Genomic DNA, 123068 nt, shown 5'->3' on the forward strand with positions numbered 1-123068 from the left:
AACTTGTTTGGACTCCAAATTTGATTAAATTTGTAAAGTGTCTCACTGAAATGGAATCATAGAAAATAGATGCAGGAGGAGGCCATTCGGCCCTTCGAGCCAGCTCCGCCATTCATTGTGATCATGGCTGATCATCCAAATGTTGGTAGTTTATCTCATAGATGCTTCCTGTCCAGCTGTATATTTTGAAAAATGAAAAATATTTCCCGAAGGTCCCTCTAAAATCTCTCCCCTCTTTCCTTAATTCTATATCACCAGTGATAGAAGCAGAATTAAGCCATTCGGCCCATCAAGTCTACCCCGCCATTCAATCACGGCTGATCTATCTCTCCCTCCTAACCCCATTCTCCTGCCTTCTCCCCATAACCACTAAATCTCTAAACCTCTAAATCCTCTGTTTTACAATCTGCCCAACCTGGGAAAAGGATTTGATTTATGAACAAGTCAAATCCTACTATTTCAGCTGAGAAATGTTAAATTTAAGTATCTGAATTTGTAATATTTTCAATGGGTTGTGAACGTTTGGATAACTTGGGCTACTGGAGGTTGGAAATTCCTTTGCGAAGAAAGGACAATGATTCCTATTAATGTAGTTTAATTGTTTTGACAAATGGCAAAGTAGTGTTGGAGGTTGGGTGGGAAGGGGTTGGTTTGTACCTTGGTCATGCCACTGCAGTGCCATCCCAAGGCCTAGACTAAGATTGGAGAGCTGTACAACATGGAAAGACCCACTTTGTCCCATCTTGTCCATGATCAAGGGATTTTGGGGGAAACAAGGTACTGATTGGCACGGTAGCACAGCGGTAGAGTTGCTGCTTTACAGCGAATGCAGCGCCGGAGACTCAGGTTCGATCCTGACTACGGGTGCTGCACTGTAAGGAGTTTGTACGTTCTCCCCGTGACCTGCGTGGGTTTTCTCCAAGATCTTCGGTTTCCTCCCACACTCCAAAGACGTACAGGTATGTAGGTTAATTGGCTGGGTAAATGTAAAAAAAATTGTCCCTAGTGGGTGTAGGATAGTGTTAATGTGCGGGGATCGCTGGGCGGCACGGACTTGGTGGGCCGAAAGGGCCTGTTTCCGGCTGTATATATATGATATGATATGATATGATTGTGGATGATCAGCCATGATCATGATGTATGGCAGTGCTGGCACGAAGGGCCGAATGGCCTACTCCTGCACCTATTTTCTATGTTTGTATGATGACCAAGTTGGCCCATTTGGCCCAAATTCGTCTAAACGTTTCCTATCCATATCTGCCCAAATGTCTTGAGTTGTAATTGTATTCACTTCTGCAAGTTCTTCTGGCAGTTCATTCCAGATTCGGATAACACAATGAAAAACATTTCCCCAAAGTCCCTCTAAAATCTCTCTCCTCTTGCCTTAATTATATCATCAGTGATAGGAGCAGAATTAGGCCATTCAGCCCATCAAGTCTTCTCCGCCATTCAATCACTGCTGATCTATCTCTCCCTCCAAACCCCATTCTCCTGCCTTCTTCCCATAACCTCTGATACCCTCCAATAACCTCAAAATCTCTAAACCTCTAAATCCTCCGTTTTAGAATCTGCCCAACCTGGGAAAAGGATTTGATTTATGAAGAGATCAAATCCCACGATGTCAGCTGAGAAATGTTAAATTTACTTATCTGAATTTGTAATAAAGATTCAGTGTTGCTAATAGGACAACAAAGCCTCGACTGATTTGTTGCCCTACTTGAAGGTATCTGACCCTGTTTGGTTCATCTTTAGTTTAGTGATACAGCACGGAAACAGGCCCTTTGGCCCACCGGGTCCGCGCCGACCAGCGATCCCCGCACATTAACACTATCCTCCACCCACTAGGGACAATTTTTACGTTTACCAAGCCAATTAACCTACAAACCTGTACGTCTTTGGAGTGTGGGTGGAAACCGAAGATCTCGGAGAAAACCCACGCAGGTCACGGGGAGAACGTACAAACTCCGTACAGGCAGCACCCGCAGTCGGGATCGAACCCACAGCAACTCTACCGCTGCGCCACCGTGACCGCCCGTCTTGTGTGATGGTTGCAGAGAAGTGGGTGACACATGGTCATTCCTTGATCAGCACGGGTGTCGGGGGTTGTGAGGAGAATGGGGGTTGAGGAGGAAAGATAGATCAATCATGATTAAAATGGCGGAGTAGAGTTGATGGGCCGAATGGCCTAATTCTGTTTCGTGAACTTGTGAACTTGCGAAGCGTGGCTTTGCTTCCAAAGCTGCTGGATGAATTGTTGGTCGACACAGAAAGGCCGGAGTAACTCAGCGGGTCAGGCAGCATCTGGGGAGAGAAGGAATGGGTGACGTTTCGGGTCGAGACCCTTCTTCAGACCCGAAACGGTGAATTGCTGGGTTGACACACGAGGTCGCGCCGTCTTCCCCCGCGGCATCTACGTCTCGAGCGCCGTGCAGGAAACCTGCAGGGGTCCCTATTACCTGCAGGGGTCGGTCTCCTCCAGAGAGATGAAGCCAAAGGATGCGTACATTAGAACCAGCTGCTCCAGACTCGAGGCCAGCTGCTGGGAGAACTGCAAAAGCTGGGAGAACACAGTAAGTAGACAATAGACAATAGGTGCAGGAGGAGGCCATTCGGCCCTTCGGCCCTTCGAGCCAGCACCGCCATTCAATGTGTTCATGGCTGATTATTCTCAATCAGTACCCCGTCCCTGCCTTCTCCCCATACCTCCTGACACCGCTATCCTTAAGAGCTCTATCTAGCTCTCTCTTGAATGCATTCAGAGAATTGGCCTCCACTGCTTTCTGAGGCAGAGAATTCCACAGATTCACAACTCTCTGACTGAAAAAGTTTTTCCTCATCTCAGTTCTAAATGGCCTACCCCTTATTCTTAAACTGTGGCCCCTGGTTCTGGACTCCCCCAACATTGGGAACATGTTTCCCGCCTCTAACGTGTCCAACCCCTTAATAATCTTATACGTTTCGATAAGATCCCCTCTCATCCTTTTAAATTCCAGTGTATACAAGCCTAGTCGCTCCAGTCTGTCAACATAAGACAGTCCCGTCATTCCAGGAATTGACCTAGTAAACCTACGCTGCACGCCCTCAATAGCAAGAATATCCTTCCTCAAATTTGGAGACCAAAACTGCACACAGTACTCCAGGTGCAGTCTCACTAGGGCCCTGTACAACTGCAGAAGGACCTCTTTGCTCCTATACTCAACTCCTCTTGTTATGAAGGCCAACATTCCATTGGCTTTCTTCACTGCCTGCTGTACCTAACAGGCGGACACTGCAAACGGGCAGCGTGGACCACATGGGGCCAAGGCTCAACACTAGTTTGGTTTAGTTTTAGAGATTCAGTGCGGAAATGGGCCCCAAGTCCAACCGAGTCCACAGCGTTCCCCACACATTAACACTATCCCGCACACTCTAGGGGACAATTTTACATTTACACCAAGCCATTATACCGGGCGGCTTGGTGGCTTAGAGTTTCTGCCTTGCAGCGCCGGAGGCCCGGTTCCATCCCAACTGCGGGTGCTGTCTGTCCGGAGTTTGGTCGTTCTCCCCATGACCCGCACTCTTGCGGTTGCAGCTCCTAGACTGTGGAACAGCATCCCTCTCCCCATCAGAACTGCCCCCTCCATCGACTCCTTTAATTCCAGGCTTAAAACCTATTTCTACTCCCTAGCGTTTGAGGCCCTCTGAGGGGGGGGCTGTGAACTGTTTATGTATGTGCTGTTATGTTTGTGTGCCATTGTATGTTCGTTTCTTAGTACCTGAACTGATGTTTAGATTTTAGATTTAGATTTAGAGATACAGCGCGGAAACAGGCCCTTCGGCCCACCGGGTCCGCGCCGCCCAGCGATCCCTGCACATTAACACTATCCTACACACACTAGGGACAATTTTTTTTAAACATTTGCCCAGCCAATTAACCTACATACCTGTACGTCTTTGGAGTGTGGGAGGAAACCGATGATCTCGGAGAAAACCCACGCAGGTCACGGGGAGAACGTACAAACTCCGTACAGACGGCGCCCGTAGTCAGGATCGAACCTGAGTCTCCGGCGCTGCATTCGCTGTAAGGCAGCAACTCTACCGCTGCGCCACCGTGCCGCTAAAGTACAGCACTTTGGTCAACGTGGGTTGTTTTTAAATGTGCTATACAAATAAAAATTGACTTGGCTTGACATGTCAGTCGGGGTGAGCAGAACAAACTCTGGAACCTATCGTTCGCGCACATTGCCACCTCACACCTAAAGCATTACCCGCTTCTGGATGTACTCGGGAAGAGGCTTCCTGTCGGAATGGAGGCTCCTCGCTGTGGACTCCAGGTAGGCAAAGTACGGCTGGCAGGTTTTCACAAAGATCGGCACAGCCCGAGCAAACTCTTCATTGTGGATCCTGTCTCTGCTGTAGGGATGGAAGCACAAAAACACGACAATGCAGACAACGACATGATCATAGAAACAGGCCCTTCGGCCCAACTTGCCCATGTTGACCAACACGACCCATCTACACTATAGACAATAGACAATAGGTGCAGGAGGAGGCCATTCAGCCCTTCGAGCCAGCACCGCCATTCAATGTGATCATGGCTGATCATTCTCAATCAGTACCCCGTTCCTGCCTTCTCCCCATACCCCCTGACTCCGCTATCCTTAAGAGCTCTATCCAGCTCTCTCTTGAATGTATTCAGAGAATTGGCCTCCACTGCCTTCTGAGGCAGAGAATTCCACAGATTCACAACTCTCTGACTGAAAAAGTGTTTCCTCATCTCCGTTCTAAATGGCCTACCCCTTATTCTTAAACTGTGGCCCCTTGTTCTGGACTCCCCCAACATTGGGAACATGTTTCCTGCCTCTAACGTGTCCAACCCCTTAATAATCTTATACGTTTCGATAAGATCTCCTCTCATCCTTCTAAATTCCAGTGTATACAAGCCTAGTCGTTCCAGTCTTTCAACATATGATAGTCCCGCCATTCCGGGAATTAACCTAGTAAACCTACGCTGCACGCCCTCAATAGCAAGAATATCCTTCCTCAAATTTGGAGACCAAAACTGCACACAGTACTCCAGGTGCGGTCTCACTAGGGTCCTGTACAACTGCAGAAGGACCTCTTTGCTCCTATACTCAACTCCTCTTGTTATGAAGGCCAACATTCCATTGGCTTTATTCACTGCCTGCTGTACCTGCATGCTTCCTTTCAGTGACTGATGCACTAGGACACCCAAATCTCGTTGTACGTCCCCTGTTCCTAACTTGACACCATTCAGATAATACTCTGCCTTCCTATTCTTGCCACCAAAGTGGATAACCTCACACTTATCCACATTAAACTGCATCTGCCATGCATCCGCCCACTCACACAACCTGTCCAAGTCACCCTGCAACCTCATAGCATCTTCCTCACAGTTCACACTACCACTCAGCTTTGTATCATCTGCAAATTTGCTAATGGTACTTTTAATCCCTTCATCCAAGTCATTAATGTATATTGTAAATAGCTGCGGTCCCAGCACCGAGCCTTGCGGTACCCCACTAGTCACTGCAAGTTGTTGTTTAAGCAACAAGACAGCAACACCTTACATGTGGACTGGAGGATAATTGTTTCATCACTTATGTTGTTCATCACTTTGTTTCATCACTTGCGGTACCCCACTGGTCACTGCCTGCCATTCTGAAAGGGACCCATTTATCCCCACTCTTTGCTTTCTGTCTGTCAACCAATTTTCTATCCATGTCAGTACCCTACCTCCAATACCATGTGCTCTAATTTTGCCCACTAACCCCCAATGTGGAACCTTGTCAAAGGCTTTCTGAAAATCAAGGTACACCACTAGTCCCACCTGCCTGCCTTTGGCCCTCTAACCCCATCATGATGATGATTCATGATTCATGATATCTTTATTTGTCATCCAAAAAACAAGTCTTTTGGACGAGATTTCGTCACCCACACACAGTCCAACAATAAGAGCAATAAAATAAGCAAATTACACAACCCCAACCAATACAAAACACAAAAAAAAAGAAACATCCATCACAGTGAGTCTCCTCCAGTCCCCTCCTCACTGTGATGGAAGGCCACAATGTCTTTTCTCTTCCCCTGCCGTCTTCTCCCGTGGTCAGGCTGTTGTAGTTGCCACGTTCCAGGCCGCGCCGGACGGTGAAAGGTCCACAGCGGGCCGACCCCATCCCCAGCCTATCCATGTACCTGTCTAAATGTTTTTAAAATTAATATCTGCCTCAATTACCTCGGGCAGCTCATTCCATACACCCACCACCCTTTGTGTGGAAAAGGTTACCCCTCGGGTTCCTATTAAATCTTTCCACCCGAGGGGTAACCTTAAACCCATGTCTTCTGGTCTCTTCTACATCCCGCAGCTCCGCTCTTGCTCCCCCTCCCCCCACTTGCAACAAGGACAGAATCCCCCTCGTTCTCACCTTCCACCCCACCAGCCAGCGGATCCAACGAATCATCCACCAACATTTCCGTCACCTACAACGGGACCCCACCACTGGCCACATCTTCCCATCCCCTCCCCTCTCTGCGTTCCGCAGAGACCGTTCCCTCCGTAACTCCCTGGTCCTCTCGTCCCTTCCTACCCAAACCACCCTAACCCCGGGCACTTTCCCCTGCAACCGCACGAGATGCAACACCTGTCCCTTTACCTCCCCCCTTAACTCCATCTAAGGACCCAAACAGTCTTTCCAGGTGAGACAAAGGTTCACCTGCACCTCCTCCAACCTCATCTATTGCATCCGCTGCTCTAGATGTCAACTTATTTACATTGGCGAAACCAAGCGCAGGCTCGGCGATCGTTTCGCTGAACACCTGCGCTCGGTCCGCATTGACCAAACTGATCTCCCGGTGGCCGAGCACTTCAACTCCCCCTCCCATTCCCAGTCTGACCTTTCTGTCATGGGCCTCCTCCAGTGCCATAGTGAGGCCCACCGGAAATTGGAGGAACAGCACCTCATATTTCGCCTGGGCAGTTTGCAGCCCAGTGGTATGAACATCGACTTCTCCAACTTTAGATAGTTCCTCTGTCCCTCCCGTCCCCTCCTCCTTCCCAGATCTCCCTCCATCTTCCTGTCTCCACCTATATCCTTCCTTTGTCCTGCCCCCGACATCAGTCTGAAGAAGGGTCTCGACCCGAAACGTCACCCATTCCTTCTCTCCCGAGATGCTGCCTGACCTGCTGAATTACTCCAGCATTTTGTGAATAAAAACCTTCGATTTGTACCAGCATCTGCAGTTATCTTCTTATACTTCTGGTTCTTGATTCCCCTACTTTGGGTAAAAGACTCTGCATTTACTTGATCTTTTCCCCCCATGATTTTGTCCACCTCTGTAAGATCACCCCTCATCCTCCTGCACTCCAAGGAATAGAGTCCCAGCCTGCTCAACCTCCCTGTAGCTCAGGCCCTCGAGTCCTGGCAACATCCTTGTAAGGTGGTGAGACCTTGCTCAATGGGGCTTCCACTTTAATGTGGGTTAACATGCAGCAATTAGCTAGAAAGGCAAATATTACGGTGTTTTTTAATGGGGTGTACTTGAACAAATCTTGGTCAAACTGCAGGACTTTACTGCATCAGCACAGGTGCAAATTTGCCAGCTTTAGGAATTGCCAGTGTAGATAAACGAGGTTGATCCACAGGATGACGAGATTGCCCTAATAAGGAGAAAGTATGAGTAGGCCATGCTCTCGATTAAGAGTGAATTCTGAGATTCTTCAGTCAAGTGATCTAAAAGGAAGGTAAGTGGCTATTGAGATGAATAGACACATAGAAACATAGAAAATAGGTGCAGGAGTAGGCCATTCGGCCCTTTGAGCCTGCTCCGCCATTCAATATGATCATGGCTGATCATCCAACTCAGTATCCTGTACCTGCCTTCTCTCCATACCCCCTGATCTCTTTAGCCACAAGGGCCACATCTAACTCCCTCTTAAATATAGCCAATGAACTGGCCTCAACTACTTTCTGTGGCAGAGAATTCCACAGATTCACCACTCACAGCGTGTAAAAAAAACTTTCTCATCTCGGTCCTGAAAGACTTCCCCCTTATCCTTAAACTGTGACCCCTTGTTCTGGACTTCCCCAACATCGGGAACAATCTTCCTGCATCTAGCCTGTCCAACCCCCTAAGAATTTTGTAAGTTTCTATAAGATCCCCCCTCAACCTTCTAAATTGCTTGTACATTTATTTAGAACTATGGATTTAGTTATATAGTTATATATGAATGTATAGAACGTTAGGTTATTGGGAGAAGGCAGGAGAATGGTTTTGAGAGGGAAAGATAGATCAATCATGATTGAATGGTGGCGTAGTCTTAGTCTTTTAATTTAGAGACAGTGTGGAAACAGGCCCCTATGGCCCACCGAGTCCGTGCCGACCAGTAATTACTGTACGTTAGTACTATCCTGTACACTGGGGTCAATTTACAATTTTTATCAAAGCCATTTAACCTACAAACACCTTTCTGTCTTTGGAGCGTGGGAGGAAACCGGAGCACCCGGAGAAAACCCACGCAGGTCACAGGGAGAGAACGTACAAACTCTGGGTCGCTGGAGCTGTGAGGCAGCAACTTGAAACTAAACCAAATTCCAGGAGGATTATGAATTTTTTTTAGCATTGTGGTTTTGGAAGACTATGGATACTTGTCAATGCCAGTAAGTAGACAAGGAACGCAGGAGTAGCTCAGCGGGTCAGGCAGCATCGCTGGAGAGAAGGAATGGGTGACGTTTCGGGTCGAGACCCTCAGTCAGTATAGATCGAATGTTAAAGTAAAGGACTGTGCAGATGGAATGAATCTGCCAGGACACCAAATGAGGGAAAAATGTATTTTCATATTTTTAATTTACCTGTAGACCAGGTGTGTCTGGAACTCCTCTGCCTTTTTCAGCAGATATTGAAGCTGCTGTTCTATGGGCTGAAGTTTTTCTTCCATCAGTGTCACATCGTATTGGGGGATCTCCTCGTTGGCTCCATGTTGGCTGGTCTTCCCCTGGTGCAGTGCGTGGAATGCCTCGTTGTTCTGCTCTGGCAGGACAGAGTCCTGCATGGCCGGAGAGGCGTCGTAGGTGGAAACTGGCAGGAAGACCTCGTTCTCCTTCATTTGCTTTCCCTGGTCCATGAGCTGGTGCAAGTCTGCGTCGGTCCACTGGACCTCCTTTGGTTCCACACTGGTCACTTCCATTGAGCAGGAGCACTTTGACTTGTCTTTCCTCTTGTATGAAGGCAGTTCATGGCCACTGCTAACGTTCTCCTCCATTCCGACCGCAGTACTGAATGACTCGAGTTACCTGCATCAACAGATTTAAGGATAACAAGTGATCTCATTTGATAGGTGACATTCGAGAGGGTTGGCAGCATGCCTCCTTTAGCTCGAGTGACAACAATGAGGTCTGAAGAAGGGTCTCGACCCATTCCTTCCCTCCAGAGTTGCCGCCTGTCCCGCTGAGTTACTCCAGCTGTTTGTAATTATCTTCTGTTTAAACCAGCACCTGCAGTTCCTTCCTACACAATGAGGTTGGATTCTCCCTGGATGAAATGTAGAGTTGTTGAATAGAGATGGGGAGAAACTTGCGAAGTTTCGCAACGTACACTTGCGAAGATCTACCCAAGAAACTTTCACCGTACACTTGCGAAGATCTACCCAAGAGGCTGGAAAGTTGTTGCGTACATTTAAGGCCGAGCTTGATGCTGGGGTGGGGTGGGGGTCTCAGAAAATCATGGGATTTTGCAACAAAAAAGGAAATGGGTTAGGTGTAGTATTGACCATTTTATTGTATGTAGGGCCACCTGGTCTTCCGTGGCTCCTGTTATTTAGGTCATTTTGTATGTTTAGTAAACAGCTGCGTCACTGGACCAATGGATGATTTCTCAACCAAGGGTCTTGAGCTGTAGGGAGAGGTTGTGTAGGCTGGGACTCCATTCCCTAGAAGTGCAGGAGGATGACGGGTGATCTTACAGAGGTGCGTAAAATCATGAGAGGAATAGATCAGGTATGCACAGTCTCTTGCCCAGAGTGGGGGAATTCGAGAACCAGGGGGCAGAGATGTCAGGGGGAAAGATTTTTTATAGGAATCTCATGTGTGTAACTTTTTCACGCAAAGGGTGGTGGGTGTATGGAATGAGCTGTCAGAAGAGGTAGTTGAGGGAGGGACTAACATGATATTTAAGAAGAAATTAGACAAGTACACGGATAGGACAGGTTTAGACGGATATAAGCCAAACGTGGGCAGATGGGAGTAGTGTAGATGGGTCATGTTGGTCAGTGTGGGCACGTTTTGGCTGAAGGGCCCATTTCCACATTGTACGACTCTGACTCTAAGCTGTGTAAGAAAATAACTGCAGATGCTGGTACAAATCGAAGGTATTTATTCACAAAATGCTGGAGTAACTCAGCAGGTCAGGCAGCATCTTGGGAGAGAAGGAATGGGTGACGTTTCGGGTCGAGACCCTTCTTCAGACTGATGTCAGGGGGGGCGGGACAAAGGAAGGATATAGGTGGAGACAGGAAGATAGAGGGAGATCTGGGAAGGAGGAGGGGAAGAGAGGGACAGAGGAACTATCTAAAGTTAGACTGACTCTAAGCTTCTGGGTTTCTTGTCTTAAAGGGACGTGAATCTGTCCTTGCCAGCAAAAGCCCCTTTCTGACTCCAGATCCACTTTGATCCAAGTAATTAAGGACAGGAGATGGTCAGATCGCAGTTGGTCAATAACATTTGCCAACTTGTTGAGTGCAATTGGGATGGACCGTTAGTTCTGGTCTTACCAGCAATGTCCGCTTTTAATAAATTAAAAAAATATCAAGGGTGAAAGGATCAAAACGAGATGAGTGGACAAGAATTCATAAATAATGCCAGGTTGTGGAGGACATTCCAGGGTAATGAACAATTTCCAGTCATGCAGTGATTACAGCCTGGGTGCAATGCACTTTGTTATCAAAGAAAATGTTGATCGCCAGCCACCGGCTTTACTGGTTTCCATTCACTCAGTCCGCCTTAACCAACCTGATCTCCCGGTGGCTCAGCACTTCAAATCCCCCTCCCACTCCCAGTCTGACCTTTCTGTCATGGGCCTCCTCCGTTATCATAGTGAGGTCCACCGCAAATTGGAGGAACAGCATCTCATATTTCGCTTGGGCAGCTTACACCCCAGTGGTATGAATATTGACTTCTCTAACTTCACATAGTTCCTCCGTCCCTCTCTTTCCCCTCCCCCTTCCCAGTTCTCCCACTGTCTTCCTGTCTCCAACTACATCCTTTCTTTGTCCCGCCTCCTCCCCTGACATCAGTCTGAAGAAGGGTCTCGACCCGAAACGTCACCCATTCCTTCTCTCCTGAGATGCTGCCTGACCTGCTGAGTTACTCCAGCATTTTGTGATACCACCGGTTTTACTGGGGAAAATGCAAAAGCTCTCTTGAAGAGGAAGATTTTTGAAGTCTTTGTCAATAGGTCCAGGACCAAGATGCTCCTACGTAAATTCTCATCTACTGCAACAGCTCAGAACAAAAGATCATATCATAAAAGGTAATCTCATATCTCTCCTTCCACGGGCTCCTTAGTTTTCACATTGGCAACTTGTGTTTAGCCCAACTTTCATCGTCATCGAAGCAGAATTTGACCATTCTCCCCGGGAGTCTACCCTGCCATTCAATCACGGCTGACCTATCTTTCCCTCTCAACCCCATCTTCCTGCCTTCTCCTCATAACCCCTGACACCTGCACCAATCAAGAATTTATCAATCTCCGCCTTAAAAATACCCAATGACTTGGCCTCCACAGCCGTCTGTGGCGATGAATTCCACAGATTCACCACCCTCTGACTAAAGATATTCCTCCTCATCTCCACTCTAAATATGCATCTACTGTGGTAGGAGGAAGATTTCAGAGTAGCGGAATAGTTGGAATCTCCATATCACAACCACCAATATCAAGAACATCGGACTCTAAATCTATACTTCTTCACCTGGGCCAATTTCCTATTCCTCCTAAACCCCTTCCACTTGTACAGGTGTGGATAGACACAAAATGTTGGAGTTACTCAGCGGGACGAGCAGCATATCTGGAGAGAGGAAATGGGCGACGTTTCGGGTCGAGACCCTTCTTCAGACCCGAAACGTCACCCATTCCTTCTCTCCAGAGATGCTGCCTGTCCCGTTGAGTTACTCCAGCATTTTGCGTCCATCTTCGCTTTAAACCAGCATCTGCAGTTCCTTCCTGCACAGTACTTATGTGGACCTCGTTCTAGTAAATGAAATACCTCGGGAAATGGGCAAATGCTCAACATCTGAGGAACCACAGTTTAAGAATAAGGGGTAGAACTGAGATGAGGAAAAACATTTTCAGTCAGAGAGTTGTAAATCTGTGGAATTCTCTGCCTCAGAAGGCAGTGGAGGCCAATTCTCTGAATGCATTCAAGAGAGAGCTAGATAGAGCTCTTAAGGATAGCGGAGTCAGGGGGTATGGGGAGAAGGCAGGAACGGGGTACTGATTGAGAATGATCAGCCATGATCACATTGAATGGCGGTGCTGGCTCGAAGGGCCGAATGGCCTCCTCCTGCACCTATTGTCTATTGACTATTTTGGGGTTCTTTAACATTCAATATGTTAATTGTATTGGAATTAATGAGCCAATTATTTCTGTTAATTTTTTTTAACCTCTTATAAATACTGTTATGGCAAATAGAAATATTTGAGTAAAGTAACCATTCATAAGATTGAAACTTCTTTTTTTCAATTAATAGCAATGGATTTCTGATGGATTAATTATCTTAATGATTGATCCATGTTCCAACAAAGGTCCTGCCAACTTGAGGCAACTTTTCTTTAGCTTGGAGCAACAACTAGAGATCAATCTCTTACCTGTTACCAGCGCCCACTCCAATCTCCCCATTCAAATGTCAACACAGGCGCGTCCCCGCGTCTCCTGGCGGGGACGCGCGTCGGCGGACGCGCGCGTCACCCCCTGGTGGAGAGATTGAGTGGAGCAACGAGCATCTGAGATTTGCAATGGTTGATTGATTATTGGCATTGGTTATCAATTGAGGGGAGGGGAATAATAGGTCGGGGATAAGGAGTGCAATGGTTATGTTTGCTGGGAAATGAGGTTGAGATTGGAATTAAAATGTTAGATGCAATTGAGGATGGACACAAAGCTGGAGTAACTTTAATCCAACTTCAATATGCATCTATGTAGGAAAGAACTGCAGATGCTGGTTTAAACTGAATATAGACATAAAAAAACTGGAGTAACTTTAATCCAACCTCAATATGCATCTACGTAGGAAAGAACTGCAGATGCTGGTTTAAACCGAAGATAGACACAAAATGCTGGAGTAACTCATCGGGACAGGCAGCATCTCTGGAGAGAAGGAATGGTGGGGTTGGTTGGGGTTGGGGTTGTGTAATTTGCTTATTTTATTGCTCTTATTGTTGGACTGTGGGTGACGAAATTTCGTCCAAAAAACTTGGATATCTTGAATCTTGATCTTGAATCTTGAATCTTGAATCTTGGGTGACGTTTCAGGCCGAGACCCTTCTTCAGATCTGAAACATCACCCATTCCTTCTCTCCAGAGATGCTGCCTGTCCCGCTGAGTTACTCCAGCACTTTGTGTCTAGCTTCAGTATAAATCAGCTTCTGCTGTTCCCTGTGTGAAGGAACTGCAGATGCTGGTTTAAACCCAAGATAGACACGAAATGCTGGAGTAACTCATCGGGACAGGCAGCATCTCTGGAGAGAAGGAATGGGCGACGTTTCAGGCCGAGATCCTTCTTCAGACCAGAAACATCACCCATTACTTCTCTCCAGAGATGCTGCCTGTCCCGCTGAGTTACTCCAGCATTTTGTGTCTATCTTCGGTTTAAACCAGCATCTGCAGCTCTTTCCTACATAGATGCATATTGAGGTTGGATTCTGAGACTTGGAAATTCAACCTGAGATTAGAGTCAAGATTGTGACTCCGGTTTTTACCTTTATTCAAATGCAGTAAACATACTCCTTCATCCAAGCTTCATACCAATCTTTAAAACATTCACATAATATATTGCTTAGGAAGGAACTGCAGATGCTGGTTTACACCAAAGGTAGACACGAAATGCTGGAGTAACTCAGTGGGATAGGCAGCATCTCTGGAGAGAAAGAATGGGTGACGTTTCAGAACAAGACCCTTCTTCAGACACAATATATTGTATAGTTTAAAAACTTCAACGACTGGTTTTTCTAAATGTAGAAACAAGGAACTGCCAGTGTTGGTTAACAAATAAAAGACACTGGAGTAGCTCAGCAGGTCAGCCAGCAACTTTGGAGAACATGGATAGGTGAAGTATTGGGTCAGGAACCTTCACCTCCTGAAGAGCAACCAGTCTGACCAAGTGACCTGTCCTGAAACATCACCTGTCTCGGGATGTTGGTGACCTGTTGAGTTACTCCAGCCTTTAGTGTTTGGCATTACATGCTGTAAGATTATAAAAAGTGTAAGACATGAATTAAGCATCAACATGAGGACTGGGGCAGAACAGTGGTGCAGCGGTAGAGCTGCTGGCTTTCAGTGTCTGACCCGAAACATCACCTATCCATGTTCTCCGGAGATGCTGCCTGACCCGCTGAGTTACTCCAGCACTCTGTGAAACGTCACCTATCCATGTTCTCCAGAGATGCTGCCTGACCTGCTGAGTTACTCCAGCACTCTGTGAAACGTCACCTATCCATGTTCTCCAGAGATGCTGCCTGACCCGCTGACTTTGACACATAGAAACATAGAAAATAGGTGCAGGAGTAGGCCATTTGGCCCTTCGAGCCTGCACCGCCATTCAATATGATCATGGCTGATCATCCAACTCAGTATCCCGTATCTGCCTTCTCTCCATACCCCTGATCCCTTTAGCCACAAGGGCCACATCTAACTCCCTCTTAAATATAGCCAATGAACTGGCCTCAACTACCTTCTGTGGCAGAGAATTCCACAGATTCACCACTCTCTGTGTGAAAAAAAACTTTCTCATCTCGGTCCTAAAAGACTTCCCCCTTATCCTTAAACTGTGACCCCTTGTTCTGGATTTCCCCAACATCGGGAACAATCTTCCTGCATCTAGCCTGTCCAACCCCTTAAGAATTTTGTACGTTTCTGTAAGATCCCCCCTCAATCTTCTAAATTCCAGCGAGTACAAGCCGAGTCTATCCAGTCTTTCTTCATATGAGAGTCCTGCCATCCCAGGAATCAATCTGGTGAACCATCTCTGTACTCCCTCTATGGCAAAAATGTCTTTCCTCAGATTAGGAGACCAAAACTGTACGCAATACTCTAGGTGTGGTCTCACCAATGCCCTGTACAACTGCAGCAGAACCTCCCTGCTCCTATACTCAAATCCCCTCGCTATGAATGCCAACATACCATTCACTTTCTTCACTGCCTGCTGCACCTACTTTCAATGACTGGTGTACCATGACACCCAGGTCTCGTTGCATCTCCCCTTTTCCTAATCGGCCACCATTCAGATAATAGTCTGCTTTCCTGTTCATTCAGATAATAATCTGCTTATCTGTTCACACCAGCACTTTTCAACATGTCCTCTTGGTTTTTGTAAATGTTTATTTGAACTCCGTTTCATTTCTTCATTTGTGCAGCTTGCTACGAATATTGATTTCTCTAACTTCAAGTAACCTTTGCATCCCCTCTCTCTCCATCCCTACCCCACCCTAGTTGTATTAGTTTTACTGTCACCCTTTTGAGTGCCTCTGTCTGTCTACTCATTATCACCTATCCCACAGCCAACAATGGACCATTGTGAGCCCCTCATTTCCTTTATCATTGCTTTTTGCATATCTTCCATTAATTTCTCCTAAGTTCCGTCCATACCTCTCGTTCCCCTGATTTTCAGTTTGAAGGGTCCCGGCCCGAAACGTCACCTATTCCTTTTCTCCAGAGATGCTGCCTGACCCACTGAGTTACTCCAGCACTTTGTCTCTGTTTTAATTTTTTTAATATATTTTTGTGTGATCCCCATTCGCATCAACTAGCTTCCCTTCACTTTGGTCTCCTAATTTGAGGAAGGACATTCTTGCTATTGAGGGAGTGCAGCGTAGGTTCACCAGGTTAATTCCTGGGATGGCGGGACTGACATATGAGGAAAGAATGGGTCGACTGGGCTTGTATTCACTGAAATTTAGACGGATGAGAGGGGATCTTATACTTAAGGGATTGGACAGGTTAGATGCAGGAAAAGTGTTCCCAATGTTGGGGGAGTTCAGAATCAGGGGGTCACAGTTTAAGATTAATGGGTAGGTCATTTAGACAATAGACAATAGACAATAGGTGCAGGAGTAGGCCATTCAGCCCTTCGAGCCAGCACCGCCATTCAATGCGATCATGGCTGATCACTCTCAATCAGTACCCCGTTCCTGCCTTCTCCCCATACCCCCTCACTCCGCTATCCTTAAGAGCTCTATCCAGCTCTCTCTTGAAAGCATCCAACGAACTGGCCTCCACTGTCTTCTGAGGCAGAGAATTCCACACCTTCACCACGCTCTGACTGAAAAAGTTCTTCCTCATCTCCGTTCTAAATGGACTGAGATTAGGAAAAACTTTTTCACTCAGAGAGTTGTGAATCTATGGAATTCTCTGCCACAGTAGGCAGTGGAGGCAAATTCACTGGATGTTTTCAAGAGAGTCAGATTTAGCTCTTTGGGCTAAAGGAATTAAGGGATATGGGGGAAAAAGCCGGAATGGGGTACTGATTTTGGATGATCAGTCATGAATATATTGAATGGTGGGACTGGCTCGAAGGGCCAAATGGCCTACTTCTGCACTTATTTTTTAATGTTTTCTTTCTATGGTCTGTAGTTGTGATGTAACAATGTATGGTGCGTTTGACAGCAGAATCTAGAGTTCTTGTATTCTTAACCCTGTGTCCAGGAGCTTCAAAATGAAAGCTCTTTGAGGCCAGCGTACAAAATGATAGATAGGATTGTAATTAACTTGCGCATGGCCTCAGAACAGCCCCGAGTTGTTTCGCAACCAATAAATCATATCTGAGGCTGATTCGCTGTTGTTATGGGATCAAACCTGACAGCAAAATCCTGCAGATAGCAGCAACAAATGAGCAGTTAATTTACTTCCACAGGACCTTGGGAGCAAATTCAAAGGTTTCAAAGGTCTTTTATTGTCATGTGTACCAATTAAGGTACAGTGATATGTGAATTACCGTACAGCCATACTAAAGAAAAAGCAACAAGACACACAACTACATAAAAGGGTAACATACACATCCACCACTGTGCACTGTGATGGAAGGCAATAAAGTCCAATCTTCTTCCTCTGCATTCTCCCACGGTTGGGGCAGTTGAACCATCCGTTGGGGCGGTCGAAGCTCCTGCGGCTTTGAGCTCCCAAAGTTGGTCTCTGACCAGAGACCGCGAGCTCCACAATGGTAAGTCCCGCAGGCTCCCGCGGTTGGAGCTCCCAAAGTCGATCTCCAGCAAAGGCCGCCAACTCCATGATGTTAAGCCGCAGTGCAGACGGAAAAAATCGCATCTCTGTCAAGGTAAGAGGTTTAAAAAAGTTTCCCCCAACCCCCCACATAAAACAAGCTAAAGAACACTAAAACATACATTTAACACATACTATTAAAACAACAAAGAAGGAAGGGTATGGACAGACTGTTGGAGAGGCAGCCATTGCTGGCGCCACCCAGTGGTTAATTCCCCAAGAACATGCACTCTCAAATTGGACTGCATGCTGGAAAATAGTTAAACACCACGAGTCTCCATTTTATCCAAAGCAGTGTTTTGAAAGTCTTAACTTGGACGAGTGTTTCCTGAAGAACAGTTCAGTTCTTGTTGCACCATGTCTGTACCTGCCCAACCTCTCATTTCAAAAACACTCCCTGGTATTTTTACCCTTGGGAGAAGATTTTTTTTCTTTTTTCTTTCTGTAAAACAAAATGTTCATAAAATGTACACCATATGACTGGTAGCAAAGAAATCTGCAGATCCCCCTGACATCAGTCTGAAGAAGGGTCTCTACCCGAAACGTCACCCAATCCTTCTCTCCAGAGATGTTGCCTGACCTGCTGACTTACTCCAGCATTTTGTGACTACCTTCCATACAACTAATGTTTGGTACAAGGCAGCATCCGGCAATGTACTAATCAATACATGGCATTTTCCTCCCTAGGTCACAATGGGGTTATGTGCCTAGTAACTGAAGGAGTAGTTTGGTTTGGCGAAACAGCATGGAAACAGGCCCTTTGGCCTATCATGTCTGTGCTGACCAGCGACCCCTGCAGATTAACACTATCCTGCATGCACGCGCACACACACACACACACACACACACACACACACACACACACACACAAAGGACAATTTACAATTTTTACCAAAGCCAATTAGTCTACAAACCTGTATGTCTTTGGACTGTGGGAGGAAACCGGACCACCCTGAGAAAACCCATGCAGGTTACTACTACTTCTGTCGTATGTCCTTTAGACCTGCCGAATGGCCTACTCCTGCACCTATTGTCTATTGTTCTCGGCAGCACATCCAACCTCCTGCACCCACCTAGGCCTGACTGACCTCTGGTCCTCTCCGCCAGCCCACGACATCGACCCCCGCCCCCTTCTCTACGCGGCTGGGTCCCCTACAGACAGCTCTGCGGTGCCGGCCCTGAGATTCCCCAATTATCTTTGCCCCTGTATTTTACACTACCGCACGATGAAAATGACATTGGATTAAAGCGCACTTCACAGCAGATCTGGGCATCAATACAGACTCTGGAAGGAATGCAGTGCAAAATGATCAGGCAGACAACTGGTCTTGAAAGGCTATTCCATGAGAGATTATGAATTAGAGACAGACACAAAAAGCTGGAGTAACTCAGCGGGCCAGGCAGCATCTCAGGACAATAGGAAAGGGGTGAAGTTTCGGGTCAAGACCCTTATCCGAAGAAGGGTCTCGACCCGGTACGTCACCCATCCCATCTCTCCTGAGATGCTGCCTGACCCGCTGAGTTACTCCAGCATTTTGTGTCTATATTTGGTGTAAACCAGCATCTGCAGTTCCTTCCTACTTCACAAATTAGAGATCGAGTTGTTAGAGTTCCAGGTTAAGTGCAGAATCTGACTGCTGTTTGTCAGATCTAAGAGGCCAACACATTGGGTGGATACAGAGGAACCATCTTCAACAGTGGGAGCTGAAGAAGGGTCTTGACACGAAACGCCACCCATCCCTTCTCTCCAGAGATGCTGCCTGACCTGCTGAGTTACTCTGGCCTTCGTCTGCCTTCGACCATCTTCAACTGTCGGGAGCAGAGAGCAAATGTGACAATAAATGAAATTAAATGCAAAATTTAAACTAAAAACGAAACTGGGGGGTGGCATGGCCTGCTGCTAGGCGATGTACCGTGGAGGGGAGAGGGAGGGGGATGGGGGAAGGGGAGAGGAGAGGGGAGGGGAGAGGGGAGGGGAGAGGGGGGAAGGGAAGGGGAGAGGAGAGGGGAGAGGGGGGAAGGGGAGAGGGGTGGGTGGGGAGGGGAGAAGGGGATAGGGGAGGGGTGGAGAGGGGAGGGGTGGAGAGGGGAGGGGTGGAGAGGGGAGGGGTGGAGAAGGGAGGAGAGTGGGAGGAGAGATGGGAGGGGAGGGGTGGAGAGGGGAGGGGTGGAGAGGGGAGGGATGGAGAGGGGAGGGGTGAAGGGGAGAGGGGAGAGGTGAAGGGGAGAGGGGAGCGGTGAACGGGTGAAGTGAAGTGAAGGGGGGAGGGGAGAGGTGAAGAGGGGAGGGGTGGAGGGGAGGGGTGAAGGGGAGAGGTGAAGGGGGAGTGGTGAAGGGGAGAGGTGAAGGGGGAGGGGTGAAGGGGAGAGGGGAGGGGGAGGGGAGTGGAGGAGAGATGGGAGGGAGGGGAGGGGTGGAGGGGGGAAGGGGGAGGGGTGAAGAGGAGAGGGGATTGAAGGGGGAGAGGGGTGAAGGAGAGGGGAGGAGAGTGGAGGGGAGGGGAGGAGAGATAGGAGGGAGGGGAGGGGTGGAGGGTTGATGGGGGGGAGTGGGGAGGGTAGGGGTGAAGGGGAGGAGTAGAGGAGAAGGGAGGAGAGTGGAGGAGAGATGGGAGGGGTGAAGGGGAGAGGGGAGGGGTGGGAGGGGAGGGGAGGGGTGAAGGGAAGGGGGAGGGGAGGGTGAAGGGGGGGTGAAGGGGAGGGGAGGGGGATAGAGAGGAGTGTGGAGTGATGGGAGGGGAGAGGGTAGGAGACGGGGGGGGGAGATGGGGGGGTGAAGGGAGAGGAGAGATGAGAGGGGAGGGGAGATGGAAGGGGAGGGGAGGAGGTGGAGGAGGGAGGGGTGAAGAGGGGAGGAGAGGAGAGGAGAGTGGAGACGGGAGGGGAGAGTGGGAGTAGTAGAGGAGAAGGGAGGAGAGTGGGAGGGAAGGGAGGAGTGGGAGGGAAGGGAGGGGAGGGGTGAAGGGGAGAGGGGAGGAGAGGTGAAGGGGAGAGGGGTGGGGGTGAAGGGGTGAAGGGGAGAGAGGAGAAGGGAGGGGAGGAGAGTGGAGGAGAGTGGAAGGAGAGTGGAGGGGATGGGAGAGGGGAGGAGAGTGGAGGGGAGGAGGGAAGGGAGGAGAGATGGGAGGTGGGGGAGGGGTGAAGGGGGAGGGGTGGGGGGTGAAGGGATGAAGGGGAGAGGGGAGAAGGGAGGGGAGAGTGGAGGAGAGATGGGAGGGAAGGGGAGGGGAGGGGAGGAGAGTGAAGAGGAGGTGAGGGGGGGGGGGTGAAGAGGGATGAAGGGGAGGGGTGAAGGGGAGGGGAGAGGGGAGGAGAGGTGAAGGGGAGAGGGGAGGGGTGAAGGGGGAGGAGAGTGGATGGAGGTAGAGGAGGGAGGAGGTAGGGGAGGGAGGAGGTAGGGGAGAGAGGGGAGTGAAGGGGGAGGTAGGGGTGAAGGGGGAGGGGGGAGGGGAGAGGGGAGGTGAAGGGAAGGGGAGGGGAGAGGGTAGGAGACGGGGGGGGGGAGGAGATGGGGGGGTGAAGGGGGAGGAGAGGAGAGATGAGAGGGGAGGGGAGATGGAAGGGGAGGGGAGGAGGTGGAGGACGGAGGGGTGAAGAGGGGAGGAGAGGAGAGGAGAGTAGAGACGGGAGGGGAAAGGGGATGGGGGAGGGAGAGGCGTGGAGATGGGAGGGGAGAGTGAGAGTAGTAGAGGAGAAGGGAGGAGAGTGGGAGGGAGGGGAGGAGTGGGAGGGAAGGGAGGGGAGGGGTGAAGGGGAGGGGAGAGGGGAGGAGAGGTGAAGGGGGAGAGGGGTGGGGGGTGAAGGGGAGAGGGTGAAGAGGGATGAAGGGGAGGGATGAAGGGGAGGGGAGGAGAGGTGAAGGGGAGGGGAGGAGAGGTGAAGGGGAGAGGGGAGGGGTGAAGGGGAGAGGGGAGGGGTGAAGGGGGATGGGAGGAGAGGGGAGGAGAGTGGAGGGGAGGAGAGGTGAAGGGGAGGGGAGGAGAGGTGAAGGGGAGGGGAGGAGAGGTGAAGGGGAGAGGGGAGGGGTGAAGGGGGATGGGAGGAGAGGGGAGGAGAGTGGAAGGAGAGTGGAGGGGATGGGAGAGGGGAGGAGAGTGGAGGGGAGGAGGGAGGGGAGGAGAGATGGGAGGGAGGGGAGGGGTGAAGGGGTGATGGGGGGAGTGGAGAGGGTAGGGGTGAAGGGGAGGAGTAGAGGAGAAAGGGAGGAGAGTGGAGGAGAGATGGGAGGGGTGAAGGGAGGGGTGGGAGGGAGGTAGGGGAGGGAGGAGGTAGGGGAGAGAGGGGAGTGAAGGGGGAGGTAGGGGTGAAGGGGGAGGGGAGAGCGGAGGAGGGGAGGGGAGAAGGTAGGGGAGGAGAGATGGGAGGGGTGAAGGGGAGCGGAGTGGTGAAGAAGAGTGGAGAGATGGGAGGGGAGGAGAGGAGAGGGGAAGTGAAGGGGGGGAGGAGAGTGGGAAAGAAGATGGGAGGGGAGAGTGGGAGGAGTAGAGGAGGTATGGGAGGGGAGGGGAGGAGAGGAGAGTGGAGGGGTGAAGGGGGAGAGGAGAGAGTGGAGGAGGGAGGGGAGGGAGGGGTGAAGGGGGAGGGAGGGGAGGGAGGGGTGAAGGGGGAGGGGGAGGGTGGAGGGTGGAGGGGTGAAGGGGGAGAGGAGAGAGTGGAGGAGAGATGGGAGGGGAGGGAGGAGTGAAGGGGGAGGGGGAGGGGGAGGGTGGAGGGGTGAAGGGGGAGAGGAGAGAGTGGAGGAGAGATGGGAGGGGAGGGAGGAGTGAAGGGGGAAGAGGAGGGGGAGGGTGGAGGGTGGAGGGGTGAAGAGGAGAGGAGAGAGTGGAGGAGAGATGGGAGGGGAGGGAGGAGTGGAGGGGGAGGGGGAGGGGGAAGAGAAGGGGGAGGAGAGGAGAGTGGAGGGGTGAAGGGGGAGAGGAGAGAGTGGAGGAGAGATGGGAGGGGAGGGAGGAGTGAAGGGGGAGGGGGAGGGGGAAGAGGAGGGGGAGGAGAGGAGAGTGGAGGGGTGAAGGGGGAGAGGAGAGAGTGGAGGAGAGATGGGAGGGGAGGGAGGAGTGAAGGGGGAAGAGGAGGGGGAGGGTGGAGGGTGGAGGGGTGAAGGGGAGAGGAGAGAGTGGAGGAGAGATGGGAGGGGAGGGAGGAGTGGAGGGGGAGGGGGAGGGGGAAGAGGAGGGGGAGGGTGGAGGGGTGAAGGGGGAGAGGAGAGAGTGGAGGAGAGATGGGGAGGGGAGGGAGGAGTGAAGGGGGAGGGGGAGGGGGAAGAGGAGGGGGGAGGGGTGAAGGGGGAGAGGAGAGAGTGGAGGAGAGATGGGAGGGGAGGGAGGAGTGAAGGGGGAGGGGGAGGGGTGAAGGGGGAGAGGAGAGAGTGGAGGAGAGATGGGAGGGGAGGGAGGAGTGGAGGGGGAGGGGAAGAGGAGGGGGAGGGTGGAGGGGTGAAGAGGAGAGGAGAGAGTGGAGGAGAGATGGGAGGGGAGGGAGGAGTGAAGGGGGAGGGGGAGGGGGAAGAGGAGGGGGAGGGGTGAAGAGGAGAGGAGAGAGTGGAGGAGAGATGGGAGGGGAGGGAGGAGTGAAGGGGGAGGGGGAGGGGGAAGAGGAGGGGGAGGGGTGAAGGGGCGGGGCGGGGCGGGGCTCGCTCGCTGTGTGTCGCGGCGGTGGGCGGGGGCAAGTGACGAGCATGGAATGTTCCTGAAAGTTCTAGCAGTCCTGTGGACGTGAGGCGGCGGCGAGGAGCGGAGAGGGTAATGTCCGACACCCGGTACTGGTGCTGTTACTGCTGGGGACGGGACGGGAGGGTGGAGCGGCCGATACAGTGTAGCACAGCTGTGGGATACAGTGTAACAGATAGGAGATACAGTGTAGCAGAGACAGCCATGGGGAACAGTGCAGTAATAGGAGATACAGTGTAGCAGAGATGAGGACACAGTGTGATACACTGTAGCCTCCCCCCCCCCAGCAATGGACACAGTGTAACACAGCGATCGGACACAGTGTTGCACAGCTCTGTGAGATAAAGTGTATTACAGCTGTGGGATACAATGTAGCACAGCGATGGGCCTCCTTCATAGGATGCCGTGTACGACAGGCTTGGGATACAGTGGCTCAGCTGTGGGATACAGTGTATCATAACTGTGGGATACAGTGTATCACAGCTGTGGGGTATAATGTATCATAGCTATGGAGTAGTGTATCATAAGTGTGGGGTACAGTGTATCACAGCTATGGGGTACGGCGTGTTATAGCTATAGGGTACAGTGTATTATAGCAATGGGGTACAGTGTATTATAGCAATGGGGGTACAGTGTATTATAGCAATGGGGTACAATGTATCATAGCTGTGGGATGCAGTGTGTCATAGCTATGGGATACAGTGTATCACAGCTGTGGGGTACAGTGTATCACAGCTGTGGGGTACAGTGTATCACAGCTGTGGGGTACAGTGTATCACAGCTGTGGGGTACAGTGTATCACAGCTATGGGGTACAGTGTATCACAGCTGTGGGGTACAGTGTATCACAGCTGTGGGATACAGTGTATCACAGCTATGGGGTATAATGTATCATAGGTGTGGGGTACAGTGTGTTATAGCTATGGGGTACAGTGGAGGACAGTTGTGGGTCTGCTCTGTGGGGTACAGTGTTGCACAGCTGTGGGATACAGTGTAACACAGCGATGGGATACAGTGTAACACAGCGATGGGATACAGTGTAACACAGCGATGGATGTGTAGCTCAATGATGGGATACAGTACGTGGCAGCGATGGGATACAGTGTAACACAGCGATGGATGTGTAGCTCAATGATGGGATACAGTACGTGGCAGCGATGGGATACAGTGTGGCGCAGCGATGGATGTGTAGCTCAATGATGGGATACAGTCCACGACAGCCATGGTACACAACGATGTAACACTGTGTAACGCAGCGATGAATGTGTGGCACAGCGATGGGATACAGTGTCCGGCGGCAGTTGGACACAATATACCCAGGAAGAGGGCGGCCACTTTGTGTCCATCGCCATCGGTGGAGATACATTGACTGTGTCCAGTAACGAAGCGAGGGAGCGAACAGTAATACCCGTGACTGTGTGTGTGTGTCTGTCTATCTGCCCGCCTGTGTGTGTGTGTGTGTGTCTCTGTGTGTGTGTCTGTCTAGTGATTGAAGGCGCTCCCCTTTTGTGACAGTGGTGGGCATGGGCGGGGCAGGCCAGGTCACACTGTATGTTATGATTTCTTAACGTCTATTGGGAAGGGAGGGAGGGAGGAAGGGAGGAAGGGAGGGAGAGGGGGGGCTTAAAGGATAAGGTGTCCACACCAAACAGATGGGATGAGGAGGAGGAGATCCCGGGAGTCAACAGGCAGCAGGTAAGTCGATGTTGAGCCCGCTCACGGCTCTTATTTTGACCGAGGACGAGCTTTTATGGTCGAGGGGGTTTGGGGACGGGAGAGTAACGATGGGAGTCACAAGACAAGGAGGAGGAGGAGGAGGAGGTCGGTCAGGTCCAGTATTTGTGGTCTTCGGAGACATACATAGTGACTGATCCGAGAACAAACTCTGTCCCGCTGTTTCACTTCGTCCAATGTCCATTAATAACACGCCAATCTCCCGATTTAAAATGAATAACTGGTCTAGTGTCAGTTGCTATTTGCAGAAGTCACAAATTCCCCCTGTCCTGTGGAAGTGTTTCCTAACTTCATTCTTGTCTCTTTGCTCCCAACAAGTTGAGAAAAAAAGTCCATCTGTATCCATCCAACCTGTTGGCCTCTTAGCTCTTAAAAACAACGGTCAAATTCTGCCCTTAACCTTAAATTCCAATAGCCATGTCTCTAAATTCATAATCTCTTGTGGAATAGCCTTTCAAGAGCAGTTGTCTGTCTGGTAATTCCGCACTGCATTCCTTCCAGTCTGTGTTGATGCCCAGATCTGCTCTAAAGCGTGGGATTAATCCAGTGTCATTTTTGTCATGGGACAAAATGTAAGGCCTGCCTTAAGATAATGACAAACTAGTTGTGAAATTTATATAAATAGATGGCACAGCGGTAGAGCTCAATCCTTACTACAGGTGCTGTCTGTATGGAGTTTGCCCATTCTTCCTGAGAGCGAGTGGAATTTCTCCGGGTGCTCCGGTTTCCTCCCACACTCCAAAGTCGTGCAGGTTTGTAGGTTAATTGGCCTCTGTAAATTGTCCCCGGTGTGTGATAGAACTAGTAGGTGATCAACTCAGTGGGACGAAGGGCCTGTTTCCACAGTAGCTCCGAAACTAAAACTGAAACTAAAGAAACATTCTGATTTTGTGAAGTCATTAGGTATTACAAGAATTGGGACGTAGGAGCTGTTAGAGTTATGAGTCACACAGCATTGAAACAGGCCAATTTATCCACACTGACCCACATGCCAATAGCCAATAGACAATAGACAATAGACAATAGGTGCAGGAGTAGGCCATTCAGCCCTTCGAGCCAGCACCGCCATTCAATGCGAGCATGGCTGATCACTCTCAATCAGTACCCCGTTCCTGCCTCTCCCCATACCCCCTCACTCCGCTATCCTTAAGAGCTCTATCCAGCTCTCTCTTGAAAGCATCCAACGAACTGGCCTCCACTGCCTTCTGAGGCAGAGAATTCCACACCTTCACCACTCTCTGCCTGAAAAAGTTCTTCCTCATCTCCGTTCTAAATGGCCTACCCCTTATTCTTAAACTGTGGCCTCTTGTTCTGGACTCCCCCAACATTGGGAACATGTTTCCTGCCTCTAATGTGTCCAATCCCCTAATTATCTTATACGTTTCAATAAGATCCCCCCTCATCCTTCTAAATTCCAGTGTATACAAGCCTAATTGCTCCAGCCTTTCAACATACGACAGTCCCGCCATTCCGGGAATCAACCTAGTGAACCTACGCTGCACGCCCTCAATAGCAAGAATATCCTTCTTCAAATTTGGAGACCAAAACTGCACACAGTACTCCAGGTGCGGTCTCACCAGGGCCCGGTACAACTGTAGAAGGACCTCTTTGCTCCTATACTCAACGCCTCTTGTTACGAAAGCCAACATTCCATCCACACTAATCCCACCTGCCCGACTTTGGCCCATATCCCTCTAAACTTCTCCTATCCATGTGCCTGTCCAAATGTTTTTTAAATGTTGTTCTGGAACCTGCCTCAACTACCTCCTCTGGCAGCTCATTTCATACACCCGCCATGCTCTGAGTGGAAATAGTTATCCCTTAAGATAGGCACAAAATGCTGGAGTATAAGAAAATAACTGCAGATGCTGGTACAAATCAAAGGTATTTATTCACAAAATGCTGGAGTAACTTAGCGGGACAGGCAGCATCTCTGGAGAGAAGGAATGGGTGACGTTTTGGGTCGAGACCCTTTGTCCGAAGAAGGGCCTCGACCTGAGATGTCACCCATTTCTTCTCTCCAGAGATGCTGCCTGTCCCGCTGAGTTACTCCAGCATTTTGTGTCTACCTTCGGTTTAAACCAGCATCTGTAGCTCCTTCCTACACATAAGTTGTCCCTCAAGCTGGATGGATCTGCAAGCCTGAAATTCAGTGAGAATAGCAGAATAGTGTGGGAGCCTTTTGGGGTCGGGCTAACAAGAATTCAGAGTGAAGGATTGATCGGTAATCTTTAGTGCATAGGAGTAACCACAGGCATGTCTGGCCTAGTTCAGAGAGCCTGTGAACATGTGCCGGAGAGGCAGAGTAAAGGTGCCAACAAACAAGTTCTATCAGATACAAATATAAATTTGAAGCAGCTTTATTTTAGTTTATTGTCAGGTGTACCGAGGTACAGTGAAAAGCTTTTGTTGCGTGCTTACCAGTCAGCGACCATCCAAGTAGGTCCTCTTCTTCTTTCGTGTCCATCATCCGTGTTTCAAATGTTACATCGCTGTCATCGTCCGTCCTGAAAAGGGCGGAAGCTTCCGGTGACAATCAGTGGGAGCCGTCACTTGTACAATAGATGGTGATGGTAGCAGAATTAGCTCAGGACACTTCCAGTTTCCAGGCCCATCACGTCGATGCTTCTGCTATGGGACCGTCCAAGTAGGTACTAAGATTGAAGCAAAAATCAAAGCAACTGCAAATGATGGAAAACTTAGTTGAAAACAGAAAATATTGGAAAAACTTAACAGGTCGGCACGGTGGCGCAGCGGTAGAGTTGCTGCCTTACAGCGCTTGCAGCGCCGGAGACCCGGGTTCGATCCTGACTACGGGTGCTGTCTGTACGGAGTTTGTAAACGTTCTCCCCGTGACCATTTGGGTTTTCTCCGAGATCTTCCATTTCCTCCCACGCTCCAAAGACGTACAGGTTTGACGATTAACTGGCTTGATGCAAGTTTAAATTGTCCCCAGTGTGTGTAGGATAGCGTTAATGTGCAGGGATCACTGGTCAGTGGGCTGAAGGGCCTGTATCTGCGCCGTATCTCTAAACTAAGTTGTCAGGTCACATTGCCAACCTGAATGGCCTCCTCCTGCACCTATTTTCTATGTTTATAGGAGGCGTTGTTCCTCCTGTTTGAGGAGTTCCTCTTCCTTTTCCCCCATTGACCTTTCTGTCCTGGGCCTCCTCCATTGCCAGGCACAAACTAGAGGATTAATGGTCTTTGATGTGAGACATTACTTATGTCTCTCTCCCAAGATGCTGCCCGAGTTTCGAGTATTTCCAGCACCTAAGGCTTGTGTATTCAGAGTCGGCAAAGTTTTGCCCGGAATTGAAGAGGTTTTTTTCATATAGACAATAGACAATAGGTGCAGGAGGAGGCCATTCGGCCCTTTGAGCCAGCACCGCCATTCAATGTGATCATATCATCATCATATATATACAGCCGGAAACAGGCCTTTTCGGCCCACCAAGTCCGTGCCGCCCAGCGATCCCCGCACATTCACACTATCCTACACCCACTAGGGACAATTTTTTAAATTTTTAATTTTTTTAAATTTTTTATTTTTTTTTACATTTACCCAGCCAATTAAACTACATACCTGTACGTGTTTGGAGTGTGGGAGGAAACCGAAGATTTCGGACAAAACCCACGCAGGTCACGGGGAGAACGTACAAACTCCTTACAGTGCAGCACCCGTAGTCAGGATCGAACCTGAGTCTCCGGCGCTGCATTCGCTGTAAAGCAGCAACTCTACCGCTGCGCTACCGTGCCGCCCTAATGGCTGATCATTCTCAATCAGTACCCCGTTCCTGCCCTCTCCCCATACCCATTTGGGGGGGGGGGGGGGGGTAGGGGAGAGCGGGGGTTGTAGCTGAAAACAAAGTTGCTAATTGTGGAATAAACAAGATGGGCAAGAGGTGAAATATTGTGGCAAATTATTCAACTAACCGCTATTATTTGGTGCTGATTTGAAATGTTGTTAAACGCAAGTATCAAAAGGAGTCAACCAACTTTAGAGAAACTGTGCAAACTACCTGTTAAACTTGTGAAAATAATCTCTGTAAGAGGCAGTATTTTTCTTTCACAGACAGGGTTGACCTCAGCTATTTTGTTGTCTCTGGTATACAATGTGGTTAATTCCAAGATGTGTACTTAATGACGTGCAGGAAAGAACTGGAGATACTGGTTTACACCAAAGATAGACGCAAAATGCTGGAGTAACTCAGCGGGCCAGGCAACATCTTATCGAAAGGTATAAGATTATTAAGGGGTTGGACACATTAGAGGCAGGAAACATGTTCCCAATGTTGGGGGAGTCCAGAACCAGGGGCCACAGTTTAAGAATAAGGGGCAGGCCATTTAGAACTGAGATGAGGAAAAACTTTTTCAGTCAGAGAGTTGTGAATCTGTGGAATTCTCTGCCTCAGAAGGCAGTGGAGGCCAATTCTCTGAATGCATTCAAGAGAGAGCTAGATAGAGCTCTTAAGGATAGCAGAGTCAGGGGGTATGGGGAGAAGGCAGGAACGGGGTTGAGAATGATCAGCCATGATCATGAAGTCTCACCTGTTCAGCACTGCCTTCAACCACTGAAGGTCACCTCACCTTCTGTCTCCTTTTTCTGTTCGTTTACTTATTTATCTATTTATTCAATTCTCTATGTTCTAGAAATCCCTGTAAAGCGTCTTTGAGTGTTTGAAAAGCGCTATATAAATGTAATGCATTATTATTATTATTATGATCACATTGAATGGTGGTGCTGGCTCGAAGGGCTGAATGGCCTCCTCCTGCACCTATTGTCTATTGTCTATCTCTGGAGAGAAGGAATAGGTGATGTTTTGAGTCGAGGCCCCTTCTTCAGACTGAGTCGGGGGAAAGGGAAACTAGAGGTACGAAAAGGTACAAAGAAAAAAAAAAGTGTTGCATCCTGTTTATGTAGTATCGAAGCTAATGGCACAGGAGGATGATGTGAAGTGGTCTGTCACAGAGGCAGATTGACAAACCTTCTTACAGAGTGAGAATTCCCTTTTATGTGTAGGATGGAACTGAGATGGTAGTTTACAGACAAATTTCTGGAGTAACTCTGCGGGACATGCAACATTTCTGGAGAGAAGGATTCTTCAGTCTGAAGAAGGGTGTCAACCCGAAACGTCGCCCATTCCTTCTCTCCAGAGATGCTGCCTGTCCCACTGAGTTGCTCCAGTTTTTTTATGTCTATCTTCTGTAATGTGGGACTGGAGTCAGACACAGAGTGGAGGGCAAATATATTTTTCTAAGAAATGTATTGTTTTGATAAATTGACTGTGTTCATCATTACCACTGTGCTATTAGAAACCTTTCACGGAAAAGGATTGGATGATAAATTGTGTCAAATGTCGGGGGTTATGGGGGGAAGGCAGGAGAATGGAGTTAAGAGGGAAAGATAGATCAGCCATGATTGAATGGCAGAGTTGACTTGAGAGGCCGAATGGCCTAATTCTGCTCCTATCACCTGTGAACGATGAAGGTCCGGTTATCTCATGGACTAAGAACCTAGAGGCAGTAAAATCCAGATAAAAACACTTGTTTGGTGCATGAAAAATCTACTTTGATCTGAAGAAACCTGTTGTATATACGTGGAAGATAAACAAAGTTTTAGATCAGAAAGACACCCAGTGCTGGAGTAACTCAGCAGGTCAGGCCGCATCTTTGGATAACATGGATAGGTGACGTTTTGAGTTGGAACATTTCTTCAGACTAATTGTGGGAGGGGGGGGCGGGGGGGGGGGGAGGGGGGAATGAAAACTGGAAGAGGAACAGGACAAAGCGTGGCTGGCAATAGGTGAACACAGGTGAGGGTTTTTATTTTGATAGGCTTTTGATTGGTCAAAAGCCAGAGATAATAAAACAGAAGGAGGATTGAAGAAAGTTACTAATTGTGAAGCCAGAGGAAGGAATGTTGGGGGAGGGGAGAAACAGAGGAGACGTGGTGATGTAGAGTTGCTGCCTCGCAGCGTCAGAGACCCGGGTTCAATCCCGACTACAGGTGCTGTCTGTACGGAGTTTGCACGTTCTCCCCCTGACCGCGTGGGTTTTCTTCGGGTGCTCTGGTTTGTAGGTTAATTGGCTTGGGTAAAATTGTAAATTGTCCCTAGTGTGTAGAATATTTTAGATTTAGATTTAGAGATACAGCGCGGAAACAGGCCCTTCGGCCCACCGAGTCCGCGCCGCCCAGCGATCCCCGCACATTAACACAATCCTACACACACTAGGGACAATTTTTACATTTTACCCAGCCAATTAACCTACATACCTGTACGTCTTTGGAGTGTGGGAGGAAACCGAAGATCTCGGTGAAAGCCCACGCAGGTCACGGGGAGAACGTACAAACTCCGTACAGACAGCACCCGTAGTCAGGATCGAACCTGAATCTCCGGCGCTGCATTCGCTGTAAGGCACCAACTCTACCGCTGCGCCACCGTGCCGTAGTCTTGGTGATCGCTGGTCGGCGTGGACTCTTTGGGCCGAAGGGCCTGTTTCTGCACTGTATCTCTAAACTAATCTAAACTGAAACAAGGTTTTAGATCATTGTTCTTTCCCCAGGATCAGAAATCTTAAAAATCCTTCACCCTAGCTGCCAGTTAGTCATCCATCTACCCAAACAAAGAACAGTCAGGGGAATCTCATGTTATATTCGGCTCGAATATTCTAGCACTGGTATTCTAGCACTTGAATATTCAAGTACTTCAGACAATAATATCGTAGTTAAAATCTCTAAAGCAAATATTGTTGTCATTGCAGCACATGATCAAATAAAGTGATATCTACTTTCAAATAACTGGGCATCAAATGCTTGCCCGTGCTATATGTCAGTTGAAGCATTTGACGTATGTACTGACAACCTGATCTATTGTAAGAGTTCTGCTGTGGCTCAGATCATTACTCAGCAGCCAAAATTGTCCCCACTACATCCAAGGAAAAAAAACTGCAGATGCTGGTTTAAATCGAAGGTAGACACAAAATGCTGGAGTAACTCAGCGGGCCAGGCAGCATCTCGGGAGAGAAGGAATGGGTGACGTTTCGGGTCGAGAAGGAGTCTGAAGAAGGGTCTCGACCCGAAACGTCACCCATTCCTTCTCTCCTGAGATGCTGCCTGACCCGCTGAGTTACTCCAGCATTTTGTGTCAACTCACTACATTCAAGGTGGTTTATGCATTTATGTTTGGAATAAGGTTGAGATGATTATGTTCGGCAGTTCAGTTTTGTTTTACCTTAGAGATGCAGCATGGAAATGGACCCTTCGGCCCATCGAGTCCATGCCAACCATCGATTACCCATTCACACTAGTTCCATGTTATCCCACTTTCACATCCACTCCCTGCACACCAAGGGCAATTTACAGAGGGCCAATTAACCTACAAACCCGCAGGTCTTTGGGATTTGGGAGGAAACCAGGGCACCCGGAGGAAACCCAAGGGGTGACAGGGAGAAGGGGCAACTCCACTCAGACAGCACCTGAGGTCAGGATCGAACCTGGGTTTCTGGTGCTGTGAGACAGCAGCTCTGGCAGTTATGCCACAGTGCCACCACAGTTCTGTGGGTGATTTGGAACATTTACATTTACCATACACCTGATGCAGGTTTGTTTGAATATTCCACAAGAATTCTATGTTTCCCAACTTCTTCCCACCTGTAGGTTCACATGGCCTTGCCTTACTTTATGCACCTGACTTCTTATAGAAAAAAACATTCTTCCACCTCTTCCCCGAAGACAGACATAAAATGCTGGAGTAACTCAGGCAGCATCTGTGGAGAGAAGGAATGGGTGACGTTTCAGGTCGAGACCTTTCTTCAGACTGAAATTCGGGGGAGAGGGAGACATAGAGATATGGAAGGGTAAGGTGTGAAAACGAGACATCAAAGGGGATGAAGGTCAAGGAAAATGTAGAGTGAAGCATACAAATGTAGCGAAGCATACAGAGATTAAAATTTAATCAGGAGGACAGTCAGACTGGTCAGAGAACTAGGATGGTGGAGGGATGGAAATAGAGGAAAAGCAAAGGTTACTTGAAGTTAGAGAATTCAATATTCATATTGCTGGGTTGTAAGCTGCCCAAACGAAACATGAGCTGCTGCTCCCCTTAACTGCATGGCCTACACATTCCACCTCTACCCACTGCCTCCTATCACTGAGACAATTTATATATCTTTGAGAGTTAAGATTGAACGCTAAACTATTTGCATGATCTCTTTTGTCCATTGTAGGCAAAAAATGGGGAAGGATTATTATAAAATACTTGGCATTCAGAAGGGAACGGCAGAGGATGAGATCAAAAAGGCATACAGGAAGCTGGCCTTGAAGTATCACCCTGACAAAAACAAGTCTCCAGATGCCGAGGAGAGGTTCAAGGAGATTGCCGAGGCCTACGACGTACTGAGTGACCCCAAGAAACGGGAGATCTATGACCAGCTTGGGGAGGAAGGTAAAAAATGAAGCGGAGAATGGATGACGTTTGGAAACCCATGGAGTGTGGGGGAGGAGGAATAATTGCCAGTTTGAAGGGAGCAGGACAGAAGGGCTGGGAGATTGTGTTTGGGATGGGCCACCTCTATGTTGTTGTAACCAAGCATAGACTAGATAATTGTTATAGAGTCATACAGTGTGGAAACAGGCCCTTGGGCCCAACTTGCCCATGCCAACCGACATGCTCCACCTACACTTCTCCCACCTGCCTGCGTTTGACCCACACCCCTCTATTCTTGCTATTGAGGGCGTGCAGCGTAGGTTTACTAGGTTAATTCCCAGAATGGCGGGACTGTCATATGTTGAAAGACTGGAGCGACTAGGCTTGTATACACTGGACTTTAGAAGGATGAGAGGGGATCTTATCGAAACGTATAAGATTATTAAGGGGTTGGACACATTAGAGGCAGGAAACATGTTCCCAATGTTGGGGGAGTCCAGAACCAGGGGCCACAGTTTAAGAATAAGGGGTAGGCCATTTAGAACGAAGATGAGGAAAAACTTTTTCAGTCAGAGAGTTGTGAATCTGTGGAATTCTCTGCCTCAGAAGGCAGTGGAGGCCAATTCTCTGAATGCAATCAAGAGAGAGCTAGATAGAGCTCTTAAGGATAGTGGAGTCAGGGGGTATGGGGAGAAGGCAGGAACGTGGTACTGATTGAGAATGATCAGCCATGATCACATTGAATGGCAGTGCTGGCTCGAAGGGCCGAATGGCCTACTCCTGCACCTATTGTCTATTGTGTGGGGTTTCTGTTTTCCTCCAACACTCCAAAGATGTACAGGTTTGTTGATGAATCGGCTTTGGTAAAATTGTAAATTGTCCCTCGTGTGCAGGATAGTCCTGGTGTACGGGGATCGCTGGTTGGCACATATTCAGTCTGTACCCACTCTGCATTTCTAAACTAAACTAAACTGTCATATCCATGAACCTGTCCAAATATTTCTTAAACATTGTGATAGTACCAACTTCAACTACCTCCTCCAGCAGCATGTTCTATATACCTACCACCATTTGTGTGTTAAAAAAAAAAAAAAAAAAAAAAAATTGTCCCTCAGGTTCCTATTAAATCTTTTCCCCTCCACCTTAAACCTATGTCCTCTGGTTCTTGATTCCCCTACTCTGGGCATGAAACTGTTCTATGCATTACCAGCACTCTGTCTACAATGACCACATGGAGCTCCCAGCTGTGTGTCATTTTAATTCTTGCCACTCCCCTGTTGACTTGAGTGTCCTCATCCTGCTTGTTGGAAGGAACTGCAGATGCTGGTTTACACCAAAGATAGACAAAGGGTCTCGACCTGAAACATCACCCATTACTTCTACCCAGAGCCTGTCCCGCTGAGCTACTCCTGCATTCAGTGCCTATCTTCATGATCTGCTTGAGTAGTTTATCACTAACCCAAAGGCATGAACAATATGGGCGTCTCAGTGGTGCAGCTGTTGTGAGCACTTCCAGTCAACACATGACAGGAAGGTTGTGGTGGTGGTGGGGAAAGTGGATAGATTTGCCTGGATTGGGCTTCTGTTATGGGGTGAGATTTTTAGTTTGGTTTGGAGATACAGTGCACCCCACTGTACAGTGCACCCCATTGAGTACGCACTGAGTACGCACCGACCAGCTATCCCTGCACACTTACACAATCATACACACACTAGGGACAATTTACACTTACGCCAAATCAATTAGCCTACAACCCTGTACATCTTTGGAGTGTGGGAGAAAACCAAAGACCTCGGAGAAAACCCAGGCAGGTCACGAGGAGAACGTACAAATTCCGTACAGACAGCACCGGTAGTCAGGATCGAACCGGGGTCTCAGGCGCTGTAAGGCAGCACCTCTACCGCTGCGCCACCGTGCCGCACACAGTGGCAGGATTGGACAGCCATCGTTTGTTTGCACAGCATTTTTAGAATCGTGAGATCAATCAATTGGATATAGAAACATAGAAACATAGAAAATAGGTGCAGCAGTAGGCCATTCGGCCCTTCGAGCCTGCACCACCATTCAATATGATCATGGCTGATCATCCAACTCAGTATCCTGTACCTGCCTTCTCTCCATATCCCCTGATCCCTTTAGCCACAAGGGCCACATCTAACTCCCTCTTAAATATAGCCAATGAACTGGCCTCAACTACCTTCTGTGGCAGAGAATTCCGCAGACTCACCACTCTCTGTGTGAAGAAATGTTTTCTCATCTCGGTCCTAAAAGACTTCCCCCTTATCCTTAAGCTGTGACCCCTGGTTCTGGACTTCCCCAACATCGGGAACAATCTTCCCGCACCTAGCCTCTCCAACCCCTTAAGAATTTTATATGTTTCTATAAGATCCCCCCTCAGTTTTCTAAATTCCAGTGAGTACAAGCCTAGTCTATCCAGTCTTTCTTCATATGAAAGTCCCGCCATCCCAGGGATCAATCTGGTGAACCTTTTCTGTACTCCCTCTAAGGCTAGAATGTCTTTCCTCAGATTAGGAGACCAAAACTGTACGCAATACTCCAGGTGCGGTCTCACCAAGGCCCTGTACAACTGCAGCAGAACCTTCCTGCTCCTATACTCAAATCCACTGGCAATGAATGCTAACATATTTTCAAAGTGATTTGTTTTCAAGAACTAATCCCACTTTATGTCCCGTCCCCCTCCATCTGTAGGATTAAAGGGCGGTGGTGCCGGTGGTCCCAATGGCACCAACTACCAGTACACCTTCCACGGAGACCCCCACGCTGTTTTTGCCGAGTTCTTTGGTGGGAGGAACCCCTACAACATGTTCTTTGGTCAGAGGAATGGCGACGATGACATGGAGATCGACGAGGATCCTCTGAGTTCCTTCAGCGGGTTTGGCATGCAGGGCATGCAGGGCATGCACGGCATGGGTGGCATGCCTGGCTTCCCTCGAACCAGGGCGGCATCCAAGAAGCAGGACCCTCCGGTCACTCATGAACTGAAGGTTTCCCTGGAAGAGATTTCCACCGGCTGCACCAAGAAGATGAAAATCCGGCGTAAACGTCTGAATCCCGACCGGCAGACCATGAGGCAGGAGGACACCATCCTCACGATCGACATCAAGAAGGGCTGGAAGGAAGGCACGAAAATCACCTTCCCCAAGCAAGGGGATGAGACGGCCAACAATATTCCCGCAGACATCATCTTTGTTCTGAAGGACAAACCGCATCCAGTCTTCAAGCGGAATGGATCTGACATAATCTACGTGGCAAAAATCACCCTCCGGGAGGTAACGTTTTTTTTTTCTTCTTCTTCTACTTCTTCTTCTTAAGCCCTTTGCTCCTCTAGGGAGCGTAGGCCATTGACAAATGTCCTCCACCTCACTCGGTTGTTGGCGGTTCTTTCGAGATCTCCCCTGTTGAGCCCACTCCCAGACATTTCCGCCTGGACAACTGTTGTTTTTTTGACGTGGTAATTTCGCTAGTCAGAGAGGGTGGTGAATCTGTGGAATTCATTGCCACAGACGCCTGTCAATGGATAATTTTAAGGCAGAGATTGATAGATTCTTGATTAGTACGGATGTGAGTGAATGAATACGTTTTGAATGAATGAATGAATAGGTTTATTGGCCAAGTATGTACACATACAAGGAATGTGCCTTGGTGCACAAGGAACGTGCAGGAGAATGGGGTTGAGAGGGAGAGATAGACCTGCCATGATTGAATGGCAGAGTAGACTTGATGGGCCAAATGGCCTAATTATTAGATTATTAAAAGATTATTTATTGTTGTGGGTTATTGCTAAAACAACGTGATATGGGCACTGGAAATCTGAAATTGTAAGAATACAATTACTCCTTGTGAGAGGCTCTGCGAGGAAAGAGTTAACACTGTAATTTTATTGATTACTTTCATTGATCCAGGCATTATGTGGCTGCACGCTATCTGTACCAACACTGGATAAGAAAACTCACACGATGGCCTTTAAGGAAGTCATCCAACCAGGGTCACAGAGGAGAATATCAGGGGAAGGGTTACCGCTGTCAAAGCAGCCGGGCCACCGAGGAGATTTGGTGATCGAGTTTCAAGTGCATTTTCCCGAGACTCTGTCAAACGCAACACGGGAAAAGCTGAAGGAGCTGCTGCCACTGTAACAGCTACAGGAATCCCTGGGGAGCTGTGTGATTCAGGGTGGGGAAGGAACAAGATCATATTGTAGCAGACTAACAGCCATGTTGGAGTCTGGGTGACCATGCCAAGTTGGACTTACCATTGGGCAAATTGCTTCATGGTTTTTTTTAACAAATAAATCCTCTATCCCGGTCTTTACCTAATTGGGAACTGTTGGTAAACAAACCATACCTTCGAAACACTGCAACATGTATTCAACTTCATTTTACCTTCAGTGTAAATAATTCCTACTTACCAAATATACAGTACAGAAAATATTGGCTAACCTGTTCAAATATTGTTTTTCTGTAACGTGGCTGACTACTTGTTAATAATAAATCATTTTTCTTCATTTTCTCCTAAACTTTTGCATCTGCATTGATTCATCGTCTTCAAACTCTTGTCCTTGTTATCCACTGACCCGACCGCAGCAGAGACCCAGGTTCGATCCCGACTACGGGTGTTGTCTGTACGGAGTTTGTACGTTCTCCCCGTGACTGCTTGGTTTTCTCCGAGATATTCGGATTCCTCCCACACTCCAAAGACGTACAGGTTTGTAGGTAAATTGGCCTGATGTATACGTAAAATTGACCCTAGTGTGTGTAGGGTAATGTTAATGTGTGGGGATCACTGGTCGTGTGGACTCAGTGGACCGAAGGGCCTGTTTCCACACTGTATCACTAAAACTAAAATGAGTATGAAGAAGGGTCCCGACCAGAAATGTCACCCATTCCTTCTGTCCCGAGATGCTGCCTGACCTGCTGAGTTACTCCAGCATTTTGTGTCCATCTTCGTTAAAAACTAACACTCTCCTTGTAGCTAATACCCTCTAATCCAAGATGCTGGTATAGGGGAATTGACAATGGTTCTATAAGGGGAGGTATGTAGAGGCTCCTGAGGGTGATGATCTATGCCTGACGCTTATGAAAGGTGGATTTGACTTGGTGTTTATTGGCTCATGTTGTCCATGGACTTCTGCAAGAGGCTGTGAGTTACCTTTTCCTTGGAGCTGAGGATGGATTTGACCACTGAAATCGTCAGTGGATGTCCCTGGAATGAAGATCATTGATGCGTGAGTGTAATTAGACCTAGAACCTTGTGGTGGACGAAGTTAATAAAATGGTGTTTGACAGCACCGGGCCCCTCTCTACTCACTGGAGTTTATAATATATTCCTTTATTCGTCCCACACTGGGGAAATTTACAGTGTTACAGCACCCAAGTGGATAGTAAGAGATCATTATAAATAAAAGTAAAGGCAAGGACAAATTGTCATCAGTTTACTGTGTATTCCTTAACTGTTACTGTTGTCTCGTCTGCTGAGAGCAGTGCTGGTTGTGCAGTCTCACAGCAGCGGGAAGGAATAAGTTTAGAAGGATAAGGGGCCATCTCATTGAAACTTATGATACATGAAAAGGCAGGGAACATTCACCCGCAAGACACTGCACTGGCTATGGAAGTTGAGGGCGTGCAGCGTAGGTTTACTAGGTTAATTCCCGGAATGACGGGACTGTCGTATGTTGAAAGACTGGAGCGACAAGGCTTGTATACACTGGAATTTAGAAGGATGAGAGGGGATCTTATCGAAACGTATAAGATTATTAAGGGGTTGGACACGTTAGAGGCAGGAAACATGTTCCCAATGTTGGGGGAGTCCAGAACAAGGGGCCACAGTTTAAGAATAAGGGGCAGGCCATTTAGAACTGAGATGAGGAAAAACTTTTTCAGTCAGAGTTGTGAATCTGTGGAATTCTCTGCCTCAGAAGGCAGTGGAGGCCAATTCTCTGAATGCATTCAAGAGAGAGCTAGATAGAGCTCTTAAGGATAGCGGAGTCGGGGGGTATGGGGAGAAGGCAGGAACGGGGTACTGATTGAGAATGATCAGCCATGATCACATTGAATGGCGGTGCTGGCTCGAAGGGCCGAATGGCCTCCTCCTGCACCTATTGTCTATTGAGAACAAAAAACTTTTTGGTTGTGCCTTTGTGTTTGTAACCCACGACCTGGCAATTCTGTATCCTTGTTAGTAATTAAGATATCTTGACATAGACAGTGCACATTTATAGTGTTAAAAAGTTTGGGTGGAACGAACTGTGCATTCTATTCTTTACCCCATTCTGTTACTTTGTAAGATATACTGTAAATGTAAGGGTAGACTTTTATGAATCGCCTAAACATTGGTCAATTTTTCCTGCGCTCAATAGGAAATAATCATTGGTAGCGAACATTGAAATGTTAATATTAGATGGTTAAGAACACATTGAAACTTGGTGTTGAAATCTTGAAGTAGGCTTTTGTTCTGTCAACCCAGTTGCATCCATCATTATTTTGAGTCGTGTTTTGTATCAGCAGTTAGAAGAAGAGCAATCAAAAAATTGCAGATGCTTTTTTAACTTTACTTCAGAGATACAGCATGGAAACGAGCCCTTCGGCCCACCGAGTCCATGACTAACCTACACATGAGGGACAAGCTACAATTTTTACCAAAGCCAATTAACCTACAAACCTGTACGTCTTTGGAATGCGAGAGGAAATCGGAACACCTGGAAAAATCCCACATGGACACAGAGAGGGCATAAAACTCTGTCCGTTAGCAACCATAGTCAGGATCAAACCCGGATCTCTGGCATTGTAAGCCAGCAGCTTAAAAATGTAAAGAAATGTACAGAAGTGGGCATAGCGGTGGAGTTGCTGCCTTACAGCACCAGAGACCCGGGTACGATTATGACTAAGGGTGCAGTCTATAAGTGTTTGTACGTTCTCCCTGTGACCGCGGGGGTTTTCTCCAGGTGCTCTGGTTTCTTCCCACACTCCACAAGACGTACATGTTTGTAGGTTAATTGGCTTTGGTAAAATTGTAACTTGTCCTTTGTGTGTAGGATAGTGCTAGTGTACGGGGCGATTGCTGGGCCGAAGGGCCTGTGGTATCTCTAAAGTAAAGATCACATCTACTACCCTGCCCTAATTGATCCATTTTGTCACTTAGATGGAAATGGACTGGAACCATAGTCATAGTCATGGTGCAGTCTGACTGAATCACACATAAAAATCTGTGTTCCTGTACTGTGTTTCCATATCTGCTTCTTAATGTTGTATGGCAGAGAAGGAAAGTTAGTTGCTGGTTGGCATCCGTCCATCTGCGGGAGGTGATGGTACGGCTTGGTGTTGTTCTCTGTGACCAACAAGGACGAAGTGTCCTCTCCATTTGATTTGGCAGCTGAGCTTGGGCAGGTAAATGGGAATACAGACTTACCCAGCATCTGCGTTCCCCTCTCGACCTGATAGGCCGATTCCAGAGGGGCGGCGTGGCTGCTACGTCAGGGGCCTACTCGGTTGCAGGAGTTGCCGGAAGGCGGACGCACGAGGGGTCAGCCGACCGTCTCTAAGGACTCTCCTAATCTGAGGAAAGACATTCTAGCCTTAGAGGGAGTACAGAGAAGGTTCACCAGATTGATCCCTGGAATGGCAGGACTTTCATATGAAGAAAGACTGGATAGACTAGGCTTATACTCGCTGGAATTTAGAAGACTGAGGGGGGATCTTATAGAAACTTATACAATTCTTACGGGGTTGGAGAGGCTAGATGCGGGAAGATTGTTCCCGATGTTGGGGGAGTCCAGAACCAGGGGTCACAGCTTAAGGATAAGGGGGAAGTCTTTTAGGACCGAGATGAGAAAACATTTCTTCACACAGAGAGTGGTGAATCTGTGGAATTCTCTGCCACAGAAGGTAGTTGAGGCCAGTTCATTGGCTATATTTAAGAGGGAGTTAGATGTGGCCCTTGTGGCTAAAGGGATCAGGGGGTATGGAGAGAAGGCAGGTACAGGATACTGAGCTGGATGATCAGCAATGATCATATTGAATGGCGGTGCTGGCTCGAACGGCCGAATGGCCTACTCCTGCACCTATTTTCTATGTTTCTATGACTCCAGCTCCTTTGGCTCTCCTGAGCCTTGCAAGGCAGCGGTCGGGGTGCTATTTAACCCACAGCTGGGACCTGGTTGATGGACGTCAGGGCGTGTCCAGATGCCGGTGGGCCTGTACGTCACATATCTGGGGGCCAGAGTTCCTCTGAGATCTCCACGCAGTTTAGCCTGGGACTGAAGGTGGCACCAGTTACCATGTGTTGCCAGGAGGAGGCACTGCGAGAGTCTTGAAGAGGCAGAGTTGATCTACTGGCAGGGGCAGGCTCACGCACTCCACTCCCTTTTTCACAAAACAATTGCAAAAAAAGTAATTGGAAGGAAATTAGGAATAATAGCAACTATTGTTATATGAAAAATAAGTTTTTTTTTTACACAAGACATAGAAAAAAGAAGCAAGCTATTGATGGCAAGGACAGTTTGTTTTCATGAGTTATTCTGTAAGGGCCACTCTTCCTACGTTATCCCCGAATTCCTGCACTTTGCTTCTTTTTAAGAAGTTACTATTGAATCTGCAGATAGACACAAAAAGCTGGAGTAACTCAGTTGGTCAGATAGCATCTCTGGAGAAAAGGAGTAGGCGATGTTTTGGGTCAGCCTTCTAAAGAAGTGTCTCGACCCGAGATGTCAATAGACAATAAACAATAGATAATAGGTGCAGGAGGAGGCCATTCGGCCCTTCGAGCCAGCACCACCGTTCAATGTGATCATGGCTGATCATTCTCAATCAGTACCCCATTCCTGCCTTCTCCCCATACCCCCTGACTCCACTATCCTTAAGAGCTCTATTTCTTTTCTCAGGAGATGCTGTCTGACCCGCTGAGTTACTCCAGCTTTTTGTGTCTATCTTTGGGTTAACCCAGCACCTGCAGCCTCCTCCTACACTATTGAATCTGCAGTGATCCACCTTTACAGGTTTCCATTCCAGGACTGCAGTGATGACAAACGTATTTGGCTTTGCTATGAGTTGGCTGGCACTCAAGATTCTTGATACAATGTACATTTATTTGCCTGTCCAGACAAAGTGTACATACACAGTGAACCGGTTTTGTACATTTGGAGCCATAAGTATTGAGATATACAACTTGGAAACAAGTACTTTGGGACCAATGATCCACGCCAACCATGAACCATCTGTTTACACTAATCCTTCATCAAGCCCATTTGTTATTCATACCACATTCTCATCTATTATCTCTTCACCCTCGTAGATTCTACAGCTCGCCTTCACTGGGGTCACTTTACAGTGGTCAATCTTCTTTCGTGTCTAATCATTCAAATGTTACATCGCTGTCATCGTCCGTCCTGAAAAGGGCACAAGCTTCCGGCGACAATCAGTGGGAGCCATCACTTGTACAGTAGACGATGGTGGTAGCAGAATTAGCTCAGGACACTTCCAATTTCCAGCCCCGCGACGTGGACACTTCTGCTATGGGGCCACAGTGGCCAATTAATCTACCAATTCAATACGTAATAAAAATAAACCGTAGATGTTGGCTTCTACCAAAGACGGACACAAAATGTTGGGGTATCACAAGGCGATATCACTGGAGGGCATGGAGAGGTGACATTTTGGGTCAGGATCCTCCTGATGCCTGTCAGATCTCCAGAGTTAAAATCCCAAGGTAGCAGTTTCGGAATTTACATTCAGTTAAATAGAGTCATAGACTCTTACAGTGTGGAAACCGGCCCTTCGGTCCAACTTTCCCACATCGGCCAACAAAGCCCATCTATACTAGACTTGCCTGCCTGCGTTTGGCCCATATCCCTCTAAACTTGAACTATCCATGTACCTGTCTTAAATGTTACAAAAGTGCCTGTCTCAACTATCTCCTCCGGCAGCTCGTTCCGTACGCCCCACCACCCTCTGAAGAACTTTCCCCTCGGGTTCCTATTAAATCTTTCCCCCCGCTCCTTAAACCTGTGTCCTCTGGTTCTTGATTCCCCAAGAATCTGGCTCGGACAGATACTCTGGCTGGACCAGAGACTCTGTGCGTTTACCCGATCTATTCTTCTCATGATTTTGTACACCTCTATATACTTTAGACTTTAAAGATGCAGCGTGGAAACAGGTCCTTCGGCCCACCAAGTCCACTCTGACCGGCGATCCACATACACTAGTACTATCCTACAATTTACAATTTTTACTGAAGCCAGTTAACCTACAAACCCGCATGCCTTTGGAATGTGAGAGGAAACCAGAGCACCTGGAGGAAACCCACGTGGTCACAGGGAGAACATACAAACTCCATACAGACAGCACCTGTAATTGTGATCGAACTGTGGTCTCTGGCAGCAGCTATTCTGCTGTGCTACAGTTTCGCCTTAGACATGGAATAAAAACATCTCATTTCACAACTCGTGACGATGAAAAATATTATCTATTTGGCTAAACTTTCAAAAGAATATCAAACCTGTTTGCCTGGCCTATATGTGACTCATGCAACATTGCTGTTAGCTTTTTAATGTCTCTAAAATGCCTTGGATTTCACCGTTTCATGAAATTACAGCGGGGGATTAAGTGCTGATTTTGTTAGCCATGCCTACACACAGTAACTGATTAAAAATTGCTGGTGACCTTTTATCTGAATGTTAATAAGAAGTTGCAGGGCCAACATGAAGATGGTTGAAGATTGAGAAGTCCAACAACTAGTCAAGGGTTAAATCCTGTGCATTCCACTGAATGTACTGTGGTGGGGAACTGTCCTGAATGAATCAGATGTTGGGTGTGTTAGCTTTCATTAGAGACAACAGATCTCGCTCCCTGGCAACTGTACAAAACTATTCACTCTGATTATCAAGCAGTTTTTAATGTAAAATGCAAAGTTTCATTTTTAATGCACTTTTCACTAAAATGCACTACAGGGTACCTTGAGCCTCCCTCTCCCCTGACACTCAATCTGAAGAACACGCATTCATTTCACACCTACCATCAGGAAGAAGGTACAGGAGCCTGACAACTGTAATGTCCAGGTTTATGAACAGCTTCTTCCCCACAGCCATCAGACTATTAAACACCTCTAATAAGCTCTGAACTGCATAGACCTGGCGGCATTGGTTTTACCTTTTTGCACTTTTATTGTTTGTTTTTTATGTGTACGTATATGTGTGTGTGTGTGTGTATATATTATATATATATACGTGTAGAAAGTAGACACAAAATGCTGGAGTAACTCAGCGGGACAGGCAGCATCTCTGGAGAGAAGGAATGGGTGACATTTCAGGTCAAGACACTTCTTCACTCAGTGCTATTTCTTTAGTCTGAAGAAGGGTCTTGACCCAAAACGTTACCCATTCCCTCTCTAGATGCTGCCTGACCTGCTGAGTTACTCCAGCATTTTGTGACACTATATATTTGTCTGTAAATATATGTGTATGTATATATATGTATATATGTATATATATACATACACACACACACATGTGTGTGTGTATATATGTATATATATACACGTGCGTATGTGTGTATATATATATGTGTGTGTATGTATATATACGTGTGCGTATGTATATATATGGGTGTGTATACATGTGTATATATATATGTATATGTGTGTGTGTGTATATATGTGTATGTGTGTGTATACATGTGCATATATATGTGTGTGTGTATATGTGTGTGTGTGTGTAAATATATGTGTGTATGTGTGTGAATGTATATATATATATATATATATAGTGTAAGAAAATAACTGCAGATGCTGGTACATATCGAAGGTATTTATTTCACACAATGCTAGAGTAACTCAGTGGGTCAGGCAGCATCTCAGGAGAGAAGGAATGGGTGACGTTTCGGGTCGAGACCCTCTTCAGACGTCACCCATCCCTTCTCTCCTGAGATACTGCCTGACCTGCTGACTTACTCCAGCATTTTGTGAAATATATATATATATGTGTATGTGTGTGTGTGTGCATGTATGTGTGTGTGCGTATGTATGTGTGTGTGTATATGTATATGTGTGTGTTTGTGTGTATATATATGTGTGTTTATATATGTGTGTTTATATATATGTGTATATATGTGTGTATATATGTATGCATATACACATATGTGCATGTATATATATGCATGCATACATAAGTATATATATGCATGCATCTGTACATGTGCATATATATATGTATGCATGTATGTGTATGTATATATGTATGCACACACATATACATATGTATGCATGTATATATATGCACACATATATATATGTGTGTATGCATATATGTATGCACACATACGTATGCATATATATGTATGCATGTATATATATGTATGCATGTATATATATATGCATGTATGTATATATGTATGCATATATATATGCACGTAAATATATATGTATGCATGTATATATGTGCATGCATGTATATATATGTATGCATGCATATATATATATATGCATGTATATGTGTATATGTAAATGTATAAATGTATCTGTGTGTGTATATATATGTGTGTGTGTTTTTATATGCGTGTGTGTGTATGTGTGAGTGTGTGTATATTTGTGAGTGTGTATATATATATATGTGTGTGATATGCAGAAACAGGCAGAAACATTTAGAAAGAAAATGAACAAAAATCTGTGAATTGATAGATGAGATATATTCTGCATTTTAATGGTATCATCACACATACTGTTCCCCCAAAATACTGTTTACACTGTGAGAGGCGGGTTTTGCTTACTAAAATGGCTCCTTTGCGTACTACACTTCAGGATAGGCGATTTCAACTGAGTGGTCCATCTGGCTCCTCTAGTATCTCTGTCTCCATGACTACAGTAGGAGTGGTCCATCGGGCTCCTCTAGTATCTCTGTCTCAATGACTACAGTAGGTGGTCCATCTGGCTCCTCTAGTATCTCTGTCCCCATGACTACAGTAGGAGTGGTCCATCGGGCTCCTATCTCTGTCCCCCATGATTACAGTAGGAGTGGTCCATCGGGCTCCTCTATTATCTCTGTCCCCCATGACCGCAGTAGGAGTGGTCCATCGGGCTCCTCTAGTATCTCTATCCCCAAGACTGCAGTAGGAGTGGTCCATCTGGCTCCTGTAGTACCTTTGTCTCCATGACTACAGTAGGAGTGGTCCATCGGGCTCCTATCTCTGTCCCCCATGATTACAGTAGGAGTGGTCCATCGGGCTCCTCTAGTATCTCTGCCCCCCATGACCACAGTAGGAGTGGTCCATCGGGCTCCTCTAGCACCTTTGTCCCCATGACCGCAGTAGGAGTGGTCCATCGGGCTCCTCTAGTATCTCTATCCCCAAGACCGCAGTAGGAGTGGTCCATCGGGCTCCTCTAGTATCTCTGTCTCAATGACTACAGTAGGTGGTCCATCTGGCTCCTCTAGTATCTCTGTCCCCATGACTACAGTAGGAGTGGTCCATCGGGCTCCTATCTCTGTCCCCCATGATTACAGTAGGAGTGGTCCATCGGGCTCCTCTATTATCTCTGTCCCCCATGACCGCAGTAGGAGTGGTCCATCGGGCTCCTCTAGTATCTCTATCCCCAAGACTGCAGTAGGAGTGGTCCATCTGGCTCCTGTAGTACCTTTGTCTCCATGACTACAGTAGGAGTGGACCATCGGGCTCCTATCTCTGTCCCCCATGATTACAGTAGGAGTGGTCCATCGGGCTCCTCTAGTATCTCTGCCCCCCATGACCACAGTAGGAGTGGTCCATCGGGCTCCTCTAGCACCTTTGTCCCCATGACCGCAGTAGGAGTGGTCCATCGGGCTCCTCTAGTATCTCTATCCCCAAGACCGCAGTAGGAGTGGTCCATCGGGCTCCTCTAGTACCTTTGTCCCCATGACCACAGCATGTCCATCTCGCTCCTCTAGTATCTTTGTCCCCGTGACCACAGCAGGTCCATCTGGCTCCTCTAGTACCTCTGTCCCCATGACCGCAGTAGGAGTGGTCCATCTGGCTCCTCTAGTACCTTTGTCCCCATGACTACAGTGGGAGTGGTCCATCTGGCTCCTCTAGTATCTCTGTCCCCCATGACCACAGTAGGAGTGGTCCGTCTGGCTCCTCTAGTACCTTTGTCCCCATGACCACAGCAGGTCCATCGGGCTCCTCTAGTACCTTTGTCCCCCATGATTACAGTAGGAGTGGTCCATCTGGCTCCTCTAGTACCTCTGGTCAAGCTGGGCGGGTCGGTGGGCGGGGCTGATGGGCGGAGCGATGGGCGGGGCCGGTGGGCGGAGCGGGGGCGGGTCGGGAGGCGGGGCCGGGGGAGGTGGGCGGGGCGGTGGGCGGGGCGTGAGGCGGCGGTTGGCTGGGCCGGGCCGAGGCCGCGGACAGGAGCAGGCCGGTGGGCGGGGCGGTAGACGGTGGGCGGGGCGGTAGACGGTGGGCGGGGCGGTAGACGGTGGGCGGGGCGGTAGACGGTGGGCGGGGCGGTAGACGGTGGGCGGGGCGGTAGACGGTGGGCGGGGCGGTAGACGGTGGGCGGGGCGGTAGACGGTGGGCGGGGCGGTAGACGGTGGGCGGGGCGGTAGACGGTGGGCGGAGCGGGGGCGGGCCGGGGGCGGGAGGCGGCGGTTGGCCGGGCCGGTAGGCGGGGCCGATGGGCGGGACGGAGGCGGAGTGGTGGGCGGGGCCGGTAGGCGGGGCCGGTAGGCGGGGCCGATGGGCGGGGCGGGGCGGGGGACGGAGCGGTGGGCGGGGCGTGAGGTGGCGGTTGGCCGGGCCCTGCCCAGGCCGCGGAGAGGAGCCGGCCGGCGGGCAGGGGGTGGAGTAGTTGCCGAGGCCATGCCACTGAGCCGCTGGAGGAAGGCCGCCCCGCTGATGGAGCACGACGAGACGGCGGCCGTGGCGGCGGAGGCCCGGGAGCGCTGGCTGGAGGCGGAGAGGTCGCGGACGGCGGCGGTCCCGGCCCCAGCGGGCGGTGAGGGGGTCCCGGCCCCAGCGGGCGGTGAGGGGGCCCCGGGCCCGGGTGTGGGGGCGCCGGCGGGAGGCGCTGCTCTGGCCCCGGGACCCCGGCCCTTGCGGCCGCGCCTCGCCTTCCACACGCAGCTGGCCCACGGCAGCGCCACCGGCCGCGTGGAGGGATTCTCCAACGTCAGGGAGCTGTACAGTAGGCTGGCCGAGGCCTTCCACATCACCCCCGCTGAGGTGAGGGGGGGGGGGAGGTGAGGCCTGAGGGGGGGGGGGGGGGGGGAGTGAGGGGGATGGAGAGGCCTTCCGCATCAGCCCCTCCGAGGTGAGGGGGGGAGAGAGGAGGGGGGGAGAGGCGTTCCGCTTCAGCCCCTCTGGGCGAGGGGAGGGTGAGGGATGGAGGGGGGGGGGGTGGAGGGAGAGGGGGTGGAGGGGAGGGAGAGGAGGGGATGGAGAGGGAGAGGGAGATAAGGAGGGAGAGGGGGGATAAGGAGGGAGAAGTGGAGGGAGAGAGCGGGTGGAGGGCTTCACCAACGTCAGGGAGCTGTACAGCAAGCTGGTCGAGGCCTTCCTCCTCAGCCCCTCCGAGGAGAGGGAGGGAGAGGGGATGGAGGGAGGGAGAGGGGGGGAGGGAGAGGGGATGGAGGGAGGGAGAGGGGGGGAGGGAGAGGGGATGGTGGGGGGAGGGAGAGGGGATGGAGAGGTGATGGAGAGGTGGAGGGAGAGGGGGGGGTGGTTGGAGAGGCCTTCCGCCTCAGCCCCTCCGAGGTGAGGGAGGGGGAGAATGTAGATGGAGGGAGGGGTGGAGGTATGGAGAAGTGGAGGGAGAGAGGGAGAGAGGGAGGTGGAGAGGGCGGGTGGAGGGCTTCACCGACGGCAGGGAGCTGTACAGTAAGCTGGGGCAGGCGTTCCGCATCAGCCCGTCCGCGGTGAGGGGAGAGAGAGGGAGAAAGGAAAGAGAGTGGAGAGGGTGAGAGATGGGTATGGAGAGGTGGAGGGAGGGAGAGGAGGGGGTGGAGGGATGGAGAGGTGGAGGGAGAGGGGGGGCATAGGGAGACGGGGATGGAGGGGTGGAGGGCGGAGAGGGAGATGGAAAGAGGGGAGGAGAAGAGAGGGGGAAGGGGAGGGAGTGATTATGAGGAGAGAGGGAAGGGAGGGGGAGAGGGCTTGTGGGGACAGAGCGAGGGTAGATGGCAGGATAGAGGGGATGGTGAGGGAGGGAGTTGGGGTGAGGTGGAGGGAAGGGTGAGAGAGTGAAGGAGATTGAATCCCCTCGGGAATATCCCCATCAAACCCCAGTGAGCAGATAGAGGGGAGTAGACAGGGGAAGGGAGGGAGAGGCGGGGACGGGAGGGCTTGTGTTGAGGGAGGGATTTTGTGTCAGGTACATCCACGAGGGGAGGAGAGTGGATCCCATCTAGGGTTGAGGGGGGAGAGAAGGGAGGGGTGGTCCCCAGACCTATCATTGGCGAGGCTTGGGACTCTTAATGTTGGGGAAGGTGACACAATGGATGAGGATATCATGCCGTGTGCTGTCTTAAGCGTAGGTAGGTTCTATGATCCCTTTAATGTCCGAACATATATTGAACAGAAGATAGTCACAAAATGATGGAGTAACCTTGCGCGTCAGGCAGCATCAGGACCCACTGAGTTACTCCCGCATTTTGTGTCCCTTCTATCTTTGGTGTAAACCAGGACCAGCAATTCCTTCCTACCAAATATATACAATACAATACAATATATCTTTATTGTCATTGTACAGGGGTACAACGAGATTGGGAATGCGCCTTCCATACGATGCAATAAATTAATTAGCTAGTCAGTATTAATTTAGACAACCCAATGAAACAAATTGGAACAGTTTTAAAACAGAATAAAGTGCAAGTAGATCTGTGCCGGTTCACTGCGATGTGACCATCTGGCTCAGCAGGACCGGTTCATAGCAGTTATGGCCCTGGGGATGAAACTGTTCCTGAGTCTGGAGGTGCGGGTGTAGAAGGCCTTGTAGCATCTGCCCGGTGGTAGAAGTTCGAACAGATTGTTGCAGGGGTGTGAAGAGTCTTTGTGGATGCTGCTGGCTTTTCTGAGGCATCGTGTATTGTAGATGTCCTCCAAGCTTGTATATTAGTCTAGAATATGCTCAACAACTGAGTGTCCACAGCCTCCTAATGTGGAGAATGCCAAAGATTTGCAACCCTCTGGAAAGAATTTCTCTTCACTAAAGGCTGGCACAACAAGCCTGACTCTCGGTCATTGTTCTTGCCTCACCAAGCAGGGGAAACGGTCACTAGGCAACTGCTCTGCAGGGGGAAGGGTTTGTCCAGAGGCATGGCATCATAGTTGGCGTCATCAGTGAGATTGGAAAGATTGCCCTTTTGTTTGCATTGGGTTGGCGTGAGATGTAACCTCAAACCGCCATGCCGGGGCTGTGTACTTAAAGGGGGCATTCACCCTGAAGTGTGGGCAGCACTCACCTGCTTTCTGCGTGTGTGAGGAAAGACGGAGGAATACTCTGGGAGCAATGGGCATAAACAATGTTTTCACCATGGACATCATTTCTCCTTCAGTGTGGAGGGTCTCGACTCGAAACGTCACCTATTCCACCCGACCTATGTCCAAGACCTTCGTCTCTTCAATGGCTTCCGTTTTCCAGGCCCCTACTCCCTCATCTTTACTATGGATGTTCAGTCACACTACACCTCCATCCCCCACCAGGAAGGCCTTAAAGCCCTCTGTTTACTCCAGCCTTTTGTGTCTATCTTCGGTGTAAACCAGCATCTGCAGTTCCCTCCTACACCTGTTCTTTTTCTCCAGAGATGCTGCCTGGCCCGCTGAGTTTCTCCAGTAGTTTGTGTCTGCAGTCATTTCTCCCACTGGTTTCCAGCTCCATGTTGAAGCGTGGAAGAGCTGTGAGTCACAGGTGCAAGTGAGATGTGTTGATCTTCTAGCACGTGAGCGCGTAAAACTGCAGCTTGTGCACCTCCAGGGAGCATGGAGCACAACAACAGCACACGGCACCAACACTGCCAGCTCCAATAGATTGGACACGAAGCTAATCACGTGGACATTTCCCTCTCTGGGTGCACTATTGTGATCTGCACCTTCCAAATGGTTCCTTAATTAAAAATGATTGAAAACACAGTTTAAATGCAAGTTGTTGATCTAATGTGACAAAAATGTGAACACTCCCCGGTCGGTCCACATGAGTACTGACCTCCCCAAATATCGAAGGGATCTACAGGAGTCACTGCCTCAAAAAGGCAGCCAGCATCATCAGAGACCCACACCACCCTGGCCACACTTTCATTTCACTCCTGCCATCAGGAAGAAGGTGCAGGAGCCTGAAAACTGTCTCGCCCAGGTTCACAAACACCCTCCTCCCAATAACCATCAGGCTATTGAACACTATGAAATCCAACTAAACTCTGAATGCCTGGATTGTGCTAGGGACTTTGGGCTTTGGTTTGTTTTTGCACGACATTAGGTTTTTTAATTTCAGTTCAGTTTAATTTATTGTCAATGTGTACCGAGGTACATTGGGTGGTGCAGCGGTAGAGTAGCTGCCTCACAACGCTTGCAGTGCCAGAGACCCAGGTTTGATCCTGACTACGGGTGAGTTTGTAAGCTTTCCCCATGACTGCATGGGTTTTCTCCGAGATCTTAGGTTTCCTCCCACATTCGAAAGACGTACAGATTTATAGGTTAATTGGCTTGGTATAAGTGTAAATTGTCCCTCGGTGTATGTAGGATAGCGTTTATGTGCAGGGATCGCTGGTCGGTGTGGACTCGGTGGGCCGAAGGGCCTGTTTCCGCGCTGTATCTCTAAACTACAGTGAAAAGCTTTTGTTGCGTGCTAACCAGTCAGCGGAAAGACAATACATGATCACAATCGAGCCATTTACAGTGTATAGATACACGATAAGGGAATGACGTTTAGTGCAAGGTAAAGCCAGTAAAGTCCGATCACAGATAGTCTGAGGGTCACCAATGAGGTGGATAGTAGTTCAGCACTGCTCTCTGGTTGTGATAGGCTGATTCAGTTGCTTGAATACAAATGGGAAGAAACTGTCCCTGAATCTGGAAGTGTGTGTATTGAACTTTTTGTTTGTTTTGTTTCTTATATTATCTATTGAGTACGGTGTTTATGAATCTGTTGTGCCTCTGCTGCAAGTAAGAATTTAATCGTTCCATTTTCGGGACATAAGACAATGAAACACTCTTGACTCTCTTGAGTAATCTATATATTAAAACTCTCGTTTGTTATCTTGCTTGTGACTGAACCTCAGCCAAAATGGTACACGATAGCACGACAATTTTAGGCCCACCTTACTCACCATTGTCACTTTAGTGATAATGCAAGTACTTTTATTGAAATCAATAGACAATAGACAATAGGTGCAGGAGTAGGCCATTCAGCACTTCGAGCCAGCACCGCCATTCAATGCGATCATGGCTGATCACTCTCAATCAGTACCCCGTTCCTGCCTTCTCCCCATACCCCCTCACTCCGCTATCCTTAAGAGCTCTATCCAGCTCTCTCTTGAAACCATCCAACGAACTGGCCTCCACTGCCTTCTGAGGCAGAGAATTCCACACCTTCACCACTCTCTGACTGAAAAAGTTCTTCCTCATCTCTGTTCTAAATGGCCTACCCCTTATTCTTAAACTGTGGCCCCTTGTTCTGGACTCCCCCAACATTGGGAACATGTTTCCTGCCTCTAATGTGTCCAATCCCCTAATTATCTTATATGTTTCAATAAGATCCCCCCTCATCCTTCTAAATTCCAGTGTATACAAGCCCGATCGCTCCAGCCTTTCAACATACGACAGTCCTGCCATTCCGGGAATTAACCTAGTGAACCTACGCTGCACGCCCTCCATAGCAAGAATATCCTTCCTCAAATTTGGAGACCAAAACTGCACACAGTACTCCAGGTGCGGTCTCACCAGGGCCCGGTACAACTGTAGAAGGACCTCTTTGCTCCTATACTCAACTCCTCTTGTTACGAAGGCCAACATTCCATTGGCTTTCTTCACTGCCTGCTGTACCTGCATGCTTCCTTTCATTGACTGATGCACTAGGACACCCAGATCTCGTTGAACTCCCCCTCCTCCTAACTTGACACCATTCAGATAATAATCTGCCTTTCTATTCTTACTTCCAAAGTGAATAACCTCACACTTATCTACATTAAACTGCATCTGCCATGTATCCGCCCACTCACACAACCTGTCCAAGTCACCCTGCAGCCTTATTGCATCTTCCTCACAATTCACACTACCCCCCAGCTTAGTATCATCTGCAAATTTGCTAATGGTACTTTTAATCCCTTCGTCTAAGTCATTAATGTATATCGTAAATAGCTGGGGTCCCAGCACCGAACCTTGCGGTACCCCACTGGTCACTGCCTGCCATTCCGAAAGGGACCCATTTATCCCCACTCTTTGCTTTCTGTCTGTCAACCAATTTTCTATCCATGTCAGTACCCTACCCCCAATACCATGTGCCCTAATTTTGCCCACTAATCTCCTATGTGGGACCTTGTCGAAGGCTTTCTGAAAGTCGAGGTACACCACATCCACTGACTCTCCCCTGTCAATTTTCCTAGTTATATCCTCGGTGTTATATTTTTAAAGTTATTCACATTTTAAAGTTTAAAAGGAGGGGAAGGGAGGAGGGAGTGGGGGAGAGGGAGGGGGGGGGGGGGGGGAGGGAGGACAGGGTGCTGCACCAATGCAGGAGGGGTTTGGGCCCAACGGGTCCACTTTGTCTAGTGTCCTGATAGAATTTAATGCTGGAATATTAGGGCAGAACAGAAGATGATAAAGAGTACAGTGGAGGGATGGGGACTAGAGAGCTATGAAATCAGCACTGATGAAATCAGTTGGAGCAAACAAGATACCAGAAGCAGAAATCTTGAGAGTGTCGAGGTAGAGTTGTTACTTGTTAATAACGTAGTTTTAAAATTTTCTTTCCAAGAAGTTTTGCAAAAACGCAGTCTGAAGAAGGGTCTCGACCCGAAACATCACCTATTCCTTTTCTCCAGAGATGCTGCCTGACCCGCTGAGTTACTGCAGCTTTTTGTTGTCTGTCTTCAGTGAGCCAGTTTGCAGGGCTGCTGTCTAACGCTGGTCTGCAGCTGCTGTACCAAGGCACTGGGTGGCTTTTCAGGAATACTGCAGGGTAGGTTTAACTCCCCGGGGAGGGATGTTAAAGATGTGCACAAACAGCAGTGAATTGTGGTGGAGTTTGCGACTGACAACAGAACAATTGTTCTCCTTGCCTCCTTGTGTAGTGGGAAGCTCAGTGGTGTTGCTTGACACGACCACAACCAGCGAGCAGTCCTGAACGACCATCTATCCCATTGCAGACCCTCAGACTATCTTTGATTAGACTTTCCTGGCTATATCTTGCACTAAACATTTTTCATGTTATTCCCTTTATCATGTACAGCGATGAGCCAAAACATTATGACCACCTGCCTAATATGCTGTTGGTCCTCCGTGTGCAGCCCCAGTCGCAGCAGGGTGCGATGCACTGTGTATTGTGACACATTCTTCCCGTGACCACCATTAAAATTTTCTGTTACTTGTGCCAGAGTTGACCTTGTGTCGGTTCGGACCAGGTGGGATAGCCTACGTTGCCCTCGCGCATCGATGAGCCTTGGGCGCCCAACACACTGTCGCCGGTTTGTGGTTTGTCCCTCCTCGGACCACTGTCAGTAGGTACTCACCACTGCTGACCGGGAGCACCCCACAAGCCTTGCCGTTTCAGAGATGCTCTGACCCAGTCGTCTGGCCATAACAATTTGGCCCTTGTCAAAGTCGCTCAGGTCTTTACTCCTGCCCATTTCTACTGCATCCAACACATCAACTTCAAGAACTGACCGTTCACTTGCTGCCAAATATATCCCATCCCTTGACAGGTGCCATTGTAACAAGATAATCAATGTTATTCACTTCGCCTGTCAGTGGTCATAATGTTTTGGCTGATCAGTGTATCTGTACACTGTGATGGCTCGCTTGTAATCATGTATTGTATTTCCACTGACTGGTTGGTACACAACAAAAGCATTTCACTGTACCTCGGTACATGTGACAATAAACTAAACTCAACCGGCTAGCTGTGTGTTGGGGGGGGGGGGGGGGGAAGGGTTGTGCGTGGGGAATGGGGAATTGATCCCTAGTCCTCTCTCCCCACCTGTCCCCAACCAAAGTCCTACCTTGTTCTACCATTTGGTCATCTGCCCTGTTATTCCAGCATTAAATTCTATCAGGCCAGTTCTCCACATCACAACTTGCATTTAAATATCATTTTCAATCTGCACTGTGGACGGAAGAAAGAAAAACCTGAAAGCACGTTGTACTATACGCAAGCATAATCAAGCTATAGATACGTACAATGGGTGACGCAAAGAGAAATAAACCAGAGATTTGAATACAGTGTTACTGTATTATAGCGTTAGCTGGTGTTCCTCAACTTACAATACAATACAATACAATATATCTTTATTGTCATTGTACAGGGGTACAACGAGATTGGGAATGCGCCTCCCATACGATGCAATAAACTAATTAGCTAGTCAGTATTAATTTAAACAACCCAATGAAACAAATTAGAACAGTTTTAAAACAGAATAAAGTGCAAGTAGATCTGTGCCGGTTCATTGTGCGATGTGACCATCCGGCTCAACAGGACCGGTTCATAGCAGCTATGGTCCTGGGGATGAAGCTGTTCCTGAGTCTGGAGGTGTGGGCGTAGAAGGCCTTGTATCGTCTGCCCGATGGTAGAAGTTTGAACAGACTGTTGCAGGGGTGTGAGGAGTCTTTGTGGATGCTGGTGGCTTTTCTGAGTTACGGAGATAAGGTCTAAAGTCCACAATGTGAGACCCTTCAGTAGTCTTGTAACAGCAGGAAAGAAGCTGTTCCTGAATCTGGTGGTATGTGCTTTCAATAGGGAGGGAGATGACCGTTGTGAGAAATGTGTTTGATCATGTTAGCTGTTCATCTGAGGCAGTGAAATGTAGCTAGCTGGTCAATGTGGAGAGGCTGGTCCTAGTGATGGGCTGGGCTACATCCACAACTCTGTGCAATCTCTTGCATTCTTGAGCAGAGCTATTGTTAAATCAAGCTGTGATGCATCCCGATAGAATGTTTTCCATGGGGCGTCTGTTAAAGTAAAAGTAATTGGGGACGTGCATTAGTCTTCTGAGGATGTAGAGGCGTTGATGTGTTGCTTCTGCTGTGGCTTCTATATGGTTGGTCCCGAACAGCGATAGTGATGTTTGTGCCAAAGAACTTCAAACTCGTGGCCTTCTCAACTTTGGTGCCGTCAATGTTGATTGGGGCTTGTCCTCCACTTTGCTTTCTGAAGAGAATAACCAGCTCCTCCATCTTGCTGACATTGAGGGAGAGGTTGTTGTCTTGACAACATGTCTGAAGATGGGTCTCGGCCTGAAAGGTCGCCTATCCACGTTCTCCACAGATGCTGCCTGCCCCGCTGAGTTACTCCAGCACTTTGTGTCCTTTTTCTAACATCCTTTGTTTGAAGAAATGCATCCTGACACATTTCCAGAAGACATTCAGCTCAGATGTTAAGGTTCTTGGCTCCACCATCCACCTCGACTCTCTCCCTTGCCACCTCTCGCCTTCCAACATCAAATGCACTGCGTTCCAAGTGTAGTGTAAAAGAATTGGCTATGCAATACAGCAAACCAATGTTTCATTCTCTCAAGCTGCTAAGTTGACATGAAGTTGGACAGTTTGCATCTCCGATGTGCAATGGCTTTGTGTTTACCATTGTTCATGTGCTGGGACTATCGGCTTGGCTCAGTTTCCTGGGCTTAGCCTGTTATTGCAGCTGATCGGAAGAGTGCTGCTGCACTTTCTGGGTGGGTCTGCTCTCTTGCAAAGGAAATTATTGGGATTTTTATCTGTCATGAAATTTGAGAGAAAAGTTGGCTCTATGGAGCTGAGTCCCAATCTGTTAGTACAAGCTTATGGGGCTCAGTTGCTTCAACTGCTCCAGGTTTGGAAGTTACATTTTTACATCGATATTGGTATATTATTGTAGAAACGAAGAACTGCAGATGCTTGTATACACTGGAATTTAGAAGGATGAGAGGAGATCTTATCGAAACGTATAAGATTATTAAGGGGTTGAACACGTTAGAGGCAGGAAACATGTTCCCAATGTTGGGGGAGTCCAGAACAAGGGGCCACAGTTTAAGAATAAGGGGTGGGCCATTTAGAACTGAGACGAGGAAAAACTTTTTCAGTCAGAGAGTTGTGAATCTGTGGAATTCTCTGCCTCAGAAGGCAGTGGAGGCCAATTCTCTGAATGCATTCAAGAGAGAGCTAGATAGAGCTCTTAAGGATAGCGGAGTCAGGGGGTATGGGGAGAAGGCAGGAACGGGGTACTGATTGAGAATGATCAGCCATGATCGCATTGAATGGTGGTGCTGGCTCGAAGGGCTGAATGGCCTCCTCCTGCACCTGTTGTCTATTGATGCTGGTTTATACCAAAGATAGACACACAGTGCTGGAGTAACTCAGCGGGTCAGGCAGCATCTGTGGAGAATAAGGATGGGTGACGTTTCGGGTTGGACTCTGAAGAAGGGTCATGACCCAAAACGTCACCCATCCTCTTAATTACCTTCCATCACAGTGAGAATGTGGAATCCGCTGTGGTGGATGTTTATGTCAAATTTTATTTTAAGTGGCTGCGTGTCTTGTTGTTTTTTACTTAGTATGGCTGTATGGTAACTCAAATGTCACTGTACCTTAATTGGTACATGTGACAATAAATTGAATCTTGAAACTTCTCCAAAGATGCTGCCTGATCCGCTGAGTTACTCTGGCACTTTGTGTCTTATCTTATTATTGTTCACGAAATGCTGGAGTAACTCAGCAGGTCAGGCAGCATCTCAGGAGAGAAGGAATGGGTGACGTTTCGGGTCGAGACCCGAAACGTCACCCATTCCTTCTCTCCTGAGATGCTGCCTGATCTGCTGAGTTACTCCAGCATTTTGTGAAATAAATACCTTCGATTTGTACCAGCATCTGCAGTTATTTTCTTTCACTTCTTATTATTGTTCGAAGTCCTGACATACAGTGAAAAACATTATTTTGTGTGCTATCCAGGCAAATCTAGACAAAAGCCAGTCCAGTTTTGTTCTGGCCTTCTCTATCTTTCAGTCTGAAGAAGGATTCTGACCCAAAACGTCATGTAGTCCTTTTCTCCAGATATGCTATCTGACCCGCTGAGTTACTGCCAACATTTTGGGCCTGTTCCAAAGCTGCATGACTCTGTGCAAGATAATCGTTGTTTAAATGCAGTATAAATTCAGTTGAGCATTTATTAAAAATGTCTTCAGATGATGAGATTTAAATTATATTACCAGAAGGTCATCAAATTGAATAATGGATACCATTAGTAGAAACTGAGTGAAATGAGGGAGAGCTGAAGGGTCAGATATCAGGTTTAGATGAAGATGGGCCAGGGGTGACCCGGACTGGATTAGGAACTAAATAATTAGCTGCAATTGTTTTCCTTTTGCGAGCAAAATGTTGTTTGAATTGAGCGTCTATGTATTTCTCTGCTTATCCATAGATCATATTTTGCACTCTGAACACACATAAAGTGGACATGGACAAACTGCTGGGCGGTCAGATCGGCCTGGAGGATTTCATCTTTGCCCACGTCAAAGGGCAAAAGAAAGAAGTGGAGATCTTTAAATCGGAAGAAGCTTTGGGACTGACCATCACTGACAATGGTGCGGGCTATGCATTCATAAAGGTGAGTCCAGGTGTGAGCGAACCAACCTCTTCCATCGACTCCGTGAATACCTCACGCAGGGCCAGCAGCATAGCAAGGATGAGTCACTCCCCGGTCACTCCCTCTTCTCCCAACGGGCAAGAGGTACAGAAGTGTGAAAGCACACACCTCCAGATTCATGGACGGTTTCTTCCCAGTCTGAAGAAGGGTCTCGACACGAAATGTCACCCATTCCTTCTCTCCCGAGATGCTGCCTGACCCGCTGAATTACTCCAGCATTTTGTGTCTACCTGTTCACACTCCTCCCATGTTATCCCACTTTACCATTCAGTCCCTGCATATTAAAGGAACATTTTATAGGTGCCAATTAACCTGCAAAACTGCCAGTGTTTGGGACGTAGGAGGAAACCGGAGCACCCAATAGACAATAAACAATAGGTGCAGGAGTAGGCCATTCGGCCCTTTGAACCAGCACCACCATTCAATGTGATCATGGCTGATCATTCTCAATCAGTACCCCGTTCCTGCCTTCTCCCCATACCCCCTGACTCCGCTATCCTTAAGAGCTCTATCTAGCTCTCTCTTGAATGCATTCAGAGACTTGGTCTCCACTGCCTTCTGAGGCAGTGAATTCCACAGATTTACAACTCTGACTGAAAAAGTTTTTCCTCATCTCCGTTCTAAATGGCCTACCCCTTATTCTTAAACTGTGGCCCCTGGTTTTGGACTCCCCCAACATTGGGAACATGTTTCCTGCCTTCTCCAACTTTAGATAGTCCCTCTGTCCCTCCCTTCCCCTCCCCTTCCCAGATCTCCTTCTATCTTCCTGTCTCCACCTATATCCTTCCTTTGTCCCGCCCCCCTGACATCAGTCTGAAGAAGGGTCTCGACCCGAAACGTCACCCATTCCTTCTCTCCCGAGATGCTGCCTGACCTGCTGAGTTACTCCAGCATTTTGTGAATAAATCGATTGGGAACATGTTTCCTGCCTCTAACGTGTCCAACCCCTTAATAATCTTATACGTTTCGATAAGATCCCCTCTCATCCTTCTAAATTCCAGTGTGTACAAGCCTAGCCGCTCCAGTCTTTCAACCCGGAGGAAACCCACGCGGTCGCAGGGAGAAACTGAACTCCTCACACACAGTACCCGAGGTCTGGATCGATCCCGGGTCAATAGACAATAGGTGCAGGAGTAGACCATCCGGCCCTTCGAGCCAGCACCTCCATTCACTGTGATCATGGCTGATCATCCACAATCAGTACCCCGTTCCTGCCTTCTCCCCATATCCCTTGACTCCGCTATCATTAAGAGCTCTATCTAACTCTCTCTTGAAGGCATCCAGGGAATTGGCCTCCACTGCCTTCGGAGACAGAGAGTTCCACAGCTTCACAACTGTCTGAGTGAAAGAGTTTTTCCTCATCTGGCACCGTGAGGCAGCAGCTCTACCAGCTACACCCTGTGTCAGGTCCCATGCGGTTTCACATTGGAATGGAGCCCAGAGAGGAGAATGCAAATGACCGCTCTCCAATTGCAAATTGCTTGTGCCGTGGTCTGGACGTTTCCCTCCCAGTCGGTGTGAGCAGGTGTTTTCACTTTTTTGGAAAGCAGGTTTTATTTTTGGATAGGCCATCTCTAACTACAAACAATGTAAGTCGCAACTGCTAAAGGTTGTGGCCAACAGTCTTCCATTGATTACACTCAGTCAGTGGTGCGCTCTGTATTGGGGTCCCTACTGCAGCTGCCAACGACTATAATGCGACTTCTCACATGTAACAGGAAGTTGGTTGCCTTTATTCACAAAATGCTGGAGTAACTCAGCAGGTCGGGCAGCATCTCGGGAGAGAAGGAATGGGTGACGTTGGTGGATGATATGTTGGATCCGCTGGCTGGTGGGAGGGGGATTCTGTCCTTGTTGCGAGTGGGGGGAGGGGGAGCAAGAGCGGAGCTGCGGGGTGTAGAAGAGACCCTAGTGAGAGCCTCATCTGTAATGGAGGATTATAGTTGGTTGCCTTTATTTGATACAGGAAATATTATTGACACAATCTGGGCACCCAATCTATAAAGTCTTGAGCTGAGGTGGTATTTGTCCTTTGCAATATTTGTACTGTCACCCAACAGACTGGTAGGAATTTTGTGGTTGACACTTTTGGCTTATCTGAGAATTATGCATTTACAGTATTTCTTCTACTCCTTCCACTCTGCCTGTTAATTCTGCCATTAACCTACATACCTGTACGTCTTTGGAGTGTGGGAGGAAACCAAAGATTTCGGGGAGAACGTACAAACTCCGTACAGACGGCGCCCGTAGTCAGGATCGAACCTGAGTCTCCGGCGCTGCATTCGCTGTAAGGCAGCAACTCTACCGCTGCGCCACCGTGCCGCCTGTTTTGCAACATACGAGGAACTTCATTTGCCATACAGTCATAACAATAAAAAGTAACAGAACACACAAAATACATTTTAACATGAACAATAATACTTTATTAGCCAAGTATGTTTTGCAACATACAAGGAACTTCATTTGCCATACAGTCATAACAATAAAAAGCAACAGAGCACACAAAAAAATCAACAGAACACACAAAGAAACATTTTTAAATCATTTAGACAGATGCATGGATAGTACAGCTCTAGAAGGATATGGGCCAAATGCAGGCAGGTGGGACTAGTGTAGATGGGGTGTGCTGGTTGGCATGGGCAAGTTGGGCCGAAGGGCCTGTTTCCAGGCTGTATCACTCTATGATGAGTACTTTGCCATAAGGTAACTGCTGGGAGGAAAAGCGTAGGAGCTGCTGGAGGAACTCTGTGGATCAGACATCATCCATGGAAGGATACGGACAGTTGATGTTTCGTACATCCATCTCCTTCCGCAGATGCTGCCCAACCCACTGACTTTCTCCAGCAACTCTCCTTTTTTAAAATATTGTAGCATATTTCAGCAAATGCAACACCTTGCACATCTTTCTGCAGCGTCAGACCACTTAAAAGTTGCTGCCTCACAGCGCCTGGGACCCGGGTTTGATCCCGATTACGGATGCTATCTGTACGGAGTTTGTACGTTCTCCTCGTGACCTGTGTGGGTTTTCTCCGGGTTTCCTTCCCACACTTGAGAGGAATAGATCGGGTAGATGCACAGAGTCTTTTACCCAGAGTAGGTGAATCGAGGACCAGAGGACATAGGTTCAAGGTGAAGGGGAAAAGATTTAATAGGAATCCGAGGGGTAACTTTTTCACACAGAGGGTGGTGGGTGTATGGAACAAGCTGCCAGAGGAGGTAGTTGAGGCTGAGACTACCCCATCGTTTAAGAAACCGTTGGACAGTTATGGATCAATTACAGGCAAATGGGACTAGGGTAGCTGGGACATTGTTGGCCGGTGTGGGCGAGTTGGGCCGAAGGGCCTGTTTCCACACTCTATGACTCCAAAGATGTACAGGTTTGTTGGTTAATTGGCTTGGTACAATTGTAAATTGTCCCTAGTGTGTGTAGGATAGTGTTAGAGTGCGGGGATTGCTTCACGGAGCGGACTCAGTGGGCCGAAGGGCCTGTTTCTGCACTGTATCTCTAAACTAAACTAATCACTGCTGTCATTTAAAGACTGATGGATGAGAAGCTTGTGCTGGTCGAGCCATCTGTGAAATGTGCCATTTGATAGCTGGTGGATAAGGGGGAACGGAAAGCAGCAACAATAACCTGCTCCATATTTTGACAGCCCTCGGCTGGACGTCCTGTGACAGCAACTGGTATCTTGTTGCTAAGGAGTGGCTGCAAATAAGGTCTCATCCTGCAGACAGCAGTGTGGCACTCCTCCAGTTTGCACTAGGCGCATCTGCCTACAATTTGTGTGTGGCCTGGGACTTGCATTCCTTCCCTTGTCCAATATCCCAGCAGTGATAACCTTGAGATCCACCCAGGTCAGGGTGGCCAGTTGGGCAGGTTTTGAAGACAGACGACAGAAGACAGACAGAAAGACTGGTCTTTCTGGAAAAAGGCTTTGGGGAGTAAACTTACAAAATAAAAAACAAAATCTTAACTGAAAGTAGGTACTTATACCCCAACCCATGGTGCAAGTGACAGCTTTTAATCCTATCACAATTGTGACATAGGCCTGGTGTTGCAGAATAATGGAGGGAACATCAACCTACATTCCTTCCTCTGGCTTCACAATTCACAGCTCTTCAAGGAAGAAGGGTCTCGACCCGAAACGTCACCCATTCCTTCTCACCCGAGATGCTGCCTGACCCGCTGAGTTACTCCAGTATTTTGTGTCTAACTTCACAGCTCTCCAATCTGTTTGTCTCACACTTTTTTTTTACCTCTGGCCTTTGTCCAACCATCTGCTTATCAAAACCTGCCTCGCCTGTGTAAGAAGGAACTGCAGATGCTGGTTTAAACCGCAGATAGAGACAAAATGCTGGAGTAACTCAGCGGGACAGGCAGCATCTCTGGAGAGAAGGAAAGGGGGACGTTTCGGGTCTCGACCCTAAACATCACCCATTCCTTCTCTCCAGAGATGCTGCCTGACCCGCTGTGTTACTCCAGCACTTTGTGTCTACCTTCACTTATTTTAGATTTTTTTTTAGATTTAGAGATACAGCGCGGAAACAGGCCCTTCGGCCCACCGGGTCCGCGCATCCCAGCGATCCCCGCTCATTAACACCATCCTACACACACTAGGGACAATTTTTACATTTGCCCAGCCAATTAACCTACATACCTGTACCTCTTTGGAGAGTGGGAGGAAACCGAAGATCTTGGAGAAAACCCACGCAGGTCACGGGGAGAACGTGCAAACTCCGTACAGACGGCGCCTGTAGTCAGGATCGAACCTGAGTCTCCGGCGCTGCATTCACTGTAAGGCAGCAACTCTACCGCTGCACAATTGTGCGTTGTGCTATCAAATGGCTCAAGTTACCAGCCTCTCCTCCCTTCTAGCTATCTTCTCCCCAGCACATCCGTTCTCATAGGCCTCCGAGGCTGAATTTTCAGTCCGGTGTCTCGGGGCCCCTGTGCGGCCTCGGCGGACCATTCCGGTACTGTTCGGCTCCTCTCCCCTCCCCTCCGGGGCCGTGACATCTGTTGGTCCGGCAAAACGGATGATCCAGAAAGGCTCTGGAACCAAGGGTGAGCGACAATCGGTGGCAGGCCTGCAGTCCCGCACATCGCCACCGGGTAGAGCTGTTGGCCGTGAAATGGGGTTCCTGTAAGAAGCTGGAGTGGTGACACTGCCAGTATTTCCAGCGGCATAGATGGCTACTGATTAATTGGGAAAGGCTGTGTAGTTCAGCTTTACTGGCACATCCGCAGCAGTCCTTTTCAGCCAGGATTCTGGCACACCAGATGCTTCCAGCCTCTTCCAAATCCCTGCTGTGTCATCTTTGATTCTTGGAAATTATGTAGTCACTTCCCGCTACCTAAGCTGAAAAAGTGTTCTTATCCGTGGGCCTTGTTAGCAATCCGATCATGGTATTTTCACCTAGTAAGGTAGGGGGTCCTCGGAAATGGTGGCTCAGGACCACTCTCGAGTTGTCGATAGTTGCTCTCCCACCTGCTTTGCGTCATTTCTCAGTACATCAATTATTTAGAGTCCTTGAGTTCATCCCATTCTTTCTCCAGAACAGTGCAAAGGCAATATCAGGGAACAGTACCCACTGGCACTTTCCCCCGTCATTACGTAATAGTGGCTCTGTGTTTTCTCTTGCTGTTTCACACTGCCGCTCATCTCCATTGTGGTCCTGTGCAGAGCGCAGTGCCGCCATTCTCGTCTTTCAAGAGGTGCGTAACACGCTCCTTCTTCTCGGCAAAGTGACAGAAGCAAAGTGGTCTTCGTAAGTTCGAGGAGCAGAATTAGGCCATTTGGCCCATCAGGTCTACTCTGCCATTCAATCATGGCTGATCTATCTCTCCCTCTCGAAGGTATTTATTCACAAAATGCTGGAGTAACTCAGCAGGTCAGGCAGCATCTCAGGAGAGAAGGGTCTCAGACTGAAGAAGGGTCTCGACCCGAAACGTCACCCATTCCTTCTCTCCTGAGATGCTGCCTGACCTGCTGAGCATTTTGTGAATAAATACCTTCGATTTGTACCAGCGTCTGCAGTTATTGTCATATCTCTCCCTCTCAATCCCATTCTCCTGCCTTCGCTCCATAACCCCTGACACCCGTCCTAATCAAGAACCTGTCAATCTTTGCCTTAAAAATATAACCATTGACTTGGCCTCCACAGCCGTCTGTGGCAATGAATTCCACTGATTCACCACCCTCTGGCTAAAAGGATTCCCCACCCTCTGACTCCATTGTCTTGCGTTTCAGCAGAACAGTGTGGAAACACGACCTTTGCTTTGCCTCCCTAAATACTGTGTTTGAATTGGCAGCGAATCAAGGAAGGCAGCCTCATTGATCGGCTGCAGGTCATCAAGGTGGGGGATCTGATCGAGACGATCAACGGCCAGAATGTCATTGGTTCCCGCCACTTTGAGGTCGCCAAGCTGCTGAAGGGTCTCGTGAAGGGGCAGTTGTTCACTCTGCGGCTCGTGGAGCCCCTGAAGGCTTTCGGTGAGTAAGCCATCCTCGTGTGAAATTAAAAATGTTCTATCTCATTAAGATACTTCCTAAAACCTGCACCTGTGAGCCCCCATTTGGTCACTGATCCCAACATCATAAGTGGAGATGAGCACAAAGTGCTGGAGTAACTCCACAGGTCACGCAGCATATCTGGAGAAAAAGGATGGGTGACGTTTCGGGTCAGAACCCTTCTTTAGAGCGTCTTCAGAAACAAGGAACTGCAGATGCTAGTTTATTGCCAGAGATGGACAAAAAGTGCTGGAGCAACTCAATGGGTCACGTCTGGAGAAAAATGATGGGTGACGTTTCAGATCTGAAGATGGGTCCTGACCCGAAATGTGCACGCATCCTTTTTCTCCAGAGATACTGCCTGACCCGCTGAGTTACTCCAGCACTTTTTGGCCATCTCTCTCTCTTTCCCAGTTCTGACGAAGGGACTCGGTTCCTACAGATGCTGCCTCACCATGGTCCCAGGATGGAGTATCACTATCTTGCGAATGAGTTGGGGAGGAATCTCCTCTCTGGGGGTTGTGGATCTTTGGAAGTTCTACCCCAATCTGGAGAAGGGTCTCGTCCCGAAACGTCACCCATTCCTTCTCTCCAGAGATGCTGCCTGACCCGCTGAGTTACTCCAGCATTTTGTGTCCACCTTTGATTTAAAACCAGCACCTGCAGTTTTTTTTCCCCTACCGCAGTGAGTTGGATTCTGCCATTAAATCACTTCAAACATGAGCGAGATTTTTGGAGTACAGAGAATTGAAGATTACGGGGAGTCGGCAGAAATGTGCGGCTGAGGCGAAGATCCAGATCAGCCTTAACCTTGTGTGTAGGAAGGAACTGCAGGCGCCGGGTTATACTGAAGATAGACACAAAATGCAGCAGATCTGGCAGCAGCATCTCTGGAGGGAAAGGTGATCTCAGACCCCAACCAACAGCTCAGTTCTGACCTGGTATCGGGTCAGAACTGAGCTGTTGGTTGGGGTCTGAGATATAGTCTCGACCCGAAACCACACCTATTCCTTTTCTCTAGATTAATCTTAGCAGCCTCCAGTGTAGCCATGCAGCATACTCCTAATATGTCTGTTTGCAAAGTCATCCCCTTTTAAAAGGGTGGGAGAGGACGAGAGTTACTTATGTCCTAACTCCAATCTGCTGGTCGTTACATTCAGACCCAGTTCGTCGTCTCCTCTCTTCGACTTCATTGAGAGTGGCAGAGCTAGGAACCAATTTCCCCTCCCTCCCCCCAAAATCCATCTAATGCCTTCCTCTTTCACCCCCTTGAAATACCTTGCAAGCCTAACATTCCAGCCTGTGATTCCATCTCCTGCGTTGGTCATGGGCATGCCTTTGAATGCCTCTCCCCGCCCGAGCAGTTTGGCTGACACGAACGCTCCCATCGTGAATTTACTCCACTGTGTTGTCGGTGGAAATCTATCCTCACTCGAGCCTCCCGCAGAAGTTGCTGGATGGAAGTGCACCTTTTGGCTGCCTGTCATCCTGGTAATTGCATTTTAAAGTTCATGAGTTGCCGGAGCAGAATTAGGCCATTCGGCTCATCAAGTCCACTCCGCCATTCAATCATGGCTGATCTATCTCTTCCTCTTAACCCCGTTCTCCTGCCTTCCCCCCATAACCCCTGACACCCGTACTGATCATGAATTTATCGATCTCCACCTTAGATATCCATTGACTTGGCCTTTAGAAGGATGAGAGGAGATCTTATCGAAACGTGTCTGTCTTCGGATCTTCTATTGCAGTTTCCATTCGTACAGGTCCTTGCGAAACGTGTATGGTTATTAAGGGGTTGGACACGTTAGAGGCAGGAAACATGTTCCCAATGTTGGGGGAGTCCAGAACAAGGGGCCACAGTTTAAGAATAAGGGGTAGGCCATTTAGAACTGAGATGAGCAAAAACTTTTTCAGTCAGAGAGTTGTGAATCTGTGGAATTCTATGCCTCAGAAGGCAGTGGAGGCCAATTCTCTGAATGCATTCAAGAGAGAGCTGGATAGAGCTCTTAAGGAATGCGGAGTCAGGGGGTATGGGGAGAAGGCAGGAACAGGGTACTGACTGAGAATGATCAGCCATGATCACATTGAATGGCGGTGCTGGATCGAAGGGCCGAATGGCCTCCTCCTGCACCTATTGTCTATTGTCTATCAAACACTCCTACATTCTGAAACCTGAGATTATCCTGCATCCACTTCACCAAATCATGTAAATGCATCCTCTTTGCATTAGGCTGATCTTACTCCAGATTTGACATCGCTTTTGTTACATGTAATTTTTAAGTGCTACACAATATTTGATTTGACTCATCAATAATATAAAAATTAAATCATATCATTTCAGAAGAAAGAAACTCTACAGATGCTGATTCTTTAAAAAGTTCTCGTTTTAGGGCTTGTTCTTTCTCTATGTCGTACATTTTTTCCCTCCTAAAGTCTGCTTGTCCTCTTAGACTTTAGAGATACAGCGCGGAAACAGGCCCTTCGGCCCACCAAGTCCACGTCAACCAGCGATCCTATCCTGTAACCAGGAGTACACTAACACTATCCTACGCACTAGGGGCACTTTACAATTTTTACCGAAGCCACTTAGCCTACAAACATGTGCATCTTTGGGGTGTGGGAGGAATCCGGAACACCCGGAGAAAACACACGCGGTCACGGAGTACGTACAAACTCTGCGCAGACAGCACCCGTAATCAGGATCGAACCCGGGTCTCCGGCGCTGTAAGGCAGCAACTCTACCGCTATGTACTTTGGTCCCTATTAACTTGCCTAACCACTTGAAATTTGGCCAAATATTTACGCAATTCCCTTTTGAAAGTACATTTTAAACCTGTGGCAATATTCCAGATCATTGTGCCTTGCTGCATTAAAAAACAAATCTGTTGTTTTGGTCTTTTGACAATTTGCCTTCCAAAAAAATGTTGACACGTTTACAAAGGGAATCTAATTTCCGTAGCTCCTTTTGCGCTATCCCAACGTGCTTGACAACCGGTCAACTACTTGAACTGTGGTCATTTGCAACGTAGGATACTTGGCAACCATTTTGTGCACACCAACGGTCTCGCAAACAGTAATATAATATTGACCAGATTCAGATCGGGACTCTTCTTCAGAGTGGTGATCAGTCTAGCTTTAGTATTGAGGCACAGACTGGAAAGGGGAAGGGGGAAGAGGAAAGAGGAGGAACTTTACTCTTGTCAGTAATGCATATGGTAAAAGTTCAGTGGTTTATTTATTGTCACGTGTACACAGGTACAGTGATATGCTTGTTCCAGTCAAAGCATAACGCGAGCACAATGGATCCTCTTCTGGAACAACACACAGAGAGCGGCCACATCCCGGCGCCATCTTGCAAGTTCAAGTCTCTGAAAAATCGTAGAATGTGCAAGATGGCGTCATTCGCGGCAGCTCCCTGTGTGTTGTTCGAGGAAGCTGAAACCACGTGCGACAGGGTTGGCAGTTCCAGAGCACCTTTTACTCCTTTGGAACACGGGTGCTCCCCGGCTCATGATGCTTCGACGCACGATGTTTCGACTTTACGACAGTGCGAAGGGTCAGCGCCCATAGCAAGCCGCCGCTCGCTTCCGGCCACGTGATCGCGTGTATTCAATGCATTTTTGACTTGCGGTATTTTCGGCTTTACGATGGGTTTCTCGGAACGTAACCCCGTTGTAAGTTGAGGAGCACCTGGACTCCAAAGTGCTTCGCAGTGGATGAAGTCTATTTCTGACAATGATCCCTACTGCAGCACGGGTGGACCTGCGTGATTGACACTGTGCCCAACCAGTCTGTGTGTCGTGAACAAAGCTAGGTCTAGGCTGAGAGCAAAGCTAGGTCTAGGCTGAGAACAAAGCTAGGTCTTGGCTGAGAGCTCGTCGTGTATGCCCATCAATCATTACCTTGTTACTGTAAACGCAGCTATTGTTGTGTTTATTTCTGGTCACTAATCTTTAAATGAGATAAATGTGTGTTGGGGCGGTTCTTGGAGGTATTGTTGCAAACTACAGTACAATGAATCCATTATTTATTCACAAAATGCTGGCAGCTTCTTCAGTCTAAAGAAGGGTCTCGACCTGAAACGTTGCCCATTCCTTCTCTCCTGAGATGCTGCCTGACCTGCTGAGTTACTCCAGCATTTTGCAAGGAGGAGAGGGGAGGGGAGAGGGAGAGGGATTACACCCGTCTTTTCATGTTTACTTGGAAATTATTATTAGTCTGCTACTTAAATCCTAATTTGAACCTGAATACTTTTATTCATCAACCCTATCTCTCTACCCTGATATGGTGTTGGTCTCAGCTTAAATTTATTTTTGTCGCTTGTACTGCGATACAACGGAAAAGCTTAAGCCCCTGTCCCACTTAGGCGATTGTTTAGGCGACTACAGGTGACTAGACTGTCACCACACGATCGCCGGGATGTCGCCTGTACGGCCGTGAGTCGTCTCCAAAGAGTCGTAGCGTTTTTCTGGTCGCCGCTGGATTTTGAGATGCTTAAAAATTTTCGCCGACTGTTGGTTTGACGCCAATGATGGTAGCTTGACGTCTCCTGACGTGGGTGCTGCCGTAGGTTGTCGCCAGGTGACGTAGGTTGTCGCCGGTGCTGACTTTGGTGAATTCCATTGGCGACTACCTACGTCAACCGGCGACAGGTACCGGCGTCAAAACTGGAGGAGAAAATGACGTGAATTGTCCTCAGTTGTCATCAGTTGTTGATACAGAGTGCCGAATGTAGTTCTCAGCAATTGTTTTCGACTGAACTCTCACTGACCTGACCTCATATCTCAATGTGAGCTCTGTCAATGTTTAATAACATTACGATGGAGCCCCTCGTAATGTTTTATGTTAAGGGTGCTATAACAACCCAAGTGTGGGAGCTTTTGCCTTATGCATTCCTGTATCAGAAACCAGCGTTTGTATTTGACGGAAACTCCCTTTCCTCAAACCCAAGTATGCTTTTATCAGGGGCATTTAACTGCATTACCTCACAAAATGCTGGAGTAACTCAGCAGGTCAGGCAGCATCTCGGGAGAGAAGGAATGGGTGACGTTTCGGGTCGAGACCCTTCTTCAGACTGATGTCAGGGCGACGGGACAAAGGAAGGATATAGGTGGAGACAGGAAGATAGAGGGAGATCTGGGAAGGAGGAGGGGAAGAGAGGGACAGAGGAACTATCTAAAGTTGGAGAAGTCGATGTTCATACCACTGGGCTGCAAGCTGCCCAGACGAAATATGAGGTGCTGTTCCTCCAATTTCCGGTGGGCCTCACTATGGCACTGGAGGAGGCCCATGACAGAAAGGTCAGACTGGGAATGGGAGGGGGAGTTGAAGTGCTGAGCCACCGGGAGATCAGATTGGCCAACGCGGACCTGATCAGCAAGTGGCTATCGAAAGACATGTTTGTCCACAAGAAAAAACAGTGGAGAGACGGGAAGTGTCGATGAACTGAACTGTCACCTCACGCTTTACTCTCCACGAATGTTGCCTGCTCTGCTTGGAATCCTCTGACCATTTTCCTTTAATATTTTGTCTATATAATCAGTGGGTGCTCAGTCTTTCTGAATTTTGAATGAGGCTCGGGAATGAACTAGTGTGTAGGAAGGAACTGCAGATGCTGGTTTACACCGAAGATAGACACAAAATGCTGGAGTAACTCAGCGGGGCAGGCAGCATCTCTGGAGAAAAGTAATTGGCGACGTTTCGGGTCGAGACTCAGATTTCAGACTCCAGTCTGAAGAAGGGTCTCGACACACAGTATCACTCATTCCTTCTCTCCAGAGATGCTGCCTGAGCCGCTGAGTTACTCCAACATTTTGTGTCTATCTTCGGAACTAGTTTGGTAGTCTTGTGTCCTGGTGTACTCCTGGCTTTATGAACCTTTGAAGGCACCAAACTCTTATCTGATACTGATCACTGTACACATCTCTTACAGACATGATAAGCCAGCGTTCCAAAGTGGGCAAGTCTGCATCAAGTGGGCACATGGGCACTGGAAAAGGCACGCTGCGCCTCAGGGCAAAAGGCGTTGCCACTGTGGAGGAAGAGGTAGGCTGTTTCACGTCGAGTGCCTTGAAACGGCTCGGCACATTTTATTCTGGGGAAGGACTGTGAGGGATTAGTTGAGTTGTAACACGAGTTGCTTTCTTCCCCAACGCGTCCCATTCCTGTTAGGTGTGTAAGAAGGAACTACAGATGCTGGTTTAAACTGAAGATTGAAGAAAGATCTCAACCCGAACGTCACCCATTCCTTTTCTCCAGAGATTCTGCCTGACCCGCTGAGTAACTCCAACATTTTGTATCTACTATTCCTGTTAGAGATGAGCACACTTGACCAGGATGGTGCAAGACTAATTATATTGACACGGACCCAAGCCTCCTGGGCTGGGTCTTGTCCCACAATGTCATCTGTCCATTACCGCCACAGATGCTGCCTGACCTGCTGTGTTTCTCCACCACTGCGTGTCTTGCTCAAGATTTCAGCATCTGCCGTTTCTTCCTGGGAACTGAGATTTTTGATCTCGTTTTGTACACTTCCAAGAAGTGGCCTCGGAGATTTTTGGACCTATTCTGTCTAAATTGCTCTTCTCCAAAACGTATTCTATGTTCATACGAGTATACACCGATCAGCCAAAACATTATGACCAGATGAGCCAAAACATTATGACCACCTGCCTAATGTGCTGTTGGTCCTCCGTGTGCAGCCCCATACACAGCAGGGTGCGATGCACTGTGTATTGTGACACATTCCTTCTGTGACCACCATTAACATTTACTGTGACTTGTGCCACAGTAGACCCAGGTTCGATCCCGACTACGGGCGCTGTCTGTACGGAGTTTGTACGTTCTCCCCATGACCTGCGTGGGTTTTCTCTGAGATCTTCGGTTTCCTCCCATACTCCAAAGACGTACAGGTTTGTAGGTTAATTGGCTTGGTATGAGTGTACAAATTGTCCCTGGTGGGTGTAGAATAGTGTTAATACGCGGGGATCGCTGGTCGCCGCGGACCCACTGGGCTGAAGGGCCTGTTTCCGCGTTGTATATCTAAACTAAACTAAATCTTTACATAGCAAGCTCGTGCTCACAGTGGTGTGATACTGCCCCAATTGTTGCAACAGAGGGTTGGTTGATGAGAGAAATGTGGTTAATATTCATAAGTGATAGGAGAGGAGTTAGGCCATTCGGCCCATCATCTACTCTGCCGTTCAGTCAAGGCTGATCTATTCCTCTTAACCCCATTCTCCTGCCTTCTCCCCATAACCCCTGACACACGTACTAATCTAGAAAACGTGACACCCGTACTAATCAGTGTCAGTTTTCCTCATTACCAGGTGTGTCATTGCATTGTTGATGTGCGTTCCGGGGTCCCTGTTTTTCGATGCTTATTCCAACTTTTATTGCCGCCCACCTTTCCTTTCTGATTCAAGCCATCAGCATTCGAAGAGAAGGCCATTGAGAAAGTGGATGACCTGCTGGAAAGTTACATGGGAATCAGAGATTCAGAACTAGGTGAGTGAAACGTTCCCCTGCCCCAGACAGGTACAAGTAGACAGAGTGCTGGAGTTACCCAGCCGGCCAGGCAGCATCTCTGGAGGACATGGATAGGCGACGTTTCAGGCCTGGCCACTTCGTCCATGTTCTCCAGAGACGCTGCCTGACCCGCTGAGTTACTCCAGCACATTGTGTCTTTTTTGTTGTTGTAAGCCAGCATCTGCAGTTCCTTGTTTCTACAAGGCACATTCAGCATTTTGTTGCGGTCACGGTGGCGCAGCGGTAGAGTTGCTGCCTTACAGCGAACGCAGCGCCGGAGACCTGGGTTCGATCCCAACTACGTGTGCTGTCTGTACGTTCTCTACGTGGTTTTTCTCCGAGATCTTCAGTTTCCTCCCACACTCCAAAGACGTACAGGTTTGTAGGTTAATTGGCTTGGTAAATGTAAAAATTGTCCCTAGTGGGTGTAGGATAGTGTTAATGTGCGGGGATCGCTGGTCGGCGCGGACCCGGTGGGCTGAAGGGGCCCGTTTCCACGCTGTATCTCTAAACTAAACTAGGCACCTTACTAGTTAAATGGCAGACTGCTCCTCTGAGTTAATTACGTTTGCATGGCGATTTATGGCGCACTCATTTTATAGCCATGTGTTTTTTTGCTTTTCCCTTGCTGCCTTTTATCAGCACTCAAAAGAGATGATGAATGTAGCTGCACCTCTAACAATCGCTGTGGATTTTAGGCACTACACTGCAGTTATCCAGTGGCTATTAAGTTACGCTGTTGAGTTTATTTGATTTTACAGCTTCTAGGCCACAAACACCTGTGATTATAGATTGCGCTGAGAGATTTGACAAATGGGCCTGATTTATACCCAATTGAAGTGACAATTGAATGTAATGAGGGAATGTAACAGCTGCAGGCCCTTTGCTCCCTTCAAGTCTGGCAGTGACCACGGTTTGGAATTCTCATCCTTATTTGCACAGAGCGCCATGTCCTTGTTCCTCTCCATGTCCCTTTGATCACATCTATATATTAAAACTCTCGTTTGTTTGTTCCTGAACTACAGCCAAAACTGTACACGATAGTGCGCCAATTTTAGGCCCACCTTACTCACCGTCGTCCCTTTGGTGCTAATGGGAGACGTTTCATTGAAATCGGTGTAAAGTTATTCACATTTTAAAGTTTAAATCTATCTCCTCGGGAGGGAGGGAGGGAGGAAGGGGGGAGGAGGGAGGATGAGGGGGTGGAGTCGGGGGAGGGGGTGGAGGGGAGGAAGGGGTTGAGGGGGGAGGAGAGGGTTATGCGCCAATGCAGGAGAGGTTTGGGCCCAACGAGTCCACTTGGTCTAGTTAGTGTTTAAAATCATGAGAGGAATCGATCGGGTAGATGCACAGAGTCTCTTGCCCAAAGCAGGTGAATCGAGGCCTAGAGGGCATAAATTTAAGGTGAAGGGGAAAAGATTTAATTGAGGAGGTAACTTTTTCACATGAAGGGTGGTGGGTGCATGGAACGAGCTGCCAGAGGAGGTAGTTGAGGCTGGGACTATCCCAACGTTTAATAAACAGTGAGATATAGATAGCTACATGGACAGGACAGGTTTGCAGGGATATGGACCAAATGTGGGCAGGTGGGACTAGTGTAGCTGGGACATGTTGGCCGGTGTGGGCAAGTTGGGCCAGAGGGCCTGTTTCCACTCTGCATCGCTCTGTGAGTTTGACATCCATCCTTGCAATTCTCCAAGACCCATGATCTTCAATCTCCCCGCTTTTAACTTGCCGATTTTCATTTCCCCAGCCCACAATGGGCCAATTGTGGGCTCCACCTTTCCTTGGTCATGTGTTGCCGGCCCTGATTTGTTCTGGCCTTTTCCTACCTCCAATTCCCTCCCTTTTTGCTTTCAGTCTGAAGAAGGGTACCGACACGAAAGTTCACCCACGTTCGAAGCTCTGAATGATTGTTCTGTTCTTCTCTCCCCACCACTCCCCAGTAATTCCGCGAGCATTATGGTCATCTTTCCACTGCAACGCCTTGGGATCTCGGCCAAAACCCCTCCAACCTCAGTTTGTCTTGCGTGCTGTGGCCAATGTTTCAGTGCAGTTAACGTGTGTGGTCGTTGTAAACTCGTGTGTGTTCAGCTGCTCGTTGTATTGGGAATATTCCACCATAAGCTGACTGTTAGTAGTGATAGATGACTGCACAGGGATCCCGCTAATTATTCCACAGCTCCGCAAGCTGCCAAATGTGTAAGATAGATTGTGCAGGAAAGATCTGCAGATGCTGCCTTACACCCAAGACAGACACAAAATGATGGAGTAACTCAGCGGGTCAGGCAGCATCTCTGGAGAATGCCGGGACCCTTCTTCAGACTGAGAGTCAGGGGGAGAGGGAAACTAGAGGTTTGAATAGGTACAAAGAACAAATGATGCAAAAACCAGCCATCAAAGCCAGCAACGATGATCATGGAAAGGAGGAGCCCACAATACTCCATTGTTGGCTGTGGAAAAGATAATTGCTGTAAGATAGATTGCCGTTTTCATTGCTGTCATTGTCAATGTGTTGAAAGCCATTTAGCTTTCAAATGCAGAAATAATTTGCAAAAGATTCACAGGCATTGGTTGGCTAGTTGAGAGGAAACTGCAAATAAGATATTCAACGCTTTATCGTACAGATGAGGCAATTTTATGCCTTGAGCGGATAGAATTTAACTTATGTTTCTTAATGGATAAAATACATCATTTCACAATCTTCAGAGAAGGAATGGGTGATGTTTCGACACGGAATATCTCCCATTCCTTCTCTCCAGAGATGCTGCCTGACACGCTGAGTTACTTCAGCAATTTGTGTCTATTTTCGATTTAAAACAGCATCTGCAGTTCTTTCCTACACATTTCCCAATTCTTGCTTCAGTTCCTTTCCAACTATTGCTTCTGCCATCTACGTTAAGGAGTGTTGTAATCTGCGTTCAACATCTATATATTAAAACTCTTGTTTGTTTGTTTGTTTGTTCCTGAACAACAGCCAAAATGGTACAAGATAGCGCGACCATTTTAGGCCCACCTTACTCACCATTGGAAGAAGTTTCAGAAATCGGTGTTATATTTTTATAGTCATTCACATTTTAAAAGTTTAAATCTATCTCCTAGGGAGGGAGGGGGTGTAGGGAGGGGGGAGGATAAGGGGGGTTGCAGGGGATGGAGGGGGGAGGAGGAGGTGGAGGGAGGGGGAGGGAGGGGGAGGGGGAGGGAGGGGGGGGGTGGTGCACCAATGCAGGAGAGATTTGGGCCCAACGGGTCCACTTGGTCTAGTGAAACATGAAATTAAAGTGATGAGTGGAAAGGCTTGGGGGATGGGCAAAGATTGGGGTGGGGGGGGTCAGTCTCAGTCTACCCCACGACAGAAGGGGGAGGAGTTGTACAGTTTGAGAGCCACAGGGAAGAAGGATGTCCTGTGGCGTTCTGCCCTGCATCTTGGTGGAACCAGTCTGTTGCTGAAGGTGCTCCTCAGGTTAACCAGTGTTTCATGGAGGGGGTGAGCTGTATTGTCCAGGATGCTCCGCAGTTTGAGGAGCATCCTCCCCTCCAAGACCGCCTCCCGTGAATCCAACTCCACCCCCCAGGATGGAGCCAGCCTTCCTGATGAGTTTGTTGATCCTATTGGCGTCTGCAGCCTTTGCCCTACTGTTCAATGTCCCACCCAGTGTTCGATTTCCTCCCACATCCCAAAGCCCCTGCAGTTTGGTAGATTAATTACCCTCGGTATAGGTGGATCGTAGGGGAACCGCAGTGGAGTTCATGGGCATAGAGAGGGTAGACAGTCAGAACCTTTTTCCCAGAGTGGAAATGTCCAACACTAGAGGGCATAGCTATAGGTGAGATGGGGAGAGTTTAAACGAGATGTATGGGGCAAGATTTTTTTACACAACGAGTAAAAAAGTGGGGCAGCACGGTGGCGCAGCGGTAGAGTTGCTGCCTTGTAGCACCACAGACTCGGGTTCGATCCTGACTACAGCTGCTTCCTGTAAGGAATTGTGTAAGAAAATAACTGCAGATGCTGGTACAAATCGGAGGTATTTATTCACAAAATGCTGGGGTAACTCAGCAGGTCAGGCAGCATCTCAGGAGAGAAGGAATGGGTGACGTTTCTGAAGAAGGCTCTCGACCCAAAACGTCACCCATTCCTTCTCTCCTGAGTTGCTGCCTGACCTGCTGAGTTACTCCAGCATTTTGTGAATAAATACCTGTAAGGAGTTTGTCAGTTCTCCCCGTGACCACATGGGTTTTCTCCGAATGCTCTGCTTTCTTCCCACACGTACAGGTTTGTAGGTTAATTGGCTTCTTCTAGTGCATAGGATAGTGCTAGTATGCAGGGCGATCGCTGGTCTGCGCGGACTTTGTTAGCCAAAGAGCCTGTTTCCGCGCTGTATCTCTAAAGTGGTGGGGCTGGAACACAGCCTGGGGTGGTGGAGGCAGATACGATAGTGGCCTTTCGGAGGCTTTTAGATAGAGACTTCCACATGGAAGTGCAGGGAATAGAGAGATATGGATCATGTGCAGGCAGATGAGATCATATTGGGCACAAGCATTGTGAGCCGAAGGTTCTGTTGCTGTGCTGTACTGTTCAGTGTTGGATGTGCTAGTGAATAGGTTATGGGACAGTAAGTGGGGCAGTGAGATTGCTCTGAGAGCCCAGCATAGACCCGAAGGTGCCAATGGCCTACGGCTTAAGGAAATAAGAAACGGGACATCTGCAAAACACATCTGTCGGAGATGATGGCATTATTTTTTTAAATACTATCGCCAGGGCGGAGGGCAACTATGTCCAGGTCCACCACCGATTTTCAGCAGGTCAGGCAGCATCTGTGGAGGGAATGGGTGGATGACAGGCCCTTTGGCCCACCGGGTCTGCGCCGCCCAGCGATCCCCGCACACTAACACAATCCTACACCCGCTACGGGCAATTTTTGCATTTACCAAGCCAATTAACCTACGTACCTGTACGTCTTTGGAGTGTGGGAGGAAACCGAAGATCTCGGGGAAAACCCACGCAGGTCACGGGGAGAACGTACAAACTCCGTACAGACGGCACCCGTAGTCAGGATTGAACCTGAGTCTCCGTCCGGCGCTGCATTCGCTGTAAGGCAGCAACTCTACCGCTGCGCCACCTGGAAAGGAAATGAAAGGAAAGGAAAGGCTCCTGGAAAGGAGAGTGGGGAGTTGAACAATCCTTGTTGACATGTTGATTCATTAGCTTTGACATCTATGCATTAGAGGGAGGTTGCATTTATATAATTTATTGGTATCACTAAATGATTTGCACAGCAGTTTACTTTCAGGCGCAGTGATTATTGTGCAGCAGCCAGACCTTTGTTGACCCAAAAACAGCTTCAGTTGGACAGTTGACCAGCAAACTCCCACTTGCTGGAGGACCACTGTCCAAAACGCCTGGAGAAACTGCTAACTCGCATGTAATGGCGGCGTGGGATTTTAAACCCTCAACTGAACCACAACATAGAAGTTGCTCCTGTCACTTATGAATTCATGGCAAGGGGCTTGAGAAACGGAAAAACTGCACTCTTTCCGATCTCACCAACAGTGTCATTGAGCCACGACTTGCTTTCTAGTTCAAAAACTTAAAGATTTGGGATTTACTAAAAAGGAAGTTTTTAGTAAGGGAAAGGTTGGGACAAAGGTTGATAGCAGAGAAGGAAATGAAGTTGACATAATTAGAAAATGTAATTGTGTGTTTAAACATTTAATATTTTCACTGTGGTTTATTTTTACTTTAAAAGACTTATAGTTCCTTAATTCTCCCCTTTATCTTAGAAGGTTATCTGCTAAACTGGATTATTTTAGACGAGGAAATGTTCATTTTGGCAGGAAAAGTTGAAAAAGCTCCCAAATGAATCGAGATATAAGCACCGTCACTCTGATTGGGAGAGAATATCGGGAAAATTTGCCCTGAGGATATTGTTTACAAGAAAGTTCATCAAAACAGGATATGATTTTATCAGACTGTTACATAGTTCATTTTACAATCAGTGCAGTCAGTTCCCATCTCCAATCAATGGCTTCCTCCATTCCTGTAACCCCCACCCCACAACCCTCTGACACGTCTGCCCTCTCACTTCCAGTCTCATTCATTCCGATCTTTATCACTATCTGCGTCAACTCTGGAATTTCTCATTTGGCCACCTTTCTGTCTTTAACACGATGCTTAAATCCTACCTCACTTAACCAAGAGTGTAGTCAATGTCCTCAGATAGGATTGGTGTCGAAATGTGTTTGATACTCTTGCAAAATATCCGCGTGCGTTTATTTATTAACGGGAGAGAAAAAAACACAAGTTTTGGAGTAGCTCAATGGGTGGGGAACAATCTCTGGAAAAGATGAATAGGTGATGTTTCTGGTCGGAGTGGGGGTAGAAAGCTGGAAGAGAGGTGGGGGGAGAAAGCTGGAAGAGAGGTGGGGGAGAAAGCTGGAAGAGAGGTGGGGGAGAAAGCTGGAAGAGAGGTGGGGGGAGAAAGCTGGAAGAGAGGTGGGGATAGGACAAAGCCAGGCAAAAGTGGTAAGTGGAAAAATATCTGAAGAAGGATGCCAACTCAAAATGTCCCTTATTCATGTTCTCCAGAGATGTTGCCCGACCCCCTGAGTTACTCCAGCATTTTTTCAGTCCTTCTGAGTGATATAGAAACATAGAAAACAAGTGCAGGAGTTGGCCATTCAGCCCATTCAATATGATGATGGCTGACCATCCACAATCAGTGCCCTGTTCCTGCTTTCTCCCCATATCTCTTGATTCCGTTAGCCCGAAGAGCTATATCTAACTCTCTCTTGAATACATCCAGTAAATGTATGATATGTGGATACAGATGATGGGGGAAGGGCATTGCTGTACAAATATCTTTGTTGTCCAAGTTCCTGTCATGCTTCTGAGTAGGGGAATATCTCTGGTGGTCCTGTTCAGTAATTGGTATTCGGGAGGGAGTGGGAGTAACGGTTGCTCTAATCTGACGAACTATATTTGAGTTTAGTTTATAATCTTGTGTACCGAGGTACAGAGAAAAGCTTTTGCCGCGTGCTGACCAGTCAGCGGAAAGACTATACATGATTCCAGTGTTTGCAATCGAATAGATATTTAGGAAAATAACTGCAGATGCTGGTTCAAATTGAAGGTAGACACAAAATGCTGGAGTAACTCAGCGGGTCAGGCAGCATCTCAGAAGAGAAGGAATGGGTGACGTTTCGGGTTGAGACCCTTCTTCAGACTAGATATTAATCGCTGAAGTTTAGCCTATTCGCTGTGGTTTAGATGGATGGGGGAGGGGGGGGGGCATCATTGAAAGTTACTGATTAGAGAAAGGCCTGGGTGGAGTGTCCTCTCCACAGTCTAGAGTCAGGGAGAGTCTAGGACTAGAGGGCACAGCCTCAGAATTAAAGGACGTTCCTTTAGGAAGGAGATGAGAAGGAATTTCTTTAGTCAGAGGGTGGTGAATCTGCGGAATCATTGTCACGGAGGGCTGTGGAGGCCAAGTCAATAGATATTTCTAAGACATAAATGGATAGATTCTTGATTAGTACGGGTGTCAGGGGTTATGAGGAAATGGCAGGAGAATGGGGTTGAGAGGGAGAGATCGTTCAGATTCATGATTCAATGGCGTAGACTTGATGGGCCGAATGGCCTAATTCCGCTCCTCTCACTTATGAACATGAGTCTTCATTCTTCTCTCACCTGCCTGTGCTCTCCATTGCAGCTGCTACCATGGTGGACCTGGGCAAGAACAGGAGGAACCCCGACGAGTTTGCACAGGCGCTGGATGAGGAGCTTGGTGACTTTGCCTTCCCCGACGAGTTTGTCTTCGACGTGTGGGGCGCCATTGGCGACGCGAAGGCCGGCCGGTGATGAGCAGAGGCCCGTCGCTTGACACCCCCAACGGATGAATCACTGGAAAATATTTATCTAGAGAGAAGATACGCTAATAATTTTAGACTTTTGGGAGCTGGGTTACTTTTTACAAACATTTTTGAACGATTTTATACGGTTGCACTGACCAATAATTGTTTCTAGTCTACATCTGTTTTTGGAAGGGAGTCGCTTGTGGCTTTTAGGTGCTACACAGTGCTGTGGTTTGCTGCTGGGCTCTGCAAAGCGGATGCTGACATTTTGAGAGCGTTTTCCTGTGACACAATTGTGCAAAAGGTTATTTGTAATACAGGTGCTCCCCGGCCTGCGATGTTTCGACTTTGCAGTGGTGCAGACAGCAGGGAGCTGTGATCGAGCGTATTACAACGCATTTCCACTTACGACACTTTCTGTTTCCGATGGGTTTCTCGGATCGGGGCCCCATCGGAAGCTGGGGAGCTCCTGTATATGTTTGCAGGTACATTATCATATCATATCATATCATATATATACAGCCGGAAACAGGCCTTTTCGGCCCTCCAAGTCCGTGCCGCCCAGCGATCCCCGTACATTAACACTATCCTACACCCACTAGGGACAATTTTTACATTTTACCCAGCCAATTAACCTACATACCTGTACGTCTTTGGAGTGTGGGAGGAAACCGAAGATCTCGGAGAAAACCCACGCAGGTCACGGGGAGAACGTACAAACTCCTTACAGTGCAGCACCCGTAGTCAGGATCGAACCTGAGTCTCCGGCGCTGCATTCGCTGTAAAGCAGCAACTCTACCGCTGCACTACCGTGTTACTGCATTAGTGAGAATCGATATTTTTTTTTTGAGGTTGGTGGTTGGGTGGGTGCAGGATGTGGAGAAAACAAAAAAACATGCTCTAAAGATGCGAATTCCTGCCAGGATTTGCGGGCTGCAGATTTAAAAACAATGTATGAACCCAGTAAGAGGAGTTAGTGGTTCCCAACCTGAGAACAGAGTTCCACCTGTTAACGGTGTCTAAAATGGGCACCTACCCACAAAAGCCTGATGATCTTTGTGGGTCTTGGGGTGTCACGTGGGCTGGAAGCAGTTTTGCATTTTGAGCTGCCAGTGCACTCGGTATACTTTTATTTATTACTTGTGAACTTTCTAATTACATTACCTCAATGCTTTTAAAGCCGTTATATAATCACCAGTGCACTCCAACCCGTAGAAAGGTCACTTGGTCTAATCTGGAACCGTGACATGCAGGGAATCTTCACTGAAACACTTTATATCTTTCACGCAAAGGATGCCAGAGGAGGTAGTTGAGGCAGGGACTATCGCAATGTTTAAGAAATATTTAGACAGGTACATGAATAGGACAGGTTTGGAGGGATATGGGGCAAACGCAGGCAGGTGGGACTAGTGTAGACGTGACATGCTGACTGGCGTGGGCAAGTTGGGCCGAAGGGCCTGTTTCCACGCTGTAAAACTCAATGACTCTATCTTGACTTTCTTAGCTGATGCTTAATATTTCTGTCTATAAATTTTACTTTTAAATACAAAAATGGGTGGCACGATGGAGTTTCTGGCCCACAACGCCAGAGACCCGGGTTCGATCCTGACTATGCGTGCTGTCTGTACCGGAGTTTATCAAGAACCTTCAGATTGTGGAAATCGTGAATTGTGGGAATCTGAAGTAAAGTAGAGCATCAATGGGTCAGGCAGCATCCGTGGAAAGAGAAGCTGTTAACATTTGGAAACAGATGAAGGGTCTCGATATGAAATGTTGACTGTCCATTCAGACTGAAGTCTGAAACGTCGCCCATCCATGTCCTCCAGCAATGCTGCCTGACCTGCTGAGTTACTCCAGCACTTTGTGTCCTTTTGTGCATTAACCAGCTTCTGCAGTTCCTTGTTTCTACGTTTTTATCAGCCTGTTTGTCCGGTTTGGATTTTGTTTTTGCAGCTTCCTCTGAGTATTGGGCTGTTCTTTGCTGTTGGGCTGTTAATGGGCTGTTATTTGCCATTTAAAAGTTAAAATACAAAAGATTTGCTCTTGGGGCACAATGAGCAGCATGTTTTTTTGGGAGGAGATATATAATAAAGTTTTGAAACGTGACTTAACTACACGTTTAGAAGGGACAAGTAAATTCTCTTTAAGACAGTCAACAGTTTGTGTAACAAAATTAATGTTACGACATTGAAGCTCGTATGGTCCATGAAGGGTCTGAAGGGTCTCGTATGGTCTGAAGAAGGGTCTCGACCCGAAACGTCACCCATTCCTTCTCACCCGACATGCTGCCTGACCCGCTGAGTTACTCCAGCATTTTGTGTCTACCCTGGTCCTTAATCAACTGTCTCCTGCTTTTGTTGCATTGAACAGACTATCCAATTAGTTCCATTGGTCTCCATGAAAGAACTAGATAGCGTGGATGTGGAAGGAGCTTCTCGAGCCAGAGGGCACAGCCTCAGAATAAAAGGACGTACCCGAACGGAGATGAGGAGGGATTTCTTTAGCCAGAGGATGGTGAATCTGTGGAATTCATTGCCACAGATGGCAGTAGAGGCCAAGTCATTGGGTAGTTTTCAAGCAGAGATTGATAGACCCATTGATTAGTAAGGATGTCAAAGGTTATGAGGAGAAGGCAGGGGAATGGAGTTGAAAGAGAAAAATAGATCAGTCGTGATCAAATGGCGAAGCAGACTCGACGGGCCGAGTGGCCTAATTCTGCTCCTCTGTCTTGTGGTCTTGCCTCTCTATTCAGTTAGTTCCATTTCTTCTACTCTCTCCCCAACACACCGCAAATATTTTTCTGATCTGTCTTTTTTTTTTTTTAAACTCCAGTTTAAACTCTTTCCTCCGATCTTTCAAACAGTCATAACTTGCAGCTTAAAATAAGAACTTCTCACCCCATCAGTTTCAACACTACATAAAATTCCTTCGTTATTGGCACTCTGCCTCCAGCTATATCTGCTTCTTGACTATTATCAAAACTATTTATGACTTTGAATATTTTTAAATTAATCCCATCTCTGTTTACTGAAGATAAACTGTAGATTTCTCTGCCTTTATGTAACTAAACCCCCTCCTCCCTGTTATAATTATAGACCCACGCAGCTAAACATTAAGAAATGACACAAAGTGCTGGAGTAACTCAGCAGGTCAGGTAGCATCTGAGGAGAACATGGGGTAGGTGATTTTTCATGTGTGGGCAGGAACTGCAGATGCTGGTTTACACCGAAGATAGACACAAAAATGCTGGGGTAACTGATTTTTCATGTCAAGACCCTTCTGTAGACTTGAACTTTAAACTTGAAGAAAGATACTTGCAGAAGAAAGAGCTAGATAGAGCTCTTAATGATAGCGGAGTCAAGGGATATGGAGAGAAGGCAGGAACGGGGTACTGATTGTGCATGATCACGGTGAATGGCGGTGCTGGCTCGAAGGGCCGAATGGCCTCCTCCTGCACCTATTGTCTATTGTCAAACAGGAGCAAGGTGCCCGAGTCTGGGCAACAGTTTTGGCATCCAGTTAGCAACACGTACACTAATAACTTAAATATAGCCTTTCCTTTTGTTAACCATGTTTGCTGGTGTCAAGTGTGGAATAGATTAACCGTATCTAATTTTTCATTGTGGTAGAATATCACTGAACATTTGGCCTCTTTTGTCTCTTCCCACTGGGAGTGCTGCTGTCATTTTGTATACAGTTAAAATAATTTCTACAAAGTTAGCTATCAACACTGAAAATGTTGTTCTATTTATTTGTGATTCTAATGCAATTTTCACTTTATATTTTGTCTACACACAATATTACACACAACATTTCAGTACACGCACCTCGCGTTTTATATATATATATATGTTTGATTAATGTGTTTTTGACATAACATTGCTTGTTTAATTAACACTAAAACCTAATTCACGCGCGGTACTTTTGAGTTAACGCGCTCAGATTTATCGGAAAGAACTGCAGATGCTGATTTACACCGAAGATAGACACAAAATGCTGGAGCAACTCAATGGGACGGGCAGCATCTCTGGAGGGAAGGAATGGGTCATGCTTTGGGTCGACACCCTTCTTCGGATTGAGCTCAGTCACCCATTCCTTCTCTCCAGTGATGCTGCCTGTCCCGCTGAGTTACTCTAGCATTTTGCGTCTACCACGCTCAAATTTATGCCTGTTTGTATGTATATGTCTAATTTACACGTTTTAGTATTAGGCACTGTTTTTCAGGAACGTGACCCCCCTCATAAAATGCAAGATGCCTGGACATAAATGCTGTCTAGTCAGTCAGAAGAGTTAACCATGATCGCCAGTCTCTCCTTATTCACAGCCCACTTATTAACTCCTTGCCTAATCATTGTATGGGTATGTAGTTTAACACTGTACTTAAACAGTCTTAAATTGGAGCTGCATTTAACGGATTTGCAACTCCTTGTTCTGCGGAACAAACGTTTGGTTTTGCAGATCGTGGTGCAACAAGGAAAGTGATCCAATTACAATGTAGCTATCAAACAGCCGATCGGATCATAACATGGGTCACTCAGTCAGAGAATAAGCTAAGCGTTTGTCATATGTATCACAAAATGCTGGAGTAACAGCAGGTCAGGCAGCATCTAGGAGAGAAGGAATGGGTGACGTTTCGGGGCGAGACCCTGTTTCAGACTGAAGAAGGGTCTCGACCCGAAATGTCACCCATTCCCTCTCTCCTAGATGCTGCCTGACCTGCTGTGTTACTCCAGCATTTTGTGATACCTTCGATTTGTACCAGCATCTGCAGTTATTTTCCTATACTAAGCTTTTGTCATATGTTCTAACAATGTTGGCTGAAGGATAAATGTTGGCCAAGGTACAAGAGAACCTGCTACTTGAGTGTTGTGGCGTCTCGATGTACTGTATCGTGGTTTTACATTGTAGTTGACAGATGGCCGAGCCACGCAGTTTAGTTCGGAGATACAGCGTGGAAACGGGCCCTTCAGCCCACCAAGTCCGCACCGACCAGCGATCCCCGCACTATAACACTATACTACACACACTAGGGACAATTTACACTTTTACGAAGCCAATTAATCTACAAACCTGCACATCTTTGGAGTGTAGGAGGAAACCCGAACATCCAGAGAAAACCCATACAGGTTTTGAGGAGAAGGTGCAAACTGTACAGACAGCACCTGTAGTCAGGATGGAACCCGGGTCTCTGGCGCTGCAAGGCAGCAACTCTACCGCTGCGCCACCGTGCCAACCTGGCAGAGCGGCTGCCCCACCGCTTCAGAGAACCGGGTTCGATGCCGGCCCTTGAGTGCTAACGTAGATGGCATGTTCTCTCTGCGACAGTGTGGGTTGCTGCCCATGTTGCAAAGATGAACTGGGGGTCTTTCTGCTGACCGGATAGCACGCAACAAAAGCTTTTCACTGTACCCCGGTACACGTGACAATACTCATACTCATACTTTAATAGCCAAGTATGTTTTGCAACATTCGAGGAATTAAACTGAACTGAACGGGTTAGGTTAATTACTTTTAGTGTATGAGGAGAATCAGGCAGAATTAACGGGCAGGCGAGAGAGAAGAGATTGCACAGAAATAAGAGGGGGAATGGGGATTGCACAGAAATAAGAGGGGGGTGGAAAAGGTCTGAGAGGCAGCATGGTCTTGATGGGCCAAATGGTCTCTGGGCTATCCCTGGATCATAAGTAAAATATGATGCCCCTGGTGAAGCAGCACCCCTGATTGAAAGTACGTACCACACGTGTTCATGATATCTTGAGCTCTTTATCACGTGTCCTACATGTTCAATACATGTCCCACATAATGTGATATGCTACATGTTGAAGATCCAGATAGAGACGTGAAGACAATTCTCTGGCCAAAGATAGACACAAAATTCTGGAGTAACCCAGCGGGACTGGCAGCCTCTCTGGAGAGAAGGAATGGGTGATGTTTCTGAAGAAGGGTCTCGACCCGAAACGTCACCCATTCCTTCTCTCCAGAGGTGCTGCCTGTCCCGCGGAGTTACTCCAGCATTTTGTGTCTATCTTCAGTTTAAACCAGCATCTGCAGTTCGTTCCTACACAATTCTCTGGCCTACACTGAGCAGAAGAGATACTTGGTACAAACTGGGCTGATTATCAATGAACTATTTTGTATTGCGTTTGTCGTTCCTTTTTTGCAATTTCTATCCTTGCACTGTTGACAGCTAATGGTGATGCTACTTTCAAAGTGGTTTACTGGTTCTTTATTATATGTACCAAGGAATAGTCCCAGCCTACTCAACCTCTGCCTATAGATCAGACCCTCTTCTCCTGTCCAACATCCTCGTAAATCTTCTCTGTACCCTTTCCAGCTTGACATCATCTTTGCCCAGAACTGAATGCATTCAGAGAATTGGCCTCCACTAAGATCCCCTCTCATCCTTCTAAATTCCAGTGTATACAAGCCGAGTCGCTCCAGTCTTTCAACATATGACAGTCCCGCCATTCCAGGAATTAACCGAGTAAATTCTGAAATAAATGCATGGAAACGAATGAATAACCGAAGGTGGTTATTCAATCCCTTCAGCCTATCTTGCGATTGAGCGGCATGAAGGCTGGGTAGTGAATCATATTCTGTATCTCTCCACCTCCCATTGATCTGCAAATCACAGTTTTGCTACTTGCATGGTGGCACAGCGGTAGAGTTTAGTTTAGTTTAGAGATACAGTGCGGAAACAGGCCCTTTTGGCCCACTGGGTCCGCGCCAACCAGCGATCCCCGCACATTAACACTATCCTCCACCCACTAGGGACAATTTTTACATTTACCAAGCCAATTAACTTACAAACCTGTACGTCTTTGGTGTGTGGGAGGAAACCGAAGATCTCGGGGAAAACCCACGCAGGTCACGGGGAGAACGTACAAACTTCGTACAGACAGCACCCGTAATCGGGATGGAACCCAGGTCTCTGGCGCTGCATTCGCTGTAAGGCAGCAACTCTACCACTGCGCCACCGTGACCGCCCTTACAGTTGCTGCCTTACAGCGCCAGAGACCCGGGTTAGATCCTGACCATGGGTGCTGTCTGTACGATGACATTTTTCCAATAATATGAATGCTCTTGAATCATGTGAATAATGTGTTACTTCAGCACCATAAAATCCCGCTAAACCAAAAATGTTGATTTCTAGAATCGTGACCCCCGTGGGTTTTCTCCGACACTTTAGGTGCTGTCTGCACTGAGTTTGCAAGTTCTCCCCGTGACCCCCGTGGGTTTTCTCCGACACTTTAGGTGCTGTCTGTACTGAGTTTGCAAGTTTAGATTTTTTTTAGATTTAGAGATACAGCGCGGAAACAGGCCCTTCGGCCCACCGAGTCCGCACCGCCCTGCGATCCCCGCACACTAACACTATTCTACACACACTATGGGAATTTTTTTACATTTTACCCAGTCAATTAACCTACATACCTGAACGTCTTTGGAGTGTGGGAGGAAACCGAAGATCTCGGAGAAAACCCACGCAGGTCACGGGGAGAACGTACGAACTCCGTACGGACGGCGCCCGTAGTCAGGATCGAACCTGAGTCTCCGGCGCTGCATTCGCTGTAAGGCAGCAACTCTACCGCTGCACCACCGTGACGCCCCGTGACCAAGTTCTCCCCATGACCATGTGGGTTTTCTCCAAGATGTTCGGTTTCTTCCCACACTCCAAAGACGTACAAGTATGTAGGTTAATCACTGATGGCTGATCATTCTCTTTAGGTGCTGTCTGTACTCAGTTTGCAAGATTCTCCACGTGACCGCGTGGGTTTTCTCCTGGCGCTCCAGTTTCCTCCCACACTCCAAAGATGTGCAGGTTTGTAGGTCACTTGGCTTGGTATAAATGTAAAATTGTCCCTAGTGTGTGATGGTGTTAATGTGCGATAATCGGTGGTCAGCATGGACTCGGTGGGCTGAAGGGCGCTGTTTCTCTAAACTAAACTCACTCCTCTGCCCACAGGTTTTGTAGGGTGAGACAGATCTGCCCCTCTGCATGAAGGAGCTTCTTAGCATCACTCACAAGCACCCTGGCTCTAGATTTAAGTTTCTTACCGCTCCCCCCCCCCCCCCCCCCCCCACCAAGCAGAAAACCCGTTTTTTTCCTCCATCCATATAACCATATAACAACTACAGCACGGAAACAGGCCCGTTCGGCCCTACCAGTCCACGCCGACCACTCTCTCTGACCTAGTCTCATCTACCTGCTCTCAGACCATAACCCTCTAATCCCCTCTTATCCATATACCTATCCAATTTACTCTTAAATAATAAAATCGAGCCTGCCTCCACCACTTCCACCAGAAGCCCATTCCATACAGCCACCACCCTCTGAGTAAAGAAGTTACCCCTCATGTTACCCCTAAACTTTTGTCCCTCAATTCTGAAACTATGTCCCCTTGTTGGAATCTTCCCCACTCTCAAAGGGAAAAGCCTACCCACGTCAATTTTAAAACCTCTATCAAGTCCCCCCTCAACCTTCTACGCTCCAAAGAATAAAGACCCAACCTATTCAACCTCTCTCTGTAGCCTAAGTGCTGAAACCCAGGCAACATTCTAGTAAATCTCCTCTGTACCCTCTCCATTTTGTCGACATCCTTCCTATAATTTGGCGACCAGAACTGTACACCATACTCCAGATTCGGCCTCACCAATGCCCTGTACAATTTTAACATTACATCCCAACTTCTATATTCGATGCTCTGATTTATAAAGGCAAGCATACCAAACGCCTTCTTCACCACCCTATCCACATGAGATTCCACCTTCAGGGAACAATGCACAGTTATTCCCAGATCCCCCTGTTCCACTGCATTCCTCAATTCCCTACCATTTACCCTGTACGTCCTATTTTGATTTGTCCTACCAAAATGCAGCACCTCACACTTATCAGCATTAAACTCCATCTGCCATCTTTCAGCCCACCCTTCCAAAAGGCCCAAGTCTCTCTGTAGACTTTGAAACTCTACTTCATTATTAACTACACCACCTATCTTAGTATCATCTGCATATTTACTAATCCAATTTGCCACACCATCATCCAGATCATTAATGTAAATGACAAACAACAGTGGACCCAACACAGATCCTTGGGGTACTCCACTAGACACTGGCCTCCAACCTGACATACAATTGTCAACCATTACCCTCTGGTATCTCCCATTCAGCCATTGTTGAATCCATCTTGCAACCTCACTATTAATACATCTTTGCAATTCCATTAATCATTTTAGACACATCATTAGATAAGCCATTTCCACAGGCTCAGTTTCAGACTGCTTCATGCTGGGATATTACAGTCTGCTCTCAGATAGATTGTTTCCAGCTCATGAAAAAAATCTTGCAAGCTATTTATTCTCATCAGAGGCCGTTCAGCCCTTTGAGCCCTTGGTGGGACTGTCGTACGTTGAAAGACTGGAGCGACTGGGCTTGTATACTCTGGAATTTAGAAGGATGAGAGGGTCTTTTATTGAAAAATAAGATCATTAAGGGATTGGGCACGCTAGAGGCAGGAAACATGTTCCCGATGTTGGGGGAGTCCTGAACCAGGGGTCACAGTTTAAGAATAAGGGGTAGGCCATTTAGAACGGAGATGAGGAAGAACTTTTTCACTCAGGGAAGTTGTGACGCGGTTGGAATTCTCTGCCTTAGAAGGCAGTGGCCAATTCTCTGGATGCTTTCAAGAGAGAGTTAGATAGAGCTCTTAATGATAGCGGAGTCAGTGGGTATGGGGAGAAGGCAGGAACGGGATACTGATTGTGCATGATCACGGTGAATGGCGGTGCTGGCTCGAAGGGCCGAATGGCTTACTCCTGCACCTATTGTCTATTGAGTCTGTGCTGGCTCGCAGCACAATCTCACCAAGCCCATTCCCCCATTTATTTCCCAGTAACCTGTTCTCATATGTCCATTGAATGCCCTTAGTTTCTCCTCGGACCCTTGAACAGAAGGGGTAATTTGCAGGAGAAAAATCTTCCCAACCAGCACGTCTTTGGAAAGTAGTTGCCAGAAATGGGATTTGATGAAAAGGTGCCTTCTGGTCGGAATGGATATTGTGGGCCGTATCTGTGCTGTATGACTCATGAATAAGTACTAAAAGCTGCGGCTCACCGGCAGTCTCTCTGTCTTTTTTTTCTAATCTCTTCCTCAACGGAGATGCGACCTTTACCGTGTCGTATCTCCGTTCGCGCTACGGCCTAACATCGTGGAGTCGGCGGCCTCCAGCTGGGATCGACCTTGAAGACTCCGGTCGCAGGGCCTGGACTTACCATCTCGGAGGCTTCGGCCGTGGGCCCTGCAGACCGCAACATCGGGAGCTCGCAGGTCCCTGGCTGGCGACCGGTTTTTGGGAGCTCCAGCCATAGCAGCTTCGACTGCCCCGAAGCGCGAGGTACGATCGACCCGCTCGCAGGCCATTCATCGCCCTGCGTAGCTCGGCCGCGGCACTTTCCATCGCCCGGTGGGGGCTCAGGACTTTCATCGGCCTGCTCGGCTCGGCCCTGGGACTTTCCATCGCGCGGTGGGGGCTTCAAAAAGTTGGGAGCCTCGATCACCTCGTGGCACCACGGGAGAAGAATGAGGAGGAGATAAGACTTTTCTTTGCCTTCCATCACAGTGAGGGTATGCCTAGAGCAATCACTGTGATGGCTGTTTGTGTAAAAATTGTATCTGTGTGTCCTGTGCTTTTTGTTGTCTACTGCCGGACCCTGACGTGAGAGGACGCTGGCGTTGTTTATTCGCCGCTTTTCCGTTAGGATAGTTTGTCTGTTTGTTTTTATGTTATGATTGTTTATGTAAAGCGCTTTGAGCACCTGATAAGGCGCTATATAAAATAAATGCTTATTATTATTATTATAAAAGGCAGCACAGTATCGCAGCGGTAGAGTTGCTGCCGTACAGCGCCTGAGACCCAGGTTTGATCCGGACCACGGGTGCTGTCTGTACGGAGTTTGCACGTTCTCCCCGTGACCGTGTGGGTTTTCTCCGAGTGCTCCGGTTTCCTCCCACACTCCAAAGACAAGCAGGCTTGTAGGTTAATTGGTAGGTTAAGTTGTTACTGGCGTGTAGGATAGAACAAATGTGTGGGTGATTGCTAGTCGGTGCAGGCAGGTCGGTGAGCCTGTTTCCACGCTGTGTCTCTAACTAAATAATATTAAGGAAGTAACTTTAAATAGATGCAATCAGCTATGAAAAACAATCTGGATTCCATGTCCCAGTAAAACAAATGGCCCTTTGTTTGAGTTGGTAATGAATTGGTACACTCTGGAATCTGGAGCGGGGAAATGGAACAATGGACCATTGATGGGGAAAAGCCCATGAGGTATGACAGCTAGTGAGCCTCAGGCTACAGGTGAATTACTGGAGAGAGATGCAAAATGCTGGAGCGAATTTTCCCGGCACCCCTATCATTTCATCATTCGTTGTTGGACGAGATATGATACATCACCACAAATACCCTAGGCTCCAACAAGCATGGAAATCACATGCAAAGTTACGGCAAGCAGTTGCCATGGTGTGAGCGAGTGTGTAGTTAAATAATGCAAGACAACAGACAATAGGTGCAGGAGGAGGACATTCGGCCCTTCGAGCCAGCACAGCCATTCAATGTGATCATGGCTGATCATTCTCAATCAGTACCCCGTTCCTGCCTTCTCCCCATACCCCCTGACTCCGCCATCCTTAAGAGCTCTATCCAGCTCTCTCTTGAATGCATTCAGAGAATTGGCCTCCACTGCCTTCTGAGGCAGAGAATTCCACAGATACACAACTCTCTGACTGAAAAAGTTTTTCCTCGTCTCAGTTCTAAATGGCCTACCCCTTATTCTTAAACTGTGGCCCCTGGTTCTGGACTCCCCCAACATTGGGAACATGTTTCCTGCCTCTAACGTGTCCAACCCCTTAATAATCTTATACGTTTTGCAAGGACCTGTACGAATGGAAACTGCAATAGAAGATCTGAAGACAGACACAAAACGCTGGAGTAACTCAGCGGGACAGGCAGCGTCTCTGGAGAGAAGGGATGGGTGACGTTTCGGCTCGAGACCCTTCTTCAGACTGAGAGTCAGGGGAAAAGGAGACATAGAGATAAGGAAGTGTAAGGTGTGAGAACGAGACATTAAAGGGGATGGGGTTCAAGGAATATGTAGAATAGATCATTGTTAGCTAGGAGAAGGTGACAACGAAGCAAATAGAGATACAATTTAATCAAGTCAAGTTAAGTCAAGTCAATTTTATTTGTATAGCACATTTAAAAACAACCCACTTTGACCAAAGTGCTGTACATCAGTTCAGGTACTAAGAGCGAACATACAATGGCACACAAACATAACAGCACATACATAAACAGTTCACAGCCCCCCCCCCCCCCCCCCCCTCTCAGAGGGCCTCAAACGCGAGGGAGTAGAAATAGGTTTTGAATCAAGGGGACAGTCAGACTGGTGGGATGGGGGAGGGAGGGGGGATTGCAAGGGCTACTTGAAGTTAGAGAAGTCAATGTTCATACCGCTGGGGTGTAAACTACCCAGGCAAAATATGAAGCGTTCCTCCAATTTGTGCTGGCAATGATTTACCTCTGTGTGTACTTTGGGTGTTGGCACTCATAGAAACATAGAAAATAGGTGCAGGAGTAGGCCCTTCGAGCCTGCACCGCCATTCAATATGATCATGGCGGATCATCCAACTCAGTAACCTGTACCTGCCTTCTCTCCATACCCCCTGATCCCTTTAGCCACAAGGGCCACATCTAACTCCCTCTTAAATATAGCCAATGAACTGGCCTCAACTACCTTCTGTGGCAGAGAATTCCACAGACTCACCACTCTCTGTGTGAAAAAAAACGTTCTCACCTCGGTCCTAAAAGACTTCCCCCTTATCCTTAAACTGTGACCCCTTGTTCTGGACTTCCCCAACATCGGGAACAATCTTCCCGCATCTAGCCTCTCCAACCCCTTAAGAATTTTGTAAGTTTGATGCAGCCAGCAATCCCAACAATTGCCTGGAGTGACCCTGATATCTCCCGCCCCTTTGAGGTGGGGCAGGATCGGATTAACAACTGCGAGGCTGCCAGATGTAGGTTCACAGCAAAACATATCGCATGGTCGGACGAAGGGGCAGTTTTTAGGCGGGAGTCGGGTGCAGTCACAACAGCTGTGTAGGTAGGAACTGCAGATGCTGGTTTAAACCGAAGATAGACACAAAGTGCTGGAGTAACTCAGCGGGTCAGGCAGCATCTGTGGAGAACGTTGGCAGGCGACAGGATGAAGAATCTGAAGTAGCGTTGCAACATGAAACGTCGTCTATCCTTGTCCTCCAGAGATGCTGCCTGACCAGCTGAGTTACTCCAGCATTTTGCGTTCTAAGAGAGAGAGAGAGAGAGGGAGAATGAGAGGAGGCGGAAAGGGTGAGAGGAAGAAGGAGAATTAGAGAATGGTTGTGAGAAGTTGGGTCATAGAGTCATACAGCGTGGAAACAGGCCCTTCGGCCCACCAGGTCCGCGGCGACCAGCGATCCCTGCACATTAACACTATCCCACACACACACTCGGGACTTTTTTTTACATTTACTGAGCCAATTAACCTACAAACCTGTACGTCTTTGGAGGAAACCGAAGACCTCGGAGAAAACCCGCGCAGGTCACGGGGAGAACGTACAAACTCCGTGCGGACAGCGCCCGTAGTCGGGATCGAACCCGGGTCTCGGGCATTCGCTGTAAGGCAGCAACTCTACCGCTGCACCACCGTGCTGCCCTGTGTGCTGTCTTTGTGCTAGATCACAGCCAGCATCGGCCCTGGGGCCTTGTTCCCTCCCTAGCAACTCAAGGATCACTCGATCAACACGTTCTTTCTGCATTCTTCTGCTTCTAACACGAGATCCCATCAGTTCCTTTCCCGGCCTTGAACAAAAAAGGCGCTTGTGTTATGAGGAGATGAAATCCACTTTGGTTTCTAGCCCCATTGGTATTTCTTACGAGCTGCATCCTTCAACTCAAGATTATGGGTCTGAAGAAGAGTCTCAACCCGAAACATCACCTATTCCTTTCCTCCAGAGATGCTGTCTGATCTGCTGAGTTACTCCAGCTTTTTGTGTCTATCTTCAAGATTGTGAGGTTGCTTTGATTCAGGAATGGCAAACATTGAAGGTGATCTTTCAGCCTGCTGTCTTGTGCTAAGCCTTTTGAACTGTATGCAGTTGTCAAGACTGGTTTGATCCACATCTTCGCAATCCCAACCCTTTTCCAATTATCTGCCGTCGTGATCCAGTGTTAGACAACAGACAATAGACAATAGGTGCAGGAGGAGGCCATTTGGCCCTTCGAGCCAGCACCGCCATTCAATGTGATCATGGCTGATCATTCTCAATCAGTACCCCGTTCCTGCCTTCTCCCCATACCCCCTGACTCCGCTATCCTTAAGAGCTCTATCTAGCTCTCTCTTTATCCACACTGTACTTACACGGATACCTCTGTTATTGTTTACTAACATGGAAGTGTCAGGGGTTATGGGGAGAGGGCAGGAGAATGGGGTTGAGAAGGAAAGAGATCATCCATGATCAAATGGCGGAGTAGAGGTGATGGGTCGAATGGCCTAATTCTGCTCCTATCACTTATGAACTAAATTAATGATTGGATTATTCAAGTTGTTTTATTTGCCTTGGGATATTTATGCCTGAACTTTAATAAATTGCCGGTGAGGTTTATTTACACAAATGTATGTTTGATGTTGAATCTGTTTCACTTTATTTTGCCTCTCATTTATTTCCCACCACATACAGATGTTCTACAGCTGCAAAAGTAGGAAAACAATTTTTTATTCATTGCTATTATGCTCTTGTGTCCCCAGAGTGCTGGGGTGGTTTGTAACTGGGCCCTAGATAGCGAATGGCTGGACCAAACTACAAGGCTCTTCCAGCCTACTCTGCAAGGTCGGCCATGATCTCGGGACGAACAGGACTTCTCTCACTTTTGGCATTATCCCCACATTCCCGTCCAGCTCCCAAATCTCTCGATTCCCTGAATTTCCAACAATCAACATTCAACATCTCCACAACAAGGCATGAATTGGTCTCAGCAGCGGATTGTTCCAAAACGCAGAACAATGAGTAAAGGGATTTCTCATCTCAGTCTTCAATGGCTGATCCCATATCCTGAGACTGGCCCCCTACTGTTATGGCCTCCAGGGTATAAATAGTGGCACCAGAAGCCTGCACATCAGTGGGGCTGCAGTTGAGTTGCTGCCTTACAGCGCCAGAGTCCTGGGTTTGACATAGCAGTAGCACAGTGGTGCAGCAGTACAGTTTGATATTGTTTGACATTCGTGGGCGGCACGGTGATGCAGCAGGTAAGTTGCTGCCTTACAGCGCTTGCAGCGCCAGAGACCCGGGTTCCACCCCGACTACGGGCGCCGTCTGTACGGAGTTTGTACGTTCTCCCTGCGTGACCTGCGTGGGTTTTCTCCGAGATCTTCGGTTTCCTCCCACACTCCAAAGACGTACAGGTATGTAGGTTAATTGGCTTGGTATAAATGTAAATTGTCCCTAGTGTGTGTAGGATAGCGTTAGTGTGCGGGGATCGCTGGTCGGTGCGGACTTGGTGGGCCGAAGGGCCTGTTTCCGCGCTGACTAACAAAAATAAATCAAGCTATTTGGGGACAATCAGAGAGTTTATACTCCAGAGAATCTTATTTTAATCTTAACTCGACCCAAATTATTTTCTATGTCTAACAAGGCCTTATTCACATTTGTTTATTGTTTCCTGACCAGCGCTATCGAATGATCTGTTAACTGGCGTAAGTACTTTGTGTGTTGTTTGTGTTATTCATTGCTGCACTGCCTGCTTTCTGAAACTTACCAGCAATGGTCTGCAAACACAGCCATCTGATTTCATTTTCCTCTCGTTGCCCAGAGCTCAGAGTCAATCGCCGAAGAGACTAAAGTTGAAGAATTGCCTCCTTGCATTACAGCAGCTCGATGGAAAAGCATTTCACCAGGTTTGCTCTGCATTGGGAAACTGAGCAGAGGAATTCCAGGGATCAACAGAGTGCTTGGGAAGCTGAGAGACTTTTGCTTTGCTTTGAAGATTGCTTTTAGACTTTAGAGATACAGCACAGAAACAGGCCCTTCGGCCCACCAGGTCCGCGCTGACCAGGGATCACCCCGTACTCTAACGCTATCCTACACACACTAGGGACAATTTTACCAAAGCCGATTAACCTACAAACCTAAGGTATTTATTTCCCAAGGCAGGAATATGGTACTGATTGAGAATGATCAGCCATGATCACATTGAATGGCGGTGCTGGCTCGAAGGGCCGAATGGCCTTCTCCTGCACCTATTTTCTATTGTCGATTCTATTGTCTATAAAATAACTGCAGATGCTGGTACAAATCGAAGGTATTTATTCACAAAAAGCTGGAGTAACTCAGCATGTCTGAAATTCTAATTGACGCTTATAAATGCGAATCCCCTTCGACAAATTTTAAGAATAATAATTTTTGTCAACTAAAATGGGATTAGTGTAGGATGTTTGATGATTCTTAATTGGAAATATGCAGACTAGTTTAGTTAGCTTAGTTTATTGTCACGTGTACCGAGGTACAGTGAAAGGTTTTTGTTACTCCAGCTTTTTGTGATACCTTTGATTTGTACCAGCATCTGCAGTTATTTTCCTACACAACCTACAAACCTGTACGTCTTTGGAGTGTGGGAGAAAACTGGAGCACCCGGAGAAAACCCACGTGGTCACAGGGAGAACGTACAAACTCACCTGTCCGCTAGGTGTACGGACAGCACCCATAGCATTGCTCTTGATAACTTTTTATTGGGCAAGGGCATTGAGGGAAAGATAAAAGTTAGAACATAGAAAAGAAGTACAGCACAGGAACTGGCCCTTCGGCCCGCAATGTAAATGGTGAACATGATGCCAAGACCAACTTGTATCTGCCTGTACATAATCCATATACCTCCATTCCACGGTACGGTAGCGCAGCGGTAGAGTTGCTGCTTTACAGCGAATGCAGCGCCGGAGACTCAGGTTCGATCCTGACTACGGGTGCTGCACTGTAAGGAGTTTGTACGTTCTCCCCGTGACCTGCGTGGGTTTTCTCCGAGATCTTCGGTTTCCTCCCACACTCCAAAGACGTACAGGTATGTAGGTTAATTGGCTGGGTAAATGTAAAAATTGTCCCTAGTGGGTGTAGGATAGTGTTAATGTACGGGGATCGCTGGGCGGCACGGACTTGGAGGGCCGAAAAGGCCTATTTCCGGCTGTATATATATGATATGATATGATATTCCCTGCATATCCATGTGCCTATCCAAAAATCTCTTAAATGCCACTATCGTTTCTGCCTCCGCCACCATCCTCGGCAATGTGTTCCAGGCACTTTTACAGTTATTTTTAAGGTGCCAAAAATCAATATTTATCTGTTATCCAACACATCACGATCTGATCTTTAATTTATTGACTTCTTAAATCTTCCTGTGTTTAAATTAGCGGTGGCTTTTTTTCAGCCCTGTATTATTGATTGCACTCGAAGAGAGTCTCAATCTATTGGAACATTCTGAAATTCTAATTGACGCTTATAAATGCGAATCCCCTTCGACAAATTTTAAGAATAATAATTTTTGTCAACTAAAATGGGATTAGTGTAGGATGTTTGATGATTCTTAATTGGAAATATGCAGACTAGTTTAGTTAGCTTAGTTTATTGTCACGTGTACCGAGGTACAGTGAAAGGTTTTTGTTGCGTGCTAACCAGTCAGCGGAAAAACAATACATGATTACAATCGAGTCATTCACAGTGTACAGATGCACGATAAGGGAATAATGTTAATAACGTTTAGAAACATAGAAACATAGAAAATAGGTGCAGGAGTAGGCCATTCGGCCCTTCTAGCCTGCACCGCTATTCAATATGATCATGGCTGATCATCCAGCTCAGTAACCTGTACCTGCCTTCTCCCCATACCCCCTGATCCCTTTAGCCACAAGTGCCAGATCTAACTCCCTCTTAAATATAGCCAATGAACTGGCCTCAACTACCTTCTGTGGCAGAGAATTCCACAGACTCACCACTCTCTGTGTGAAGAAATGTTTTCTCATCTCGGTCCTAAAAGACTTCCCCCTTATCCTTAAGCTGTAACCCCTGGTTCTGGACTCCCCCAACATCGGGAACAATCTTCCCGCATCTAGCCTCTCCAACCCCTTAAGAATTTTATATGTTTCTATAAGATCCCCCCTCAGTCTTCTAAATTCCAGCGAGTACAAGCCTAGTCTATCCAGTCTTTCTTCATATGAAAGTCCCGCCATCCCAGGGATCAATCTGGTGAACCTTCTCTATACTCCCTCTAAGGCAAGAACATCTTTTCTCAGATTAGGATACCAAAACTGCACACAATACTCCAAGGCCCTGTACAACTGCAGTAGAACCTCCCTGCTCCTAAACTCAAATCCTCTTGCTATGAATGCCAACATACCATTCGCTTTCTTCACTGCCTGCTGCACCTGCACGCTTGCTTTCAATGACTGGTGCACCATGACACCCAGGTCACGTTGCATCTCCCCTTCTCCCAATTGGCCACCATTCAGGTAATACTCTGCTTTCCTGTTCTTGCCGCCAAAGTGGATAACCTCACATTTATCCACATTATATTGCATCTGCCATGCATTTGCCCACTCGCCTAATCTATCCAAGTCACTCTGCAGCCTCCTAGCATCCTCCTCGCAGCTAACACTGCCACCCAGCTTCGTGTCATCCGCAAACTTAGAGATGTTGCATTCAATTCCCTCGTCCAAATCATTGATATACACTGTAAATAACTGGGGTCCCAGCACTGAGCCTTGCGGTACCCCACTAGTCATTGCCTGCCATTCCGAAAAGGACCCGTTTATTCCTACTCTTTGCTTCCTGTCCGCCAACCGATTTTCTATCCACCTCAACACTGAACCCTCAATACCGTGTGCTTTAAGTTTGTACACCAATCTCCTATGTGGGACCTTGTCGAAAGCCTTCTGAAAGTCCAGATACAACACATCGACTGGTTCTCCCTTATCCACTCTACTAGTTACATCCTCGAAAAATTCTATAAGATTCGTCAGACATGATTTGCCTTTTGTAAATCCATGCTGCCTTTGTCCGATGATTTCACCACTTTCCAAATGTGATGCTATCACATCTTTAATAACTGACTAGCATTTTCCCCACTACCGATGTTAGGCTAACTGGTCTATAATTCCCCGTTTTCTCTCTCCCTCCCTTTCTAAAAAGTGGGGTTACATTAGCTACCCTCCAATCCTCAGGAACTACTCCAGAATCTAAAGAGTTTTGAAAAATTATCACTAATGCATCCACTATTTCTGAGGCTACTTCCTTATGCATTCTGGGATGCAGCCTATCTGGGCCTGGGGATTTATCTGCCTTTAATCCATTTAATTTACCTAACACCACTTCCCGACTAACCTGGATTTCCCTCAGTTCCTCCATCTCATTAGACCCCCGGTCCCCCGCTATTTAATGCAAGATAAAGCCAGTAAAGTCCGATCAAAGATAGTCCGAGTATATGAAAGATTTAGAGGGATATGGGTAGGTGGGACTAGTATTGATGGAGCATATTTGTCCACATGGACTAGTTGGCCAATCATCTTGTTTCCCTGCTCTATGACTCCATCACTATGTGTCTGTTTAGTTTTAGTTTGGTTTAGAGATGCAGCGCAGAAATGGACTCTTCAACCGACCGCACCGACCAGCGATCCCCACATCACTATCCTACACACACTAAAGACAATTTTTACAGTTACCAAGCCAATTTACCTAGATACCTGCACGTCTTTGGAGTGTGGGAGGAAACCGAAGATCTCGGAGAAAACCCACGTGGTTCCGAGGAGAACGTACAAACTCTGTACAGACAGCACCCGTAGTCGGGATTGAACCCGGGTCTCCGGCGCTGTAAGGCAGCAACTCTACCGCTGTGCCACCATTGTCCCTAGTGTGTGTGTAGGCTAGTGTTAGTGTGCGGGGATCGCTGGTCAGCACGGACTCAGTGGGCCGAAAGGCCTGTTGCCATGCTGTATCTCTGAACTAAACTAAACCCTTGAGTGGACAAGAAACAGAAAGATATGAACCTGGAGTGAGTGAATGGGATTAGCGTTGACGCTCACGATCGTCAGTGTGGACACGAGGGGCTGAAGGGCCTGTTTCTCTAAACTCCACTTCCTGGGGTTAGGAGAGATAGATCAGCCATGATCGAATGGCGGAGTGGACGATGGGCCGAATGGCCTAATTCTGCTCCTATTACTTATGACTTTATGACCTTATGAGGACACAACGATGCCCGCATATCCTGGTTTTAACAGGAAAAGCCCACAGTTATGCCACCCTTTTGACAGGTTCACAAACTCGCCAGTATATTCTGATGTTTGTTGCATTTAATAGAAAACACCTGAGCTTGGTATGTAGTTAGAAGTACATTTTGCAGTGTTCACAGCAGCAGTGGTCAAGGTGTGTGCTTGTGCACAGTTTAATGAATGCGTGTGTGTGTGTGAAAGGGAGGAGAGGGAGGAAAAGAGAGAGATAGAGGAAGGCAGGGGAGAGACAAAGAGAGAGACAGAATGAGGAGAGGCACAGACAGAGAGAGGGAGAGACAATGCGAGACAGAGAAACAGGGGGAGATAGAGAGACAGAGAGAGAGATGAATGAATGAATAAGTTTATTGGCCAAGTATGTGCATATACAAGGAATGTGCCTTGGTGCTTCGCTCACAAATGGCAACACAAACACACAGTTGACAATTAAGAATAAAGCATAAACACATCAAAACAATAAGGACAGAACATTACGGTCTAAACATGTGGGTGAAAATAAACCAGAGCAAAAAAGAGACTCCAGACTTTTTGTTATTGAGTAGAACTACCACTCGTGGAAAAAAGCTGTTTTTATGTCTGGCTGTGGCTGCTTTGACAGTCCGGAGTCGCCTTCCAGAGGGAAGTGCTTCAAAGAGTTTGTGGCCAGGGTGAGTAACTCAGCGGATCAGGCAGCATCTCTGGAGAACATGGGTCTGGACCCTTCCTCTACCTCTCCAAATCTTTGAGATTTCCAATACTCTCCAATACTTTTTCATCTTGGTGTCGAATTATGATTTAATATCTCGTCCTGTGAAGCTGAATGATGTGTTTATACCATGTTAGAGGTGCCACACAAATGGTAGTTGTAGATGTCCACACTGGAAAAAAAAGGCTTTCAAAACATTGACATTCCTGTGGTTAGTTCAATTTAGTTTTTATCTTGATGTAGGTTAAAATTGCAGCCTTCGGTCGGGGTATAAATTCCACAAAGCCAGAGTCGTAACCTGTTTGAGTGGGAATCTTTTTGGCAGAGGCTCTTGTGCAGATTACAGTTCATTGAGCTCACTAGGGCAGTTTAGTTTAGCTTAGAGAGACAGCATGGAAACAGGTGCTTAGGCCCACCGAGACTGCACCGACCATCGATCACCCATTCACACTCGTTCTATATTATCCCACCTTCTCTCACCCACTCCCCACACACCAGGGCCACTTTACAGGTCAATTAACCTAAAATACCCTCACATCTTTGGGATGTGGGAAGAAACCGGAGCACTTGGAGAAAACTCACAGGGACAACGTGCAAACTCCACACAGACAGCACCCGTCTGTGTGGTTGTGAGGGAGCAGCTCTACCAGCTGCGCCGCCGAGCCACCCTGTTAATGGGCAGATGGGGGTGAAAAGGTGTTGGGAAATAGGTGGATTGATGTGATTACTCTGAGAGCTAGTATAGACTCAGTGGGCCGAATGGTGACCTCCCAATGTCAAATGCAAGTAGGGTGGCCAACTGTCCCGTATTAGCCGGGACATCCCGTATTTTGGGCTAAATTGGTTTGTCCCGTACTGGATCGCCCTTGTCCCGTATTAGTAGGCCCGGACGCTGTAGGCCCGGACACTAGGTCCTGACACTTTAGGTCCGGACAATGTAGGTCCGGAGACCCAGGGGCCGCCTAACGGAGGTTGCGTAGCAACCCACCTCCCGGCCCGGGCGGCCGCCATTGGCGGAGCGGGAGCACGTGGCCGCTGGCTGGGTGAGGTCACTTGGGGCGCGGGGCGGTGACGTCACCTTGTCCCTTATTTGTGAGTGAGATAGTTGGCAACCCTAAATGGAAGCAGCATTCAATGTGCATCACACCACAAGCCATGCTTATGCCCAGTCATGGGCAGGGAGGTTTATCCATGCATTGTTGGTAAGGTTGTCACACTTGGTTAGACTTTTAAACTCTGGAGATACAGCATGGAAACAGGCCCCTTCGGCTCATCGAGTCCAGGCTGACCAGCAGTCACCCGGTACACTAACCTACACACACTAGGGTCAATTTTACAACTTACCGAAGCCAATTAACCTACAAACCTGCACATCTTTGGATGGTGGGAGGAAACCAGAGCGCCCGGAGAAAACCCACGCCATCACAGGGAGAAGTTACAAACAATCAGCGCCCATAATCGGGATGGAACCCAGGTCCCTTGCGCTGTGAGGCAGCAACTCTTCTGTTATGCCACCGTGCCCTCTAAGTTACAGTGCTGGGTATCGATGTGAAATGGGTTACTGCCTTTTACCCGCTTGGAGACACAGTATCGCCGAGCAAGTAAAGGGTAGTAATTCTTTGAAATTGTTAGCACCATTAACGCAAAGAATGCCTCGGTAGTCACTGGACTGAGATTAATGCGAAGACAATGTTCCAGAGAACAGAATATTTAGGCCTCCACAAAGAACAGCAGAACATGTCGACCAGCAAGTGTCACCAAACAATACCTCCCACTTGCCTTTGTTCTCCACAATTAGACCAGCTCACCAATGACTTGGCAAAAACCTTTCAAAGCAAGCAGGAGAAAGACCAAATCACCTGGTGGAGGAATCCCTGACTGTAACTGTATTTTATGGAATTAAACAAAATGAAGAAGGGTCTCGACCCGAAACGTCACCCATTCCTTCTCTCCAGAGATGTGCAGGAAAATAACTGCAGATGCTGGTTCAAATCGAAGGTAGACACAAAATGCTGGAGTAACTCAGCAGGTCAGGCAGCACCTCGGGAGAGAAGGAATGGGTGACATTTCGGGGCGAGACCCTCAGTCTGAAGAAGGGTCTCGACCCGAAACGTCACCCATTCCTTCTCTCCTGAGATGCTGCCTGACCCGCTGAGTTACTCCAGCATTTTGTGTCTGTCTTCATGGAATGAAGCACGTCATCTGAGTTCCAAGATTCGGACAATAGACAATAGGTGCAGGAGGAGGCCATTCGGCCCTTCGAGCCAGCACCGCCATTCAATGTGATCATGGCTGATCATTCTCAATCAGTACCCCGTTCCTGCCTTCTCCCCATACCCCCTGACTCCGCGATCCTTAAGAGCTCTATCTAGCTCTCTCTTGAATGCATTCAGAGAATTGTCCTCCACTGCCTTCTGAGGCAGAGAATTCCACAGATTCACAACTCTCTGACTGAAAAAGTTTTTCCTCATCTCCGTTCTAAATGGCCTACCCCTTATTCTTAAACTGTGGCCCCTGGTTCTGTACTCCCCCAACATTGGGAACATGTTTCCTGCCTCTAACGTGTCCAACCCCTTAATAATCTTATACGTTTCGATAAGATCTCCTCTCATCCATCCATGCTGTTTCTCTGAACTTAACAGAAGCAGCAAGAGTTGCCTGGTCCCCAAACTATCATTGAGACCCCCCTTTCTTCCATTCCCCTTTCTTTTAGGCAACCTACGACATGTTTGCATTTGAACTTTTCCTCGTATTTCCTAACTTTTCCATTTTGATGGAAGATCATCAACCTGAAATGTGTTGGAAGGAACTGCAGCTGCTGGTTTACACCGAAGATAGACACAAAATGCTGGAGTAACTCAGCGGGTCAGGCAGCATCTCTGGAGAGAAGGTGCAGGTGACGTTTTGAGTCAGAAGTCTGAAGAAGGGTTCCGACCAAAAACATCACCTGCTTGGCAGAGTTGCTGCCTTTCAGCGTCAGAGACCCGGGTTCAATCCTGACTGCGAGTGCTGTCTTTACGGAGTTTGCACGTTCTCCCCGTGAACTGTGTGGGTTTTCTCCGTGTGCTCCGGTTTCCTCCCACATTCCAAAAACGTAGAGGTTTGTAGTTTAATTGGCTTCGGTAAAATGGTAAATTGTTCCGTGTGTAGTGTGTGGTGGATCGTGTTAGTGCGCGGGGATCGCTGGTCGGCGTGGACTCGGTGGGCCAGAGGTCCTGTTGCCACGCTGTATGTCTAAACTGGTGTCAAGTTAGGAGGAGGGGGAGTTCAACGAGATCTGGGTGTCCTAGTGCATCAGTCAATGAAAGGAAGCATGCAGGTACAGCAGGCAGTGAAGAAAGCCAATGGAATGTTGGCCTTCGTAACAAGAGGAGTTGAGTATAGGAGCAAAGAGGTCCTTCTACAGTTGTACCGGGCCCTGGTGAGACCGCACCTGGAGTACTGTGTGCAGTTTTGGTCTCCAAATTTGAGGAAGGATATTCTTGCTATGGAGGGCGTGCAGCGTAGGTTCACTAGGTTAATTCCCGGAATGGCGGGACTGTCGTATGTTGAAAGGCTGGAGCGATTGGGCTTGTATACACTGGAATTTAGAAGGATGAGGGGGGATCTTATTGAAACATATAAGATAATTAGGGGATTGGACACATTAAAGGCAGATAACATGTTCCCAATGTTAGGGGAGTCCAGAACAAGGGGCCACAGTTTGAGAATAAGGGGTAGGCCATTTAGAACGGAGATGAGGAAGAACTTTTTCAGTCAGAGGGTGGTGAAGGTGTGGAATTCTCTGCCTCAGAAGGCAGTGGAGGCCAGTTCGTTGGATGCTTTCAAGAGAGAGCTGGATAGAGCTCTTGAGGATAGCGGAGTGAGGGGGTATGGGGAGAAGGCAGGAACGGGGTACTGATTGAGTGATCAGCCATGATCGCATTGAATGGCGGTGCTGGCTCGAAGGGCTGAATGGCCTACTCCTGCACCTATTGTCTATTGTCTATTGTCTATTGTCTAAACCAAACTTTGAGATGGACACAAAAAGCTGGAGTAACTCAGCGGGACAGGCAGCAACTCTGGAGAGAAGGAGTGGGTGACACTTCGGGTTGAGACCCTTCTTTTTTCTCTTGTACAGACTTGCACCAGTTTCAATTTACGAGACACTCCAGAATAGGCCACGACAGATGATGTCCCCTTCTGTGATTCTGCTGCCTTGACTAGAGGAGTACATTGTCCCAGATTCCGATCGGATGAAGATACGGCTGAGAGGGGAACCTGTGGGAACGTGTTCCACTGGCTAAGGGACGGATAGTGTGAAGATTCCGGTAAGTGGGAAGTTTGCCATCCGGAAGGGCTTCAGGGGTGAGCAGAGGTTAAGATGAGTGGGAGTGGGAAAGGCAAATGAAGTCATGTTAGATCCATTAAAAGTCATAAACATTTTTAGAACGTCTCTTGAGAAATGAACATGGTCTTCGCAAGGGAACATTGTGGGAGGGTGGGGGGGGGAGACAGAGAGAGGAGTTCTTCATAACATGCAGCACAAGAGACGGCCATTCGGCCCACTGAGCTGTGCTGGCCCTTTTGAAAGAACTTTCTAATTAGTCCTACTCCCTCTGCTCATTCCATAAAGCCTGAAAAGTTGTTTTGTTCCCCTCTCACCCAATAACTCTTTTGGCAGTTCCCAATTCATTCATTCATTCATCCTTTCAAGCAATATTTAAGGCGTCACGGTGGCACAGCGGTAGAGTTGCTGCCTCAAAACGCCAGAGACACGGGTTCGATCCCGACTACGGGCGCTGTCTGTACGGAGTTTGTACGTTCTCCCCGTGACCCGCGTAGGTTTTCTCCCAGATCGCCGGTTTCCTCCCACACTCCAAAGACGTACAGGTTTGTAGGTTAATTAGCTTGGTATAAATGTAAAAACTGTCCCTAGTGGGTGTAGGATAGTGTTAGTGTACAATCCATCTTTCTCCGCTTTCTCCCTCATGCTCTTCCTGCATCCCCTGTGTCCCAACTGGACTCGCATCTATTTCTCCCCTTTCCCTCCCCCCTGATCCCCCCCCCCTCCCCCCCCCAATCCTACAACATTCCTTTATTTTTATTAGAGATACAGCGCGGAAACAGGCCCTTCGGCCCACCGGGTCCATGCCGCCCAGCGATCCCCGCACATTAACACCATCCTACACCCACTAGGGACAATTTTTCCATTTACCAAGCCAATTAACCTACAAACCTGCACGTCTTTGGAGTGTGGGAGGAAACCGAAGATCTCGGAGAAAACCCACGCAGGTCGGGGAGAACGTACAAACAATAGACAATAGACAATAGACAATAGGTGCAGGAGGAGGCCATTCGGCCCTTTGAGCCAGCACCGCCATTCAATGTGATCATGGCTGATCATTCTCAATGAGTACCTCGTTCCAGCCTTCTCCCCATACCCCTTGACTCCGCTATCCTTAAGAGCTCTATCCAGCTCTCACTTGAATGCATTCAGAGAATTGGCCTCCACTGCCATCTGAGGCAGAGAATTCCACAGATTCACAACTCTCTGACTGAAAAAGTTTTTCCTCATCTCAGTTCTAAATGGCCTACCCCTTATTCTTAAACTGTGGCCCCTTGTTCTGGACTCTCCCCAACATTGGGAACATGTTTCCTGCCTCTAACGTGTCCAACCCCTTAATAGTCTTATACGTTTCGATAAGATCTCCTCTCATCCTTCTAAATTCCAGTGTATTCAGTCGCTCCAGTCTTTCAAACTCTGTACAGACAGCACCCGCAGTCAGGATCGAACCCGGGTCTCCGGCGCTGTGAGGCAGCAACTCTACCGCTGCGCCACCGTGCCGCCATTGTTTCGAGTCTCCACGTGTTAATATGAAGAGGAGAGCTCTCCTCTGACAGGAGTTTCAGATGAGGAGTGCATGGGACTACCTTAGATGGGGCATCTTGGACAGCATGGTCGGGTTGGGCCGAAGGACCTGTTTAGCAGCCGCTTGCCTCTATAAGAGCCTTTGTATGTCCCACACAGTGGCTTCAGTGTTGTCCGGTTGCAATAAACAACGGTGCAGTTCCCACAGTGAATGGGGCTTCAGATTTATTGATTGTTGAGTTGTTTGGACAGGGGCTGGATGTTTTCAGTGAGAGAACTAGATTTAGCTCTGAGGGCTAACAGAATCACGGGATATGGGGTGAAAGCAGGAACGGGGTCTCGATTTTGATAATCAGCCATGATCATGTTGAATGGCGGTGCTGGCTTGATAGGCTGAATGGCCTACTTCTGCACCTATTTTTTCTATGTCTCTATGTTTATAAACATGAAGCGTAGCTATGAAGAAACATCCTGTGAAGGATGCTGAGATTTTGAGGACGTGATCCTTCTGTGATGACCATTTAACTATTTTAAGCTACTTAGTGATTCCGTACGCAATGAGTTGTATTTTATCTAGAAGGTTTCCAGGAATATTTCCGCCTCCTCGTTTAATTCTGATGTTTCTACGCCAAATTAGGTTTGCTGTAACTTGTGATCACCTAGCACATTACAGTACATTATAGCCCATGATCCCTGCACTCAACATAATGCCAACATAAACTAATCTCTTCCGCCTGTCCATATCCCTGCATTCCCTGCATGTCTGTGTAGCTATCCAAAAGTCTATTCAATGCCACTATCAAATCTGCCTTCACCACCTCTCCTGGCAGCGCCTTTCAGGCGCAGCGGTAGAGTTGCCGCCTCACAGCGCCAGAGACCCGGGTTCGATCCTGACTACGGGTGCTGTCTGCACGGATTTTGTACGTTCTCCCCGTGACCTGCGTGGGTTTTCTCCGGGTGCTCCGGTCTCCTCCCACACTCCAAAGACGTACAGGGTTGTAGGTTAATTGGCTTGGTGTAAATGTAAAAAATTGTCCCTCGTGTGTGTTGGATAGTGTTAATGTTGCTGTAACTTGTCCTTTGATCCACTGAGTCTGTGCCGACCAGAGATCCCCGCACAATCCTACACACACACGGGACAATTTACATTTATACCAAGTGCACAAATCCAAGCCAATTAACCTACAAACCTGTACGTCTTTGGAGTGTGGGAGTACACTGTAAGTAGAATAAGTACATGCAGCCTATCCAATGTTTTATAAAGCAGCAATCTTGACTTTCTGACTTGTGCTCAATGCCCCATGGAGTTGTCAGAACTGTAATTTCTAACAGGTGGTGGCAATCATTAGTGGCACATGAAGACACACAGTCAAGCTAACTATTAATTGGTGTAGGAAGATGGACACCAAAATGCTGGAGTAACTCAGCGGGACAGGCAGCATCTCTGGAGGGAAGGAATGGGCGACGTTTCGGGTCGAGACCCTTCACCAGACTCGACCCGAAATGTCACCCGTTCCTTCTCTCCAGAGATGCTGCCAGTCCCGCTGAGTTACTCAGGCATTTTGTAACTCTAAATTAGTATTGGTTTATTATCCCCAGGTGTGTTGAGATACAGTGAAAAACTTTGTTTTGCTAACCAGGCAAAACATTCCGTACTTGGCCTCATAAGGCAGTGCAACTGAGAAAATAAAAAGAATGTGGAATAAAAGGGCAGAAAATTAAAGAGCATATTTCCAGGGAACATGGAGAGAATGTGTGAACTGGTGTGCAGTTATGCTGGATGAAGGTCCAGCTGGAATTGATTTCTTTGGAACGATTATTTTCTTTGAACTGGTATTTATTTCCTTTGGCCGAGAGAAGATCTAACCATGTGTCTAGGATCATTGCAAGGTGTAGATTAAGTGGATAGGAAAAACAGTGGCCAGTAACTAAAGATTGATTGTAGATGTTGCCTTGTGTGAAAACATGGGCAACTGAGGTTCTGCTCAGAGGAGGTGTCTTCTGGTGAAGGGTCTCGACCCGAAACGTCGCCCATTCCTTCCCTCCAGAGATGCTGCCTGTCCCGCTGAGTTACTCCAGCATTTTGGTGTCCATCTTCGGTGTGAACCAGCATCTGCAGTCCCTTCCTACACCAATTAATAGTTAGCTTGACTGTGTGTCTTCATGTGCCACTAATGATTGCCACCACCTGTTAGAAATGTCAGTTCTGACAACTCCATGGGGCATTGAGCACAAGTCAGAAAGTCAAGATTGCTGCTTTATAAAACATTCGATAGGCTGCATGTACTTATTCTACTTACAGTGTACTCCCACACTCCAAAGACGTACAGGTTTGTAGGTTAATTGGCTTGGATTTGTGCACTTGGTATAAATGTAAATTGTCCCGTGTGTGTGTAGGATTATGCGGGGATCTCTGGTCGGCACAGACTCAGTGGATCAAAGGACAAGTTACAGCAACATTAACACTATCCTACACACACATGAGGAACAATTTTACATTTACACCAAGCCAATTAACCTACAACCCTGAACGTCTTTGTGTGGGAGGAAACCGGAGCACCCGGAGAAAACCCACGCAGATCACGGGGAGAACGTACAAAATCCGTGCAGACAGCACCCGTAGTCAGGATCGAACCCGGGTCTCTGGCGCTGTGAGGCGGCAACTCTACCGCTGGGCCTGAAAGGCGCTGCCAGGAGAGGTGGTGAAGGCAGATTTGATAGTGGCATTGAATAGACTTTTGGATAGCTACACAGACACGCAGGGAATGCAGGGATATGGACAGGCGGAAGAGATTAGTTTACGTTGGCATTATGTTGAGTGCAAGGATCATGGGCTATAATGTACTGTAATGTGCTATGTGATCACAAGTTACAGCAAACCTAATTTGGCGTAGAAACATCAGAATTAAACGAGGAGGCGGAAATATCCCTGGAAACCTTCTAGATAAAGATAAAAGATTCGAAAGGAAACGAGGATTCTTTTCTCACTGAGAGGAGAGGCACAGTGGCGCAGCGGTAGAGTTGCTGCCCCACAGCGCCAGAGACCCGGGTTCCATCCTGACTACGGGTGCTGTCTGTAGACTACTTGACCCTATAAACCGTAGTACGTCACGGCGCCATTTTAGTGGGCAGGAACTTGCAGAAACATTTTAAAAGAAAAATAACAAAAATCTGTGAATTGATAGATGAGATATATTCTGCATTTTAATGGTATCATCACACATACTGTTCCCCCACAACACTGATTACACTGTGAGAGGCAGAGCGAACGGCGGGTTTTGCTTACTAAAATGGCTCCTTTGCGTACTACACTTCAGTACAGGCGATTTCAGCGGAGTGGTCCATCATGCTCCTCTAGTACCTTTGGGAGAAACAGTTGCTGGTTAATACACAAAAGGACACAAAGTGTAATGTCTAACATGAGTGGGAGACTGGATCTCGCTGTCAGCATGCTGGTAGCAAGAAGCCTCATTGCATTTAAAATGTGCCAGGAAGATACTTGAGATTCTAATCCAGTCTTCAACACATTGGTGTTTAATCCAAACCAGAAGACACCTCCTCTGAGCAGAACCTCAGTTGCCCATGTTTTCACACAAGGCAACTTCTACAATCAATCTGACGGAGGGTCCCGACCTGAAACGTCACCTATCCATGTTGCCCCGAGATGCTGCCTGACCCGCTGAGTGACTCCAGCACTTTGTGCACATTTTTGGAAAACAGCATCTGCAGTTCCTTGTTTCTGCAAAAAAAAAAGGTACAAAGCACTGGAGTAACTCAGCGGGTCGGGCAACATCTCTGGAGGAATAGGGTCCCGACCCAAAACGTCACCAGAGATGCTGCCTGACCCGTTGAGTTAAACCAGCACTTTGTGTCCTTTTACCAACATCTACAGTTCTTTATTTCTCCTGTTATAATATACATTCTGATTCCCACTGGGCCACACGCCGATTGATTGAATTGATTGAAAGATAAAGCATGGAATGATGCCCTTCGGCCTACAGAGCCCGTACTAGCCATCGATCATCTGTTCACACTAGTTCTACGTTATTCAAACTTGTCATCCACTCCTTGCACATTCGGGACCTCCGTTTTCAGAGGTATTAACTTGGGGATGAGGGAGGGAACTGCAGCCCCCACATGGTCACAGGGATAACGTGCAAACTCCACACAGACAGCCCCGGAGGTCAGGATCAAACCTGGAGGTAACAGTTCCACCAGCTGGTAGAGTTGCTGCCTTACGGCGCCAGAGACCTGGTTCAATCCTGATCTCCGGTGCTGTCTGTGTGGAGTTTGTACGTTCTCCCTGTGACCACGTGGGTTTCCTCCGGGTGCTCCGGTTTCCTCCCACACTCCAAAGACGTGCGGGTTTGTAGGTTAATTGGCTTCTGTTAATTGTAAATTGTCCCTAGTGTGAGTAGGATATTGCTAGTGTATCGCTGGTCGGCGCGGACTCGATGGGCCGAAGGGCCTGTTTCCACGCTGTATCTCTAAAGTCTAAAGTAAGTCTAGTGGGCAAGTTGGGCCGAAGGGCTTGCTTCCTTGCTGTAAGACTCTAAAGTAAAGTTTGAAGCTAGATTGAGGTGACGTAAATACATTACATAGACAGGGAGATTCCATGTAAGTGAAGGTATTTGGCTCGAGTGGCTTGATTGCTATATTAGGAGTGCAACATCTCTATTTAGCTATTGTGATCCACCCACTAAAACAAACAGGTTTGTCGCTCATAATAAACGCTGGATATCCATTTCATTTTAGCACCCGGAGCTTTCAGTCAAGGCTGGAAGTTTCCAACCCATAAAGGGCCTGTCCCAGTTACGCGATTTTTAAGGCGACTGCCGGCGACTGTCAAGTCGTAGCAGATCGCCGAAATTTTCTTTTACCCCACGACAATGACCACGACAATGACCACGACAATGACCACGACAGTGACCGCGACAGTGACCGCGACAATGACCACGACAATGACCGCGACAATGACCGCGACAGTGACCGCGACAGTGACCACGACAGTGACCACGACAATGACCGCGACAATGACCACGACAATGACCGCGACAATGACCACGACAATGACCGCGACAATGACCACGACAATGACCACGACAATGATCGCGACAATGACCACGACAATGACCACGACAATGACCACGACAATGACCACGACAATGACCATGACAATGACCATGACAATGACCACGACAATGACCACGACAATGACAATGACCACGACAATGACCACGACAATGACCACGACAATGACCACTACAATGCCGAGTCAGGTCGAGACAAGTTACTTTTTTTGTGAAACCAGCACCTGGCCAAGAGATTACACCGTCTTCGTAAACATCGCGAAATCCCCACGCTTACCTGACCGTCAAACTGCCGCCTCCAATCTACCTGTCAAATGTCCTGACGGTAAATAAATTGGATAAACAAAACTATCTTCTGGTATCTTCAAATGCCTTTTCTTAATTTAATATTACGTGCTTCTAAACGCATCTGCGACAACCTAGCAAACCTGGGGACAGCGTGCGACAGACAGCGCCCGCAATAAGCTGCCATACCTGGCGACAAGCCAGTTGTCGCCGAGAAATTTCTAGCAGGTAAATTTTTCTGCGACGCGCCGAGATTCGCTACGATTCATTGAAGACTCCTCACGATCATGCCCGCGACACCCCGGCAAATGTTCGGCAACAGCCTAGTTGCTGGCAGTCGCCTTAAAATCGCCTAACTGGGACAGGCCCTTTAAGCACTTGTTTTACGTTGATGTGGAAAGATTAAATGCTTTTCTTCCTCCTACTCTGTTAAAAGTTTCTAAAAATTCTCTTTGCAATCCTTAGTACGTACTGAATAAGTGTCCTAAACCGATACGTCACCCTTCCTTTTTCTCCAGAGATGTTGCCTGACCCGCTGAGTTACTCCAGCACTTTGTATCTATCATTATATATTCTTTAATTTTAGATGCAAGGAACTGCAGATGCTGGTTTACAACAACAAAAAAAGACACAAAGTGCTGGAGTAACTCAGCATCTGCAGTTCCTTGTGTCTACATTAAAGTGTAGGTGAAGATGGACACAAAGTGCTGGAGTAACTCTGCGGGTCAGGCAGCATCTGTGGAGAACATGGATAGGTGACGTTTCACAGAGTGCTGGAGTAACTCAGCGGATCAGGCAGCATCTCTGGAGAACATGGATAGGTGACGTTTCACAGAGTGCTGGAGTAACTCAGCGGGTCAGGCAGCATCTCTGGAGAACATGGATAGGTGATGTTTTGGGTTGGGACCCTTCTTCAGGCATGACTCGAAACATCGACGATCCATGTTCTCCAGGGGTTGGGTTGGTGGTGGAAGCAGATAAGGTCGGGACATGCAAGAGGCTTTTAGATAGACCCTGGCTATGCAGGGAATGGAGGAATATGGATCAGGTGCAGGAGGAGGAGATCAGCATGGACACTGTGGGCCGAAGGGCCAGTTTCTGTGCTGTTCCATTCTATGTTCTACGTTCAGGACTGATGCTGATTTTCTTGTACCAGCGATGGCTTTAACATTTGGAAATGGGACAAGAATTGATTAGTACGGGTGTCAGAGGCTATGGGGAGAAGGCAGGAGAATGGGGTTAGGAGGGAGAGATGGATCAGCCATGATTGAATGGAGGAGTAGACTTGATGGGCCGAATGGCCTAATTCTGCTCCCATCACTTATTAACTTATAAAGAAGCACTGGGGTGGTCAGAAGCTAACATGTTTGATTTTTTTTAAGTGCTTGGCAGCATATCGAGAAGAGATAAATATTTTCAAAGTGCTTAAAGACAAGATGTTTACAGGGAAACCTTTTCAATTTTACTTTATTGCTTTGAATGCCACCAACTTTGTAGTATTTTTGTCTTGGTGTGGTGCCTGGAAATCCTTGGGTTTTTTATAGTTTAGTTGTCACGTGTACCAAGGTAGAATAATAATTTAGGAATTATATTTTTTGTACACAAAAATGAGATTAGTGAGATGTGTGTGAATAAAACTGCAGATGCTGGTTAAAATCGAAGGTAGGCACAAAATGCTGGAGTAACTCAGCGGGTCAGGCAGCATCTTGGGAAAGAAGGTATGACACCCTTCTTCAGACTGAAGAAGAGTCACGACCCGAAATGTCACCCATTCCTTCCCTCCCGAGATACTGCCTGACCCGTTGAGTTACTCCAGCATTTTGTGTCTGCCTTAGTGTGATGTATTTTTGATGTTTCTTAATTGGAAACATGCGGACTAGTTTAGTTAGTTTAATTTATTGTCACGTGTACCGAGGTACTGTGAAGAACTTTTTATTGCGTGCTAACCAGTCAGTGGAAAGACTATACATGATTACAATCGAGCTGTCCACAGTGTACAGACACACGATGAAAGGAATATTGTTTAGTGCAAGATAAAGTCCGATCAAAGATAATCCGAGGGTCTCCAATGAGGTAGATGGTAGGTCAGGACCAGAGGGATTCTGGAAAAATATCTTAGTAGGAACACAATGTGTATAAGTTTGAAAGCAAGGCAGTGTGGCAGTGGCTAAAGTCTATAGGACTTTATTCCTCGGAGCACAGGAGGCTGAGGGGTGATCTTATAGGGGTGTATAAAATCATGAGGGGAATAGATCGGGTGAATGCAGAGTCTTTAACCCAGGGCAGGGGAATTAAGAACTAGAGGACATAAGTTTAAGGTGAGAGGGGAAAGATTTAATAGGAACCTAGGTGCATCTTTTTCACCCAGAGGGTAGTGGCAATGTGAAATGAGTTGCCAGACGAGGTAGATGAGACAAGTACTATAACAACATTTAAAAGATATTTGGACAGGTACATGGATAGGAAAGGCTAAGTAGGATATGAAGCCAAACATGGGAAGATGGAACCAGCAAAGATGAGATATTATGGTCAGCATGGGCAAGTTGGGCCGAAGGGCCTGTTTCTGTGCTGTATAACTCTATGGCTCTATGATCATTGGTGGCACGGTGGCGCAGCGGTAGAGTTGCTGCCTTACAGCCCCAGAGACCGGGGTTCCATCCCGACCACGGGTGCTGTCTGTGCGGAGTTTGTACGTTCTCCCCATGACCTGTGTCTGTCTTCTGTGATCTTTGGGTTTTCTCCGGGTGCTCCGGTTTCCTCCCACACTCCAAATGCATACAGGTTTGCAGGTTATTTGGCTTCGGCAAAATTGTAAATTGTCCGTAGTGTGTAGGGTAGTGCTAGTGTGCCGGGGATCGCTGGTTCGTGCGCACTTGGTTGGCTGTTTCCAGGCTGTACGTCTAACCTAAAAACAAAATAACTCGTAAATAAAAACAAATCTCTTCATCTCCCCTCTAGTTCATTTACCGGTTATCTCCGATCTGCTTCCTCTGGTTACTGGCTCTCCTGCCCATGGAAAGAATTCTTCATTATTTGCTCAATTAAAACCATGCTTGCTTGGCCAAGCCCACTGAAGACTAATTATAGTTGTTCTTCGTCGAGGAAAAGAAGTGGCTGCTACAAACTTCCAAAAGGTCTCGACACTTTGAACTGGACTCATCCTCCTCCAATCACTTGGTAAGTGCGAGTGAATAACAGTCACACAGCATGGAAACAGGCCCTTCGGCCCAGCATGTCCGTGCTGACCCATCTATACCCATCCCATTGGCAGCAATTGGTTCCCCAGCCTCCTATGGCCTGATGATCTAAGTGCTTGTATAAGTGTATAAGAAATACACTGGAATTTAGAAGGATGAGAGGGGATCTTATCGAAACGTATAAGATTATTAAGGGGTTGGACACGTTAGAGGCAGGAAACATGTTCCCAATGTTGGGGGAGTCCAAAACCAGGGGCCACAGTTTAAGAATAAGGGGTAGGCCATTTAGAACAGAGATGAGGAAAAACTTTTTTAGTCAGAGAGTTGTGAATCCGTGGAATTCTCTGCCTCAGAAGGCAGTGGAGGCCAATTCTCTGAATACATTCAAGAGAGAGCTAGATAGAGCTCTTAAGGATAGCGGAGTCAGGGGGTATGGGGAGAAGGCAGGAACGGGGTACTGATTGAGAATGATCAGCCATGATCACATTGAATGGCGGTGCTGGCTCGAAGGGCCGAATGGCCTTCTCCTGCACCTATTTTCTATTGTCTATTCTATTGTCTATAAAATAACTGCAGATGCTGGTACAAATCGAAGGTATTTATTCACAAAATGCTGGAGTAACTCAGCAGGTCAGGCAGCATCTCAGGAGAGAAGGAATGGGCGACGTTTCGGGTCGAGACCCTTCTTCAGTCTGAAGAAGGGTCTCGACCCGAAACGTCACCCATTCCTTCTCTCCTGAGATGCTGCCTGACATGCTGAGTTACTCCAGCATTTTGTGAATAAATCAGTGCTTGTATAGATAACAGTCACGGAGTCATGAGCATGGAAACCGGCCCCTCGGCCTAACTCATCCATACCGACCAACATGAACCATCACAGCCATTTGCCTGCATTTGGCCCATCTATATACTAAAACTCTCGTTTGTTTGTTTGTTTGTTCCTGAACTACAGCCAAACCGGTACACGATAGCGTGACAATTTTAGGCCCACCTTACTCACCGTCGTGCCTTTGGTGCTAATGGAGGAAGTTACATTGAAATGTATAAATATACATTTATATTTTTAGTTGCTGTTTTTAACATGATTATTTTAAGTTCAAATAATAATAATGGCAGGTGAAATTTACCCCAGGTTGGGAACCCTTGCCCTAGTTTATGCCAGTATTGTTATGGTAGCAGGGATGAAGCTGTTCTTGAATGTGGTGGTACGTGTTTTTTGTCCAACAGGAGCGATGAGAAGAGAGAGTGGCTAAATGGAACTGCTCTGCCCAGGACAGGATGGCCCTGCGGAGAGTAGTGCGTTCGGCAGAATGCACCATGGGAACTACACTCGTCCCCCTGCAGGACCTATACATCAGGAGGTGCAGATCCAGAGCAAGCAAGATCATGAGGGACCCCTGCCCCCCCAGCAACGGACTGTTCCAGCTACTACGGTCAGGCAAACGATTCCGCTGTCACGCTGTGAAAACAGAGAGGATGAGACGGAGTTTCTTCCCACAGGCCATCAGGACTGTTAACTATTATAACTCCAGGGACTACATTTTCTTTTCTGTATTAATTTTAATTTACATGCTGTAATTGTAACTTTTTTTTGTGCACAATCCGCAGGCATTGCCACTTTCATTTCACTGCACATCGTGTATGTGTATGTGACAAATAAACTTGACTTGACTTGACTTCTAGGTTTAGGTTTAGGTCTATTGTTGTCATGTATACTGAGGTGAAGTAACATGCGTTGTTACTGAATCAGATCAGATAATACTACACACAAACACAATCAAGTCAAACTCAAGTCCAGTAGGTAGTGTAAAGGGGAAGGTACAGTGTGCAGAATATAGTTTTGAAAGGTAGACACATTCTTTCAGGTAGACACTAAATGCTGGAGTAACTCAGTGGGACAGGCAGCATCTCTGGAGAGAAAGAATGGGTGACGTTTGGACAGCCTTGTGGTGTATTGGTTGACATTCATTTTTACCTAGGTGCAAACATACTTGGCATGAGAGGATTTAATGGGTTGGGATTAGAAAGCAAAAATCTGAACACTTATAACGGCAGTCAAAAGTGAAAATAAACAAAAGATCTTTAAGCACTAATGAAATGTAACGAACCACAGACAACTATATTTGGCCCTTTTGCAATTAATTATGGTTATCGTCTATGGTCCCAGTCCTTACCATGGTAGTATTTCATTACAGTCTAATTAAATGGTGGCACGGTGGCGCAGCAGTAGAGTTGCTGCCTTACAGCGCCAGAGATAAGGGTTCTATCCTGACTACGGGTGCTGTCTGTGCGGAGTTTGCACGTTCTCCCCGTGGCCGTGTGGGGTTTGTCCGGGTGCTCCGGTTTCCTCCCGCATCCCAAAGACGTACGTACAGGTTTGTAGTTTAATTGTCTTCTGTAAATTATCCCGTGTGTGTGTAGGATAGAACTAGTGCACGGGGTGATCGCTGGTCGGCGCGGACCCGGTGGGCCGAAGGGCCTGTTTCCCCACTGTATCTCCAAAGTGTAACGTCTAACATCCAAGAGCATCTCTTATCCCCCTGTGCGTTAACCCGTATCCCTCCATTCCCTGCATATCCATGTGCCTCTTAAATGCCACTATCGTATCTGCCTCCACTACCAACCCCTGGCAATGCATTGGAGGCAGCCACCATCTTCTGTGTAAATCGTTGGTCAGCACAGGTGACCTTTGGTCGGCACAGACAGTGTGGGCTGAAGGGCCTGTTTCCATACTCTATCTCTAAGCTAAACTTAGAGTAAATAAATTTATTGACGACGCCCTTTGATGTTGCTTGCCGTCAACTTTAATGGTTATTAATAAGAAGGGAACAAAGTCAAGAGTTGACCTTGCGTTCTCTTGCTAGAGTCCAGACACTCCAATGTGATTATTCGCAGGGAGCAGGGACAGACTCGAATGAAGCCATTACCAAGTTTGGACTCTCAGCAGTCGAAGTTTATTTCATCGTGACAACAGCCGAAAGAAAGCCACTTGTTTTTGCCAAGTTTCCATCTGATCATGCTGGGGGAGTACATCTGTTATTGGTGTTAGATAGTCATTAAGCGCTGGACTAACTCAGCGGGTCAGGCAGCATCTCTGGAGAAAAGGAATCGGTGACGTCTCGGGTCGGAGGGAAAAACAGAAAAATAATCTGTGGCATTCTCCGCCACAGAAGGCAGTGGAGGCCAATCCACTGGACGTTTTCAAGAGAGAGTTAGATTTAGCTCTTCAGGCTAAAAGAATCAAGAGATATGGGGGAAAACCAGGAACGGGCTACTGAATTTAGATGATCAGCCATGATCATATTGAATGGCGTTGCTGGCTCGAAGGGCCAACTGGCCTACTCCTGCGCCTATTTTTCTATGTTTTCTATGTTTTCTAATCCCCAGCAATAAACATCCCAAAGTAATTTATTCACAAAATGCTGGAGTAACTCAGCAGGTCAGGCAGCATCTCGGGAGAGAAGGAATGGGTGACGTTTCGGGTCGAGACGTCACCCATTCCTTCTCTCCCGAGATGCTGCCTGACCTGCTGAAGAAGGGTCTCGACCCGAAACGTCACCCATTCCTTCTCTCCCGAGATGCTGCCTGACCTGCTGAGTTACTCCAGCATTTTGTGAATAAATCGATTTGTATCAGCATCTGCAGTTATTTTCTTATCCCAAAGTAATTTCACAGGAACATAGCAAAACATAATTTAACTCTAAGCCACACCATATATTGGTATCTCACAACATTAAAGTCACATGTAGACAAGTACTTGAATCACCAAGTCAATTTATGGACCAAGGGCAGGTAGATTCGTTTGGTTTGGTTTAATTACAAATACAGCAATGGAAACTGGACCTTCAGCCCACTGAATCCACGCCAACTGTCGGTCACCTCAACAAAGTTCTCTAAAGCTGCAAAATGACTTTAGTTTAGTTTAGTTTATAGATACAGCGTGGAAATGGGTGCCAACCAATGATCCCCGCATATTAGCATTGTCCAACACACACCAGTGACAATTTTTACAAATACCATGCCAATATACCTACAAACCTGATCGTATTGGAGAGACGTGCTTTTATTAAAAATGCAGCCTAACCAAAGTCCCATAAAGCTGCAAGTCTGCCGTTGAACCACCGTGCCCTCCTAAGGTCAGATGCCAGAGGACCTGTTCTCTGTTGTAATGTTCCAGGTTCCATCCAGGGCCACCCCTCACCCTTCTTTTGCTCCCAGTTAGAATAACTTCAGCTGACTAAGTCCCTCTATTTTTACATCGGGAGAAGTGTGGGGACTTTATATTAATTACGGTAAGCAGTCATATTGGTGAAACGTTGGAATAATGTTTTCGTTGCCCTGCCCAGAAAGCTAGGAACCGTCATCCATTCCCATCACAGCACTTATTGGAAGGGTGTGTAGGGGGAACCAACTAATAGCCTCCATTTGTTCATCAGAGCAGCAATGATAGGCCTTCAAATAGTCTACTCTCTCCCCTCAGAGATTCCATTAAGTAGAGTTTGTCCATTTCCACTCTGGAGGTCAATGCTAATGTCTTATCCGTATTTTTGGCCGTGACCAAGTGCCTTTGTCTAAATGGGAGGAGAAGGAAATTGGATTAATTTGGGCCTAATCAAACCCTTTGAGGTTTCAGGTTAGTTTATGTTGGCAAAATGCCCAAGAGTTTCTGTTGTAACATGTTGCTGTTAAAAGGAAGGGCGTAAGACCTCACACTAATTTGTCCATCTCTCTACCTCGTCGTTATGGAATATTGGTGTACAAAATCACACAGAAGGTTTGGATTTAATATTGAACATAGAGCACTATAGTAGAGCACAGGCGAAATATGAGGTGCTGTTCCTCCAATTTATCTTGTCATTATCCAGTTTATCTTGTCATTATGTTCACCTCTAATTTATCCGTAGTATCAGTGGGTGACGAAGAATCAGACTCTGGGGCTGGTAGGTACGTGAGATAGAACAGGTTACAGTGAATCAAATGGGTGATTGGGTTGATGGGATTGCTCTGAGTGGCAACATAGACCCAATGGGCCTAATGGCCTCCTATCTCTGGAGAAACATGAGATATTGGAGAACCAAGCCACAAATGGACACAGATTTTCAAAGGATAATGGGGGAAAAAAAGGACTCATATCAAATCACTTTGATCTTTAAAATAAGTTGGGGAAATATGACCAGCTCTGTCCTGGGTTGCCCCCTCGACTCAGTACAGGCAGTGGGAGAGAGGAGGATGATGGCAAAGATAACATCGCTGCTGGACAACGACTCCCACCCCATGCAGGACACTGTCACTACACTGAGTAGCTCCTTCAGTGACAGACTCCTTCACCCCAAGTGCGTGAAGGAGAGATATCGGAGGCCCTTCCTTCCCGCTGCTGTGAGACTGCACAACTAGCACTGCTCCCAGCTGTCCAGTCAACAGACCAGTTAACAGTAACAGTGAAAAAAACCCACAGTAAATGATGACCATTATCCTTATCTTTATGTTTATTTATAATGAATGATCTCTTGCTATACACTTTGCTGCTGTAACATCGCAAATTTCCCCGGTGTGGGACAAATAAAGGAATATAATATTATTATTATTATGACACGGAGATTATGTTAGCTGACAGATAAATCTACAGATGGAGTTAGCTTGTTATCCTCAAACCACACCAGATATGGCCAAAGGGCAGAGAGATGGGAAAACATAAAGAGAGCAAATTTATGCCTTGGAGTCATGGTTAAATTACTAGACTAGCAGCCAGAGTTGTAGACCATTGAATCAGAGATGCAAGTTCCAATATCACCACGGCAACTGGGGAATTAAATTCAAGTAATTTAATAACTATGGAATGAAGAAGAAAGCCAGATAGTTTAACCATTTCAGATAACCAGCCATTCCAGTTTATGTCCAAATTGAATAAACATCAACCAACGATTTTAACTGTGACTCTGTCTCCATTGATGCTCCTTAACCTGCTCCTTAACAGGCGGCACAGTGGCACAGCAGTAGAGTTGCTGCCTTACAGCGAATGCAGCGCCGGAGACTCAGGTTCGATCCTGACTACGGGCGCCGTCTGTACGGAGTTTGTACGTTCTCCCCGTGACCTGCGTGGGTTTTCTCCGAGATCTTCGGTTTCCTCCCACACTCCAAAGACGTACAGGTATGTAGGTTAATTGACCGGGTAAATGTAAAAATTGTCCCCAGTGTGTGTAGGATAGTGTTAATGTGCGGGGATCGCTGGGCGGCGCGGACTCGGTGGGCTGAAGGGCCTGTTTCCGCGCTGTATCTCTAACCATTTCTAGCATTTTATGGTTATATGGCTATATTTTAATTAAGAACCTATTTGGGTAATCCCTCCTCATAATTTAAACAGGTATCAGCCTGGTAAAGGTAGACACAAAATGCTGGAGTAACTCAGCGGGTCAGGCAGCATCTCTGGAGAGAAGGAATGGGTGACGTTTCAGGTGGAGACCCATCCCCTGAGTCTGAAGAAGGGTCTCGACCCGAAACGTCGCCCATTCCTTCTCTCCGGAGATACTGCCTGACCCGCTGAGTTACTCCAGCATTTTGTGTCTACAGCGCAAGCCAGCAGCTGCAGTTCCTTCCTACACATGCCA

The 123068-nt window shown here is 47.7% G+C and overlaps 3 protein-coding genes across 7 annotated transcripts in view; 2 read left to right on the top strand and 1 right to left on the bottom strand.

Moving 5' to 3' along the window:
* c37h19orf67 (chromosome 37 C19orf67 homolog) overlaps positions 1-9259 on the bottom strand; it is a 15743-nt gene extending 6484 nt beyond the window's left edge. The window contains exons 1-3 of the mRNA XM_078429398.1: positions 8850-9259; positions 4248-4392; positions 2457-2557 (exon numbers count right to left, since the gene is read on the bottom strand). Coding sequence (XP_078285524.1) covers positions 2457-2557; positions 4248-4392; positions 8850-9259 — 656 coding nt within the window. The remainder of the gene's footprint in view (positions 1-2456; positions 2558-4247; positions 4393-8849) is intronic.
* A 13875-nt stretch (positions 9260-23134) lies between these two features.
* LOC144610533 (dnaJ homolog subfamily B member 1-like) lies at positions 23135-39269 on the top strand. 2 transcript variants are annotated; one of them, XM_078429313.1, is made up of 4 exons: positions 23135-23220; positions 33111-33328; positions 36021-36601; positions 37235-39269. In XM_078429313.1, exons 2-4 carry the CDS (start codon positions 33118-33120, stop codon positions 37463-37465), a joined length of 1023 nt encoding a protein of 340 aa, XP_078285439.1. In that variant the 5' UTR covers positions 23135-23220; positions 33111-33117; the 3' UTR covers positions 37466-39269. The 2 variants fall into 2 exon arrangements, with proteins under 2 accessions (XP_078285439.1, XP_078285438.1); XM_078429312.1 differs by having other exon boundaries at positions 23158-23237.
* An 8792-nt stretch (positions 39270-48061) lies between these two features.
* LOC144610744 (PDZ domain-containing protein GIPC1-like) lies at positions 48062-117985 on the top strand. 4 transcript variants are annotated; one of them, XR_013549449.1, is made up of 8 exons: positions 48062-48508; positions 58884-59069; positions 65422-65602; positions 71553-71665; positions 73045-73126; positions 80857-81483; positions 106161-106350; positions 116225-116319. XR_013549449.1 is itself a non-coding variant. In XM_078429685.1 (6 exons), the coding sequence occupies exons 1-6, from the start codon at positions 48146-48148 to the stop codon at positions 117714-117716; spliced, it is 951 nt and encodes a 316-aa protein (XP_078285811.1). In that variant the 5' UTR covers positions 48062-48145; the 3' UTR covers positions 117717-117985. The 4 variants fall into 4 exon arrangements, 3 of the variants coding, with proteins under 3 accessions (XP_078285811.1, XP_078285809.1, XP_078285808.1); XM_078429685.1 differs by lacking the exons at positions 80857-81483; positions 106161-106350; positions 116225-116319 and adding an exon at positions 117691-117985; XM_078429683.1 differs by lacking the exons at positions 80857-81483; positions 116225-116319 and having other exon boundaries at positions 106161-106235.
* Positions 117986-123068: the final 5083 nt, after the last annotated feature.

The sequence above is a fragment of the Rhinoraja longicauda genome, chromosome 37 (genome assembly GCF_053455715.1).
Source record: "Rhinoraja longicauda isolate Sanriku21f chromosome 37, sRhiLon1.1, whole genome shotgun sequence".
Taxonomy (NCBI): Eukaryota; Metazoa; Chordata; class Chondrichthyes; order Rajiformes; family Arhynchobatidae; genus Rhinoraja; species Rhinoraja longicauda.

What these genes read in the sequence shown, in the direction of transcription:
- LOC144610533 (XM_078429312.1), top strand. An exon ending in TGACCAGCTTGGGGAGGAAG is followed by an intron (nt 33,329 to 36,020) that starts GTAAAAAATGAA and finishes CTCCATCTGTAG; the next exon opens with GATTAAAGGGCGGTGGTGCC. An exon ending in CAAAAATCACCCTCCGGGAG is followed by an intron (nt 36,602 to 37,234) that starts GTAACGTTTTTT and finishes TCATTGATCCAG; the next exon opens with GCATTATGTGGCTGCACGCT.
- LOC144610744 (XM_078429682.1), top strand. Translation starts at nt 48,146, where the DNA reads ATGCCACTGAGCCGCTGGAGGAAGGCCGCCCCGCTGATGGAGCACGAC. An exon ending in TTGCCACTGTGGAGGAAGAG is followed by an intron (nt 71,666 to 73,044) that starts GTAGGCTGTTTC and finishes TTCTGATTCAAG; the next exon opens with CCATCAGCATTCGAAGAGAA. An exon ending in AATCAGAGATTCAGAACTAG is followed by an intron (nt 73,127 to 80,856) that starts GTGAGTGAAACG and finishes TCTCCATTGCAG; the next exon opens with CTGCTACCATGGTGGACCTG.